The 144,179-nt window shown below is 44.3% G+C and overlaps 1 protein-coding gene across 1 annotated transcript; it reads left to right on the top strand.

Annotated features, from left to right (window-relative positions):
- The first annotated feature begins 22,549 nt into the window (after positions 1 to 22,549).
- Positions 22,550 to 140,464, top strand: hs6st1a (heparan sulfate 6-O-sulfotransferase 1a). The gene is made up of 2 exons (XM_061243950.1): positions 22,550 to 23,370; positions 137,272 to 140,464. The coding sequence occupies exons 1-2, from the start codon at positions 22,853 to 22,855 to the stop codon at positions 137,981 to 137,983; spliced, it is 1,230 nt and encodes a 409-aa protein (XP_061099934.1). The 5' UTR covers positions 22,550 to 22,852; the 3' UTR covers positions 137,984 to 140,464.
- The last annotated feature ends 3,715 nt before the right edge of the window (positions 140,465 to 144,179 follow it).

The raw sequence follows: 144,179 nt of genomic DNA, 5'->3' as shown, positions 1-144,179 counted from the left end.
TACATTCCAGTGACTTTTCATTTCAAAATGCCTGTGGAATCATATAATATATTGGACACTGTTTGGGTGAGTACCTGGGGTGTGAAGAGGGGGGAAATATTAATGCAGAAGTACTGTGCAGCCTGTATCTTACACTAATAAACACCATATTAAGTATGCTTTGGTATTGCTGACATTGCACCAGTAATAATATTGGTTCTTGATAAATGTGTCAATTGTGGATTTGAATGAAAGGCACTTTAAGAAACAAGACACGGCTCTCTATTCAATATTTGACTTGGATGTTGACTGACAATTAAAGGCAGATTTCCTTCCAAACATGTTTTGCTGTGTCCAACAATCAACGCACTAATGTTTCATCTGCCAAATTTAAGGATAAATGTTGATTGAATCCAGGCCTGGGTATCATCTTTGGGTTCTGAGTACTGAGTAACATCATTATCTTAAAATCAGCATTCCCGGACACAGAATTCTTTTCTTTTCCTTTCCTCTCACCATTGGCTTAAACATTTAAAAACTGCAGTAATTGCTGGTATTAATATGTTTTGAGGTATGTTAAGTCATTCTTGGATAAGATAATTATACATACTGTGGTGGAATGTGACAAATGACTGGTGATTTTCTAATAGACAGGGATCACCATAATGGCAGGAAGCTTCCTTTGTTTATGGAATGGATATGTAGCTGAAACCGCAAATTCCATGTTCTACAGTTCATAGAATAGAGGCTGCAAGTGAGTACTGGTTTTTGTCTACACCTATTTGTCTACTGCCAGTTATTTTTTACTACCCTAGCATTAAATACATAGCAACCATTGAGTATGGTCGGGGAAGAAAATAGAAACAGAAACTGATCCGGAAGCGGCCTAATTATAAAGCATAACAGCTTGGGGGCAATTAAAACACATTTTTGTTTCAAGTTAGAGGTGTGTGTGTCTGCGTGAGTGTGTGTGAGGTGGGGGTGGAGCGGAGGGGCGGGTGGGATAAGAGGTATTAGGTCGAGCCTAGACTTAAGAAATGTAAAATTTGCCAGTTGCATAGATGGTGACACTCCATATATTATGTATGTGGCGTCTGCCTATATGTGAAAATGTATCACATTCTTAAAATTCTCACTGTAATTCTATGAGGTTGATTTTCATTTTCATCTCATTAACCCAACTGCCCCCAGAACATCCTCCCCCCCCCACTCAGATTGACAAGATTTTAAACAGACTTCAAAAGCATTGCAGGTGGCATCTGATTTCCTGGCGGAAGGCGGGTGGATCTGTGCCTATCTGGGCTCTGAGGCTTTTCTTCTGTCCAACAGGATTTGGCTGCTCTTCATACCAAAATGACAGATTACCCAGCATACCGCCAGTGTTTTCTCTGACAGGTGAATCAGGAGCTATTTTCACACAGGGTTGCCTCTATATAAAGGCCAAATTCCGGATATTAAACAGGTTGAATGCTGGCCTCCTGCTCTGCGCTGTTATTTGAACGTAAGATGACAGCTCCATGGATTTCACCGAGTCCTACTGACACTTCTGGACACTTCTGGAATTCAGTAGCAAATGAAAGTGCATTCCTCACTGTGAGTGTTTGTATGTATATATATGAGCTCCACAATAAATACATATGCACATAAAATGCTGTAAGCTAACAAATTATACAACTATGAGCATACGCTTTATTTTCCAATGTAAAGTAGTGTGCTTTATTGATGATTCAATAATTCAATTCAAGTCTTAAAATGTATTTCCCCAAAAAACAGGTTCCGCAATTATTGGCACCCTTAACACTTTGTGCAAAAACCCTGGGTAAAGATATATAATATGTGATAAGTACATATTTAGAATTTGACCATTCCTCCATTTTTCAGAACTTTTCAGAATCATTGATATCTTGAGTTCAGACCACAGGTCATTGTCCAAGACTCAGTGTCCTAGCAGAGGCAACCAGATTCAGTTATCTACTTCTACTTTGGTGAATTCATTGTGCCATTATCTTTACCTGCACATTCCACTGGAGGCTAGAAAAGTGTAATATAATGTACAGACAGCAGGCTTAGTGAAGTACACATAGTGAAGGTCTGGTCATTTATTTTGAAGTCCAACTTGCTCTTGCCAATTAAAGGCTCCTTTGCCATCTACAGAATTGATGCTTGATCACCTTGACATCATGACCTTGCACCTTGCCCCGATCCACCCTGCTAGCTCAATCTGCTGAAAACTACCCAACTGGCTACATTAACAAGTAAACTTGCCAGTCCAAAATGATAGTGACCTTACTAGACTAGTTAAATTAGGAGTTACTGAGATTAAATCATGTTAAGTGGTTGTGGTTGAATGTGAGTCCCTGATATCTCAAATTAATTGAAAACTCCATCATGAGTGTTTGTGTGCGTGCGTGCGAGTGTCTGTGTATGTCCTCAGTCTGAATGGGGGTAGTTATTTTGTGTCACAAAACTATCAAGGAATATCATTTTTTTGATAATGAAAAAGGAAGAACTCTGCCGTTGGGCACTTGAGCAAGGCCCTTAACCCAAAAACCAGGGGCTTTACCCCTGTTGTCTCTTTCTCTCTCTCACCACTTGCAACTGTTCTCTCAAGCATTTCGGAAAGGACGTCCTTGAATAAAGAAAAGTATGTTGTCAATGGACCTGCCCTGATAAAAAAAATTTTTTGTTGTTGTTGTTATTGTTGAAAATAAATATTTTAAATAAATAAATAAATAAATACCTACCTGTACCAAGATGGATGATTGTGTTCACAACTATTTGGTTAATATGTTATAAATCCCCTAGAATAACCATCTGTAGGTCTATTGCTGCCTCAATGTTGAACATTTTTAAACAAGCATGAACAAATCCAAAACAGTGCCACTATGAATCTATACCACACAAAATACACTGTGGCATTTCATTAGGTATTTATTAGACTTATCCACTTCAAGGTTTGACGCGCTGTGTGTTCAGAGATGCTCTTCTGAATACCACTGCTGTAATGTGAAGTTATTTGCGTTACTGTCACCTTCCTGACAGCTTTGACCAGTCTGGCGCTTCTCTTCTGATCTCTCTCATTAACAAAGCATTTCTGCCCACAGAACCACTGCTTACTGGATGTTTTTTGTTTTTCACAACATGCAAATACTAGACTGTTGTGGGTGAAAATCCCAGGAGATCAGCAGTTTCTGAGATACTCAAACCAACTTGTTTGGCACCATCAATCATTCCACAGTCAAAGCCACTTAGATCACATTTCTTCCCCATTCTGACATTTTGTCGAAAAAAACAGCTGAACCTCTTGACCATGTTTGCATGCTTTTATGCATTGAGTTTCTGCCACATGATTGGCAGATTAAATATTTGCATTAACAAGCTGGTGTACAGGTCTACCTCATAAAGAGCTCACTGAGTGTATGTGTGGTTTAGATTCTACATCATGATGGCAAAATCTCCACACTAGTGATTGTTCAATACCCCATATGTTTAAAAATTATCTGGTGACTAAAACTATACAATAGCTTTAATTAAAAAGCTTGTATAAAGGAGTCAATTGTTGTGTAAGCAAATAGTTATAGGACTGGATTGAACCAAGCTGTCCAGACACTTTGGCCATTTGTTTACATGACATAAACTCTCTTTCTTAATTTAAAATATAATTCACAAAAATAATAATTTCATCAAACATTTGTTTCATAAATATTGGCTTTTTATCTATTACTATATTTGTATTAAACCATATAATCTGTTAAAATATTTGGTCAATTTTTTTTTCAATAGATTCACTAAGAAATCGAGGAAAATCTAAATGCATTTGTTTCTTCTCTAGCTGTAGAAATGCAAAAAGGCCATTAAATAAATTATTTTTTAAAAGTTCTGCAATGCAAAGCCTAGGCTAAAATACCCTGAATTCAGACATTGCGCCTCCACCCAACCTCCTCCCCCCCACCCCCAAACACACACCCGTGTTCATCTCCGTGACATGATACGGAAACCAGTTCCTTTAATCTATTCCCTTGTAGAGACCCAGCTCTGATTTTCCCTCTGCTGTGTTCACAGCTGATTGCTAGCAGACATCATGACTGATTGATATTAAGAGGTAATCATATTAAGCAATTCTAGGAAAACACGTTCTGTGCCAGTGAAAATGTATTTTCTGCCTTGGCCTTTCGTGTCAGCCAGCCTCCACAAATCCCCCCCCCCCCTCCCCATCCTGAATGGCACCTGTCCACCACTTCCATGAAGTCTGCCTCACAGAATTGCTTTGTAAATTATTCCAGTTGCATCAAAAGCTTAAAATGACATCGTACAGCTTTCTGAAGAAAAACAGCGAAGGAATCCTGGGTAGTGATAAGATTTGAATCAACACTGTGTCACTAATTAATTGATGCAAATGAAGGCTTGGAGTGCATGGGCTCTATTTTCAGGATTAAAAAGCACCTCACTAGTGCAAACACAGCTGATTCATATTTCCTCTCTTGTTATGTTTAAATAAGTTTAACATGCTTCCGGGCATCTGAATACAAAAACAAATTTGCATACACAACCTGTGAAGAGCACACTTGTGAACTATAAAAATAATCCCGCTTATAAAATTAGAGTGGGAAAAGTTTACTTTTTCCATTTTAGTTTGCATTTTAAAAAGTCAGTGATGTGAAAATATGAAGATGCAAATGACCTGTGGACATTTTCATTCACATGTGAAAATGTCAAATAGACATGAAATTTCCCTAAAGGTTATTATTATTAGCTGATGTATATTTGCTAGTTACATTATATAACTTAGATAACAATATGCTATACTAGGGAGGTGCTGCAATACCAGGAGTCCTGCAACCTAAAAGTCTCTCAGGCAGGTATCGAGGTCAGGACAGGATGGAAGTGGAGGGCAGCAGAGGCCGTGGAGGTTACTGAGTCGCGGCTAAGGCACAGGGCACTGGTGGGCGCAGTGTCTCGGGGAAGGGCTAGACTGGGTAGCAGTACAACACCTCGCTACGAGGCGCAGGGGAAAGACAGGGGGTCACTGATCCAGGATGAGGTGCGAGCATCATTCGAGGAGGCAAGTGGTGGAGTGCAAAGTCTCATGGGCTGAGCTTTGGAAAGCCAAGCCCCATTGAATAAAATTCTTAATCCAGGCTGTCTAAGATGTTCTACGAAACCCATCCAACTTGTTCTGCTGGGGGAAGGTGGAGTCACCAGCTTGCCCTCTGTGCCTGAAGAGAGGGACCCTGGAGCACATCCTCAGCTGCTGTTTGAAAGCCCTGGGCGAGGGGCGCTATCGCTGGCGCCTTGACCAAGTCCTGAAGGTCACCATCTGCAGTGGGATTGGCCACTGCAAGCGCCTCCGCCCAGTGAAGAAGACCATCGCTTTCGTCAGGGCTGGTGAGAAGCCAACCTCTGCTGCCAGGACCACCTCCTCTGGCCTGCTAGCAACAGCACAAGACTGTGAGCTGAAAGTTGACCTGGGGAGGCTTCTGAAGTTCCCAGAAACTGTTGCCACAACAACGCTAAGGCAGGACATGGTGCTGATCTCGGAAGCCTGCAAGCAGGTCATTCTCTTGGAACTTACTATTCGAGGAGGCCAATGAGAGGAAGAGGGCGAAGTACGCTGAGCTGGTGGAAGAATGCCGAAGCATTGAGGTGGGATGCAGAGGGTTCGCAGGCCAGTCCCTCTGCAAGGCCTACAACATGCTGGGCATCACAGGGGCCAATAGGCCAAGGGCCATGAAGTTGGCCACCGAGGCAGCAGAAGTTTCATCGAGGTAAATGTGGATCAGGAGAGGAGAGCCGCGGGTGGGGTAGTGCTACCTGGACACAAGCTGGGGCTCGATCAACCCTGACTGGGTCACCTGGGTGAGGGTGTCTGATTGTTGAAAGACCCGAAACACCCAATGACCCCAGGTAACATCACTGATGATGTGTCCAGGTGTATCACAAGATGATGTATGTTAAAGGTACTGTCCCTTCCAAATGTATTGGAACAGCAATTCCTTTATTTTTGCTATACACTGAAGACAATTAAATTTGAGGTCAAAAGATTGATTGGTTAAACAATGAATAGTTACTAGTTAATAATGAATAGTTCAGAATGTCTACTCTTGGTTTTAGCCTTGGGTTTTGCCTGCATTTGTGTTAGAAAAAATAAACCAACATGAGGTGTTCCAGATCCCTCTGGGTCCAGTGGAGGCCTCAAAGAAGAAAACCAGATAAGATATTATTATTCACTTAAAACAATTGTATCATACTTGCATGTCAGTACTGTTTGGGAAATTGGCAGATCCTATGCTTGGGGAAGGAGGTGGAGAAAGGTTGGTTTAGCTCACAAACCCCTGACATCACTTTGAGAATTATGAGGTTCTAACTTATATTTTTGACAAAAACTGAGTTAATGTCATAAATATTATGTTTTTATGAAATACAAGCACTGACCTGTATTTCAGTTTTGATGTGTTAGGATGTGAAAGCTTTGAAGCTCAATATCTCAAGACTACTCAAAACACAGGTCACAAATTCAACCCCCTCCAACATTTTGGGAGGGCACAGCAAAGCACAGAGTATGTCTTTCTTGATTTTCACTATATCTACAAAATGCATTCAGTAATTCCACAATCAATCCATATGCCCACACATTTCCCGGCATCATCAAACTCAAAGAGTTTATGATTTCCCCCTGCTGCATACCGCTTGTGTGAACTCCAACCCTGCCGCCATCCGTAACTGTGGGCAATCCATACCAATTGGTCCGAGCGTCTTGTGAGGCAGACCCATTTTCTACAAAGCGTTGTGGAATGTTTTTTTTCTTCCATTGCTGCTGCCTGGCATTTATTCAACATTGCACAAAATGGCTGACAAGGAGAGGTCATTCATGTGGGAGGAGTCCAAGGGGCACACTTCTCCAAAGGTTAACAGGGGTGGAAGTGGCAGTCGTGAGCTGAGTCTCCTTAAGCTGATGCAAGCATTTCACTCGGCTGTGTTACTGAAACACTAATGTCCCTCCTGGCTGTCCGATCAATGGTTCGACTGAAATTCGTTAAATGATGCCGCAATCCCGGAAAGTGCTGTAAGTGGCAATTTCTACTGGCTCGCATATTCTAAATTGGTCTCAATTACATTGGAGCTGATGGAACTGATTCATGCAATCATTTGCCAAGTTTCCATATGTATACAGCTATGCTGTGTATGCATCCCATTTCAAGGAAAGATACTGGAGACAATGACAAGGAAATAGCCGTTATGATTTGCACAGGAATACTGAATACTGAAAAATGTATCAGTATGACTGTGATGAAAAACTGTCATATGCAGGCGTGAAAATACCACAATAAACAAAGTTTGATATGCGAATGAAACTTCTGATTCATATTCTGTTAATGATTTCTGGCAGGTTGACCTTGGAGAAGACATACACTTTCTACCTAATAAAAGCTATCTGCAGCTCATAATAATGACATCTTTTATTTAATGGCATTATAAATAAGGTCTTGCGAGGTAGCTCAGTTCAGTTATTTTTTTCTCATTAGTTCTCCTCTGGCCCGCTTTGACTGGGGTCCCCAGTATAGTGATGGTCACACATTTTATTGTACTGCTCCAGATGGAGGACATGAATAATTTATGAGATTTAATCAAGTTGATAATGGCCAAGAGTAAAAAAAAAAACTGGTGCTAACTCAATGCTATCAGGCTTAGCAGTGAGAGCTACGTTCATATTTTACCATGAAACATTTACTGTATTACGAGAATAACATTTGCACGACCGATGAATATTTAATCAATTAACAGTGGTGAGCTTTAAATAGCCTTCTCAAACAATCCTTTGAGATATCAAACTGGCAACAGTGTATAAAGATAAAAAATGTGTACCCACTGATGTAGCTAAGGGGTTGGGGGAAATAATGAGAGGACAGGCTCAAAGAAATGACTATCAGAGCACAGAGGACAGCTCGTGAGATACTGAATCTCTGTCAAAAGACCAGACGGCTCGGCCGGGCTTTGTTAGGTTAGATTTTTTTGGAATAGAATAATATGATAGACAGTCAGAACATTTCCTGTTACCTAAAAACATGATCTACAATAATGTTAGCTAGATTTGCAACTGAGATGGGGAATGTATCATATTTCAAAATTTTTCTCATAGATTTTATTACATCCTCATAGATTTTATTACATTACTTCTTGCCAGTCTGCTAGTCAGCAGTTTATACAACCAGTGTTGCTTAGCTGTTGAGGACTAACAACAAATAAATAACTTGTTTTATGGTTCACATTATTTTTATAACATTTCACTCGCAGTTACTTAGTCTCTGCTTCAGATGGTTGGATTATTGCATTGTGTATGTGTGTGCAGTTGTGTGCGGCAGCCTGTAGCCTAGTGTTTAAGGTACATGACTGGGACCCGCAAGGGCCACAATAAGATCTGCACAGCTGTTGGGCCCTTGAACAAGGCCCGTATCCCCACATTGCTCCAGGGGGTTAGTCTAAACTACTGTAAGTTGCATTGGATGTAATGTAACTGTGTCACAGGTAAACACAATTTTCCTCATGGTAGTTCTTATGGCAAACAGTTTGCTACTGTACTGAAGATATTCATGACTCTCTTCACACCCCTTGGGCTTGAAATGAGCAGTGTTAAATCACATCTTGCTTTCACTCTTGTCTTGTAGCATTTAAAGCAAGGAACAGGTTACAGTCGCAACAGTCACAGACTAGCAAGCATAAAGTATAATGAATGTCAGAATACTCTTCACAGATCTCAGTATTACATTTGAAGGGGGAAGGCGCAAGGGTCAAATCATTGTAGTGGCATTGTTCATTCTGCCTGTTGTATGCAGTGAGCCAGGAGTTATTTGTTATTGCCTACCGCTCTCCGTTTCGCGTTCTGTTTTTCATGCTTCGGTCAGCATCTTTATGACACCAAGTATTCAGGAGCTAATGGCGGGAGTCATAACTCAAGGGGGCAGAGACATGGCTTTTATCGATCCGCTCGTTTCCGTGGTTCCGCGTACGGCTGCTGCACTTCGTCAGATGGGCTTGCAGTGGGGAAAGTGCGCAGGCTTTTGATTTTCCCGAGGCGCTTTTTTCCCCTTTAATGCACCCCTGCCTCACCTTCGCTCGCTTCAGCGGTTTTGGAAACGCTAGGGGAGATAAAGGCTGGGAGCGCTACCGCGCCCCGCTACCGCGCCTCGCGCACTGTGTTCTGTAAAAACTGTAATTACGATGTCTGCGCCATAAATCTCTCTCCCACAGTTCCACTGCACATACCGAGTCAGGGACCCAGTGCTCAGTGCAGGTCCCCGTTCCTTCCCTGGTTTTTTATGGCCAATAAAACTTATGCTTTTCCCCTCTTTTTATACCAAGTGTGGCTAGAATTGTCACCCCAGTTCGAAGCTCTTCTTTCCCTGATAGTTCCCAGACTCCCAGGGAGTGACAGGGATCCCCCTACAAACCCCAGACTCCCAGCCCCTGGAAGTCCAAGGCACGCCAGTCAAGGTTCTTTGTTAGAACAATGGGCAACTCTGAATCACCCACACCCAAGACCGGGATAGCAGTGACTGAAAAGAAAGGTCACAGAAGGTGCTAACTTCATCGGAGAACGGATGAGATGAAAAGCTGAACTTACCGAAGTGATTCTGAAAAGGGTCTTTTGTCTTTTGGCAAGGTAAGACAGAGAGATGGGGTGGTGGTGGAAAAAACAGAAGAAGGAGGAAAGGCAAAAGAAGAGAGTGGTTAGTAGAAAGAAGCAAAGGAGTGAGGAAAAGTAAGAAGAAAAATAATCATATTAATAATTAATTATAAATTATAAAGAATTGTCTTCAGGAGCATTAAGAGAAAGATAAAATAAGAGAACAAGAGAAAAGGGTAAAATATCCAAGGGCATGTCCAGACTCGCACAGGATACACTTAGCAGCTGAGGGAAACCAGGGTCTTGGAAAAATTGTGAGCATATCTCCTTGCTATCAGGTCAAAAAAATATTTCTGGGAATTGTCAGTGATAAGCTGGGAATTCCAGCTCAGCAGGCTTTGGAGGTTTGGAAGAAAAGAAAAGGAGAGGGGAAATTCCGAATCAAACCAGTTTGCATCCCTCTGGAGGAAATAAATGGAAGAAGCGTTGAGATGTAATCACGCTGACAAAGTGTTACATGAGGTCACTGAACTGCAGATGTGAAATAGTACATATGACGTAGATTTGCAAATATGAAACTCATCAGCCAGCCGCTCCTCAAGGAGATGAGGATCGCCATGAAGTCAAACAATTCTTCAGCTAATGCGGCAGCTGTGTATCCATAAATATTCATATAGTCGGGCCTGTACAGAACTACGTGTTCCAATGCTACCTATGTACACTCTCAGAAAAAAGGTTCTGAGAGTGTACTTAGGGTTCCAAAGGGAGCTCTGTGATACCACAAAATAGCCCTATCTTGTGCACTGGTTCTATATCGGGAAACATTATTCTTTGTCAGGGCACTTTAACACTTCACACCTATGGTAGAGGGTTCCATAGAGAACTAAAAATGGTTCCTCTGTGGAGCCAAGCCAAAGAACCCATTTTTCTGAGAGTGTTTCTATTCACGGTTGGGTGTGTTGATTCAGCCAACATAAATGTGTGGGCCAGAATACTATTTAGGTGGCCATGGCCCAACTTGGCCCACCCACTCCTATGTGGTGGTAACACTCTGCTGTAATAAGTGCCAAATCTGGATTATGGAATTTACAGTAACTCGGTTACTTTGCAGTATGGACATTTCATTTATATTTCCAAACACCTTAGCCTTAACTTCAACCGCTGGCGATCAGCTGCACCTACATGGCTGTTCAGTTTAGAAGGGCTGGGATTAGTCTTCTTTGCTCTACTCAGATTGGGAGTACTCAACTGATCTTTTCATGAGTCCTCTACCAGATATGTGTGCCGCTCTTAGAGGTGCTGGGATTTCTATAGATTTGGTGTGTTGCTGTTTTCTACTCGTATGCATTTAAATGAAATTCTTCAAAGCAGAAAAATAAGTCCTGACAAAATCCAAAGTGCGTGTTTAACCTACTGCAGAGAAAGCATCTGCCAAGATTTGGATAATGTTTTCCATGTAAACCGAGTGTCTCCACTCATTTGATTTCACTCCATGGAGCAGCTGTTTTTTTGGTTTTGAGCCCTTGAGTTTTCACATTTTGGCTACATTGCTTAGCAACTGCGGCAGTTTCTTATGTCAGTTACAGCCTCTTCCCAAGGGACTGATGCCACCAATGACATCATTGTAGACTCCACTTTGAAGAGGAGCATTTTGTCCATGGACTCTTATGGAATCACTGTTGAGGAAGGCAGGGTCGCCACACACACACACACACACACACAGACACACAGACACACACACAGTACATATTGCACACAAGCCAAAATTTGGAAATGTGATTTCTTTGCTTTTAGTTTGCCTTGGAAGTGAAAAATTGAACGTGAGATGACTGAAGACACACACACGCCAATTGCTTTCTATCACTGTAACTTTCATCTTCAAAATTAATGGCCTATATTTTCCTGGCTGGCATGTTGTAAACTGGCGTGCTGTCGATTTCATATTTTCCCGAGTATCCGGATGCCTCTGGTAATTTTGGGACTCGCCACACCGAAGCAGGAGGAGAGCAGTTGCTCAGGGTATGTCAGTCAAGACTGGGTAGCTCATTGCCATTTTGGTGTTGCCATTGCCACACAGGTCTGCTCAGTCTATGGCATATTGCTCATTTCTGGGCTTTCACATGCAGTGCACGCATGATCAGCGACCAATTAACAGTGTTTGTGGATGGTATGCCGTTCAGTTTGTCTTCAGTATAAATCCCACAAGCATGAAAATGCATTGTCTACATTGTATTTATTGTTCACAGTTTTTTTCTTATTTGTAATTTTAATTCCTGTATTTATTTCTCATTGTAGACTGTGATCCCTCAGGTATGGTATTTCATTCTTTTTTTACACCCGTCTGTAATGACAAGAATGGCATAACACAACTTGAACAATCTTTTAATTTTAATTGCTACAGTATGGCTTACTGGCACAAGTTACAAATAGAGTGAATTTGTAAACTCTTGACGATTAATGAAATATTTTGCAACAATTTCTATATTGGCATAATATGTAATATCTAATGAATTTAATATATGTAAAGAGATAATTAACATTTATTCTGAACAATCAATGATCATTTGACATACCATGATGTACTGGCTACAACCAACATGTCCACAAGTCTTATGTATCTTGCTGTTAAGAGAACTAAACTGCACATTGTTTCCAATGTATGCCAGTATCTCCAAGCATATCTTCCACACTTATATCAACCAGTGGTGCTTAAAATCAAAGAGACCGATAAACAACAAATGCGCTGTAATTGTTTTGGTCTGGAGGGCCAGCTATCTAGATGGGTAGCCTAAAAATCAAGTTTGAATATTTGTAAAGAAAATTGCTCAGTTCAGTAAGCGATATTATTCATGTGAATTCATTTTTTTTGTAATTGAAAAACGTGCCAGTATTTCTTATTTATAGAATAGCATGTTTAAAGTATTGAGTTGTAGGTTTCATGTGATGTTTTACTGAAATTCTGACAGAAGAAAACGAATACAAATCTTCCATTGGATTAGAGACTATGGAAATTGCCAATACAACCTGCGCAATATGCATGGATCTTAATAGCAATGAAAAGAGTTCATGTAATTGGATCTGAATCAAGGTGCACCACACCCACTGATAATATAGTCAGCATAATCCAGCTCATTTTCCACCTGTGCCACGATCTGTGCGCCCCTTGCCTGACTTTATGAAAATGGCAACATTCAATAGCCACTCCCAGTGGGCCACACACCTCACCAGTGACTGCATTGGAGTGAGCGAGTCCCCCGGTTTGATAGAACTGCTCCCCAGTCTATCAAACCTGGGGAGCTGCTCCCCATTATGTTAGTGATGGGTTCCATCACTGACATAATGTAACTAACAGTTTTCTAATAACATCTCTTACACTCCAGTCATCTCACGTTCAATCTTTCACTTCTAAAACAGTAAAAGCAAAGAAATCACATTTCCAAATCTTGATAACACCCCCCCTTCCACTCTCACCCTGCTTCTATTTAAAGAAATTGCAAGAATTTCACATTCCATATTTTTGCTCTCTTTTGTATCACAGTTTTAATTGTGCTTGTGCCAGGTCCGTGATAATGAGACGCGAGAGGAACGTAAGTTTGAATTCATGCTCAACAGGCGGCTGTTCACACAAACAAATGAGTTCCAGACTTTCTTGGAAAGTTTTGAAATGAACACGAACCCGGTGAAAGATTCATGGATTGGGAACAGAGAGAGTTCCTCATGGGCTCATGCCAGGGACACCTGCATACTGACAGAGATTACAGATCAGCTGAGGAGTTTCTTTATGACTGTGGGCAGCTTTCCCACTTCAGTGTAACATGGCAGCTCAAAAGAAAAACCCTTCTCTCCAGGGTCAGAACCAACATGTACTGGGCTCGTCTTCTATGTTGGTGTATGTAGGTTGAGAAGATGAAACCACAATGGTTGTCTTTTTATTCTTAAAAGCCCACTGCCTCCTTGCTCCCTGGTAGAAGGATGAGGATTTATGAGGGGGAGGAATCTGCTTTGAGCCCACATCTAACACAGGAGACAAACTGTCTCCCTTGCGCTCAACTTCATTTGTTAGAGAAAATATGTAAATATTCATAGGCTAACAGATAAAGATTTTGTTGTGGCAGGCAGTTCATAACTTTCTGGAATATTGGTATTATTACTATTGCAGCAATCCATTTGATCAGATCACCTCATCTGGCTGTTCTAGTTTTATATCAGTGATTCATTCAATTTTAAGTGCAATTAATAGAACAGGGTACTGTGCCTAGGGCAGTGCTTCCCAAACTCGGTCCTGGAGTACTCCTGCATATGCTGGTTTTAGTTCCAGCCCCAATTGCCATTAAATTGTTTTTACAAGCTGTTAATCTTTCTTAATTAAGTGCTTTTCATCTTAAGATGTATTATTTACCTTAAACCACATTATCCCAGAAATAGCTTTGCAATAGCACAAAGAATAAAATGCCCACATTCATATTGTGTTTATTGCTCCGTCTTGTAAACAATTGCATTCAAGAAGTGGTAACAAATAAAATACTGAGGTTAACAAATAGGCTCCTAATTAAGGTAGTTAGGCGGCACGGATGGTGCAGTGGGTAGCACTGCCGCCTCACAGCAAGGAGGTCCTGGGTTCGAATCCCCGTCGGCCAGGGCCTCTCTGTGCGGAGTTTGCATGTTCTCCCCGTGTCTGCGTGGGTTTCCTCCGGGTACTCCGGTTTCCTCCCACAGTCCAAAGACATGCACGTTAGGCTGATTGGAGAGTCTAAATTGCCCGTAGGTATGAGTGTATGAGTGTATGAGTGTATGAGTGTGTGAGTGAATGGTGTGTGTGCCCTGTGATAGACTGGCGACCTGTCCAGGGTGTATTCCTGCCTTTCGCCCAATGTATGCTGGGATAGGCTCCAGCCTCCCTGCGACCCTGTTCAGGATAAGCAGGTTCAGATAATGGATGGATGGATGGATTAAGGTAGTTCAACATGTGTTTAATTTGTACATATCTTTTCCTTAAAGGTATCAACACAAGACAGGTTTGCCTTGTCATTACTTGCTTTGCCTTTTAATTCTTCATTATCTTCCAAACGGTTCAATCTTTAATTTGATCCGTTAAAAATTATGTAGCACTTTTTATGCAATTTTTCTGTAAAATGTATGCATTGTTTGTAATATAGCATGATAAGCACAATATGAACATGGGCATTTTATTATAAGAAAGCTTTCAGTATCTAGCCTTGATTCTAGCCTTTTGATTACCTTTGGAGTCATTTGCCATTTTTCAGCATGAGGACCATGGTTTTAAACAAATGTATTTGAAAATATTTCAAATATATATTCAAACACATTTACAAATACAAATACATATTTGTATTTGACCCATGTCTGCTGATTAGCTGTTCCACTGGCATAATTTGCCTTATGATTGGGGAATGGCGTGTTTCCGTAGTTACTTTTATTAACTACAGACTACTAATTTACATGAATACTTACTATTAATTAGGCAGATGCTCTATCCAGAACAATTTACAACACCATATTGAACTGGTGACAGATATACCTCTCCTTCGAGTGCCTCTCTGTGTGGCCTCTAGCTCGGGTGATTGTCAAGGGCAAGAGCGCAGTGCACACAGACTCTCAGAAGCACTCCTGGCACGGGTGCAGACAGCACAATGGTGACTCAAAAGGTACAATCAACATTCAAACTATTTGAATTGTTTATTCTCGAATTGTGAAGATAATTGCATCAACTATTTCATGAAGGTGTTGTACATAAATTAACAGTGCATGGATAACATTGTAAAACTGTGAAATCATAAACTGCGTGAATTTATACATTCGGTTTGGTGAGAATGCTTTGCCTTGGCAGACACTTCAGATTTTGCATAGAAATGGAATTTCCTTGTAGTGGAATGGAAACACTCTGCAAGCAATGACATAGTTACACATACAGTATAAAAATAAAATATAGATATTAAATATTTTCCAGTGGTGGATACCAACTTTCTCAACTCAAAAGTCCAGTTAGTGCCAAATGCTTTTCCCCAGCTAGATACTCCATATCTGACTTGAATTCCCATTCACTGACCTTAAACAAACTCAAAGTTATTGATGACAAAAAAAAATGTCATCCACACATTTTACACCTTCTGAACAGGACAGCACATGCAGACTAAACATTATTTGGCTATGAAGCAGAAATTATAAAAGCTTATATACAATAAACCAATTGTTGGTTCATAAAGAAATGGTTCATATTTCCCACTGGCCTTTGCTGAAATTTAGATTCATATTATTCTTTCTTGGCACGGATTTGCAAAGTAAAGACCTGACAAACCCTCATTGCGAATGTGAAATTCTTCATATTTAGAGAGCTATATTTGTGGAGGAATGAATCACAGACTCATTGTGGGCCCTATGGTACTGTGGGGAAGGGTGAAGTTAATAAAGTGGGGTGTCTGGAGGATTTTGCTTTCCGGCGCATAGGGGAACAGAGGTAATTTACCTTAAACACCCCGTCTCCGAAAACCTTTTCGGAGTTTTCTGCCGATCCGAAGTCGGGCAGCGTTGCCCAGACGAGGGCTGTCCTCCGGCACCTCATGATAAAGATCTGCAGCATTTAGCAAATGTATGCATTTCAGGTAATAAAAGCCCTACACTGTTAGTGGAGCTCCTAAGAGTCCCGCATAAATCAGAGGGTTTTTTTTTTTTAAATCGAGTCATTACTCAACCTTATATTTCAGAACTGTGAACACATTTCCAGCACCCTCCCCCCTCCCAAATGCTTTGCATTAGCATTTCTTAAACAAACAACACGCTGACATTTGATATCAGATCAATAACGGCTACATCTCGTCTCCGCCCTGGAATTCAAATGGCATCTGTTTTTTCCCACTACGAAACTACTCTCGCCTCCTCCCGGCCCCGTGGCCCACATGCATAGTGAAAGATGTCATAGAGAAATCACTACGCTCCGAGCCCTGGAATGCGCTCGGTTTTAAACACCCTCCTTTGCTATGTGCTTGCTGTCACGTCCAAAGAAAATATCTGAACTCGGAAAAAAAAAACCTTTCCCAATAATTATCGTCCCCCTTTCATATGATATATGATGTGTTCCTTGTTCTCCTGTGGGTTTTTGTACATACTCAGAGAATGATTCGATGATGTAAGGGGAAAAAATGTAACGTCTTCTTGCGCAATACGCCAACTGTTTGCAATAAAGAAAAACTATGCATAGTGTTGAGGACCAACATTAAAGGTACAATAGGTCGGACTCCTAGCGGTCAAGAGTGGAATTGCAGCAACAAACATCCTCAAACCACAACACTGTTTATCCCTCCCCCCTCTCTGTAAACGCGCCGACATTTAAACGCCACTGGCCGTAGCAATTCAAACCAATGAGCTTGAATTATTGTGCAGCTGTACAATGTAGGAAGGGATTTACAATAGTCTTGCAACAATGTTTTAACACCAAAACCTTACCTATTGTACCTTTAATATTAATGTTACCTAATCCAGAACTAAATCATGTTTAGATTATAATCTGAACTAAAGTATGCAGACTGAAAAGATTTACAAATACTGTATACTGCAAATAAATTAAACTGATTCAGTTCATTAGTGTTTGCCACCTTATAACCCCAAAACTTTGCATTATGTTACTGTGGCCCAAGAGCATTTTATTTCAGTTAATATATTGAGGAAATTTAAATGGTGGAAATGTGCTATATAAAATATAATTTTGTGAAGACGGTTTTAGAGAGATGAAAAAGATCATCACATTGTGTCTGTAAATTTGGCTAAGCCTGGACAGATGCTCAGCAGGGAATTGTAATTAACAGCCATTTCATTTTGAGATTAATTTTCCAACATCCCATGGGGTATGTCTCGCACCCTTAGATCTGTCACACTCAGCATGATGGTAAGGCTTGGGCAATTGTAGATGTTATATAACAATTGCCCTCCAACCGGTGATTCTCAACAGTTAGTTTGTACACAGTGCTTCCCTTTAGCTGAAAGCATCTGCAACATGATTAAATAGTTAATTGCAAGGACACTCTGTCCATTAGCATAACTATATTGCAACTGTCTTTTTGTCAAATTTTTAATTACAGATTGATCCAGATTGGCAAATTTTTCCCATCCAAAGTCATGGCCCTGGGTGATAATTTTTTGGATTAACTTAGCCACATTTTCTTCAACCTCAATGCCTTCTGTACAGCATAAAGAAAACACAAGGAAAGCCAGCATATATCTGGACGGTTTAAGTTGCTTGTTCTTTTGCCACATTGGTGCTTTTCAGAGCATCTGCTATACAATCTGAGCTGTAATCAAAACCAGCAGGGCCTGTTTGTCAATGTACTTGTGCAAGGGGTCATTTTCATTTCACTGCTTCGAAGATTGAAGCCAGACATGAAAGACACTCTCCAATAAAAACTTGTTTTCATGAGAAACTGATGGTACACAGTGGACACACTGGTGCAACACAGCCACCCTATAGCCCTATACATGTATGTGTAATTTTGTTACTGTATAGGAAGCACAGTGACTGGAATATTTTACATAAACACTCAGTTATTTTTTAGACTTATTGGTCATTTCCTGCTGTAGCCTATCCACTTTAGAGATTGTTGTGTTCAGACATTCTGCCTGCCACTGTTGTAATCTGTGGTTATTTGTGTTACTGTCACCTTCCTGTCAGCTTTGACCAATCTGGCCCTTGTCCACTGATCTCTCTCAATAACAAGGTTTTCGTCTGCAGAAATGCTCACTAGATGTTTTTATTTTTCCGCACCATTCTCTGCAAACTCTAGAGACTTTTGTGTGTGAAAATCCCTGGAGATCAGCAGTTTTGAAGATACTGAAACCACACTGTCTGGCACCAACAATCATTCCACGGTCAAAGATCACATTTCTTCCCCATTCTGACATTTGGCCTGAAAAACAGCTGAACCTGTTGACCATGTTTGCATGCTTTTATGCATTTAGTTGCTGCCACATGATTGGCTGATTATATATTTGCATTAACAAGCTGGTGTACAGGTCTACCTAATTAAATGCTCAGCGAGTGTATATACACAGTATATTATTTGAGTTTTTAATTTCACATGTAACATTAACTGTACTGACATATAACATTTTTAGAAGAGAAGGCAGGGTGACTCTTCAAAATCTCATTATCATTATTTTGTTGTGCTATTTTGTAAAGCATTGCTCCCATAGTGCCTCTTGGGATATCAAAGATTATTTAATTCCCATAGAAATAACTGAATGTAAAATATATCCTATTTAGTTTTTAGTTTTTCTGTTTTTCCATTGTAAAAGGGCTTTGGCCCTATTCACCTCAAAATTCAGAAAAGAAATGAGTGGGTAAAAGAAAATAATAATAAAGTAATGCCAAGAAAAGCTATGTGACAAGAGAAAGGATCCTACCACAAATGCAAACCAAAACACACCTTGTGAAGACAGTGAGGCCAATCCCCATATCTCTCCACTAAGACTGAAATCCCAGGTAAGCCTTGCATAATAATATTTGTTTAACCACAAGGCTAACAGAACAAACAAATATTACAATTTTAATATTGTTAAAATTCAACAAAATGTACTTGCCTCTGCACTGTCTTCCTCATGTCTGTCACTTAATGCATTTCATTGCACAGGCTAAAAGGGGTCTGGTTCAAATTGTTACTGCAAAACAAAATGGCACTGCTGCTTTTATCAAGTTAAAGTGATTCAGTTCTGTTTTCAAAGTTGTGCATTATAATGAGAATACTCAGAGGAGGGTGTTGTGTTTCATCTGTCCTTAAATAACGAGATGTGTAATTTCTGAATTTTATTGTGTCTGTGACTATGCAACTGACTATGGAATAGCTGCAAGCTCTTACTGGGGTGCTCCTAGTTTTGAGAGGTTGTTATGTATTTCCTGTGACATTCCCGATTTGGACTCAACAATTAACAGGCATAGAGGCTAATGATATTTTAGAATGAGTAATGCAATTTGCTCTTAAAGCCAATGGACTTACAGTATAATGACTGTAAGTTTAACAAGGTGCTATCAAATCTAACATTGGCACGTACTATAATCAAATCAGTCTTCTGCTTCATAGCACCAAGCCACTGATTTAATAACAGGCTACTTGCCTTGAAAGGCCAGACAACCAGGATCATACCTATATACCCAATTTCTATGTCATGAAAATTCCTAACAGCATGAATACATACATAAATACATAAACTATGACCAGCGGACAGACATGGCTATGGTCACAATGTTCTATTTCATAATGACGGATGCAGAGAAAGGCTTCTAAAGGTACCATTTTGCATTGGTGAGATCAATGGTAAAATAGAATTGAGTGTGTGATATCTTGTAAATGCATGCCAATTAATAAAAAATAAAGGGGGGGGGGGGGGGGGTTGGAGCAAGGCCTGTTTTATAAAACAGCTTCTTCAGGCTTCTTCATACTGTTTGCACATTGACTGACAGCAACAGTCCACTGTTTACAAAACAAATGGAAATATTCAAAGTGTCTGGAATTGTGTGTTCTGCTGGTGCTTCAATGAAGGATCTTTAGATTTGGTTTGCTTCTTTACATACTGTAACAATTAGAATTAGACTAACACATGCCATTTGTTCTGTCAAATGTATGAATGTTGTGTTAAAGGGAGCAGCTATTAAATACATTTGTTGCAGGTCTTCTCTCATGTTTTATATGTATTCGGTGCAAACATACTGTATATTTAACTTATTTTTCTGACATTTTGCCTCCTACTTGTTTAAACATCTGGGGCCAATTGCCGCTATCATAGCAGGGGTTTAAACCTCAAGTTTAGACCTCTAGGCCTCTGTACTCTATTAAAACTGGAACAGCTGTTCCTAAACCTGAGGTCCAAACCCCTACTAAGGCTGTTGCAACCAACTGTAGATTTATTGTGCAAGGATAACAATACTGATGCCAGAAGCATACTGTTTGCACAGAATCGCTGACAACTGTGTACAGTGCAGATCTCCTTAGGGAAAAAGCAGTATAGGAAGGATTTAGAGTAGTTTGTTTTTATGTGATTCAACAATCAACGGTGTGTACACCCTTCAGGGCTGACACACTTTACTGCCTTCCCATTGAAAATATGTTTAGTTACACAAGCTGAAAGTGTAGAATTGTCAAGTGATTCATAGCCTACTTGTATGTGAGACTTTCCCTTTTGTTAAAACTATTTTCAGGTCCAAGTAATAGCTGAGAATTTTTACCACATCCTGGATTCAGTCAATATTTGTCCCTGACTCTGACTTGCGAAAGTGTTGCTTTTTAAATGCAATAACCACTTTCACAAACATTTTCTGGTTATTGAACTGGTAATTACAGGTCAGATAGAGCCATGTATCTTTTATATTTAAGTTCTCTTGAAGTTTTAGGAAAGATTTTTTCCTGAACTGATTTTTCCCATGAAAAAAGAAATAAATAAATCTTGTTGCTTTTGGATTGTCAGAATAGTCCTAAGAATTGGACAGCCACGTTTTTACGATACAATTTTAAGTCACAAATGTTATAATTAACGTTTTAATTCTTAATGTAGGTGTTGCAGTTCAAAGATCAAAGCCACTGCCTGCAACAAACCCCCCCCCAAAAAAAAAAAAAACCATGATTTTAATAAATCATCATAATCATAATAACAAATACATCATTATTAAATTATTATTATTATTATTATTATTATTATTATTATTATTATTATTATTATAGACAGGCTAGTGTGTGTGTGTGTGTGTGTGTGTGTGTGTGTGTGTGTGTGTGTGTGTGTGTGTGTGTGTGTGTGAAGGAAACAATAATCTATGCGATGTCTAACAAGTTGGATGGCTGTTCTGTATAGGAATATTTCTCAGTGCTGCCCCCTACCAATGTGTAGATGTACATCAGTTGGGCAGACCACACGTTTAAGCGCTTCCGATGAAATTGATTCTCTGTTTCACTGAACTGTTCCATTCTTTTTTTGTATTGATTTCCCCGTATTTAAACTCCACATTCTTTAGCACTGTTGTTGTGAGTTCCATAGTATAATCTTAGCTATAATAAGTTATAGAAAGCATAATAGATATGGACAATATCTGTTGTTGATATAAACCACAAGACCACATGTATTTTGCTTTTTCTTAAAGTTTCCTTAATTATTCAGTTGGTGGATTTGGCGACATCTGTGGTGACCAGCGATCATAGAAGTTTTCACACTCCCAACTACCAGACTTCTATTCAAAATACCCTCCGTGTAAAAAAAAAAATCTTGAACCGTGTGTTCGGTTTGCCAATAATAGGCCTACACTCAGTTTTGCAAACCAAGCATGCAGTTTACAAAACCGAGTGAAATTGATTGGCAAACCGAATGCATTGGAACGAGAAACATATCAAAACAAATTTTAAATGTTTGTTGTGGTTGTTGTTGTTGTTTTTGTATTCAGGTGCTCTTTCACATTTGTCCTGCAAGTTCCTGTGCATGTCATCACTCATATTTGATAACTTGGCGGGAATATCACCGCTCGACACCACTAGTGGAAAACAGCTTATAAACATTGAATCGATATTGCTACAAGATGTCATGGGGAGAAGGTATGAAATGTGCTATTTTTTAAGAAAAATACGAAAAAAGAATGAGATTGACACTTTAAAATGGACCTACACGATATACAAATAGTGGTCTAACCAGACCGTTGTCGTTGTGTCATTGTGTCAAATAATAGGATAATGCGTATTTGTCAATTCCATGAAGAGCATTTTTTTTTTAGAGAATAAAAGCGCAATTGATTGTGTAGCCTGAAGAACTAATATGCCTCAGTAAATTTCAGTGCAGATCAGGTACCCTAAACAAAGCATTAAACTTGTTCGGTATCGTTTTAGTCCCTTTTCGTGCGGTGTGTGTGTGTGTGTCTGTGATGAAAAAAAGTGGGTGTCGCTGTGCATGCTGGGCTCAGAGCTTCGTGAATGTGACGTGAGGAAGAGTTTTCGAATCGCACACCGTATGTTCATTATCGAACTGGTCTAAGCGGAGCCGTGGAACGGTCTGTGTGAAATTTGTGATTGCCGTTGAATTGCAGCTCTGGATTGACTAGATCTAGTCTACTTGAGATTACCATGAAAGGTGCTTGCTAGATAGATTGTTACGTTGTATTTAAACATTAACTTTAAATCTGCGGTCCCCTGAAAGCGTTTCGTTTGCATGGAGGCGGCGCAGAGCTTAGCGTTTTGGCACCCTATAACTCTGTTAACTGGGCAATGGTAACATATGAACCGCACTGGAAGGAACATGGTTGAGAGGACCAGCAAATTTTTGTTGATCGTTGTCGGATCCGTCTGTTTCATGCTGATTTTGTACCAGTACGTGGCTCCCGGGGTGATGAACTTTGGGTCTCCGCACGGGTACCTAGCAGAGGACGATACGGATATCTTTCCAACGCCGGATCCTCACTATGTGAAAAAATACTATTTTCCTATTCGGGACCTGGAGCGTACGGTGGATTTCGAAATTAAGGGAGAAGACGTGATAGTTTTTCTTCATATCCAGAAAACTGGGGGGACCACTTTCGGAAGGCATTTGGTCCAAAATGTGAGACTAGAGGTCCCTTGCGATTGCAGACCCGGACAGAAAAAGTGTACCTGTTACCGTCCTAACAGGAAAGAGACCTGGCTTTTTTCAAGGTTCTCCACCGGCTGGAGTTGTGGTTTGCACGCGGACTGGACCGAGCTCACCAACTGCGTGCCGGGGGTCCTCAATAAGAAAGAGAACAAATTGAAAAATATGAGGTATGGGCTCCTTTTGACTTTGCATGCCGACGCTTTTTTGCTGATACTTTTCATAATGTTATTCTTGCTGTTTTTTTAGCCCTCTCCTGACGTATTGATTTAATTTGCAAAAAGTACCGAATGCGTCACTTTGGTAGGATTTAATGCAGTAGCCTACAATAGTCACTGCAGATCAGGGCTGCAGAGCGATGAAATGCGGCCGCTGGAATTAAAGGGTGGATTCAGCATCGGTCTGTGCCTTAGTTGGGTTTAATAGACGTGTCCTGACGATTCGTTATTGGCTTGTTTAGTAAACACTTTGGTGTTTATTTTTATTTTTATCAGCTGTATTGAGTCAGTTGCTGAAGAGAATGACACATTACAATGTTGCTTAGTGGAGCTAGACCAGTGTCGCAAGTCTTCGTGCTTAATTTAATACCATGCTCTTGCATACACATCCAATATGTGTATAAACTACAAAAATGTTTGAAATAGTCTGTTGTCTTCTGACTTCCCAACATACAATATGCGTAACGAAATAAACCCATTTAAATGTGCGTGTTGTAAGATCCTATGGACTATACTTTTAATGAGCATACCTTGCATAAATGCACTGCACTACTCTTGCCTGACAGATTCCCAGACTATTGCTCCGTTTTATTCGTTTTATTGCCCGAAGATGGGAAATTACAGCAATATCAGCCAGTCCGGGCAAAACCTGAGGTGTCAATCCTGTCGGTTTTAAAGTGGTTACAACAGTTCACTTTGACCTGGGAATTATTGAACTATCCAATTTGACTCTGTTGCTGCAGCTGTTAAATAAACTTTCCTTTGGGTTTACTGGCATCGGCATTTCCCTAGAGGTCTGGGTATTCTGCGTCAGGACTTTCCGATTTATTGCGTTAAAATGTCGTCGCATACGATTTGATTATAAGTTAAGCGCAAGTTATTAGGCTACAGGCGCGTGATTCAATCGTGTAGTCCCCATTAAGTTGGCACCTGCAGTGCTTATTGACTTCATGGCATTCTGTATGTATCATACTCGATGGAGCGACTGCTGAATGGCATGCCTACTGGGCTATACAGTTATACAATTGTACGTCATGGTATTGTCTGTAATATTCCAAGGATTATTTCTGGGAAAGGAAATAATTTTCCGTCAACCACACTGCAAATAATTACCGGTTGTTGTCGCTGCTCGGAACGCCGACGTTGTTCAATACCTTTTTTGCCTCTTAACAATAATTTATTTTGTGATTCATTTTCCTTTAAAGACTGATGGGAAATGCAGTTGGACCTTAGTTACTGGATGTGAAGTTTCTTTTCAGCCTTTACACAAGCCATACGTTTTAACAGCCTCCCACAGATCAGAGCGATTTATTACCCGTATTAAAAGCGATAACAAATCTTTATTGTTGGGAAACGACAAGAAGCAAATTCTTACATGCGTTATGCATAATTTTAGTTAATTTAGTATTGAAATTCACTCCCTGAAATTATTGAAATTCGCCGTTGGTTTAATTTAAGTTTACCCTCTTGAATTCTTACAGTATTTTTTGCAACGTACTTTTGATATTTATCCAATATTCAATACCCTGGTTACTTAACCATGTCTAAAACAGGGTGACGTACACTATGGATCAATGTCAGACCTATATTTCATGCATCACAGTGTAACCATGTAGGCTGATTTAATTGGTGATATTTCATATTAAGAAATCATAACCCATCTTTTTTAAAATCAAAATCAAGTTATTTGATTTGAAGTTAAAGTATATAGAAACATGCAAATACACATATCTAAAAGCACATTCATCCAAGGGAAACTCTTTTCTTCCTTTAAGCTGACGATCCCCTGCAACTCTTTCTCAGATGCCAGAATTTCACAGACCCCCCAGGTTTCTGGACCTTGGTTTTGAAAACCCTTAATGTTCCTCTGTTGAGAAACCAGAGGGTTTTCTAATCCATGGAAACATGTAATGTCAACTATCTGGAATGTAGCGTATGAATATTTGTCAATGTTCCCCACTGAACGATGTTAATTTAACAGGAGGATATTTATAGAAATTAAAAAATGAAGCATGGTGGGTTTCTATGATGGGCAGGAGTGAACCAACAGGTATGTGTTGCTGCAATTCCTCCAAAGATAAAAATGTAATAAAACTAGTGATTAATGGAGAAAACTGCACAAAGGGGGCCATTTACTACTAGCACAACAAACAATCAGAATTGCTGTTTGGCAATGTAGATTTCAGTGCCCCTTTTCTCTTGAAAACAGAGATTTTTGTGATTGCCATAGAGATGCCTGTCTGTCACTTTGAAGGCCTTGAAGTGTCGAGTTAGCCAAGTTCTACAATGTGATGATTGTTACACATTGCAATGTGTGAGTTGTTATTTTTTAAATTGTGGCAAGAAACAGACTCCTGATGGTGACAGACATTTTAGAAAATTAGGACAGTGTGTTTGGTTTCCTTCCTGACTATGTGCTTTTCTGAAGGCTGGCAATTTAGTCTGGGCTTTTGCTTTTTGAAAATGGAGGTACTGTATGTTTGGTCGAGTAGTTGCAATTCTCCTCAGCAGGACACTGATTTGTTCAGCAGTCCTGATTGAGGTCCTGGGTAATGTTTATCCATAATCAGCATTACTTTGACTTTGATTTTGGAGGGATTATGAAGGACAGCTTTGCTGCAGCTTGTATTTAGTCACAGGTCAATCCGCACTAGTTATTGGGATGGAAGAAATGTTCTATAATACCAGGGATTGTAATGGTTCCTCTGGACTTCAGATTTCCACTCTTCCATTTTGTGTCCCTTTTTGTGAATGTGAAACTTCGTTGGTCGACTGATCGCTGAGTCGATTTCTAATGCCCCAGAATGGCTGAGGTTGTACTCAGCACCTTATCATAAGCCATGTTCAGTGTCTGGCTCATTCACTCTGTATTATGTATCCTTTTGCTTTTTTATTTTCTTCCATAGAATCTAAAGAATTTGTCGCCCATCCAACGCAGTCCAGTGACTGACCAGCTGAGATTTAAGATTATGATGTTGACCTAGGTCAGGGATCATCAAATCACGGTCCTCAAGGTCCGAGAACTAGCCACAGGTTTGATGATGGCTGACCTAGGCCCATGCATTGTTCATTCATCCCACAAATAATATTTTAACTGGCCTTCCAGAATTGCTTCATTTTTTCTGCTGATGGAATCTACATACTAGGCTACAAAGCTGACCCTTCTGTGGCTTGATTTAAACAAGCTGTTGCATGAAGTGAAATGTGTGGCTGACGGTTGTTGTCACAGCACCAATTTATCATCTTATAGAGCTGCAATCTTCAAGATGTGAGGGGAAGGTCATTTCCGGTAATTTGGTAGTAACATATCATTTCAATTGTACACTTTCGGAGAAATATGGAACACCCACACATTTCCTCGCACTGATGTGTCATAAATGAAAAAATGAAAATGCATGGTTTTTTGTTTTTTTTCTGCTAATTTGTCATATTCCAATCGGTTTAGCAAGAGTAACAACATTCTCCAGATCATTTACCCAGTGTTTTGGTCACTGTATTCAATCTATTTATTTAGTTTTGTTAATCTATGTACTCTATTTCAATCTGACAAGCATTTGGCCCAGGACCTGTAACCTGACCTAAATTGAAACGCATTCCAAAAAAGAATGAAATATTCTATAATAAAATAATGATAATAAGTATTAATACAAAAAAAAGATGAATTATCCCTAAATGGTTGGTTTCTGTCCATCAAATTATTGATAGTTTAAATTCATTACGTCGTTCCAACTGATGTCAATATTAGTCATTAGCATTATCAGTTTCTTTGTTGCACAACAAAATAAATCCCCCAAATTAGTGTGAGAGCTAATGTTATTATAGGTTAATACAAAGCAGTGCTATGATGTCAACATTCTAAATCTTTAAGTCGTAGATACAGTCTACAGAATCATATAATTCTAAGCTTTTGAAATGTACGTGATATGAAAGGTATTCTTTTAATCTCCCATAACACCAGTGCGCCTATGACGTGGCTAAAGTGGGTCTAGTTATTCTACTGTTGCTCTCTTTGCCGGCCCCAGACCATTAACCCCAACATGCAGGCTGGCATTATCTACCTTCCAGCAATGACAGGAATCTCCCTCATTATGTAGATTGCCAGATAATAATTCATTGCGATTATGGTGACTTTCTGTGAAAAGCACAATCATCATCACCCTCATTATCCCTCCCACCCCTTCCCGTGCTGAGCATTGGGAGTTTAATGGTATGTGACGAATACGCACTTTGGCATGCACCGCCGAAATCCATTTTTCCCTCTCCGCAAGGAAGATGTAGCAATTAATCGGGGGACAATGTTAATTTGGGGAGAAAACACCACAAAATCGGTCTCTGGCTAATATGCAGATTCTAGCATTTTTCATCATGGAATTTGGATTTTCCCCAGGAGGACCTGATTTCTTGTATACTCATTAGTAAAAAAAAAAATTATAATTTAAGTAACAGCCTTGCTCCCCCATCTGCCATTGTTGCCATTTTCTGTCATGAGTATTAAAAGTCTCTCTGCTGATATGTCAAAACAGGATTTTGATGTGAGCTCTGTTTGTCCTCGATTCTGAATTCATTTTTGTCTACCCTGTTGATGAGGGGCTGGAGGAATGTCAATCATAGGAAAATCACAACTGTCCCCATTTAAATGCAATGGCATCAGTCATAACAAGAAATGTGATCCGTGGAAATCTTGAAAGGTTAAGTGTTCTGTTATAGATCTTTGCATGCTTTGTAACCTGGTATTTTTTAACGTTGTACCAATTTTGGATGGCTGTGTACCTCAGTCGTCACTTTGGACGTATAACCAGACGATTGGTGGCTTCATTCCCAGGTGGCTCACCGCCAGTTTAGTCTTGAGCAAGGTGACATTTCTCAATGAATACCTAGCTCTATTAAGGCATAACTTGGTGAAGTTGGTAGATAAAGGTGTCTGCCAAGCGAGCAAGCATTTGTGATCGCTGTACCTTAGACCAGTATTTCTCAACTCCAGTCCTCAGGAGCCACTTGCCAGAAGCAGGAACTCACACATTTGACTTGAATGACTGAACCATTCAAACCACCAAAAATGCCCTTGATTAGTTAAATCAGGTGTGTGAGTTCCTGGTACAACAAAAACCTTCGGACAAGTAGGTCCCGATGACTTAAGTTGAGAAACAGTGCCTTAAACCATATTGTACTTCAGTTAAAATCTTCCCCTCAACGATTCTCTTATTTCCGGTGAACGTACGAAAAGGCTTTCATGGTTATTGGACCAGTAGCTACTAAGCCATAATGGTCAGGGAAGTGGACCTTTCTCTAGTCTAGCAGCCGGAGAGCCTGATTCTGAGGTTATCTCTTGCTTGGTATATTAACAGTGCCATTTTACAAGGAGGCAAGTGTAAATGTCAGTCAGCCACGTGTCATATGCCAGACAGCCAGCGTAACATTGACTAATGGTACCTTCACACTTTTGCAGGGAATTGGTTCCCAATTTTGTGTATTGGTACAAGGACTATCTTCCAGCTGCATGTAAGAAGAGTGAAAGAAATTTCATAAGCTACTGTGCTCCAATCTTATGACTAGTCCGTGTCTTCAGATGTGTCCCATTTGTTTTTGAAATGTATGCATGCAACCGGCTGCCATAACAGGATGACAGAGGACACTTGAATATCCAAGCAAAGTACAATACAGTCTTTGAAAAAGAACCAAAAGTGTCCTATCCTTGGATTTGGGAAATTGTGGATTTGTGGATTGTGGTGAAACGGCAATAGATAGTGCTCTGTGGTGATGGTCCTCTTAAATGGCTGCACTGTCTGCTAGTGAAACTGGTTCTCACGGTGTTGCAGGAAAAGTTCACACCGCAAAGGTCTCCCCTAAGTACAGGAAGAGTGAGCTAGACTGTGAGCTTACAGGAGCGTACCCATAAAAGGATTGCAACGGTTCAGAAACAAATAGTGTACTATTCACAAAGCACCCGCAGTGGAAATTGTGTGCAACGGCACGACCAGGTGGATAGCAAAATGTGCGCTGCTTTTGTCATGCATAATTGAGTTCTGTACATTTCAGAACCAACATTATTATGTCACGCAAGTGGGCCTCAATTCAGTGCATATCCAGTTCACAAATATGATTGGAAATGACTATTTTTGGTTGGATAAAAAAAAAAAAAAAAAAAAGCAACTGAAGCCTTGTGGTACTAGAATTATGAGATGACACAGCACAGATGACATTGAATTAACATCCTGCAATTGGTTTTCTTTTGTAAGTAGCCTGTTTCTAGCATGTAGCATGTTGGTGGAGCGGAGTGGTAACAGTAGGACATTTTGCTCCTTGGTCATGAGCCTGTTCCCTCCAAAATCGTTCCCTGCTCACAGAAAACAATAAATGTGTTGCTCAAAATTCGTTGTACAAAAGTGAATTTTCTTTCATAAACATGAACCCAGATGACATGGTCAGGCCAGATAGAAGAAAATGTTGCTGAAGACAGTTTTTCACTCTACTCTCTTTGATCTTTTCTGTCATCCATTTCAAGACACAGGGGAACTCTCAGTCTCGGGTAAGCTTGCCCACTACACGGAATATGCTGGAATATTGGATTCAAGAAGCCAGGAATCGACTGAGTCTCTTACACTAATGAATTAGCCAATGAGACAAACACTTAATTTACAAAGGCCTGTGGTCATAAGCTAGTTTAACAGACCGGCATTTCAAGAAATTGTAAAATAACCTTTATCCTCAGGTTATTCAGTAACCTGTGGGTGTTGGTAGTGTGAGTGTGGGCCTTCTGGATCCTGCCAGGACTGCGTTTTGTACGCTGATATATTTGGATAGTATCAGTATCACCTTGGTCCCCTTTCAATACATTGGAAAGGTCATAGCACAGAGATTGTTTGTGTTGGTTTTTATCTCAGAAGAACAAGAACACTCAGTAAATGTTGCTATAACATTGTGACAGCATTGTTTCATTGCTATAGTGGGTGGACTGTAGATGGCCATTGTGGGTGTAATGTAAGCTGTTCGATTTAACAGTATGTAACAATATATTAATGGTAAAATGGACTTGGAAATAGGCAGCTGTAAACTGTACTCAGACAGACCACTGCTTTTGCTTCTGTGAACTTTGCTCTGTAATCTACTCTCAGAAATTTTATTAGGTAGACCTGTACTCCAACTCCTTAATGCAAATATCTAATCAGCCAATCATGTGGCAGAAAAATAAACATGCAGACATGGTCAAAAAAGTTCAGTCATTGTTCAGACCAAACAGAATGGGAAAGAATTGTGATCTAAGTGTCTTTGACTGCGGAATGATTGTTGGTGCCAAACGGGGTGTGGGCGGTTTGAGTAATGTCCAGTTAGTAATGCTACTAAATGTCCAGTTAGTAGCAAATAACGAGAGGTCAGAGGAGAATAGCCAGAATAGTTCAAACTGACAGAAAGCGACAGTAACTCAAATAGGCGCACTTTACAACAGTGGTATGCAGAAGAGCATCTTTGAACACCCAACACGTCACAACTTGAAGTGGATAGCAGCAGGCGACCAATAAAAAAAATCTTGTCTTAAAAAACACCTGATCAAGTGGTTGCACAAATGCCTGAGTTAGCATCAATTCCACGGCCCTCTACAGTGCTAAAGGTCTCTCTCCCCCATTCCCTTTTCTGTCTCCCCCCTCCCTTTCTTCTTTCCTCTACTTCCTCCTCTGTACCAGTGGTGTCAGTCTCTAATCAAACAGCCGAGGCAATTTTCCACACTGCAGCTTTATGGATATGGGTTGCAGGGCATTCCATGCGTGACTAGAACATTAGAGGAAATGTATTTTCATGGAAGATTTGTTGCAATTTCCAAAATGGCTGGTTCCCTTAATGGACAACTGCCTAGCCGATAATGACTGACTGCGCATGTGAACAGGGGTGTGCGTGCATGTGTGTGGGGGGTGATCAGGAAACTGGGTGGGGTGCAGTGGAGGCTGTTGCAGGATTGAGCAACAGCAGAATTAGTTTGGGGGCGCGGGCGTTCACGGGGCTAGAATTTAATTAGCACGCTTGTCAGACGGTGGGCATTACTCTTCATTTGGTGCGGCTGTTTCGAATTCCCAAAGCGCTTGGGCCAGGCTATACGGGAGCATCAGTGCGCAAGCTGATGGTGATGAACTACTGCCCATCTTAAATTAGCCATAAACTATAGTGGGAAAAAAATGCTTCAAATGGCAAAAAGTGGTGAAAGATGGCCCTTAATTGATGTAGCTTATTGAAGAGAGTGGTGTTATGGCTGCCCGTGGGCAGTGGAAGGTCAGTCCTCAACCGTTAGAGGTCTTGGTCCCCCAGATTTAATATACTTTTTCTCCGATCCTCTTGTCACTGGCTCTGGTTCACAGCAGCAAGCTCCCCCTCCCATCCATTGACCACCCCCCGCATTAAAATTCACAAGAAAATCTGTTTAGTTTTGTGGCCACACAGGCAGTGGGGCAGCCTGTAGCGTAGTGGCTAAAGTACATGACTGGAACCGGGAGGGTTGGTATTTCTAGTGTAGCCACGATAACATCCGCACAGCTGTTGGGCCCTTGAGCAAGGCCCTTAACCCCATGTTTCTCCGGGGTGGTTGTTCTGTGTAATGGCTTATTTGTATAATAATATAATAATAATATAATAATATAATATAATAATATATTATAATATTATAATAATAAATGAACAAACAGTCACATACAGTGGGGTCCAAAAGTCTGAAACCACGAGTGAAAATGTTTATATTTGTAATTATTTTCTAATTTCATACAAAAAATTTTCATTCCTAATTATATTATCAGCATAACAGTTGAGAAAATTTGAATCTTTGAAAAAATGTCAGAATTTCTTAGTATTTTGTATGTTCACCTTTTGCTTTAATGGCAACGTGCACTCAAGCTGGCATCCACGCATTTGTGCAAAACCTGATGATTCATGTTATCCCAGCATTATTTGACAATGTTCCAAAGAGCATCTTGTGATGTTACTGAATGCTTGGCTTTTGTCAGTCTTCAAGTGTCCCCATAAAAGTTCAATGGGGTTGAGGTCAGGTGATTGTGGATTGTGCAGCACTCCTTGTTCTTCTTTGGTCTTTGTAACCAAGTAACTTTCATTTGTTTAACTTTCTGTTTATTTCAGACTTTTGGACTCCACTGTATGTGTCCTTCAGTGTGTGCACAGTCTGTTGGTATGTGTAGTCTGTTTATTGTGATTAGGACAACTGGATTTCATCATTTTAAGACACTTGTTTGTACAATCTCTTTGTACAGTGCACCTCCAACAGTAGTTCAACTACTCACAGTTGTGCTCTAATAGAAAGACCATGGAAGCCTTTATGGGGGAATCTTCATGAATCTTTCGCCGCCACGTCATGTCCCTGTGAAGTCCAGCCATAAAGTAATAATTCTTTATAATAATTCATAATTAACTATAGTAATTCATCATATCACAGTAATTATAATCTGCACCTTTACAACATGCTAGGCACTCTCAGCGATGCGATGCGAGGGAAACAAAGCGGAGGGTTGGAGAGGCGGGCGACCAGAGGGGGGGAGCGAGGTAGGAGACGGCAGGGCTGGCTTCCAGAGTCGCGGATGACATTTTGGGAAAGGTCCCGGAGAGAGGCTGCTCTGCTCGAGACCGCACAGGCCCCGATGCGTTAATCTTATCAGATCAGCGCGGATTACAGGCTGCCCGTGCCTACAAAGCCAGTGTCACAGCTCTACGGATGCAATGGCCGCCCGCACCAGGGCCTGTATTACGGGGCTGGATCGAACGATTTGGTTTAAATGCCAGTTTTCTTTTTCTCACCCTTTTCTCTTTTGAAACAATATGCATATTTCCTGTGGAAATTAGCATGCTATTTTACTAAATATACTTGTGGCGTACTGTATATTATCTTTAAATTTCTGTCTGAATGAAAAGCAAGACAATATTTGATAATTGCTGCTGTATTTGTGCATTCATGTGGTATGTAACACAATTTAGATGGTAGTGTTTTCTATTTCTGAAATAGGTGTTGAATAACAGCTATTCATATAATGAATTACAGTATATTGAAGAAATTATGATTTTGAGAAATTAATCGATTTAGAATGGGTAATTGAATATTTGTGAAAGGAAAAAATGTATACAAAAAACTTCTAGCAGTCAGAAACTATGTGGTTGGGTTCTTGGTGGAGGGAGTGAGACTGAAGGGTGGATTATTTAATGATTGTCTCCAGTACTAAATCATTCTCAATGTCTGCATTTGCCAAATGCTGTTTGAGTCCTCCCCAGGTAACTGTTATTTCTGCTGTCTTGAAGGAGTGACTTTATTAACGGTCCCTTGAGAAGAGGCACTATCATTCCTGTTTTGTTTGAGTTAATTCCTACTGCTTTCCTGAAAATGCAAGAGAGTGAATAAGAAGAATATTGAAAAGAATCCTGCCCAAAGCTGAAATGTTGGTGATATAGCTTCAGGATGTCTCCACATCTGTATGTCATTGCCACCTTACCTCATCATGACAAAAGGCAATAACAGACTCCAAAAGCAATCGCAAGCCAAGAATCAAGACTAGATACTGAAATCTTTCTCATACCAGCATTAAGGAAGTGACTATTCGAAAGCATCTGAGAAACCAACTGTCCATTTCCTTTTGGCCCCCTAAAATGGAGGAGGGACTATGTATAAAAAGGGATGTGATACCTTCACACATAGAGCCGAAAGAACAGAAAGTACCGAATACCTATGCTCTGCACTGTAAGTGGTGGATTTACCGTCAGTTCATCCTTATAAAGGACGAATGGAAATGTCATGTGCTCCATCACTTGGTCTGTCGCCATCTCGGAGTCTCTTTTAATGGCTCTTTAATAAACAATGACCCAGCTACAGTTCATCTCAATAGGAAGCTTTGCATAAATGAATGAAATAACTGGGTCGCAGTCAAACGCCTAATCTAACGTAAGTGCTTTTCTACCTGGAGGTAGCGTCTCAGTCCCACTTGTTGGAGCACGTGGACGTTACTAATGTACGAATCTCTCGGCTTTCGGTGAAGGAGAAAAGGTGTCGCGCTCCGACGAAGATACGCTGCGTGCCAGCTGGCCGCGATACATCCGCATCGGCCCGTCAAGATATGGCGGCACTATGGTGTAGTACACGTGTCATTTCAAAGTCTGTGAAATTCACTGGGGTTTCACAGTGTAGAACAAGAGCATTTACTCATGTGGCTGAACTGTAGCATCAGTCAGTCAGACGGTGCAAAGTGTGCAGAGACCTGCTCTAAAACGGTACAAACTAAAACGGTACAAATTCATTATTATAACAAAAAGCATACAGTCAGTGGCAATTCTGTAAACGGAAACGCCTTGTTGATGAGAGAGGTCAACGGAGAATGGCCAGAAGACCATGTTCGGTGGAACGGGAGATTCACAGCATGAGTGTACAGCTGACAAATGAAATCGCATGATGCAATCATATCAACATGGAACATAATCTCAAAGGAATATTTCCAACATCTTGTGGAATACATGCCACAAAGAATTGAGTCTGTTTTGAGAGCTACCCAATATCCGTGTAGTGTTCCTAATAAAGCGCTCAGTGAGTATATGTGACGTACCTACAATTAAATCCGTAGTGTATATAACAAAGACTTCTCTGCTCTCCTTGCAAATCGCACCATTGGCGAGGATGAGTCGATGATTAATGGCGCCCTGTATCTGTACAGCGGGTTGCGCGTAGTGCAGGTGTCTCCCGACCACCCGACATCCTTCGGGGGGGACACGCCGATTCCATGCACTCCCCTTCCAGGCGACGGCGGCCGGTTCTCTGAATTCACTTGATGGATGACCGCTTGTATGGGAAATCACAGGCGAATCTGTTCCCCTCCTGGTCTGTTCCGAGGCCGCCGTGTCACGTGACCCTTCGACGCGAGCGGGGAGGGGTCAGTGCGGCAGCTACAGCTGGAAGGTGCAGGGGTGGGAGAGAGGCAGCGATAGACGTAGTGGCCTGCCAGTAAGGGTAGTAGAGGCTCGACCGCTGAATGACTCAAAGGTCGCAGGTTTCCAATTTGGCTGTTGTGGTTACAGTTGTGCCGTGAGCAAGATACTGAACCTGAGTTACCTCAGTACAAAGCAGCTGTGGAAAGGAACAGCAGGTGGAAATATCAGTGACAGAAATGATTGATGGGATGTTATCCGGCAAGATAAATAATGTAATAAATGCATTGCATTAATTAGTAATTGCAATTAGGTATGAGACCAAATATTTGATTATTCATGTATGCAATCATGGAATGACTAATCAATTACTTGGATCAATATTTGATTGCCTGCTAATGAACAAAAATAAAGAAAAATGAAGAATTGTATTTGTTCTCATCAATATTCATGAAGGAGCTTCTAAGCACCGCGCATGAAATAACATAATTCATGAACACCGTTAATATTTCTCCCTCAATGTGTAGTTGAAATTTCCCCCACTGCAGTGAATCATTGCTGGAACGGAAACTGCAGTTCTGTCATACAGTGCTTAGCGGTTGGTGCTGTAAGTAGGGGGGTGGGGGTGGGTGTCAGGGTTCAAATGTCAATATTCCATTATGGGAGCCTTCAAATATTTTGTTGTGCTTTTTGAACATTTCATTATTCAGAATTCACATTCTCCCACTGTAGTGCATCACCGCTCGAAACCGTTTGTGAAAATGCAAAAACAAATGAGGATGAGAGAGAGGAAGGGCACCCCCAGGTTTTGTTGATCTGTACGCCATCTCCCGTTCTATTATTCTATTTTTATCAACAAAATAGACAGCCAGCAGCCAGTCAGTGGAACAATGATGAGCCCATTAATCAAGTTTTATTAAGCTAATAGTACAGTGAGCTGAACACACAGGGGAGCGCTTGCCATTTTGCTGACCGATTTCCTCTCATGTTTGTGCACTAAGCTTATTCTCTTCCTCTTTCAAACTTTCTCTCTCTCTCTCTTTCTTTCTCTCATTCACTGTATTGACTTCAAGTCAGGAGTACTGCTTATTGAGAGCAACAAGCCATATGGATTTTCCAAATCCGCTTGTTCCTTACAGTCACTGTGGACTCATTGTTTCCGACTTTAGAACCAAAAAGCATAAGAAATGGAACAGAGGACATTTTGGGTCATCATTCACTTTAGAGTCTAGAGTGAGTGTGAATATGCTGCTCATGTATTATTCCGGTGCGTCTATTAAGCTTTTAGCAGGATGGAGGTATTACCAGATTTCACTGAGCAAGCACGATTGGAGTGCAAGAAGAGGGTCTGTGTAAAATGCCCTTACACAGAATATTTGCAACGGTCGAGAGTAAAGGTTATTGCGGGAAACTTTATAAAGCTGCATTATGCAAGCCGCCTGCTTTCCTCCAACGAGTGTGCACCACGTGACGTTATCTGAGGGCGAGAGGGAGAGGGAGATGGAGAAAGGGAGAAAGGGAGAGAGGGAGAGGCAGCCTGCCTGTGATTTATGACCTCTGCAGCGAGAGAGAGATGGAGAGAAGAGGGATGGGTGTTCCTGTAGTTTTTACAGATCAAATAGATGGGAAATTACTGAGGGAAACGCAGAGGGTGCTAAGAGAGAATGTGAGAGTGCGAGCGGAGAGAGACGGTGTGTGTTCAGGGAGAGAGGGTATGGAGGTAATGATGGGGTACTGTAGGGTGGGCGGTACTGGATGTTGAGCTCTTAACGCAGATGCTGTGGGTGAGTGTGAGTGTGAGTGAGTGTGAGTGAGTGTGAGTGAGTGTGAGTGAGTGTGAGTGTGAGTGTGAGTGTGAGTGTGAGTGTGAGTGTGAGTGTGAGTGTGAGTGTGAGTGTGAGTGTGAGTGTGTGTCTGTGTCTGTGTCTGTGTCTGTGTCTGTGTCTGTGTCTGTCTGTCTGTCTGTCTGTCTGTCTGTCTGTCTGTCTGTCTGTCTGTCTGTCTGTCTGTCTGTCTGTCTGTCTGTCTGTCTGTCTGTCTGTCTGTGCGCGCGCGCGCGCAGCTGCTCCCTTCAGAGTTTTGGGGAGTGGCAAAGCTACGGGATATGTCTCTTTCATCCCCAACACATCTCTAATGCTGATGAGATTACCCGTCATCTGCGTACTTCTGCCACCCGCTCCTGAAGGGTCCCCTAAAGAAACACACATTTGCTCTGACGTTAGTGCTTCTGGAGGAGACCTGTGGCATTAAAAAAATGTCTGCTTTTTGGCCTTCGCTTTGTGTGTGTGAGAGACTGTGATTTACACGGGGACTTTTTTTTTTTTTTTTCATTGCCTTCAGAGGACCCAAAAACTTCACTACAATGCCAGGCCAAACCACCAATCATCCAGCTCCGATGGAGTGTGGCAGCCATTATGCGGTGGTGAACAAAAAGGACCACTGCATGCTGGGAGCTATCCCAAATTTTTTTGAAAGAGCGTCAGGGAGGGAAGCGGGCACAAGGTGGGAAAAACGGAGAGGGTGAGATTATGGCCGAGTGGCAGAGGAATGCCTATCCGTAATTGCCGAAAGAGGAGGAGAGCCAAGCGCTTTGAAGCTCTTTTGGCGATCGAATTCTCCACATTGTCTCTCCCTGAGGAGGGGTGTTGTTCATGTCGTTCATTCGGATGCCGCAGATCTGTGCCTGAAACACCAAATTAAGCATTAGTTTGAAAGCATTTGTATCCATGCTGTACGCCTCTTCATCGTGTTTCAGCAGGATTCAAATGCACACATTTTGCATTTCACAGTGTGCTGAATGGTGGGTCTGCTACAGATGCTTTCTTTCTACCAAATGAAGAACGTTAGGTCCCGGTAAAATATGCACAACGGACTGTGCCTCTGAAAAAACATTCATGAAGTTGTGTAAATGCCAATTTTTCCACGACCCAGGGTGGGATCGTGATGGAGTCCCTGAACTTACAACAGGCCAGAAATGTTCTACTCTACCCTTGCTCTTACGCCGTTCACATATTTGAAGTCATTAATTCTGGAGAGATTCTATAGTCACCATTGCCAATGGATTGGTTGTCCCACACTAAACAGACTGCACATGCTATATGTACAATATAGCATAGTTCCCTTGGAGGTTTGACCAGGCTCTGTCAATACAAGCTGGCTAGCAGCGATCGTCTGCAGATCATGAGGGCTTGTGCCACCTAATCACTTTAGCACTGGGTGTTTAACTTGGTTTGAGGCTTGAGGCGCACGCTTCACTGCGCAAATGACCGCCTTGCGGTCCGTAAGAGCTTTCCCACAATTCCTCAGCCGAGGACCGGCCCGTCCCTCTCGGGAGCGCGCTCGCCCTGGAGAACGAGCCGCGGTTCCGCGCGGGCTCACAACGCGTCCACATTAATAGATGTCTTTCCTCGCCAGGAGCGCACGATTTAGCGGCGCGACTCCGCACAGCTGCGCACTGCCGGGCTCACATCTGGCTGCGGGGAAAGCCGGGTCTCGTAGCATTAAATCGAGAGAGGCAGCCAGAAAGCGAGGCGACCGCTGACCTCTGAGCACCGCAGAGGAAGAACGGAGGAGGGGCGGGTCACACTCGTTTATCTTCTTTTCCGTAGCGGTGCACAAATGCGCCGTGCGGAAAATGACACCGGTTCTGTGTGTGCCTCCCCCAGTTTCTCCCCACGTTAGTCACAAACAGGAAGTGGTTTTTCTGAGAATCTGGTGTTTTGGCTCCTGCAAGCTTTCAGGAAAAATGGTAACGGTTCCTTAATTTTACACAAAATGTGATGGATTATGTTTTGTGTTGCGGCAGCTTAATAGTACTTTTATAAAGGTAATTTGATCATTTTCCACAAAATGTAATGGATTTTGTTTTGAATGCATTTAGATTGTAATGCCTGGACCATCTTGGTTGATTCCCAGTTGACATTTAACCAGACCTTGACATTACTGAAATTGAAATATAATGTCATGATTTCAGCTTTTGGCTAAAATCTCCAGATTAATTAGGGGGAGATCAGCGGCCAGCCACTGGTACATGATGGAAAATGTCACAGGAATTGCTCAGAAGGATTTGGATCAAACAAGATCCTCTTTGCTAAAAGGCCATCGAAGATGCAGCTTTGACCAACCCTTACTGGAATACAAAATGGGGCCCATTTCCAGGACACGTACAGAGCCAGTTCACTCTTCCAGTTACGTGATTTTTATCATGCCGAGTTAAGTTGGTTTATGGAGCTTTCAGGATGAATGTAACGGTCCTGTAATTTGATACAAAAGGTTACAGATTATGTTAAATATAACTGCTGTTTTCATCACTGCAGTCGGTTCATCGGTTGTATTAAATTAAATTTCTCTAATTAAACTTTATTTTGACTGGTGTCCTATGCCTTTCTTTAATTTTCTTGTTTATATTGCCATCCTCCAAATGTGCTCCAAAGAGAAAATTATCAGAAAAAGAAATGCACTGTGAGATGGCAGCTCCCTTCCTCCTTTGTTTGGTGTTATATTCATGCTTGATTCTTCTCTAGAAATCCATTGTTTGCACAAGTTTATTAACAAAGAACAGTTGAAACGTTGATTAAGAAGCCAACAGTACACCTACGTATGAACCCGCGTGGGCATTTCTTTAAGGAGGGTCGATTTCACTTGTGCGTTCAACTACGTGAGGTTCATTTAGATGTTCATAATGTAGCTGTGCAGCTTGACAGGTTAAGTACTCCAGCAGGTCTGCGCAGTGAAATTAGGTAATTATTCAGCGCGAGACAAATTCGATTGTTGTTGGATTACAAAAAAAACCCCAGATTGGATGGTTACCTGTGATTAAAGGCTTCGTTAGGGCTGAACGAGCAACGGCTATGGTCTTATGGGGGCCCAACGGTTGGCTGACCGCCACCCAATTGAAAAGAAGACAAAGCAGGAAGCTGATATGCATTCATCACAGGAACCGCAGAGAACGGTGATGATGAGTTTGTAGAGAATTGGCAGCAGTACTAATAGTATTGACAATGCAGAATTATGATGGGATGGGTTTGAGGGCAGGGGGCAGTCTATCATTATACAAAATGGCTTCTGTGAAGACTCCATTAAGTTGCAAGGTTGACACGGTGCCCCCCTCTGAAGCATCAAGCTCAGGAGTTGTCTACCAGCATGTGGAGATACTTGATTTACCATCATGATGAGGGCTTGTGAACAGAGGTACAGCTCTTGATGTTCCTCTTTGGCAGCAGAACCATTATTATTTTTACCAATCGCTCCCCCTTGTTGGTTATACACAGTCACAGTCAAAATGTTCAAAGGGTTGTTTTTAGTCCATTGAGCAATGGTCAACTGCTGCAGTTTATTTTTGTGTGTGCCTGTGTGTCTTCACTAATTTAATTTCCCTTTCTTTGTATTTTAGTTTTTTTGAGGGGTTGGGAGGACGTTGAAGTAGAGGGGCCATTTAAACTTTTTTGTATGTCAGACAAAATGGGAGAACCATCTTGTTTGCAAGAGCGTCTTCAGCTTTCTAAAGGCTGCAGGAGATCCGGGATCAAGAAGGGAGGCACTTAAGGGAGGCGTGTGAACCGAGCCCTGGATTTGACAAGCGTGCTAATTGAATTGTGGGAAAATGCTAATTCTGGCTGTTACTTTGAATGCCGCAGGAACCAAGTGCCGCTATACTGTATTGCGGAGTCTCTACCCTCATGAACATAGTTAGACACGCACATACATACACGCATACGTGCAATGACTCGCATAGGCACGCACATGGGCACAGACAGACACGGACACACACCCACACACATGCATACACATGCATACATGCTCAATGCAATCTGCTACGGTTGATGTGGTTCTGCTAGTGTTTTAGACCTTTTTTTTTTTATTTTTATCTCTGTTGTGTTCATTCCTAGCTTCACAAAGGTAGAAATAAGTAAGCCTCACAAAATGTAATGCCTTGCATGTCTCTTGCATGCATACTCAATACAAGAACCTCATGTATCCTAAGGGAAACATTGCATGCTAACCTTGGCTTGATAGCAGTACAATGCATTTGTAATGAATTTCATTAACGTTCTTGTGTCATTTCTACTCAGGTTTTTACCTCCTTTCCCCCTCATTCTGTATCTTATTATTATTATTATTATTATTATTATTATTATTTGTGTCATATTGTAATGCATAATAATTAGATAGCTTGCTAACTAGTCTTGGAGAACTCTGCCGGTGCGGGCAGTATTTCAAGGTTCCTACACTTGAGTGTATGCGATCCGTTAAGAAAGATGAATAGTGTTCTGAAAGTGGTCAGGTGTATTGCTCTGACCTGCACTGCTTTTTCCAGGCTCATAGCAGGGAAATACATGCCTGACATGCAAGGCTATTTGCTAACTAGTATTAAACAAAATGCTGTTGCTTTTAAGCATAATTTATACGTCCAACAAAATTACATTTCTGAAATGGATTGTGTGTGCTTCAGGCTTGGATTGTTTGAAATATGACTACTGTGCATATGTGTTGGTGCTCATGTAGACTCTAATACTCTAATAGACTGTAAATGTCATTATTGTGTGTAATGTCTTAGGAATTTGTAATAATTTTCTTAGTTTGTAATATATAGTTTGTACGTTAATATAATTTAAATATTTTTCATGTTAATTTTGAAGCACGAGGAACACCTTACACATGGGGGGAGTTCATTTCCCAAACTGAAGCAAAATTTAAGTCTTTAAATTATTGATCAATTATGCAAGAGCAAAATGTATTATTGCATCATAATTATGGTAATAATTTTGCTGAAGTTTTTATAAACAAAACTGCTGTTGAATAGAAATGACTGGCTAATCGGTACCATCGGAGCACGTGAAGATTATTGGGTAACTAAATGTTATGCGTTTAATGCGTGGTATGTTTTGCCCTGAAGATATTTTCAAACAAGTCAGCCATTGCTAATTAGGCTAATATTCAGTGAAAAATGCGGGAAAGCACATCATGCTCAAATTTGCCATTCCGGTGCCTGGTTACATTGTATTTTAGGCATGGTAAATCTGTTTAGATGGGATGAAAGAGAAAGGACGCTTTAAGTATGCATGTACGTAGGCTATGTCTATGAAACAGTGGCTGCACAGTTCTAAGGTCTCACGCTACCGAGACTCTAATCTATTAATCTGTACACTGAAGCTAATTATCTATCAGTTCACTGCCCAAACAAAAATGTTTTCAGCATGGTGAACTGAGATTAGTTCATAAACATTACAGAGAGACCGTCGATTGTTTTGTTTTCCTTAGGGAGTGTTTGCCCAATCAGAGTACAGGAAATGGAAGAATTGATCAAGCGTAGGTCAGGAAATACAAGTGTGAACAGGTTCATTTGATTTTCGCTCAGTAATAAGTAACTGTAGACACACCTGCTTTGGCACATTTCCTGCACGGTTGGTCATGTGGTCAGTGGGTTGTGATGGGCAAAATCCCAAAACAATTTACTCTAAGAAATGTAGTTTCACTTTCTGTTACTTTCGAGAGAAATTAAAGCCATGTGACATTCATTTGGACATAACATAACACAACATAACGCATATAAACATATATATAAATTGCAAAAACATAAACATAGAACACAGTGTTGACTTTGTTGTTGTATATTTAGCTATATTGAGCTGAATGAAACCGTCAGATATCCAATGCTTGAGAAATTGAAGATAAATTTAAATAAAAAAAAATTAAAATCTAAACTGCATCTGCTAGCACAGCTAATGTTACATACAGGTCAAATCACCGTGGTTACATGGTAAGGAATGAAGGTGGCTGTTATACACTGATGTGGGGGCAGTTTGGCAGTTCCTCCACAAATGGGTAAGTAGGCTACAACTATTATTATTATTTTTACATTAGTAGGAATAGTATTATTACTATATTTGCAATAAATGTCAGCACTCATATCGAGGGCAACTCCTACCGTACAAGGATAGTGCGACGTAGCGGTAGAATTCGAGAAATGCTGCTGCACGAGGAAAAGAAAGGGTTAAGAAAGACTCCATAGGTGAAAATGATCTTCTTGAGCAGAGCACACGCTCTCTCACACACACCTGCTGCACCGTGTGCTACGGAGAATTTCGCCCCAAGCTAGAAAAATTCTGTTATCCCTCATCAACCCGCCATTGAAGTGCCACCACCTTTCATCTGGTGTCTTTGACACGAGGGGCCCGGCAGGGTGCTGCATCACTATTGCCACAGAAGACTTTTTATTTTATTTTATTTTATTTTTTTACAGTAAATCGACAGGACATATTGCACCATAGGTATATGGTGTTGGGGGGGAATTACTGGGGTTTTGTAGGTAAAAAGGAACCTGCTGTTCATTTGGTGAGAGTTGGTTTCTCTTGATTGAACCGAGCCTTTGCCTTGGGCTGCGTTTTCTCGTAGGCCCCTCCGTAGCTGCCTCCGAACGCTTGTCTACCGCTCGTCAGACTGAAGCCCGGCCCCCCGGGGGCCCCTGTCACTCAAAACGGCGGAGTTGCGGCTTTTTTCCCTCCTCAGATTTATTTGAAAGATGCAAATGTGTTTTCCTGCGCTCGACCATGTGTGGCGCCTGCCTCCGCAATCTGTCTTTTACTTCCATCAGGCTTCCTCTTTGAAAAACGGTGTATAAATATGTGTGTGTGTGTGTGTGTGTGTGTGTGTGCACTTGTCTGCACATACAAATTTAGCACAGCTTATTTTAAAATTTTACTGACAAACATTGTTTTTTTTCTCAACACAATTGTCCCCATGAGTGCAATTTGCCCTGTGTCTTCACGAATCACACACAGATTAAGCTGTTCTTTCTGCTGAGGTGTTGTTCCTGTTCACTTGTAGAAGCAGAAAGGGTGAACTTCTGATGTGGTGGAAGCAGCACGTTCTTGTTGCGTCTCTCTCTCTCGCTCTTGAGTTTAGCCAGTTTCCTCACACTCGCTCTCTTCCTTTCCTTTTCTGTTGCTCACTCACTTTTACGCCCTCCCTCATTTTCTTTTCTCTCAATCATCGCTCTCATCCCCCCCCGTTACCTGCTCTCTGTCTCTCTCCCGCTCTCTCTCTTTCTCTTGACCGGGCACGTTCCAAGCTCTTGACTTCAAAGAAATGTGTAATTCATCAGTTGCTCAACAACAGCTATTCCCATTCAACATGGAAATAAAGGCAAGGCGAGCGAAACGGAACAGGGGAAGGATGTCAGAGTGCAACCCCATGATTTATGGGAAATTGATTTATTTTGCGGCGACTCACAGGGAAGGAATCTGGAGAAACTGTTTCCATCATCCTTGTGATGTCATCAATCAGCGGAGGGTGTCAGAGCAGCAAATGGCGAATTTACATTTTATACGAATTGCGAGTACCTGGAGCCCTACAACTTTTTTTATCTCTCCCTCCCCCTGCCTCCCATCACGGGAGAGATAGATTCATCTGTTGGGAACGCTATGGGAATGTGCGCCCTGCTCCGGCGGCAGATTGTGGAACGCGTTTCTATGAGGGAGGCCCATATGGCGGCTTATTCAAGTTATGGCGCTGACTTCTGATTGATGGCTTTTCCGGAAAGACTTAATTGCTGCATTAATGCCATTAAGCCATTTAGCCGGCGCTATCATAGGGGATGCGCAAGCCTGTTCTGCTAGTTTTGCCAAGATATGCCCACTTCCAGTGAAATTATTTGTCTACATGGTAATCTCTTCTCTTCCTATCTATACAGAAGTTGGTGTGAGCTTTACATTAAAATTCCGAGCCAGCTGTAATTCCAGTGAGCCGTTCGCTCACTCGGTTATGTGTGCGTGAGCATATCGGTTGTGATCGTGCGGTTCAGAGCAATTCTGTACCCCACAGGGGGTGGGGTATGGGGAAGGGCTCTCGCATAGGTTCCCCCCCCTACCTTGCATATGCGTCTAAATGCTGTCTGAATCAATTTATTTTCCCTCTCGTTGACTTACTTTGTATTTTAATGTTAAATGCCCTTGCGAGCACAGGAGGCACATTTGCCTTCCAACACAAGAGCAACCGTCTGAAATTGAAACCAAACCCCAACACCCTCCACACCCAGCGCACCTGTTTCCGTGGTGATGGTTTACGGTGAGTGCAATGCGCTTTAGAGCAATGCGAATGCATTGAGATCAGGAGAAACGAACAAAGAACAAACAAGACATGAGTACTGTGTGAGTGCGCACACACACACACACACACACACACAGACACACACAAAGAAATGCACACAGTGTTATTTTATTTACCAGGGACAGTGCACATTAATCAAAATCCACATCAATGTAAATGTGCCAGAGTTAGCTAATGAGCTAATTTTTATCTGTAGTCCCTAACCTGTATGTCCTGGGACTTTGGACATGCACATTCATGCAGACACACACACACACACACACACACACACACACAGACACATGCACACACACACTCATGCAGACACACACACACACACAGACACACCAATTATCTCCTCCTCCCCCCTCCTCCTCTCCAGACAAAGAGCACAGAAGCCTGTTGCTCCATATAATCCCTCCCTCACCTGGAGTCTCGATCCTTCCAGGGGCCCCGGCGCATTCTTAGCCTCGTGTGAGTGACAGGCCCCCGTGGGCTAAAAAAGAGGCCCTCGGTCGGCCGGGCCGCTTTGTCTGGCCGAGGCTCCAGCCGGCGCACAAAGGCAGGTTAATCATATCGCCCAGCACGAAACTAAGAAGCTCTGTAATGATGTCTAAATGGACTCTGGGGTCCCCTCCCGAGACTGGCTTAAAAGCCCGGCTGGATCCGACAGGGCACCTGTGTCAGGACAGATAAGTGCAGCGGAAGAAAACGTTGGCGAGGCATCCGTGCGAAAGGCGCACGGGGATTCTGTACCGTAGTAGGAAAAATAACACGGTATAGCGCAGCGTTGTTGGACTCCAGGCTCTAAGTAGCGCTAGTTTTTGCTGCAACTATACACTACATCACCTGATTTTGCTAATGGGCTTATCTCCTAAACCAAGTCGGTAAAATTAGCCGGGACAAATGGAGCATAGTGCTTAACGTACATGACTGGGACCTGTGCTTCAATCCCTGGTGTGGCCACAATAAGATCCGCACAGCTGTTGGGCCCTTGAGCAAGGCCCTTAATTGATCAATTGCCACATTGCTTGTCTCCTGCTTAGTGTAATCAATTGTTGCTTTGGATAAAAGCTAAATGACATGTAATGTAAAAAAATGTTTGTGTAGGTTTGTGTAGTGCCTAGTTGGAGCATATGCATTGGGCCTGCAGGAGTTGAGGGGAACTGGAAATTTGAGTAACACATTTACCATGTCAAAGCAGTGTGAGCAAATTGGCCTACTTAGCTAACAAGTTATCATTGTATTGTCAGTGCTGATGTCTTCAAAATTTGCTGATTCACAGGAAAACGTGTTGTTGTGCAATTACGGTCATGCTGTTGGGACATTCTCATTTTATTATTGACTGCAGACTTGCATTCCGGTTGCGATTGGTGGGTTTTTATTGTCTGCTAGTGGCAGGGATACGGAACGGGACCGCCTTGCTGCCCACGGGATGATATAAATGTAGTGATTATAAACGCCTGGGTAGAAAGTGCAACCCCTGCCTTCTGGTCACCTGAGTTGGCTCAATTGCAGCAGGCGTGGTTCCAATCGAGCGCCGATAGGTATTTGAATCCGAAACAATCACTATGTATTTGACCCAGGTCTAATTATACATGCGGTCTTCACCAAGCCTGATGCTTCCGTCCTTGTTCCGCCCGGCCGTCACAGTGCAGGTTGTTGTCACACGCGTTCCATTTCAATTAAAGCAAGCGGCATGGAAGGGAAAGGGGGACAAGTGGACAAAAAGAGACGGAGAGAGGGAGCCAGTCTTTCGGCGCTTGTTAAAATGCAATAAGCGTAGGGGTGCACGTTGCTGATTGATAAAAGATTAAATGAGTGCGCGTGAGAGAGAGAGAGACTCATTTTTTGCCCTACCTCCTACTAATGTACCAAAATAAATTGAGCAGTCAGCTAAGAATCCCACTTCAGCTCCCGCTTCTATGAACAACAAAGGTGGAACGCCGCGTGTCAGGCACTTAATAGAATTGGAAATGACTTTTCCAGGCGGAAGACCCGCATGCCACGAGCGGCTCTTTCCTAGAAACGAGACTAAGCAACTATTTTTTTTTTTTTGACCTTTTTGTATCGTTTGTGTTTCCCCCCCCCCCCCCCCCCCCCCAACCATTTCACAGGTTATTAACTCTTTAGCTGCGTCTGTGTGTACATTTCCCCCGTGCAATCTCCGTACGATGCACTTTCAGGTCATTGGGCCATGGTTCGGTCAGGAGTGAGGCCAGAGATTCTGAAGGAATGCCTTATACGGCGCTTTGTGTCTGCCTGTCACTTAAGCCAAAACATTCAAATTTCATGTTTGTGAAGGGTGTGCCACACTTCAAATATGCGTAAATATACTTAATTGACTTTCGTGTTCAAAATTCATTCAGTACAGACAATTCACCTTACATTTTCATTGCAAATTCTATATCATACTGTTGCAATGTGCCGTTTTTTTAAATAGCAAAACTGCATACTGTTGTGTGAATTCATACCGGTATACCAAAAAAACGAAAAAGTATACTGGCCAATCTTCTCTTCAGGGTCCTGAAGGTGGATGATGGGGGATTATGAGTACACTGTCAGGACAGGAGGTTCTATCCATTTCTCTGCATTTTATTTTGTTTTGGCGTCAGGGCATAGTGGTATGGTCATGAAAGGACAGTCCATCAGAAGATGAATCCACAACACAAAGAGTTGATCAGAACTTGGACTCGACTACAAAACATCGCCAGAAGCTGGCCTACTGAAGTACAATTTGCAAGTCCAAAAATGAACAGGCTGGCCCCAGGGCCACACTGGGTGGAACCGTTGTCTTGGTCTTCAGCCATTTTAAACATTTACCCAAACATGGAAAGAGGTCAACAGATTTTGGAGCCACGCTATGACAACAGCCCTCTTTGGATTAGCATTTGCTCGTTTGTGACACAGACTGCCTTCACTGTTTGGCTTGCCTTCAGTCATTCTCAAGGACCCGTTTGGCTTTTATGGCTATTGATTGTTTTGCTTTGATGTAAATGTAACACGTTTATAACTGTAGTAAAGCAAGAAACCGGATGTTTGCGCAACTGGATCGTGCAAGCCCTCGAGAATCCATAAAGTCAGCTTGTTAAATCACGATCAGCACCACACGTAGCCTACACTCGTCTGTTGCAATCAGAGCAGTCACCTGTAATTTATCAGTGGTTTACTTGACATTTCATGTCTGTGTTTAATTGGAGCTTTAAAATAGCTTTGCATTTCCCAACCTGGGAAGGGAAATTAATCAATTAGTTACGGAAAATAACCTTGAGCGAATGGTTTTGGTTTGGAAGTACCATAATTAAGACCTTGCATCTGGTAGTGTTTTGGTTTGGGAAACCTTCACGCTCCCAGAAATGGCCAGGACCAATTATTCTGTTAATATGTCAGTTACCATTATACACAGATACGCATTTTTGGGCAGATGGTAACACTGTTAACATGAGGAAATTACCTTCTGTCAGTTTGTTAAATGGTCAGAGTTGCATGAAGCATTTGAAGGAAAGCAAAAAAAGAAAAGAATAGGTTAATATGGCAACTTTTGTGTGGTCTGTGTAGCCAACTGTTTAGTCGCCATTTTGACTCATTATCCAGATTTATCTTAGACGGGTAGCTCCGGAGTTAATTACCGGCCCCCAACAGAGCCAAATAATGGAAGTCCAAAGGAAGTGCAGTCAAGCCGGATGCGTCATTGTGTGGATCCCTTCTGTCGTCATTAAATGTCACCCCTGGAACTTTTTAAATCGAAACAGACGTCACCTGCAGAGAAAAGGAACTGTCGAGTTAGAGCATTTCTGCAATCCAATGGCATGTATTTTCAGGACCGCTTCAGGAGAGTCCTTCTGCCTTTGCTTACAATAATATCTGCTTCTCCTGCCCGAATTCCTCTCGGGTAGTCATGCGTATCCTTCCTGCGGGAGACTCCTGATAAAATACAGGTCTTCACAGCCCAGTGGGAAAGAGGTAGATGCCTGAAGATTATGTGGAGTGTTCCATAGTGATGGAGAGAGATTGCCTTGCTATAAATGTCCGGCGCTGCCTCTCGACAAGAGGCGAGAAAATCCATCCCATAATGAGAATCGGATCAATCTGACTCGCCTTCATTCTCCCTCACCCCCCCCCCCCCTTCCGTTTGCACGAGTCGGCCGTGAATACCCCGGCATTATAGCGTACCTGCGTTTCTTCATTGTGTGCCGTTTGACAAGGATGAGACTGGTCTCCTCAGGGGTTGCTTGCTGGATAATTGAGTTAATATTCAAAAGCATTTTCATTCTCCTCTCCTTTTTCTTTGCCGTGACCCCCCCTCCCACACGCTGTTTGTATCATTTTAAATAAAACCTGCAATGTCATCAAGTGCTTCGCAGTTAGGTGAAGAGCAAACAGAGCCGGTTCTGTTAGTTATAAATGAGGAGGGATGGTGATTGCCACGGAGGAGAGGGGGTTTAAGGACAACAGTGACTGAGTGAAAGTGTCTCCGGAATGTGTCCTTTTGTGGCCCTGAATGGAATGCGAATATAGCCCGGAGGCTGCTGGCCTTCAGTTGGGTGTCAGGGGTGGGTTCGTTGACACCCGTCCCTGTTTGAAGTGGCCCGGCCCTCGGAGACTCTGTCGAATTGATTAGCTGCCAAGCAGACCTGCACAAAAAGCGCCGTCAAGAGCAACAATGCGCAATATGGAGAAAGGGAGAGCAAGAAAGAAAAGCAGAAAGAAGAATAAAGGCCGAAAGAAGACAACAGAATAGGAAAAGAAATGAGTAGTAGGGAGAGGAAGGGAAAGAAGGGAGCGCATGAATTCAGAGGCAAGAAAAAGAATAGAGAAGAACAGAATAATGAGGGAGAGATGGAGGAAGGTGGGAGATTGAGATCAGTCGTGTAGAGGGAGTAGTGAGGGATGTTAGATATGGAAAGTTGTATGTGCATCGACTGACAAGGATGGTGGGAAAGGGGCGAAGCGGGTTTAGAGTGGGAAGAGGAGAGAGTGAGGGGTGTGTTTTTAAGAACATTACTGTCACTCAAGTCTCATAATCAAATTCTGTTTTGGCTTACTGTAATCTTTGTATTTTTTAAAAGTAATATACCTCACTCAAGTACTTTTAAGAACTGAGCACATTTGCTTAACGAGAAGAACGGAGGCCTTTGGGAAAAATCCTATTAAAGAAACTGTCAGAAATATCCTGAGTGGCAAAACTGACAAACAAAATCAAAATTGTTTAAAGTTGGAAAAGAAACTTAACCTAGACATTCCTGAACTGTGCGAATGTAAAATAATAAAACGGCAAAACGGGTGAATGAGATCTTATAAAGCAGGACACCAAGGTCATCAGTCAGTTTACTGTAATGTTAAGATCAATTAACAATGGATTCCAGGCTATGAAATTCAGACCTTTTCCATTGACTTTTCTACGATTTTCTACCAAATGGAAGTATTTCTTTGGGTGATAGGCCAGGGTTGTTTTCAAGGTAAGTTTTTCTGGCAATTCTCAGTTGCCGATATGAATAACATTGAGTTACTGGGAAGAGCCTTCTTATAAAATTTGGGAAACGATTGAGCCAATTTTGAGTGAATTATTTAATGAGCTTTTCGTTTTTATGTCAGGATTTCAAGATAGAGGCTTTTAGTGATAATGATGTCAAGGTTGTGCAAAAGGGGTGAAAATGTGCAGGAGATATTTTGAGGCAAGTAATTTTGTTTGCCACCGTGCTTTAATTGCAGCTATAATCCATGAGTTGTAGTAGCACTTGAGTGATTTCACTTTGTCTTTGAAAAGCAGGGAGGGAGAGACAGAGATTCTGAGAGAGAGAGAGAGAGAGAGAGAGACAGACAGAGAGAGAGCCATAGAGAGAGACAGACCGAGAGATTGAAAGAGACAGACACGACAGACAGAAAGAGACAGACAAGACCAACAGACAGAAAGAGAGGGGCCGAGAGGAAGATTGGGGGGGGGGGGGGGGGATTGCATATGGACAGTTCAGCAATGACCCAAGTAGAGGTAGTTATCTGACTCCAACCTGCTGAGTATGAACTGTAGTAGGAATGGAATGCATTACAGAAGGAAATTAGGAGAGCTAAGACAGCATAATTGTTTGTATTTTGTATGGTCTGAAGTTCAATTCAAAGTTTACAGTAGAATTGACTGATGACTCTGCTCGGAGATATGAGCCAGGCAGGTTTGAGAGTAATGGTGCCATTAACAGCATATTGACATTCTGACAGTGGAGATGCACCCCATTAATGAGAGGGGTGTATTATTTTCCGCAGTCAAGGTCATCAGAGATGGCTTTGCGAACTGGGAGGTGGTTCAGCTTCAAAAGGCATCTTGACGCAAAGGTACCTCGTGGCAGATGTAGTCCCCATGGAGGAAAATGCTGAGGTCATAACATGTTAGAAGGGTTCAAAAGGAGTGTGCCTGACTTCAATCCTATTCACCTTATGTCCAGAGATTGCCTCTAAAGCTTGGATAGTGAGTCTAGGTTGTAGGGCTGTTTTTGGGCTTGTTTATACATTTATACATTATTTTAATAAAGACTAATCTTGTGTATTTGTGTTTCAGTGAGTCTTCCATGGATTTGGTTGTTCTAGGGCACAGACATGGGTGGTTCTATGGATGGGGTAGATAAGTGTTATGAAGTGTGACCTGATGCAGATTCACTATAGGTTGAAACGTTGTTCGACACTAATAAATCGAGTTTGTGGGTTCAGGCGCTACTTTAGTTATAATCGCAGATAATTGTTTACAATGAACATCTGATCTGAAATATTTGTCCTTACTTAAAGCCAGTCTGGTCTGGATTTGCTTGCCGATTTAGTTTTTTGAGCCTGTGGGGAAAAAGTACTTTACAAATAATTTTAACATGAGCGATAAGGGGTGAAAGGGGTCTCTTGTTGGAGCAGAGTGGTATGTCCTTATCTCTCTTTTGAGAATTACAGTAGTCTAATTAATTAAGGCTGTGATTTTGTGATGAGTGAAGGCGGCTGTGGATATTACTTTATCAATATAACTTCAAAGTTTATTTAACTTGGTTTGCTGTTCATTTTATTGCGAGATTGGAAGATCAGGTGCCACTGCAGCAACCAATATATATATTTTTTTCAGAAATAATTCACCAAGGAGATTATGTAATGACATCCCTCTGTCTGTCCGTTTGTCCATCTGTCCATGACAGGCATATCTGGAAAAGTAATGGCCAGATTGCCATTAAATTTATCGTGCTCATTCGTGTTCCCGAGAGGAAGCTTTTTTATTATTTTGGTGACCCTGCCAGGACCTTTTCTCTAGCACCACTGTCAGGCCATCTTGAAAAGTAATCTCTGGATTGGCAAGACATTTGCTATGCACATTCATGCAAGAGGAGGTTGTTGTGCTTTGGCAGATGCCTGCACTGAGTGCATTCTTTCCATTTCAATCTTTGTTGATTCACAGTTACATATTATCTAGAGCAAATGGTTTTTGGTAGAACTCTTAGAATTTATGATAAATGCAATTTCATCTGAATTGTTGGTTCCTGACATCTGTAAGTATTTCAAGTATTTCAATAGCATGTCTCACAGTTTGTTTTCAACTGTGCGTTTAGGAATTTTCCACTTTTTTAAAGTTCAAATTGACCTTGTCTTGTTTTGGCAGTCAGAGTTTGAATTTCGGCCGAGTGCTCTTGGTTGACCTTACTGTGTGTGGTTCATTGTGTCAGTTTTTTTTAGGTGAACAGGAACTCTAGATATACTATATACTCACTGAGCACTTTATTAGGAACAACTGTACACCTACTTATTCATTCAGTTGTCTATTCAGCCAATTATGTGGCAGCCATGTAATGCATACAATTATGCAGATACGGGTCAGGTGATTCAGTTAATATTCACATCAACCATCAGAATGGACAGAAATTTGATCTCAGTGATTTCGACCGCGGCATGATTGTTGGTGCCAGATGGGCTGGTTTGAGTATTTCTGTAACCGCTGATCTCCTTTGATTTTTACACATACTAGTCACTAGAGTTTATTCCGAATGATGCGGAAAACAAAAAACATCCAGTGAGCGGCAGTTCTGCGGACGGAAACACCTTTTTGATATGAGAGGTCAAAGGAGAATGGCCAGACCAGACTTACATAGCCTAATCCATGTTGTGGGCCATATTCCTATTGTTTATATCATTATATCACCCTCCCCTATGTTCACCCTGCCTTATTTTTAAAATATAAGCAAGCAATCATTTTGGCTCTGAGCACAGGCTTCCAATGGCAGGGAACGTTCCAGGGATTCGGCAAATTCAACAAATATATTCCATCCTCTTTGGATGAATATGCCGAATGCTTTTCCCTCAAGCAATGTGTTAAATGTCACGTCTGGCATTTGACATCCAGTAATAAGCCAGTTCAGTAGTGATGGAAGGGTGCTTTGCAATGGTAATTGGATGATAATGGAATGGTAATTTTGACAGATTTGGGGACAAACCGATTATAGATTAAAACGCGTAGTCAATGGGGGAAATGGATTCATGGCCTGGGGACCTGTAAGCAAATTATTAAGGGGTGTGTTGTGTAGTTGTCACATTGCTGAATCTAGGTTCCTCCATGTACTGGTCTATTGCTAATGAGGATGTGGAATTTTGAGGTGGTTTAGCCGTAGTCCATCTGTGCAAATATTTATAGTGTGGCATTGATGTCCCTGGCAATAATAATGGTCTGGGAACTCACCAAAGACTGTTGGCAGTGGTGTGCCTTCTCACCAGATTGGCAGATATTATTTGGTGATTTAAGCAAACCCATACTTAAAAGGGTGTAAATTGCGGGTGAGTCTGCCAGATCGCATAGGCTATATTTAAAATTCAGCAACTCTGTGTATGGTCCGTGTTGAGGATTACGTAATATAGTATTCTCTTGGAAAGAACAGCGATAATCCCTAAGATAAAGATAGCTTTTATAAAAATATAAATAAAATTTAACATGCCATAAACGGAAGCTGTTTGACTCTGGCAGATCTGAAGCCATCTGAAGTGACAGTTAAGCCAACTTTCCACTTGACTGATGTTAATGACTGAAGAATGAGAAACCTTGCCTCTGAAAGACCCCCTGACACACTCCTCGAATGGCTTGTTTAGAATGTAACATGGGTCCCCTGTATGATACTCTTTATGCATAACCTATCAGAAGCATAACTAAATAATTTGCCTTCTACAGTGATGACGGTCTACACTGAAAATGAGCATTGCGCAAATGTGCGGCTAATCACTGTCATTGTCCGCCAAGAACAGAGCACTAATTTGTTTTCATATAGGAAAATTACAGAGTGCTAAACTGGATGATGAAATAGAAGTGGATGTTACATTTCAGGCCTGGGAGGCGTCTAGCTTGGTTTTTTCTTAATTGCTGCATGCTTGAATGAAAACTGGAGACTGGATATAATACAGTTCCATAAGCAAAGGCCAATTAATGAACTGACATTGCCCCCTATATATTATATATTATATTCATATTATTGGCATTTGGCAGACACTCTTATGTACAACCAAGCACAAAGTGCATTCCCATGACCAGGGAGGGCACTGAAAGACCCTAGAGGGAACTACCAATCCAGGATTACAAGAAAGTTAAGGGCTTGGGGCTATTTCATTCATCTGTAGAATTGTATGGTTTAGAGCAGTTACAGTATACATTTTTTGATTCCTTGATTATTTATTTTCCATTGTCTGCTGTGTGATGTAATGAGATCAGGAATGTACATCATTATACCTATTGAATGGTAAATTGTTGGTATTTATATGGCGCCTTTATCCAAAGCGCTCTACAATTGATCATTCACCCATTCATACACACTCGCATACCAATGGCGATTGGCTGCCATGCACGGCACCAACCAACTCGGATCGAACCGACAACCCTCCGACTGCCAGATGATAGCCAATGTTGCCCCGAATATTTTATACTTAATCCTTGCCTACAAGTAGAGCAGTATTTTATTTTTATTTTTTTCCAGTAGGGCTCTTGTCAATACATTCAGACATACTTATTTCAATACTGAAAGGCAAGTTATAGAAATGGCTTGTTCTCTCGCACCTGAAAAAAAACAACCTGTTTTTAAACATTTTCGGTTGGTTTGCGAGCAAAACATTACCGTCCGGGCGGCTGTCGCTGCCCAGCGTAGCGGTCTCCGACGCCCAGCCTCTCCCCCTGGGAGGCCGCTGGGCTACGGCGGTAAGATGGCATCCCCGTAACCTCACCGAAATGTTGCGCGTGTGACGAGAGCGAAGCCGCTCCAGCTGAAATTGAGAGGCAGCGGGGAGGGGAGGGGGGGAGGCTTGGCCAAGCAGCCGCAGGGCCGTTGATGTCCGGCCAGCAGCGAGTGCTGTGGGAGACCGCCGCCCCCCCCCGCTCGCTGGCCCTCCGCCACGGCTGTGGCTCCGCGCCTTTGGCAGCCGCAGTGGATTTCCCAGCGCATCTCCTCTGGGAAACGAGCAAGGGGTATCTGTTAAAGCTGATTATTTAACCAACGGGCGCTAACGATTATTGTTATTTTTGGAATATCGCTTATTATTAATTCCGCAATCGAGATTGGAATGGGCTTGCGTTCGGGGGATGAGTCATCTTTACGGAACATTTTTTATTGCCTGTAAACCTTTTTTTTTGGGTCAGCCGTCAGCATTCAAGAGAGGTTCTTCAATGTTTTCTTGGCACCATTTAGTGTATTTGTTTTTGCCATTTTGGAGTTCCAAATTGCTACCACAGGTCCTTCACTGTGAAATCCTCTCTAGGTTTGTGAGGGTCAGCCAATTGTGGTGAACAATTAACAACACCCCCTAATTTGTTCAACACAGGGCGGGGCTCTCTGGGTTTGGTCATTTTGTTGGTGCTGTGGTTCAAGCTTCACAGCCAGATCAGCTTGGTGTTTTAATCATGCCAATAAACGACATTAGAGCTCCGGATAAGACCAAAGACCGTGGCAAGCCTGAGAGATGATGCTGATATTAACAATAATAATGCCTCGACTTGCCTGAACTTAAGATTTAAGTCCAGAGGGATAAAAGGCTTACTGCTATCTCTCCATTTCATTCCAGCCTCTGACTGAGGCTCTGGGGGATTAGGATAGCTGGGCTGTGTGTGCGAGTGTGTGTGTGTGCATACGTGTGTGCAATAACCCAAAACTGTAAGTTCTGTAGTATCTTGGAAGCTGTGCTGGGAATTGGGGCACTACAGACCTTAGCAGAGTGTGAAGGTGTGTATGTGCATTCTCATGCATGTATGTGTCTGTGTATTTGCACATGCCTTCATGGACGTCTGTGGCAGCCCTGAAATTGTCGCACAATATCCCACAGTATCCCACAGACACCTTTTTTTTTAAAGACCAATAATAGTCTTTCTGGTCTAAAGAATACTTTGTGAGGTCCACTGTTTTTCTTGTCCTTAAACTGCATATTATCATATGTATAGTTTGCACTTGGGAATGTAGTTCTGCAGTGGTCTGCTTCTGTAGGCCCTTGCTTCATAGACTGGCATCGCGTGAAGCACGGGCTTACAGACACAGCGTGCACTGTGGGGGATGTAGTTCAGTAGCGCTCTGCTTCTGTAGGCCCTTGCTTCATTGACTGGCATTGCGTGAAGCATGGGCTTACAGACACAGCGTGCACTGTGGGGGATGTAGTTCAGCAGCGGTCTGCTTCTGTAGGCCGTTGCTTCATAGACTGGCATCGCAGCACTACGGAGCTCTCGGGGGAGCAGCGGAAATCAAACCTGACGAGACGCGGCTGTCGTGCCCACCGCTGAACCGCCAGGCTCTCTTTCACCCACGCGGCGGCTATGAGACCAGATTGTAATTACGATATCTCCCGACTCAAACGGCCGCTTACCGCCCCATCCACTCAGACTGAAACCTCTCAGCCCAAGTTGGAATTGGAGATCGTATCGACCTCTTTCCATCTTTTAGACAGCTCAGTTTCAGCAGCCACCCTGATTTTGTTTGCGTGTGCCTATGCGTGTGTGTGCGCGTGTGTGTGTGTGTGTGTGTGTGTGTGCGTGTGTGTGTGTGTGTGTGTGTGTCTGTGTCTGTGTGTGTGTCTGTGTGACAGATTCAGTGCTAGATGCTTTCACCTTAATACTCGTTTTATCAAGGCATTTTTGTCTTTTGCGTTAGAAGTTGTCTCATAATGGTCAAAAAATGTTATACCAACGCAAGAAACCACAGAGGCATAAAGAAAATGACAGTCCAACAAGGAGTAGGCATATACGGCGTATACTATCTACATGCTCGCACCTGTAAGCATTGCTCCAAGCAAGATAATTTGAGTGCCAGACCTACACATACTTGGGCGACTCCATGAGACAAAACAACTTCTCTTTTTATAGTTCTGTAAACAAAGTATCCAGAGAGCAGGACTTGCACAACAATCTTATCAAGGACCTTTTGCAATGCACCGTGAGGTTATCAGAGCCCGCTTGGAAGACTGCTGTTTATCTCCCACAGAGAGGCACTGCACACGACAATTCCCATGACGATTCCAACCGTGCATCATCAAGTAAGACATCGAGTTAACCCTCCAGCAACTGCCAGCATTTAGAAATGAATCCACACATCAACAAATCCCGTTTAGTTTTTTTTTGTCACCATACCAACTGTACCACAAAACAAAGACCACACGCAATTAAGAAACATCACGAATGTTGATGTAAGTGTGAAATAACAGGCATTACCACGAAGAGAACAGAGAGAACGGTGTAGATAGATTTATTTTCCTCTCTCAAAGTCTAGGCCTAATCAATTGTACCACAGAATACTTTCATGTTGTGCTGTTTTGGTTTTGCATCATACATTTGGTAACAACACAATCATTTCCCACAGGCAAAAAGCGTCAGTTTGCATTGACAAACTGGGGTGTGGACACGCTAGCACATCTGTTCTTGGTTTGAGGAATAGAGTAAAAAGAATGCTGTTTTTAACAAATATAAGCTCCCCCTGTTTCATATTAGCATTTATTAATTGGCATGAAAAGTAGAGTTGCATGAAAAGCAGAGTACTGGCTGCCCATTGTCCTTGTCCTTGTCCTTGTCCTTGAGGTCAGCAGGTGGCATAACTGCCCTGAAGGTTACAGTTTGGCTCTTAGCATCTCTCTCTCCCTCTCCCTCTCCCTCTCCCTCTCCCTCCCTCCGTGTGTCCCTTTCCCTTCCTCTTGGTTTTTTTGCTCTCTCTCCTCCTCCTCCTCCTCTCCACCCAATCATCAGGATGGGCACCATCTGGCTGCCCATGAGTTTGTTGGCATAGCTTCTAAAGACTGCTGTCCATGGGGGGGGCAGGGTGAGACAGTGTTTGGAAAGCAACAAAAGGATTTTTTGAGAAAGTCGTCGCCATTTCTTTTTTTTTAAATTGGCTTTCCCCATCTCTGTCCTCCACACACATGTGGGTTTTCAGTTTTCTTGTTTGTTTTTTTTGAGTAAAAGCGCGGCGTAAACACCTGAAGCTTTCATTAGCCGCCGCGGTGCCCGCGAGCAGCTCCCCAGCAGGGTCCGGGCTCCACGGGAAAACGCGGTCCGGCTGCAGCTGACTGATTAGGAGCTCTGAAGAGACGCGCGTACCGGAAACCATCCTCGGAGCGCAAGCCGGAGGATCCCCAGGCGAGACGTCTAATTGCACCGCGTCGTCGTTTTTGACGGATTTGTTTTTAATTGGGACGGCAAAGGGAAAAATCATCGGCGAGTCTTTGCTCCCTTTTTTCTTCCCGAGACAGAGACATGCAGAAGCAGGTGCGTTTGTCACAAATTGCTGGGTAATTTTCTTCATCCTTCAACGCTGGGCCCGGTCACGCTCGAGCCCCGATGGGCGAGATTACTGCGTGAGGAATGCATGGGACTGTCTGCAGCGCTCAGAGTCTTATGTTTCAGCGCTGTTACCAGTCTGCTTCTCTCTTCCTGCCTACCAGTTGAGGCTACGCTACAGGAAGTAGGGGAATTGCATTTAGTTTCTAACCTGGGGAAACGTTTGGTGGCGAACGTGTGCACTAAACCTGCCCCCTCCCTCCCGGCGTCCGTCCTGATTGTTTACGCGGAGGAGACGAGACTAGAGGCTGTTTTCTGTCTGGGCCGCTCACCTCTCCCAGCGGTGGCAAGAAGGGGCCCTACTCACCTGGGTTTACCATAGGAGAGGGTTTGTGGGGTCAGAGGTCACGGCCAAAAGGTCAAGCTCTTCCCCCGACGCTGGGCTTAGCGATGCAGGCGGCAGCCCCCTCCCTACCCTAACCCCCCCCCCCCCCGGGGCGCGGACGGAAACACAATGGCTGCCTGTCTCTCGTTAGCGTGATTAAGTTGCAGGTTCAAAGGCCCCTGCACCAAACTCCCGCCATTCATCAAGGCCATGTCTAGAAACAATCTCCCGCAGCCCCCGGACCAGCAGCGAGTGCAGAGAGGCCCGGGGGGGGATGGACAGGGGTAATTATGATGCTTAGCTCCAGGCACTGGAACATTGTTGCTTTTTCTCTCCTTGTTGCTTTTTCCCTCCTCCTCCTCCCCCCTATCATCCTCCTCCTCTGGTCTCTCTCCTTCTTTACAAGGAATGGACTGTCTGTCCATGCCATCGATCATCCTGGTTGGATAGTGGTCAGAGGGTCAAAGTGAGCTCTAGTCCCAATTATATTGGCAAGACTCCTCCTCGCGTTTGTCCAAGACAAACAATTGGGAATGCCGTTCATCCAGATAATTTGGCTTCAGTTGTTGAAAATAATAAAACTTGACTTCATAATATTGTGTTACTCTTTTTATTTGCCATCCAGCAACCCGAATGTTTATTGGGGCAGTAGCATTAGTTCATTATTTACTTTATTTAATGCAGCTCGCTTAAAAGAACTTCACACGTTTAGATAAGTAAGCACGGTTTTTCATTTCAGTGTTTACTCAACACAGCGTCAGGTTAGTTTCGAAGATACCTGCAAAGATACTATCAGAGTCAGTGATCCTCAAAAAGAGTCTAAAGAGACTGTGTAAATACCAGAATAAGTGGGAGAACACGGACGGATCCGCGTTTTGCAGCATGAAAGCTTTTTTTGAAAGCCTGCAAAGATAGTTCAGTGTCCCAGGGTGGGGAGGTGGATGAGAAACACAGCTGGAAAACTTCACATAATTCATTCAGTAACTCATGAAATGAAAATACTGGCTTCTCAAGCTTCTGCCACAAAGGGAATGCGCCATTCGCCGGCCTACCTGCTCGCAAACTCACTGAAGAATCGCTGTTGCGCATCAGCTGTCATCATTCCGGTGACGGTGAATTAAAACTAGCTTCTGCATTTTTGAGCGACTCCAATGGCAAAAGTTGTTGGCAGACTAAAGCAGAGACATTGGTTGAAAATGTTCTTGTACGACTGTGGTACTTACTCTTTTTGTGTATAGTATAGTTTAATTCTGTAATGGTTTGCATTCACACAACCCTTCCTCACCGGTAACGCGTCCAGATGTTGACGTCTGCTCACCCTCATCAGACAAGTTTTTGTGGGAAAGGGAGATGGAGATTGATCCCTGCTGACAACGCGTAATACCGAGAGAGCATGTGTGTGAGGGGTTGTGTGAAAAAGAGATGGTGGCAGCTGGTCTCGAACGTACCAAGGGGTTGGGCATTTATTAATTGGGGTGATTAATTGAGGAGATGTTTCGGTCCCTGGATCAGCGGCTTGGGAATCGCAGTCCTTTTATCCAGCTCAGAGAGCATTCATTTGAGATGATCCGACCCCAATCCCCTTAGCACCATGTAAAATCTGGGCCACTTTCCCTGCACTGCCTCACACACAGCTCTGCTAATAGACCTCGAGCCTGTGGTTTTTGACCCAGGCCATAACACTGGACCTACTGTGCCTACAACTCTCCGTGTCCAAATAAAATTCCCATGGATGTTTATTGTTTTTGTTATATTGTATGTTCTTTTAGTTTTTCCCCAAAATTCCTGGGTTGTCCTTGATGACGTTCACTTCACACATGGCTTTGTATGTGGTTGTTAAGAGGCAGGAACAAATGCATTTTTTTGGGACAGAAAATACATTTTATCGAAAAATGTGAGGCTGCAAACAGAGATTGACATGGCAGTATCACAATATTGAAGGTTGCACTGAACGAGGAGAGTGTTGGTTTTGCTATTTATTGAGTGATCAGTAAGTACCTGATTTCATTTACCGTCAACATTCCGGAGCTGAAAGCATGACAATTCAAGTTCTGATACATTTAACTGACGCACGTCCTGATTGTTGATTCCAACAAACATATTCCTTTTCAAAACAGCACAATACCATGCTAGGTTTTGGGTATGCTAACAAACAAATATATACTAATTGTAAATAAAAGGGTTTGGTAGGTGCATTGTATGTGTAGGCTACTGTAGCTGTCCATTAGCATGGTACTTCGCCATGATATGATGCAATGGAGGTATTTAGCTTGTAACCAGACTGCTTTAGGGCTTGTCTTGGTAAACCTCTATCTACAGTTTTAGTTAAACCGTGCAATTCCCATGGCGAATACCTTATGTAATCTTTTCTCCCTCACGCCTGGAGTAGAGGGAGAGGAGTGGGCCTTTCCGAGGCTGTAATCTTCTCGACCTGCGCTCAGGCTTATCGGTCACCCCGGCACGCCCTAGCCCTCGCCGAAAAGCAGCAGCCGCGAAGCCTCCCCGCGCCACAGGGCCTGTAGCGTCGGGCCGAAACGAGCCGGATTACCGAAGCAAAACCGCCGCACGCTACTGTCAGCGGACGAGCGGCTGATCTTATTTCCCGAGTAAGCCATCGCTAATCCCCGCAATAAGACATAATTTTTTTCACCCTTGCTCCACTTAAAGCAAGAGGCAGCGCTGCCTAGCGAGGAACGTTTTCGTCCAGCAGCGAACCGGGGGCTTTGATAAACCGCGGACGATTCGGACTTTAATGAAACGGGCAAATCCTCCTGAGTTGGAGATGCCATCGTCCGATTTTTCTCCTTGCCCACAAGAGGATCTCACGTTAGCAGGAGGTCGCAGAGAAACCGCCTGAGAAACCCCATCCCCTGCCACTCTCCGAAAAGAGCTGTTCCGCTGCCTCTGAGCATCCGTGTGCCGTTATTTAGCCTCTATGAAATTATTTTGTGTCTTACAGGCACAAAATTATGTTGGGACAAAGCAGCACAAATGCCATAATATGACACGGCACAGGAACACAAAAACATCTTGCATGAATAAATAATGAGTTGGTGGCGGTATTTAGTCTCCATGTTTGGCAGGCTGATTGTCCCCGGCATTGGGTATTTGGGCGCCCTGTTTATTCTGCCAAGCGGCAACCTGAATCTTCGACTTGTTAGCTGGGGGTACGCTCCTCCACATCCCACCCATGGCTGACCTTCTCTGGCCCAAATTCGTGAGTCCCAAGCCGTGCCCCTCCCGTCCTAAGCCTGTGCAGCCAGCCCCCAGACTGAACGACGCCGGTTCGGCCCGATCCAAGGACGCGTAATCACATTTCGTCATGCTGGAGCTGCATGCTGACCATATAAATTTCACACCTTTGAGACTGGAACAAATTTGCATGCAAACGACTTGAAATTACAGCCCTGAAAATGTGCTCGGAGCTGGAGTCTGTGTTTTTCTCCTCCTCCCGTCTATTCCCGGTTGGCTCTTTCCTTTCTGCTGAGTGTGATTGAATGAAGGAAATCTGCGTAATTGCAGCCTTTACACACATTAGCGCCAGGCTGTAAAAAACCTAATGGACAGCTTTTTTTCCCCCCCTCCTTCATTGCTGTCCAAAATGTGTTTCCTCAAACTGTAATGAGCGGGTTTTTAATTTTACTTTCGCGTTATCATTGTTTATGAATTGCGTGTTTAGGGAAGGCGCTTGTCAACTGTCATTCTCTGAACTTTTCATTGCCATGACATAATAACAGGAGCAGTTAGGCAGAAGGTTGGTTCATGTTTCAAATCCTGGGTATGAGACAAAATGTACTGTTGGCTGGATAATGTCACAGATGCCACTTACGCATTACTCTGTCACCCTTGACCGGAGGAACATTAGGGGAACGCTGCTTCATCTGGCAATGAGAGGGAAGGTTTGTTTTCTGGAGGACAGGAGAAAGTATATTCAAGCCACCGAGTGCACATCACCACCCTGTTGGTTTGTGGTTGTGCGTTAATGGGAAACAGTGAAACGATTTGTTCAGCCCTTCACGATTCTGATACCCTATGTATCAACTGCTAAAGGGAGAAAAACAATAAACGAAGTACGAAGAAAAGAGACGGTTTCAGACGTTCTTTTTGCTTTCAATTTTATCTTGCTGGGGCGAACGGACATCCGACAAGATCTCTCAGCCACTCAGGAGGGAAATCACTTCTCTGCTCTTGTTACAATGCGGCATGCATATTGCATCCGTTCTCCTTCTTCACAGCCTTTATGGTTGGTGCTAATGCAGCGTGAACACTGCGGATTACGGGGGCAGAATCGGGAGGTGACACAAACTTGGACTTGCCCGCGTGTGACAGGGGCCTAATCCTGTCTGACATATCTTAAATCTTTAAATAGAGAACGGCCCGCTTTCTTTTCCCATGGCCGAGATTCGGAAGGAAGCGAAAAGGAGGTTTTGAGTTTCAGCAGCATAAGTGTACGACTGAGGCAGATTTTCCGGGCTATAATTACGTTGTAATGATGTGCTGCTATGTTTCAAGTATGCGGCCGTAGGGCTTCATGCCAGAAGGTGAGCCCCGACGTTCTGGTCCCCTGATAGGGTCTAAAAGCCAAGACGGCGTGGCAAGTAATGGTTGCTTGGAAGCACAGAGTTTGGGGAAAGAGTTAACTCTCCCCTGCCTGAAGTCTCCTCGGGGAACTGACCTGGCTGCTCTTCCAGTTGTTTTCCTCAGCTCATCTGTTTTGCTCTTTTCCGGCATTTCAGATGGCCTGTGGAAAGTTCTGGACTAACTTTGACTTAGAAAGGTGAGGACCAAGTAAACAAAAGAAAAGGAGTATTTGTTAGAGAAAATAAAAAGGACTTTGCCTGCTAAGATCAAGGGGTCTCATAGAAGAACATTTTTGTATTCTTATCATAAATGGCTCTTACAAAGGGCTCGATTGAACAAACACTTCTGACTTCAGAAAACTGCCCTATAATATTTCAGATTCAGGAGTCTGTTACAATATTGTTTTTTTCCCTTTCTAAAAACCAATGAACCAACCAGGAACCGAATATATGAGATGTTGTTCTTGTTAAACCTATTGTCCATCTCAGTTTACAAGAACAAGGAACATCTCATAGATTCAGTTGCTGATTGGGTAGACTGCGGTTCATTGGTTTTATGGCAAAATGTGGTATGGCAGACTGTTGATAAACTTTCTTTATTCATCCTAAACAGACTACTAAAATACGTTTCTGAAAACATTTGAGGGCAAGAAATAAGCAATGCAGTTGCTGAATTTTGATTCATATTTTGTCTGCAACGCCAAGTTAGAAATTTTGATACAAGGTTGTGCACTGCAAGGCACTGTAGGAATTGAACAGAATGCGTTTTTACATGATCCGTAAGACAGGTCGGGACGACTCGTAAATGTTGTTCCTTCCTTAGATAAAATTCTAAATGAATGAGCCATACAAGTGATTTTAAGAACAAATTCGTTCATGGTTCTTGCATGAGGCCAAATGATTGTGAACTGATGTGTGAGACCAGGAAATACAGTTCACTATTTGTACTGCTCTAATAACAATCTAGGAATGAACAGCTGTGTATGCTATATTACGTACCATACCAGCTGATTAACAACCAACGGTATTATTTTGTGGGTTAAGATAATCTCAAGAAATCTTTTTTCCCCTATTAAGTTGCTAGGTTTATTCTTGAAAGTGTGCACACATATGAATCAGTCTCATCTGTCCCTGTTATGCACGGGCAAGGGCATATTTCAGAGGAGAACTGTGTATTGCATCCGCTCTCCTGAGCCGGCCAGAGGGGAGCCCAGTTGTCTGTTCCAAGCTTTGGCTGAGAAAAAGAGTTGCTGGGGGAGTTGTCATCAGATGAGCGGGGTCTGTTCACTACAGGGACTGCCTACTCATCGGGCCGGAGGGAAGGCAGCCCTGTGTGGTGGGACCGAAAAAATCATCTGTTTTTTCGCTCCGTGCCTCCCCTCCCTCCCATCCCATCCCATCCCATCACCGCTGCCCTTTCAGTACGTGTTCGATCTTCTGGCCACAATGTGGAGTGTACACCTGAATGCCCGCCACAGAGAGAACTCCCGCATTGACTTGTGCATATCTTATTTGTTTATGGTCTGTGTCAAACTAAAGTTTCTGTAAAACTAATCTCTCTCTCTCTCTCTCTCTCTCTCTCTCTCTCTCTCTCTCTCTCTCTCTCTCTCTCTCTCTCTCGCCTCCTCTCTTGTGTGTCGTCCTCCTGGCCCTGGTCTTCACCCTGATCCTCGTCATTCTCCGTCCCAGGTAAGCAACGCAGATTCACCGTATCACACACTGGTCACTCAGCGTTTTATTCTCTCCGTCCTCTTTAGTCCACTTGGCCTCACAAACCCCCGTCCCCTCACAGGGGAGGGTGCCAACCACTGACACTTCGTGAAAGAGTGACCAGACAGCTGTGGGGAGTGGAAGAAGGGAGGGGATTGGAATGGGTTAGGGAGGAAGAGGAATACGATAGAGGACCAAAAAACATTCCTTCTCACTGTTTAAGAAAGAGAGGGAAAGAGATTGGTACACAAGAAGGGATTGGTACACATTATATGATCTCTTGTTGAAGGGTTTCTGAGGAGTCCAAGTCTGCCTTTTGTGGAGAAAAATATATTCTGTGCATATTCGTGGTTATGTCACAGTGAGAACATTGTGGGCCAGACAATGAATTCCAGGATTAAAGAAAGACGTTGTTTGATCCGTCTGAGTGAAGCTTAGACATAAACAACGTGAGCACTCTTTGAAGTGGGCCTCGAACAGCTTGCTAAAACCTCACGTTGCAGTATCATGGGACCCTGTCTGCAGCTTCATGGGGAGAAGCTGTGTGCACAGGAAGAGTATGCGTGTATGTTTGTGTGCATGCTTGTGTGTGTGTGTGTGTGTGTGTGTGTGTGTGTGTGTGGACATGTGCCTGCCTACTTGACTTGGCAGCTGTCATCTCAATCCTTCCTCCAATCTGGGAAGCAGCTGCTTCTCTCCATTAATAAATGTGTTCACCATTATGGTCAGTGAACTTGTGGGACCGGAAGATCTGTTCCACCATAAATGCACAATCCAGGCTTTAATCCCCTAACACCCTCCCTGTTCGGGCAAAACACATTTCTCTCTGTGCTCCCACCTCCTTTTTCGATGTTTTAAAATATTGTAACAGATTTAATTTTCATTTGCTTATCATTAACATACACCCAGAATCAGTATAAGCAGAACAATAAGTATAAGAATAAGTATAGGTAAAACATTGAGAGAAACTTTTCAAAGAATTAAAAAAGAAAGTTTACTTTGCATCCGTCTGTCCTGGAATGACCATATCTGAGAAACTCGACGATAATGTTCTGCAAAGGTGGTGCGTGTGCATCAATGAGACCTCAGGCCTCGCAGATGGAGCTGTGCTAGTTGACAAGATCGATCTGAAGTGTTGACGCCACGCGGGCTTATTAACGGCAATGCGTCTGGACGGCTGTTTACTCTCGCCGATTGAAGCTTAACCGCAAGTCGGCTGTTCAGCCCACAGGATTGTGCCGTTTGCGTGCGTGGGTCGACACTCTCCTTTGATAACGGGGATTTGCACGGTTCCTCTCTAACCGGAGGTGCGAGGAAGCGGTTTTCGCTCCGAGCGTCAGGTACTCGGATTCGATTCTCGAAAGAGCAAAGGAGAAGGGTGGCTGCGCGGCTGTGGCTACGCTAAAGCGCCGAAAGCCCCGCTCGTTCAGTCAACTCCGCTGCGAAGGGACCGAATGCTTTTCACCCGACTTTATCGGTAATGACGGGGCCGCACGCCTCGCCGCTCGTGCGAACAGCAGATGCCGCGGCCGCACGATAATTCGATTTGGGGAAGCTGCGGAGGACACGCCTGCCCCCGCTGCTCAGACTAGCCCTGCAGCGCTCCGAGCGCGTGGGGGGAATCGCCCGCCCAGGACGAAAATGCAGAGACCCTAATGAGCAACGAAGAGCGTGCGGACGTGTGACCAGCGCCTCTGACAGGCCGCTCGCTTCGCTGTCTTTCCGAGACTGAAACGCATAACCGTTTCTCCGGTTCCTATTTTCCATTTTTGAAGGGAAAAAGCGGGCCTCCTCGCAGTCCTGCTGCTCCATTTCCAGTACAATAGAGCTGCGTGCGTGGTTTATTTTTAGGCATGCGCATCTTCAGGATGACACTCAGACACTTGATTTTTATGTGGGTATCATTAGGCGGATGCACGTTGTCACAAAACTGTACCGTGTGTCGTAAAGGCATGCAATCATGGATTGGAATAAAAGTACTGTACAAGCATTTTTCTCCATTTTAGGCGTGTTTGTCATAACACAGCTGAAGATGATTCGTTTCCCAAATCTCTTCCCAAAAATCCATCTTGTTTTAGTATGAGTGCGAATGACAGGTCCTTTCCTATTTTCCTCCCCAAAGCCGTGGCAGTTATACCAGGAATAGATGGGAATGACGCAAACCACATCCCGCTTCCTGTTTGGTTCCTGAGGTGCCCTTCCTCGACAACTAAGACAGCCGGGGCGTGGCCCACCAGGGGCCTCGGAAGTCCCACCTCGTTCAGTTGCAGGGAAAACAAGGGCCCCGCGTCCTGCCTTCAGGGACCCCGGCTTTTCAGACTCTTTAATTGGGCCTGGAGGCCGCGGGGGAGGGGCTTCGGGGTGGCACAGATAGGTGAGAAGGTCCTGCTGTCGAGTCTGACGAGGGAGCAGGCTTCCACAATCCCCAGCGCGTCGCAACAGAACTTCCAGCACGCGGCTAATTATCGCTCTCGCGCTTCCGCCAGGGTTTGTCCCCGTTGACAAAGGCCTCATTGTTTGCAGAGTGTTTTTTCCCCCGGTAGTCACCTGGCAGGTCTCCCCCCGCCCAGAGCTCCCTGTATCAGTTGTCAACAGCTCACAGACCTCAGACACCATTTTCGTTGTTTGTTTTCCCCCCCCCCCTCCCCTAGACTTTCATGCAATCTTTTGTATTCATTGGGGTTTCGCTTTTTTTCTCTCTTTTTTTTTTTTGCTCATATCTAGCGCGCAATGGGGCAGAATTTAAAAAACAACACCTTTGAAAAATCACTGCTACGGATCAACAGCCGGTTCAGAAGCAATCCCGCTATCCCACAAGATCATGTTTATTTATTTTTCACATGCTGCGTATCTTTTTTATGATTTTATACCCTGTGTTTTTTTCCCCATTTGTAAGTTTGAGGCGGAACGCAACTCCCCTGTATATATTACTGGAGGACCAAAGAAACCCCTAGTTCTCTTCATTTAGAGGATTGGGGTCTTTGTTTATTTTTTTCCCCTCATAAAATATTTCCAAGAAAATTTTGTTTTCTTTTTTTTTACCGATGGGAAAATGTCACAGACTCTCTCCGTGGGGCTCATGATAAATTCATGTTCAGTCCAGCATTAAGAAAATCCAATATGGGGAACTTGTGTTCCTGGCCTTTGCAGAGGTTATGCAACTTTTGGACCTTTTGAACTTAACTGTCAACTTAACTAGTACTCCTCTGAAGAGCTCTTTCCTCTACTTTTATTGTTTCCCACTCTTGTTTTTCTGGTGTTATGATTAAACCGTTGAAACTTCTCCATCTCTTTTTTCCGTTTAAAAGTTTGGCGTGCCCAGGAGGGGTTTAGAACAAGCTAAAGATTTAATATGTGTGTGAGCGGCTTTCTGGGAGCTTCCGGGAGAATCGCCTGCCCTTGGTCCCCCTGGTGTCTCTTCTTCACGCGATTCTGATATGAATCTGTGGATATAAGCTTTGTGACTTACTGACTGACCTAACTGCGAATAAGGGGAAGCAAAACTACTTTTCTTAATTTTTATTTTTTTTCCTTTTTGTCATTTGATTGGCGTTTATGGAGAGAAAGTCCGTTAGTAAGCCCAAGCGGTTTCAAACTTGATATGAATGACGATGTACACATAAACTTTTTAAAAAGCTGTACCGATTAGTTTCTCAGTAGTTAGTTAACAATTGAATTTAGTTCATGTCAATGTGTGACATTTTTGTAAAGTGTTACCAATTTAGCCACTGCTATGAGGAAGCCAAACACTAGAACGAAGGTTTGTGCACGTAGGCAATTCTGTATGTATGGTGTGCACGTACGTACTAGTGCTTCCTTAGCCGTTATGGCTCCTCAAGGAGTCCTCGGATTCCTGAGCGCGCTACGAACTGCGGACAGGAAAGAACGGCGAAGCGCCAACAGCAGCTGTGGCCGAACAAGCACATTACATTTTTATTACGATCCAGTGGAGTGGCAAACATACCCCTCTAACCCCCCCCCCCCGCCGCCCCCCACACCAACCCAACAGTCGGGTGTGTGGCCACCAGGAAGGACGAGACCTGTGGGCGGACATCCGTAGAAAGCTGCACATGAACAGGTGGACTGCCGCCTTTAATTGGCGCCAGCGGAGCCCGGCGTTGTCGGGCAGTGCGCCGGTCCTCTGTGTCTAGCGTGTCCAACACGGAGTCCCGGTAATTTGAAATGATGGAGCGTAGCTAATGAACACTGGCGGTCATGAACTAGGTAGACCTTCAGAGATTGTGTGTGGCACGCGAGCGTATACGTGTGCGTGCGCGTTTTATTGCATATTTGCACATTACATCCACCACTCGACTTACTTGTGTGACACTCGTTTGTTCTGCTCCCTTGAAAGCATTTCCATGCTCGGGATCTGAAAGGGAGTGGGAAAAATAGCCGACACATCGTGCGAGCTGTTGGAAGGTTAATAGGCAGAATGAATCGCTACACGGATAAAAGGGTGCTAAACCAGAGAAATCCCGTCTCTCGGGTTGGCCTCGCTCAGGACTGGGAGTGTGAACAAGCAGTCAGTGGAACAGGAACCCCAGACTCGGGCCTTGAACGTTTTCCCCGGGGCTAGAGAGAGGTCACAACCCCTTGACCCTTGAGCTGACCCTCAGAGCGTGTGCCGGGGTCTTCAAGGTCCGACGGCCTCCGGCCCGGTCTACAGGTCTGCTGCCTCTGCCTGTCAGAAGGCGCTTTGACTGATGGCTGCTCAAACAGATGTTTGGGGGCCTTCCCAGCAGTGGCCAGTGGTCAGGTGATTCATTGAAATTTCATTTGTGAAATTAAATTCTATTTGTTTCCTGACCTAATTGAAATGGAAGGCAGTCGACATAAAGGAAGAAAAAGATTGAGATAATACGAATAATAATAATAAGGAAATGATGAATTTGCAGGCCATGAATGCTTCAGGACATCAGATGTAGCAGTTATAACTCCCCAAGGTAACTCACATCTTCCACGTCACAACTAGGAATGACAGCTGTCTGCTTAAAAGCCCGAGCCGTCCGCTAAATAGTTAATGTTCTGGTGCCTCCAAGATGGCTTATTGAATGCTAAATATTCAGCAGAGCATTAAAGAGTGATGAACATTGATGGAGCGAAACCTGCTAATTTACCCTATCCCCCGTTTCTTCATGGGCAAGAGGAGGAAGGGGCAGCACTCCGAAAAGCGAGATATTCGTTCCGCTCCCGCGCGCTATTGACGTTATCAAAAGTGTGCTGCCGTGAGATATCCGCGGCGCCATATGGATCTGTCGTAGATGAGCGCCTTTCCTTTTAGTTCCGCTTTTCCCCCCTCTCAACTGTCAGTCATCGACATTAAAACATCCAACGTGGACTTACTCCGTCACATGATCCGCAGCACAGCGTCCCTGCTGTATTGAGTTTTGAAAACAAAACCGGCTCAAGCCAGATGGCTTTGGTATTTGAGTCTGTGTAGTAACAGTGGTGGTGGGACGGAACATTCTAGATTTCATTTAAATTAAATTAAATGCCATCACCCAGGTTACATATTGGTGATGGTTGAGATGCTTCGATTAATTTGTTTTATCCGAATGCAGTAATAATTATGGTAGTAATACTAATCATCACCATCATCAAGAATATTCAGATAACGGTTGTTATATTCATGCATATACAGTATCTTCACAGAAATCCATATTGAAGCATTTAAGGGCTTTCAACAGAGCAATTCTGTGCTGCGGGTGCTATTTATTCAACCAAAAACACTATCCCTGGAACAAACTAATGCTTCTCTTGGGTATCCTATTCACACCCAGGCTAAGCCCACTATTCCGGTCCCTGACTCTGAGTTTCTCCACCTGCCCCTCCAGTAACAACTGCTGCAGATCAGGCTGGGAGACGTTCTGCTACATGGGCACCATGCCCACGCTCTGGGGACACCAGCCGTAGCATCCACGCTAGGGAAGCTGCCCAGGGGGCAATTAAAATGCTCTACTTCGTCCTTCTCCTGGAAGACAGTTCAGGGGAGGATAGAAAGGTTTACTGGTGGCTCACCTTTGTTCAAATACCACAGGTTATTTTTTTCCTGTCCCATTGTTGTTTTGCCTTCTCCGTTTGAAGCAAGCAGTCTTTCGAGAAAAAAAAACCCAACATTCCTTCTCCTCTCCCACATCATAATGAATCTGCTGCTCACGTTGCCGCTCTCAGCTACTCAGCTGTCTGCACCTGACAGATCAGGCTCTAGGTATGCTAAAGAGAGGAGTCGAAGAATAATGGGTGGAGGTTCAATGAGGTGTCATTTACTAATTTGAACCAATCAATCTAAATTTCTCTCAGGAAAACCTAATTATTGCTTCGCCACAGTGGGCCTCACTTGTCCAGTACTGAATGAGGGGAGAGTGTTTGTTTTTTTTGCCTGTGTCAACACCTTAAAATGGGGTGTGGTGTGGGGGAGGTGTCTTAAGATGAAAACAGGCGGTTATGCTAGTAAATAGGCTTATATCTGTTGGGAAAATAGCAAGAGGGTTCAAGGTTTTACGAGGGTTGCAGGGATCATATAGTCACCAAATTCCTCCTCCCATGCCCCCGCCACAGTGTGCTTCAAGCCTCTTCCATGCCTCCACCTGTAATCCTCGTCCGACCCCTGCAGAGGTTACGATGAGTCATCTGTTTACCGAAATGGAGATTAATTTGGCTCTGTACCAGCTTTGCGCCAGCATCACCCAGAATCCTGGGCGCATCGCCATTGGCTTTACTGGTGCTACGACCTCGCCGCTGGTACCTAGCAGGTCAATTACTTTTGTCCGCTGGCCAATAAGCAAAGGTCTGTGGTCGGGCATGTCTGGTAATATTTGTCCTGTGGCCAGTGTGCCTCCTGGGGACCTCCTGTTCCCTTTTTTAGGCCACCTGACAACTGATAACTTTTTATAGCTAATGATATGACATGGAAACAGATGAAGTGTATCCCACAAATTGAATTGCACTGGAGGTTCTAAAATAGGGTCAGCGGGGACACAACTCGCATTTGAGACCGTCGCCGGTGTCCAAACGTTCTGTAAAATTGTTGCTGAAGTTGGCCGTCTCTCAGTGGCACAGAGAGCTCACTTTAGTTTCGGATTCATTCTTAAGAGTTCTCACACCGGGTCATTTGTTCAGACTTCCTGAGTTTCATGGAGAAATTGATTCAAATCAAAAGAATTCCTTCAGGCGTACCCAAAAGTGCCCATCGGCAGGCTAGGATGCCAGTCTCAGCTAGGAACAGCCTCAGGAATGCGAAGCAGCGGCTTGCAGCTACAGTGTGCATGTAATTTAAGTCCTGTCTCTGCAGAGCCTGGAGACAAGAGTGGAAAATAATCCACTAGATCTGCAATATTGATCAGCTCAATCAGTGGGAATCCTTTCTGCAAAAAAGCTGGCGTGATATCGGATTGCACTCATATAACCTCTCTCATTCCGTGACCTCAAAGTGCGTTAAAGTAAAGGGAGGATACGCATTTCAACACCACCAACCCGTGGCCCCGACCTGACTGATGCACAGCTGGTTAGTGCCAGAAGAGACCACACACTTCAGCTGAGGTGCAGAGAGACCAGGTGGGCAGATCAAGAGAGCCAAAATGGTGACCAGAACAACATAGCCGGGCCAGGAAGGAGCATCCTTTGTGAAATGTATTTCTTTGTTAGGAGGACTTGTCTGTGGATACTGCTTCTGTAGGCTGTCTATGGGTGGTGGTTTGAAGCTCCTGAGTGAATAGGGGGAGGGAAGGTGTATATATATTTGAGTCTGCTACAGTCTGCAAGGTCTTTGACCTCTCTGTGTCTTGATTGTAAAACCGGCTTGCTATCTAAACATTAAAATAAAAATGTAAAATTTGAAAACAATAAGGAAGAAAACATGCAAAAATCACCTTGCTCTGGTTCAAAAGCATTTCGCCAACGGGCCATGATCCATACATCTCCGGGGGGAGGTGGACGTGTACGAAATGCAGCGGCTGGAATTGACGGGATGCAGAGACGCCGGCGGGCGAGTTCCTGCAGGAGGGCCCTGGGAGGGGTGTGCTCGGTCTGGGAGGGGTGTCGGAACGAATGAAGAGCGACGGGTATCGAAACGCGAGCCGACGGGCTCACTGATGATGAGCGACGCACAGGTGGAACAAAGGCTTCGGGGAGATCAAAACAAAAGCGAAACATGCATTATGCATGCAACGCCATCTTCCCGCATGCTAAGCGAAGGGCTCGCCGGCCCCCAATGTTTGTGGAGGCATAATTAGATTACCTGTTAACTTGTTTTCTTTGGGCCTTCTTTCTTTTCCCTCCGCCCCAGCGCCGAGACATAAACGACACTAATGAGGCCTTTGATTTCGCGACTTAAGACGAAGAGGGTCCGCATCTGTGCGGGTTCGAGGTTCGGAACACGCTTCCGTTCGCCTCTAATCTCATCTGTAAGGGAGCAGATGTGTTTTTTTTTTTAAATGTATTTATCGTGCTTCTCTGGGTGCAGGTCTGACTGCCTTTGAACACGCTCTGTTTTATGTCGCTTGGATCTTCGCGTCAATTGATCGCTCCCGTTTTCTTGTCTCTGTCACGGCCCGACCGGCTCTGACGGCAACCAGCCGTGCCCCCGCTGTAGATTCGGCGTTCCCCGGTTCGCTCGGCTTTTCTATTTGATTTGCACCGCAGGGCTTTATCCAATACGGCACCGTGATTGGATGCACATGGAGGGAACTAATAGCTGTCTGATGTTTTGGAAATCAAAGCCGCTGCTATCGTTGTAACAGAATTGCAGCTGAAGTCTGTTTCGACTGTCGCGAGGAGTATAACCTGTATAAGGCTTGAATATATGTGGTCTCATGCCTCTGAGTCAGACGTCCAGCAAGAAGGACACTGTCCTTATTTAGGGCAGATTTTGCCTTTCTATTTCCCTAATGTTCTGTAGGCGACGTAATATCAGTAGTGCATATTTCCATCTGCCAGTTTCCAGTCTTTATATCTTAACAGAGGAGCAGCAGCCCTGAAAAATTGTGTGAGAGACAAAATTATTTGTAAGCTACTTCACAACACATTGCAGCACTAGGCAAGACTAATATTCCTTTTTTGTAAATAAAAAATGTGCCTCTTTATTGCCTAAAGTCCCCTGGAAACTGGTATTATTACAGATTCTTGCCATAATCTTCACACAGTATCGCTGGTTTATTTCCAAATTCCATTTAGCAGCATAAGCTGCCTACTCATGCTGGCTTAATTATAATATTAGCATGGACATACTGTGCTAATAATGAGATTGTTTTGATGTTGATAAACATATATTTGTTGATAGAAGCCATCAACTATTCAACTATTCAAAGCCTTTCATTCCCATCCCTTCTATACGCCCTCTTCAGTTAAAGGATATCCGACGCAACTGCAATTATCCAGAGCACTTGATACCCGCCTCAGAGTAGACGCCTAAATTAGCACGAGAGGTTACTTGTGCGGCTGTTTAATGATCTATCGAGGTGCATCTCCACAGAACAGGTCTCCGAACAGAACAGACCTAATAAATACACTTATCCCAGGGTGACTTACCTCTCCAGATATGGAGGTACATTGTGGAATTATTTACAGTGTTTTCAGCAAGTAAAATCACGTTCTGTCCCCGGGGGGCCAACAGTCTCGAGGACAACGCCGCAAGGCAAACCGACTGTAAATATTCACTCCGGCGCACGGCGCAGATTTTACGGTCTACCGTAAAATACCGTCTCCGGGAAGCTTTTGTGTTGTTTTAGCCAACCGCTGCATACCGTTCGTGACAGTGCATTTGCGTCGGACTTACGCACAGCTGTGTTCCACACCTGCTGAAAGAGGGTGAGTCATGCTTTCTCCCTCCTGGTTCACTTCTGTTCACTTCTCTCTGAAGAGTAACTCTGCCTCCCTCCCTCCCTCCCTCATGCCCTCTGACCTGAGTCTTCCATGGAGAGACGTTCCTAAGGGCGCCTTTCCTCAAGCCCTTCTCGACACACATGTGGCTTGGGACCCCTCATTGGATATCAGATCCTGTGAGGGTTTTTGGGTGCTTCCTTCAGTCTAAGACTGTGCTCCTGCCCACTTTTCCCCAATCTTTATTTTACTCAGAATTTGACACAAACCCCTGTGGTTGGAATAGCAATGCCACATGGTAGTCGTCAATTAGGAGAGGATCCACACCAAGGTCTACTTGACGTTTTGGATGGTTTGACTATGAAGATGGGGAGGATAACGAGGACAGATATTTACACTAAATAAAACACTTTCGCTTAGGGAGGAGTATTTCATATAATTTCAGAAAAGGATTCGCATATGAATTGACTGGAATTAGTTTGTGATCATGGAAAATAATTATATTAAAGCTTTGGTTGTGTTTATTGTTTGTTGAGTGTTAGAATTTTAGTGACACTTTACAGTAAGGTGACATGAATAGTTGTCTGTTAATGGTTAACTAACTATACATTTATCCTATAGGTTGCTAATGTTTAAATATTAATGTAACTAATACATTAGTTAGGAGTTGAGAAATGCATTAACTAAAGACCGGTTTCAATTTCCTGCTTAATTAATGCATTTGTAAATCATTAATTATTGTTAACAACTACATGAGTAAACGCCAATTAATGTGACTTTATTGTCTTACCAGAATTTGCCTTGAACATATTCAGAATTATGTGTGTGCTCATCTGTCTCCGCAAGAAAAATATGATGAATTTAAATACAATGATTTAACATCGGAGCCAATTTTAGTTTGGACCGCAAAATCAGGTTTGTTGTTCTTCATGGTGTCGGCTAGCAATGATTGATGGCATTGTTTGGATTGTTTTCAGGCTTGTGTTTTCCCATTCCTGTTTGGCATTTGCCATTGATTCATAGTGGGTGTACCGCGCAATCTCATCCTCTGTCGTTAGCTTTCGTCTTCCCCCTGCCTCAGATGAATGTGGCCTGGCCGTCTCCTAGCCTTGATCCCTGGACAGTGTCGACCGCCGTGTTGTTCCCCAGATGGCTGTTCGAATAGGCTTAGTGTCATCACTGTTCTCAGCAGCTCAAAACAAACGCAGACACACACTCTTTTGTACATGTATATACAGTCTTCCTGTAAAGCTTGGAAGTAAACCGCTTGGAAGATGCATGCTAACACGACAATGTGTACACACACACATACACACGCACACACACGCTGCACACAAATAGCCCACTTGCGGGGACACGCAGCATGTATGCGTACAAGCACACACTTTCTGTATAGATTCCACAGCTCCTAATGAGATGAAGTAGACAATATGAATATGAAAACCCTACCCCATGGGCAGTGCGTGGTGTTGTCTTCTGGGCCAACTTCTGATCTTTGTATCGATTAAAATAGGAAGGTGGGCCATTAGTCAGTGCTGTATCATACAAGATACTTTTTTATTCCCTCCATGCCTTCTTCACCATGTCCCAACGAGGGGGTAAGCTTTCCCTTTTTCTCTCTCTCCTTTCATTTTGGGTTGAAGAAGATAAAGGCCTAACGTTGCCTTTTAACAGGGGCATGGTGGGAGCCTAGTGTCTCGCTGTGGTTCCTTGTCGATAGGGAGGGATAACAGAAGAAGGTTGGACCTTAGTAGGTTACCCATGAACCCGAAATCGCACTAACATGGAGGCTGTTGCCCTGTGGGTTAACAAATTAAATCAGTCACTACGTTTTTCCGTAGATAAGACCAATCCGAATGCTAATTCACGTACAGCGCTAATGCGGAAACGTACAGTACGACGGTCACAGCTCGAGAGCCTAGACCTGCGGATCATCGCTCCCGTTATCACACGGGACACTTAATTCTGCCACGAACTGCTGTCTGACACAAGCTCTGCCTCGGTCCGCCTTAATTAAGGGACCTGAAATCCGGAGGGTCACCGGATGAGCAGAAACCCAGCCGCCTGAGTGCTGGCATGGGTAAGCGCGCTGCCAAGAACATGAATAATGTAATGTAAATGTAATGTAGCCCTGCCGCTGAGGTCAGAGTCATCCGGCCTTTCTACCTCCTCTGGGAACAGCGTAAGAAATGGATTTCGGGGCTCCGAGGCGCTCGGGGCCGGGGTAATATTATGACTGAGGGATCGGGTCAAAGCTGCATCGTGGCTGGCCTGCGGGTGTGTGCCTTTGAAATTGGCACTCGCAGGATGTACTGTATGCATGTGTTCGTGCGTGTGTGTGTCTGCGTGCGTACGTGTATGTGTGTGTATATACCCGTTTCTGGGTATGTTCATCTGTATGTACTTTGTATGTACACGTGTCTTTCTATGTATATATGTTTCTTTGTATATATGGGTACGGGTTTGTCTATGTGAAGGAAAGCCTGTTTGTCCGAATGATACTGATTTCCATTCCTGGGCCTGGGGGTAACATTCGATCGGTTACTGGAGAAATGGGCAGGGCCCGGGCGCGAGGGTGGGCAGACTCAGCCGGGGCCGTTTCCGAATCCTCGGGACATGATTAGAATTCCCTGTGCGGGAGTCTGGCTTTTGCTAGTCAGACAGCGCGCTTACAGTGTTTTTAATACCAGCTCCAGTGTCTGCGAGATGGATTGAGCAAGCACATTCAAAGTCTGAAAAGGATGAGGGGAATGTGCGTGTAATTAATGTGTGTGTGTGTGTGTGTGTGTGTGTGTGCTGACTTTTGTTTACTGTTTCATAAATTATTCATTCTTTCATTTTCCTCCTCTTCCCTCCAGCTGCAGCAGTTCTTTGCATTAAGTGAAGGAGGTATAGGGGAAAGAAGGGTAATATCCATTTTCCAGTTTCAACTCCACTTTTTAGGACTATTAAGGAGATTTTGACTTTCCTTTGAACAATGTGGTCGCCTTCCTAACATAAGCTGTAGAGGCGTGACAGGATGTTAATGCACATGAGCAACCAACAGATTTAGGCCTGACCAGCGTTCAGTTCCAGCATTTCAGGCATGTACCGGTTGGGACGCGTTTAGGGGGTGGGAGGCGTTGCATGCGGATGATCTTTTAACCCCTTATGGGCTGATGCGACCTGCGCATTACATCTCCCTTAACAGATGGATGAGACGCCAGCATTGTGTTTGATCATATGATCGTTTTTCAAGACACATAACCGTTGAAATGCATTGTGATTCCTAGGCCTTCCTATAGGTTTTCTATAGGGCGCCTTAGTTCATAATGGGTTAACCACAACACAGTGTGATCATTTGCTTCAGGGTGCTCAAAATGCCCCAATAAACCTAACCTAAGGCTTTATTTATGAAGAATTATGGGGGGCAGCATGTAGCCTAGTGGCTACGGTGCATGCCTGGGACCTGGAAGGTTGGTGCTTCAAGCCCTAGTGCAGCCATGATAAGATCTGTGCAGCTGTTGGGCCCCTGAGCAAGGCCCTTGACCCTGCATTGCTCCAGGGTGGGATTGTGCTCTAGGGTGGGATTGTCCCCTGCCAATCAACTGGGAGTCACTTTGGATGAACGCATCAGCTAAATAACTGTCATGTAATGTAATGGATCACCGGGGTAGATCCAGTGAGGAAAACATTCTGACCGCAGTTTGTTGCCGTATTAAAAATTGATGCAGCCTCACCCGAATAAACTCTGAGCACAGTTCACAATTACAGGAGTACGTCTCGTTTTAAGTCGTGGATCTATCGGATCGACTTCTGTAAGTTCCGTCTCAATTATCTGAGCGCAGTCCATTTGACTCGGCGTCTTCAAACGCACACACAAACCGAAATGGTTTTGTTCATACGCCTTGCTGAGTTCGCTGACGTTAATTGGAAAGCTCACTGTCATTTTGCAAGGGATTCATTTCAATACTGTGCACACATACAGTGCAGGAACTGAATCATTGAACCACAGTGAAAAATTTGCTGCAAATAGACCTATTAAGTATTTTTTGGAACAGCCATTATAAATCCGTGGACTATTTCTAATTAATTATTTATATTAAATGGCCATCTTCTATATATTTTGGTATTTGTCCCAACAGAGCACAAGGCCGTATATACTGTACTTTATATTTACCAGAAAGTGCATTTCTGTGCATTTAGCATCCACAGTGTGTGCCTATCCATCGCAATCCTTGTGTGGACTTGTAGGATTTTTCTAATTTGGTGGGATTAAATAGCAGCCTAAACATAATGCTATGTTTTCAAAAATCATGTACCAACTTTGCATACGAAGATGTTGTGCGGGGTTAATTTTATTTTATTTATTTATTTTTCACCCCAAACATAAAAGCGGTCATACAGTCTTAACATAATATGAGGGTTAAGATTAAAATGCTAAATCGCACCCCTTTTCATGTTGTGACCGGTCATCTGAAGAGTCGTTTCAGACTGACCCGTGTTGCTCCCGAGATCAAGGGTCCCATTGATTTCTAATGGCTCCATCTCCTCATCTGATTTGCTGGAAGTCATGAAATGAACAACTGGGATCAGCTTCTTTTGTCATGTAGCTGCAGCTGAGCATTGTGGCAAATCCTGTTTCTTTCAGAGGGAAAGCTAGCTTCCTGCCAGTGTAGATGGGTATAACTACACAGATGTGGCCTGAGGACTGTTGTGAGTGTGTATTCATGACAATGAGGGCAGCAAACCTGAGTCAAATATGTACTGTAATTGATTATACACTTTAGTGGACTTGTCTGGTGTATTGGGACCTATGAAATACTCTAGAAAAGTTAAACCTTCTGGTCCTCTTCGTTGGCTCAATTGGATCAGGCAAGTTCAATCGAGCACAGAAAAGTATTTGAATCCGAAGCAATTACGTATTTAACCCAGGCCTGGACGGCAGCCATACTGTTGCTGCCGGAAATTGTCCTACGGAGCGCATGATTGCCAGCAGGCCCTCAGCATGCCCTTCACGGGCAAATGAGGTACAAAGGGAAAGAAAACAAAAGCTTTTGTACAATGGATGTGGCTGGGCCGGGAACCTGACTTGAAATTGTGAGGTAAAGTTCAAAGTCTGGAGTCATCAGAGTCCTTTTATGAGGCTGCCTTTTTATGGCGGTGCCATTGGGTCAGGGGCGTGGAGAGCTCTGTTCTGGGCCTGTGTTCGTGAAGCGTCTCGGAGCAGGAGGTGAGGATATGGACATGGTAAACCTGATAAGCGCTACCGTACTTCATGAACGAGACACTTTATGAATATAGGTTCAGACCAAAGGTTGTTTCTTTGTGGCTCCTGCCATCTAGTGCTCAAGCCACACCCTCTTGAGCAGGGATCGTCAACTCTGGCCCTCGAATCCAAATCCAGCCCTGCTTTTTATTTTGTCTGGGTAATAAGCGCTTCTGATTGGCCCGACTGTCTTCACACCTGACTCCCAGGTAACAGAGGGTGAAAAGCCAGCAGGACTTGAGTTGCTGATCCCTGCTCTAAACAGAATGCTGCCCCTACCTGGGCAGGCTTGGATTGGGGCCACATGGAAATCCGGGCCTTCAGAGCATTGCCATTCATCCTGCCCCTCACCCGAATGGCATTCAGTCCACTCAGTAGTTTAAGGAGTAGACCACCGGCAACTATGCTCAGCCTACTCGATTAACCTGCTGCTCTTCCAGGCCTGCTAACTCAATTTGTCATGCTTTGATATTTAATTTTTTAATATTGCTAGACAATTAGTTTGGAATGGATTACTATTTCTGATCTTAGAAAGTTTTGGAGGAAACCAACCGGAAGGGGGAGGGGATGGGAGTACTGTAAGGACACACATATAGATGAGATTTCACAATGAGGTTATCTCACCCTGACTTAATTATAACTCGCTTCTATAAGTGTAAATGCATTTTATTTCACATGAATACGTTTTGTTCTCACATTAACCAAAGCGTAGTTGAAATCAAGCCCCTGTCATCTGCTGCAGTCTTTGCCGTCGTCCAGAGACCCCACCTGCTAATTGGGCCTAATCAGGGTCGCTTAGGGCCGCAAGGCAGGTGCCTGCGGTAAGGGGGTGTTTTCCGGTCAGGCAGTTACACCCCCATAATTTTAAAACCCACAAGATGGCCGCCAGCAGCACTCTTCAGCAACCCGAAGGAATCTGTCACCTCATTTCACACCTCCCAGGCTCCAGAAGCCAACAAGACAACAGTCCTTTGAAGCGTGCGTGGTTCACGACGACAGAGCATTTCTTCTGGTGACCCCGTGTAGGCAGCAAATCTTTGTCAGCGGTGTCGGTTAGACCGCTAACTACACAGCCTTAATTACCACACGCATTTGAACCGAGGCCAAAAAATTCAACATTACCGCTGGCTCCGACACAGTAACTCAGAAAGTTTCATTTTTCGTAAGGATCTCAGTTCAGCGTGTTAGGCCGCTGATGCACATTGTTTGCACTTGACCGGGTTGAAGCCTGTTTATCCTTCTCAATCATATTAATTAAAAGTAATGATGACTTGCGTGAGGATTAAGGGGCATTGTGTTGCCTGGCACACAATGCTATAGTCCCCAATGATTTGATGCTTTTGGAATAAAGCATCTTCCTTTATGCGACTGCCTAAATGTCCTGTTTAACTCAAACTATCCTGGAGTTGCATTTATTTGACCCTCAACACTGACATTTAGTCCCCCAAGAAATAAAGCATGCATTCAAATGTATATGTACTTCTGAAATTTATATTTGCAGGTATATCATTGATCAACTCAATTTACTTACATCGAAGTTCAGTTCATAAGTACTTGCAGATACAGTGTATGCCAAATAAGTGATGCAATCTTTCCTTGCATATAGTATACAATAGATTGATGTAACCATAATATTGCCTTCTATTCCTTTTAGATAGTGATAGTTTTCCTTTAAGGGCAAACATGGTGAAATGATTTTGGCTCCCATAGCTTGTGTCTGGTCATACCATTTGGTTCAGGAAATGTTTGTTTATTTCCCTGAGTTGAAGTCATTTAAAGTCCCATCACTTTCACAAGTATATTGCTATGATGACCCCCAGGAGAGCTTCTTTGGTAAACACCAGGCAGGCCTGGCTTGGCTCCTGCCACGAATTGAGCTGTTTCAGCTGCTTGGTTCCCTCAAAGGAACTTCTAACCCAAGCATTGGCCCATCTGGTTTTAGTTTAGCTAGACTGGTAGCTTCGGCCTCTGATCCAGCGGCGTGAACTGAAACGACAGCGAAGATATACAAGCACCCGGCTCGCAGGCGTTGGGAGCCTCGAAGCGGGGTGGTCTCGCATACTTCGCCACTTCCACCGCAGCTGTCCTCTGCCCCGGACACTCCGTCCTCAAACCCTGGCAGTCCCCCGTGCCGACGGGCGCTATGGACCCCGGCCGGACCTGATTTATTTTTTTCACCCCTTTGGCCTCCACCTCCCGTAATCCCCATTTCCTGCGCGAGTGCGAGCGCAAAAACATTCCCAAGGAAGACACTTTCCATGCCTGCATTCCGAGTTTAACAACTTGAGCTGTCTGACCCACCGAGGTCAACGTCGGTCTCTCGGCTTCTGGAATGTTCTTTGTCCCTCTCCTTTTACCGCCTTACCGCTTCTCCCCCTCTCTCTCTAGAGGGCTGTTCTTTCCTCGTAGAGTGCCACCTGCTGATTTTTTAAAAGCCCTGCGAAGATGTTTATGCCCGGACTGTCAGCGACTCCTCCGTTCTGCCTTCTGCCGGCAGGGGGTTTATGGCGCTAGGCTGCGGAGCTCCAGACACCCACTGAATAAATAACCCGACTCTCCACTTCTATAGCACGTAGCAGTAAATAAACTCCCTCTCCCGCTATTCGCACTAGGCTTGGTTTATTTTCCCCGAAACGGGGCCGTACAGTCCCGCGCCGAGCAGCTGGTCATGAGGAAGCTGGAGAATCTGACACTAAGCTAGCGCTACCCACGCCGATGGCTAACAACCACAGCAGAATCTGTTGCTTGTGCGTTTAATTATAGGACCGAGGGCTGAATCATGGCTGCAGGGACGAGCAGTGGGCAGCTCATGATCCGTGGTGAAATATCCGTCCGTCTGGCAGGATCGCGGTAACGGCAGTGGGTGTTGGGATGATAGGGGTTACGACCCGGGTGGGGGAGGGGGGGGGGGCGTGGGATGTTTTGCGGCAATTTCTCTTTTTGTTTACCAGTGCCTATAAAAAAAATCCCTAAATTGTTTTGATTTCATATTTTGTTTCGCTTATCCAGTGCAACTCCAACAGTCAAACAGACTTTATTTTTTCCAAATAATACATACATCCGTCCATACTATTGGATGTGGTTGGAAGTATACTTTTAATTATTTTTACACCTCTGACTCATCTCCCTTTTGACGTTTATTTGTCAATTGCTGGGTAACTTGTGTTGGGTAAATAGTCTTGTCTGACTGTTTGCAGTTGGTTTCTGCATGCAATCCATCAGTCTAGGCTCCACTGCCTAGCCTGGACAGAGATTAGGTTATAACCGTAGTAATAATAATAATCTGCGATCTGCGATCGGTGATGCTTGTTAATGTGCCCTCCTCCAAAGCCCTCTCCCCCACCACCTCAGTCTGGCCTTGTCTTCACCATCACCTTAATGGAGTGGTGAGCCATATGTACTGCTAAAAAAGGCAGCGGATTAGGGTGAGACAAAGGGATTTGGAGTCAGCTTATAAATTCACAACCGCATAGCCATGTGATGGTTCATCATCGAGAGCACTACCTTCACCCAAACACCTGTCGAAAAAACTCTTCATTACACCAGGCCTGTCTGACTAATTCTGTATGAATGAATACTGTTAGCTTTGAGACTAAAACCGATGCCAGTTGCTGCTTGTAACTTGGCAATGACTGGAAGCTCACTTTCCTTACAGTTCGTTGAGAAACATTCTTGTTTTCCCTGGAAACATTCTTGATTGCTGAAGGAATGGAATGTTTTTATGCCGTCATGTATTTCCCCGATTTGTTTTCATAACATGTTTTTGAATGTGTTGTAATGATGTTTAACTGAATTTCTGCACCAATGTGAAACCCAGAGGAGAGATTTTTCACATCTGAGGAAAGAAAAATCATTGGAATGATATAAAATGATTTGCATTATTATCATTCCCTCTCCATCTTTTAATTGATTTTTTTCTCTTCATCTCACCATCCTATTTCTGGTGGGGATCAAAAATGCCATCAACGTGATGGTTGCGGATTGGATTCAAATACTTTTCTGTGCTCGATTGTTCTCGACTGGTGCAATTGAGCCAACCAAGAACACCAAAAGGCGCGATTTGCACTTTTAGAGAGTACTTAATAGGTTTCAATACACCAGACAAGCTCAGTATAGTTTATTGAATCCAAAACATTCACGTACGTGACCCAGGTCTGGAAGGTGGATAATGTCGTTAAAAAGGGTGCATGTCACAGCCCTACACTGAAGCTGGAGTGGGAACCATTAGGCCTGAAAATGTCAACTGAGTCACACTTCTTCACCTGGAAATTCCCATCAGGAGGTGGAAACTGCAGTCCCCGAGGCAAGACGGTGGGCGTAGGCTGTCACTGTGAGGGATAACGATCCAAAGGAAATGGCTTACTGCTGACGCAATGCTGACACTGCGGTTTTGACGAAACGTCTCAGAAGATTTCATATGATTGTACCAGGAATCGAGGTAGGTGTGTAGTCAGCCAGTGCGGTTATTCGGCATGGGCGTATCGAAGCTTTACGTCTCGGGGAATGAAGCCCGTAATACAGTCACATCTGAAATGGCTTGCATTGCCTTTCCCCAGTGTCAGAGAATCCTGCCCTCCTTAGTTTTTGTTTTTCATTTCTGACGTCGAAAGAGATTTCCCCCACACCGGCTCCCGGAATAACTACGCAAATGGACTGCTAAGCAAGAGCTGCTTTCGGGCATAGTTCCTCTGTCGCCCCCTGTCTGTTCCACCACCCTGTAATCATGTTTAACCCATTTATAGGCACCCTATATAAAACCTATAGAAAGGCCTAGGAATCACAATGCATTTGTGACAGTCAGGTGTCTTGAGAAACGGTCATATGATCAAATACAACGCTGGCGTCGTGTCCGTCTGTTAAGGGAGATTAGTGTGCAGGTCGCGTCCATAAGGGTATAACACATTCTTTCTCAAACAAATGCAATACGTTTATTTTTGCATTTTATTTTTACCAATCAAAGAATTGAAAGCGGGTTCCTCTGACCTAAAAATGATGCATAAATAAGGACTGAATTTATGCCCTGTCTGAATGTGTGTACCCATGTGAACATCAATATCCCCCCACCCTATGTTGTTCCTGGAGAGAAAAGAATAAAACCAATATGGCTACTCTCTAAACGTTGGAAGTGTGATGAAACAGTCTCTCGGCACCAGAAAGGCTTTAGGAAGATCGCTCCTAATATGCCTCTTGTTTGGTTAAATGAGAACTGGATGTAATGAAACCATTTACTAAAATATACTCCGAGATACAATACTATGTTCACCCACAGGGAAAATGACAGTCGAGTTACGGTACATTCACATCAAAGGCTGCCTTGCGTTTGAGACTGGGATTCCGAACGCGATGCACCAAGTGAGGTAGCAGCAGTGTTGCGTTCTCCTTCGTTCCTCTTTGCTTTTCTTTTTCCCTCCCTCCCCCCTCCACGCTCCCCCTCTCTCCAGCGAACGGGAATGAAAATAAAAAAGGACAGTATTGAGGCTGCGACGCATTTCCTCATTTCTTTTTTGTCCCGTCTTCCGAGCCAAAATAGATGTTTACAAGGGCTTGCGAATTTAGCATGAGAATGGAGAATACGAGGTTTTTTTTTTCCCTTTTTTTTCTCGAAACGCCCGGCTGACTCAGGCTTGTATTAAGACGGGCAATTTGTATGTTAATACACCCCCCTTAATATGAGAGGCAACAATAATCTTTCTTTTCGAGTCTCTCTCCTTCGCTGTAATACGAAATCTAATGGGCCCTGTGTCCCCCCCGTCCCCACACCCCGGCTGCATGTCGTTTTCTGCTCAACGCACCAAACACAAAGCCCGAACGGCTCTGACACTGCTCAAAAGATTGATGTTTGCTGTAAACGTTTGGGGAAAACCCTCTGAAAACTAATGCGAGGAAACAGTCATTACATTACGCCCCACCTCCCACCTCCACACAAAAATGAGGGTGAAAATCTCTCCACTCTCCTTTTTTCAAATTCGTTTCCAAAGTCCTGCAGCCTTTTCCACAGATTTATATGTCTTTTTCAAGGATATTTCTTTTTACAATACCTCAGTCTCCTCTCAAACGGCCTATGGCGCAATCTTAAATGCTGTCTATTGTTGGGTTATTTTGGGGGAAATAACTTTAGTTTAACTGTAAAAAGTCTCCCGTGTTGAATTTTGCCCTGAGCAGACTAGTTTTCTACTCTGATTATTGTGGGCTTATTTGATGAAGACATCTCAAAGCCTTCAGCATTGACATTTTTTTCAAGCTATTTCCTTTTCATTTTTTCTTTTTTTTAAAAGGGCATCTGAATAAGCCAGGCTTTGTCCTGTCCTGTTGTTTGGCTGTGTGAGGGTAGAGGCACCTAAGGAGGATTTCCTCTGCAAAGTGTACTCAGGGTCATATCACTGCAAAACACACAAAATAAGTCAAGTATCAAGTATCTTCGTCTTATATTTACACTTTAAATCTTATTTATTTTCCTTTTTTGCTAGGTGAGACAAAAAAATATTGCCAATGACGTGAGAGTTTGACTCATTCCAAGATTTGTCTTTGGGGTGAGGAAATTTCACTCGTCAAGCAAACCGTAACTTCAAACAAGTTCACATTTTCTACTTGAGGGAAAAACAATACGATCTTAAGTCTTATTACTTAAGACTAAAAACACTTGCTAAGACTGCTATTTTTTGCAGTGGGAAAGTTGGGACAGTGTAGTGCTGAGGATTGCGTGGTGGTGGTGGGGCAAAGTACTAGTGTTTAACTATTATTCTGCTTGGCTTAAGATGAGCCCTGAGGCATCAGCTCAATCGCAGCAGAGCTTGAGAGAAAGGTAATTGCGGCTCGCGCTCTCTTAACGACGCGGCACTCAAACGCACACAAGTAAGACACATGTTCCGGGTAATAAGACGTAACAGCACAAGGTATCGATCAGCAGATTGCGTGATAAGGTAGCGGCAGTTCCATTTTCGATCTTCACTCCTAATGGAACCAATGAAATCTTTGATTGCTACCCCCCCCCCACCTCCCCCTCCCTCCCTGCTGGCAGTTCGATACCGCGCCTATTGTGTTTTTCCTTCCTGTTCGCCTGAAGGACACAACGCGTGTGGACATGTTGGGGTAATGCGGTGACGCAGGTTTTTTTTGGAATGAACGTACAGGCGGGCTTGTGCCCGGAAATGATACGGATCAAGTCGTCGTTCAGCCATTGCCTGTTGGGGTGTTTGTGTCTGATTGATGGCCCGAGGCTCTTCGCAGTGCCTCCTAATCGTACTCGCCCAACCTCCTGTAGGCACTCTCTCCGTGCCCTTTCCCTGTAGAAGTAAGGTGTTTGAGGCGGGTGGGAGGGATAGTTTTAACCAAGAATGGGGAGGGGAAAGAGTTGGAATTCATGTCCATTTGGGCCATATTTTATTATCCTCAATCATATGCATGACACATATGAAGTCACTGTATCAGAGGTACATCGGTTGGTCAGTTCATGAAGCGTAGTTGATAACTGGTTCCATTCATCTAATCTATGAGTGACCCAGCATTGACGTTTAGACTGAACTAACTGAGCCAGGCTATTTGTTGACAACAAAAACACACCAGGGCATACACACCAGGGCCTACAGGAAAGGTAGAGCGAGACGTCAGTGGGCAACAGCCATGCTACAGTATGTGAAGGCACAGATGCAGGCCTGGGGTTAACCTTTAATGGCTGCTTGGTTTAAACCCTTTAAGGTGTCAGATCAGAAATATGGGATTAGATTGTATTCGAATGCTAATATACAAATCACTACTGCTAATTGAAAGCAATTTGAAAGGAGCTCTAGGGCAGTGGTCTCAAACTTTTTTGCCCCCAAGGCCCCAACAGTGTGCACTGGAATTTTCCAGCCCCGCCTCAGGAGACCAGACGACCTGTCTGCCTGTCATCACTGTGACTCCATCTGTACACTCTCCAATGCAGTTCGACAAACTTATTGCATTTAAACCTATAAAAGCATAACATTGATTTCTGCAGATTCACCATAGCAAATATACAAATTATATATTATATACGTTACAGAATATGAATTGCTTGCTTTGTGTTATTTCATCATGTTTTGTGATTGTAGCTTTTTATAGTTTCCTATAATCTCTGGCAGTTCCCTCAGGCCGCCTTTTGGGCCCCGGCCCCCTGTTGAGAACTGCTGTTCTAGAGCACTAACTTTTGGGAAAAACAAAACATTCCAAAAAACCTATTCTTCTACAGGTTAAATACACACACACACACACACACACACACACACACACTGCTCAGACGGGGGAATCCCTGAGGCAAGCCCTCCTGTTGAGACCTGGAGCTCTGGCTGCCCCGACACATTATCCACAGTCCGACGGGCCTGGCAGGAACAAGAGTCATGCAGACAGCTGAATCTGCGCCTGGAATTCCTGCACTCAGGATCAGGGATTGGGAGGGGGGATCAGGGATTGGGATCAGGAATCGAGGGTGACCAAAGGGGCGCACGCATTCTTTTCCGAGGACAGAAGAGGGAGGGCTCAGAAGCTTCTGGAAAAGGAGACAACGTGCCAGTTCATGCTTCTACATACATAATCCGTCCTTCATATCCATGGACCCATCGGGTTTATCTTCTCTTTGCAAAAAAGAGTGTTTTTTAGTCATGCTCCTATCGCTCAGATCTACTGGGTAACAAAATGCGACTTGTGACCCAAAATGGTGCCTGGGCGCAAAACTTAAAGTGTCTCCCTCTACAGATCCCAGCCCCCTTTCCCCATGATCTCCAATCATTATTCCGCATCTGTCTGCCGGTTGCAAAGAAGCGATTCTTTTTACAACACCATGAAAGCGTTGAGTGTTTTTTAGTCACGCTCCTATTGCAAAGATCTGCTGGGTAACAAAATGCGACTCATGATCCAAAATGGCGCCCGGGCACGAAATCACAGCTTCCCGCCTCTACGGATCCCGGCCCACTGTGCCCCGTGATCTCCAATCATTATCCCGCATCGGTCTGCAGGACGCGATAATAATTGAAACGGTCCGCAGTGCTAATCTGGCCTCTTCCAGAGGGACCGTTGCCGGCCTGGATTTTTCTCTCTCTCAGCCGCAGAGGTCCTTCACGTTCGGCTTGTCTCTGCCACGGGAGCGGTGGCACGGACCCGCTCTGCTGCTCTCTGTCGGTACCGACCTTAATCCTTTCTCCGCTCGCAAAATGCCCGCTTCCCCACCGCTGCCCCTCGCCCCTCGACGCACTCCTCGGATTAAGGAGCTTTTCTGGACCTGAGGCGGCAGCACAATGAGCCAGGGATAGCCAGGTCCTCCGTTTTGTGCTTCGCGTTTGCTGCAAAAAAAACTAAGTCAGTCTTAACAAGCATCTTAGTCTTGTATTTAGACTTGAAATCTTATTTCTGTAACTTTTTTTGCGAAACGAGACAAAAAAAAACTGAGGTGAGAAAGTTTGACTCTTTTCAAGATTGGCCAATGGGGTGAGATAATTTCACTTGAGAGTCAACCAAATGGTAACTTAAAACGAGCTAATATTTTCAACTTGAGAAAAAAAAAAGTCTTATTGTAAGACTAAAAATAGACAGACATTTTTTGCAGTATTAAACCTGCTGTAAAATGTCTTCAAAGAAAATGCAACCTTAAAAGAAACCAAAGAAATGGGGTTGTCCCATTTGTTTAATTTGAGCCAATTTGAACATGTAACACTTTGAGTAGCCTACTTGTTGAGAGAGACCCAGCCTGCACTAGTTTGAATGAAGTCACTGTATGAAGACCGTGTTATACAAGGCAGCCTAGGGTCCTGGTTGGTTTAAAGTCAGATTTTTCACCATTGCTGTGTACACATTTGAGCTGTTTATAACACTGCATTTGAAGGTTGAATGTCTTTGGAATTTTAGAGCATTATGCACTGGCTTTTTAAGAAGTTTCTTCATATGTGCAATGCTCTACTTATGAATATTTATAATCAAAATATAGCTAACTTCTCACCTGCACTAAATATCGTTTGACTTTGTAAACAACACCAGTCTTCGCACCGTTTAAATGAATATTCATAGGGCCTAGGTGTTTTTGTTAATTTTATTTTCAGCTGCAGCTTTTTTTTTCTGTATATTTTGGAGTACTCTGTCCCAACTGTTGGCATATCCTGTCACCGCAGTCTCCATCTTACGGAGATGCATGCTAGAGCATCATTTCCCCTTCCCTTTCCTCTGAAATCTGCTCTGCTCACACAGAATGATGCAGCTGTTTGTCAGGTGACATATTGGCCATTACCCCACATGACTTCTACCAATCAACACCAGCAGGGCTGAGACTGTCTGGACCGTGGGGAGTATCCCTCGGCCAACAGTTCTCTATCAGCAATCAGTGACGCTGTAACTTTACATCACTTGGCGAGGTCAATCCTACTGGAGCGAGAAATCACGCACTAGCCAATCAGCCCACCATGACATTTGATTTAGACACACAGTAGAAAGTAGAAATCAGACAGAAATTGTTGCCGGAGAAACCGGTCGGGAAAGGGTGGGCGGAACCATGGCAAGACAGCGAGTCAGAATCATTTCAGCTGTCCGTCAGGGTCGTTACGCGCTCGCTCACGGAAAACCCCCGCGCGTACGAGGAGGAACGAACGCCGCAGCAGGCCCGTCTCCGCGGACACTGCATTAAATCATTTATGGAAATATTTACCCGGAGACTCGCTGGGAAAAGTGCTGGCGTTGACAGCTGGGTCCGGGCAGCCAAGCCTCAGCTCATAAGTGAGTCTGCTCACGCCGCGCTGTGGTGGCGTAGGGGGGGGGGGGGTCATTGATGGGAAACAGTCAGCTTCAATCAGACACGGAGCGATCCGCCACACTCTCACTCAAGTTAAGCCAGCAGTAGCTTTCTGCTTTTGCCTCTGTAGACGTATTCAGTGGAAAACGGGCGGGCGAGAAAGGAAAAAAAACAAAAAAAAACAGCATGTTTGTTTTCGTGACGGTTGTCATTTTTCCCTGACTCTGAAAGCTTTTATTAACGGGTAGTTCCTCGAGTGCTTGTGGTGCGTGTTAAGGAACTGGATATTTTTAATAGAAAAATAAAAAATACATACCCTACCTTGTCACTAAATGCTTTTAAATGAGTGCTCGCTAGATTAATTGATCTAAAAAGAGCCGTCTTTTTGTTTTGATCTTCCTAGACGTGCTAGAAGGAGATGTTGTTGCTCCTCTGACTGTTATGGAGCGCAGGTGGTGAGGGGGCGGACTGATGCCCTCTGAGTCCCGCTGATCTCACATTTCTGTCTCGCGCCAGGTTGCCTTTTTGCTAAAGGAAGCCCAGGTAGCTGAGCGTGGGCCACAGCATGGTGGCTAGACCTCTCTTAACTCCAGACCTGTGATTCAGGGCCTGTCAAGGACTAATCCTGGCTAAATTCCATACCTGGCTCTCTAAACCTGCCACCTAATCATCCCCTGATTTAATTGGCAAAAAGAAAATTGTGAGCATTCTGGCGCAAAATGGCTGCCGTTGCGTCACCCAGGTTGCTGCTGCACATTGGTGGTGGTTGAGGCGAGTTTCCCCTCATCACTGTAAAGCGCTTTCAGTATGAGAAAAGCACTATATGAATGTGAGGCAAGAATTATTATTATTAATTATTCATTATAAAGCTGGAATTACATCAGACGAATTGCATCTGAAGCGTAGTGCTCACTTCCTTTTGCCACCGTGCTGGAGGATTATAGCCGTTATACAGGCTGCGTGGTGTGTACGCAGCTCATGCTACATCTAGGATACTACACTTTGCTTCCCCTACATGTATATTCCGCTACTGGTGTACAGTGTTCTTCCAGCCGAGGGACGGCACAAACTCCCTCAACCCTCTTCTATTCCTTCATTCGTCCCCTCATCTATCTGTCCCCCCGATTCCCTCATGCTCCTCTCCCTCGTTTTTCATTCCTCCGACCCACCTCATTATCCCATCCCTCTGTTGTTCCCTCTCCGATTCCTTCACTCATTTCGGCCTTCTGAAACGATCCATCCATCTCTGACGGATTGGAAGAAATACACACTGTGAGCACTTTATTAGGTATTTTTTTGACTTATTGGTCTTCTGCTGCTGTAGTCTAGAGGTTTTCCACGTTGTGTGTTCAGAGATGCTCTTTTGCGTACCACTGTTGTAATGCGTGGTTATTTGCGCTACTGTCCCCTTCGACCAGTCTGGCCCTTATCGTATTTTTGCCCGCAGATCTACTGCTCACTGGATGTTTTTTGTTTTTCACACCATTCTCTGCAAACTCTAGAGACTGGGTTTGCTTGAAAATCCCAGGAGATCAGCATTTTCTGACATACTCAAACCACCCTGTCTGGCACCAACAATCATTCCACTGTTTCTTCCATATTCTGACATTTGGGCAGAAAAACAGCTGCACCTCTTGACCACATCTGCATGCTTGTATACACTTAGTTGCCTGATTGGCTGATTAAATGTTTGCATTGCCAAGCTGCTAAAAAGGGAAGTCACAAAAACAAACAAAAACAAATGAAGCAAATTATAAACAGTGATAAAACATTACAAAACAAAAGACAGTTGAGTCCATAGTTTCCTATGGTAAATAGTAATAACTAAAAAATGCAGCAGGGGGTGATCATTAAACAAACAAATGGGACAGACATAGACAGACAGGGACAGACAGACAGGACAGATGACATTAGGGGAAATACGAAAGCGTTTCAGTCCTCACACCTCAGAATTGACAGTGGAGCTGACTCGGCCATACAAGCGCGAAGGCCCAGGGAGGGCCGAGACGCCGATCTGCATTTCATCACGCGCTCTGTCCACTAGCGTGCCGCGGCCTGCTATTCGTGTCAGATTATTGGCCGATGGTGACACTGCGGCTTGGAAATCCTGTCTGGAGTTGGCAGCCATGAAATCCAGTCAGTTGGAGTCAGTATATTGGAAGGGAGTGTGAAGGGAGGAGACAAAATATTCTATGAAGTCACTAACTGGCTCGGAAATCTTGGCTCAATTTTCAAAAAATGTTTTATTTTTACAGTGTTTCTAAATATTTACTGAGAGCCCAAGAGCTGTGCATACCACTACAACTACGACTAATAATATTGGGACTAATTCCTAATGCAAATTCCAGATTCAAATACTTTTCTACACTGAGCTTGTTTGGTGTATTGGAACCTGTGAAATAATCTTAACCCCCCGGTCCTCTTGGTTTGCTCAGTTTCACCAGACTTTATCAATGGAGCACAGACAAGTATTTGAATCGAAAACTATTATGTATTTGGCCCTGCTCTGGCTAGTACTCATACTAATATCAATTATTACTAATTCCTCCTTTCAGGTGAATACAGCGACTCCTTTTTTGAACAGAAAATATTAGATTATATTTATTTCTTGAATTCAGGAAAGGAAATATTTAATCGACGGAATATGGGAAAGTTGACATTATTTAGAAAAACTGTGTCTGTGAATGTGTTGCGAGGCAGCAGGGCTGGTTGGAACATGTGCTCGGTCTGTACCTCCTTCTCCTGGGGGACGGCAGGGCCATCTATCATATTCCCCAGCCCCACCGAGACCGCCGCACTAATGACCGGCAGCAATCCCGCCGTAATTGCTGCAATAAGCGGGGTCAGATGGCCGCATCATCATTTTTCACTACCCATCCACATTATTTTTTTATTTCAGCGATGGCACTCTACAGCGGTGTAATCTCTGGCCAGAAATACCAGGCATACACTGCACAAAATGGCTGTCTTAACAAGCATTTTTTCGTCTTGTTATAAGACTTAAGATTTTTTTTTTTCTTCTTCTCTCAAGTAGAAAATATTAGCTTGTTTTAAGTCACTGTTTGCTAGACAAGTGTCATTTTTTCACCCCGTTGCAAATCTTTATACGAGTCAAAATTTCTCACCTCATTGGCAGTTTTTGCCATTGGCAGTCTCATTTAGCAAAAAAGTAATAGAAATAAGATTTTAGAAGTAGTCTCAGTTAAAAGGTTGTCATGTCTACAGTCTGCCGGTTTGCATATTCTATTTTCGGAAGAGCCGTCAGCCCACCCTGATATTGTTTTTACTCATATCCACATATTTTCACGAATGTTAAACATTTGGCGCACAATCGACCAACCTCCTTCAAGAGCTGGAAAGGGCAGCATGAAATGTTTGGACCTGCGCCTTTTGTTACCTGTGAATAGGGGCCTGACGCAGGACTGAGCTGATTATAGGTTTAAGTACTGATGGAGAAGGCATGAATCATCTGTCACATTAAGGTGAAGGCTTGGAGGGAGTCCGTGACCTCTCCTCACCCTTTCAGGAAGTCGAGGCTGTAGTAGGGCAGGGATCATCAGCTCCCTCCAATCCAAATCCAGCCTAGGGTAAGGAGTGCCACAGATTGGCCAGACTGTCTTCACACCAGACTCCCGGGTTAAAGGGGGGTGGTAAACCAGCAGTTCTCAGCCCTCAAGGACTGTGATTTGACAATCCCTCCACCAGAGCAAAGATACACATAAAGAAATATCACAACAATCACTGAACATTTAAACATTTTTACTAGACATTTACAGTTTTTAGCCAATGCTTTCATTATGAAATTTAACTTCAGTCACAGAGAGAATTTCCACTTGAGGTGGGATTGTTAGCATGTTAGCAAAGTGGTTAGAATATTGAAAAGAATAATAATATGGCAACTAAATGTTTAATTTAAAAGCATAATTAAATTAAAACAGAATTCTCATAGCTTGCACCGTTTGCATCCATAATCTTTTTTTTTTTTTCTATTTCCAAAAATGTTGGAATTACATTGGAAGTTGTTGACATAAGAATATGCTCTCTGATGTCATTGTGTTAAATGCTGTAGAGTAGGTAATGTTCCACGCGTGGCAGCGGAACAGTTATGGTCCTGAAAGCAAGCGTGTGTTAATGCACACGGATGTAATGTGAAGCAGCGCTATACCGCGGGCTGTGATCCAGAAACCACAAATGGCGCAAACGGAGCCGTTAAACTTTCCACAGCAGGTCCCGCAGTCGCGGCACCGGGCTCAGAACCGCTCCGTTAGGGATCGGGCCAAATTGACGTCCCTACCCCCCCTCCAGCTCTGATGCAGCGACAGATTGTCCACCCACCAGTGATGCCGCGCCCCCTGAGAGTGCCACAGAGGGGGGAGAGTGGGCACAGCGGAGATGGATAACATTGGAAAGGAAAGGATGGGTTTATTAGCGGGCAAGGCCTGTCATTTCCTCTCGCCTGTGCGACAGTGCCAGGTATGCACCGGGAGAAGCTTGCGTGAGAGAGAGAGAGAGAGAGAGAGAGGGATGGTGGGAGAGACACAAGACACGAGAGAGAGGGAGAAAAATTAAACCTGGGCAATTACATCCCTGAGCGAGAATAAAAATGTCAGTATAAAAAATGTCACGTATATTAATACCATTACTACCACAATGGCTAATTGTCCGTCACATTCACTGGTGCAGGCTGTCTAGACCAGAACATTCCGCCCGTCCGCGCCTATTCAGCAATCCCGCCCGTGACTTGCAGTGGCCGGAAATTTGGGTCAGGACCTCGAGAGATTGCTCGGAACAAAGCAGTCAGGTTCGACGAGAAAACTAAAAGCGAAGGTGGTACACAATCAGTGGAGGTGGTCTGGCCTCGTTCGGTGGCTCCGATCAGGTTGAAGCGCATAATGGGGCCCTATTCGCCACCGGCAAAATTGGAAGAACGTTCGCATCCAAACCCATTGTCCCTCTTAATGAGAGGACCTGTATGCAAGCTATTGGATGTTGTTGTCTGCCTGCACAGTATTTGTCTTATTTTTACTATATTTGATTATACTGTACCTACCCTGCCCTTTTGTTGAAGATTGGAATCGTGAGGTTTCTCTCCTCTCGGGTGTTACTTGCTCCCAATTGTGCAAATGATAGGCTGATCAACACAACCCAGGGTATGTACTCTGGTATGTACTCTGTTTTACTCCTGCTCTGAAGAGTCTGGCTCCTGAAGTCACTCTGCTGGAGTTTAAATGCCCCTTGCCGTTGTACAATGCCCTACACCAGGGATCATCTACTCCAAAATCCAGCCCTGGTTTTCTTTAATCCCGGGTCTTCGCAGCCAACTCCCAGGTAGACAGAGGGTGGGCAAACCAGCAGTTCTCTGCTCCAGTAGACTGAGAGTTTCTGATCCCTGCCCTACACCTGCACGTCTCAACCAGGAGAACTCGGTGACATTGAATCGAGTTTCCTGCGTGGTGACAACAATGTAATGGTGCGGATCTTTAAATTCCCCCAACCGTCAACAAGTGATAAAAATATGAATCAGAATCTGGTTAATTTGCCAAGTACATTTACATGTACAGTACAAGGATGCCTTGATGAGGTTGGGGAATTAGGGCTCAGAAGACAACTCGCGTGTTAGCTAACACTAACAGAACTTACAGCGACAATATTAAACTAACTTAAATAGAACTAACCAACTGACCGAACTCACCAACGTGGTCAACATGGCAGCAACACGGATGTTTGCAGGGTCTGTTGGCTCTACAAGACAGGATGAGCTTGGACAGACCACACTAAATTCAATGCGTGTTTCCCAGCGGCATTCCCTGATGTTCTGCTCGCCAGAACGGACAAGCACAAACAGAGGATGGCCCTGCGGGTGACCCACGTCTCCCTTTCCCAGCTTTTCAGAGGAATCGGCGGCCCTCCCACTCCTCTCTACACCGTTCATTAGCCTAATGGCCCCCCTCCCCGCTTCAGAGACCGTGTTTGGCGGCCCCCCCTCGTTCCAGATTCAGGATTAATTGGCCACAGAGGACACATTTCACCCTCTACCCCCCCTCCGCCCCTTGCTCTGCCTACCCCCCAGGGAAGGGCAACCTTCTGCTAGGGTTTTTAAGGCCTTCAGACCTACAGGTTTCACAGTCTGCGCTGGGCCACCATCTCCGTTTCTTCAACCGAAACACTCTCTTTTTCGTCTCTTTTGTGTTTTCTGGTTTTGAACTTTGACTTTATTTGTGTTGTTTTTTCTTTTTCCTTTGTTGCCGATGGCCGCCTTCGACTGCTTGCGCACTGGAGATTACCCTCAGTCCGAGATCATTTAATTTGTTCATGGCTTGTTTCTGCCTCCACTGTCAGCACACGTTCATCTGAAGCACGGTCGGACGCTCAGGTGCGTCGCAGAATTCGGGGGTCATGAAAAGACCTCCACAAAGGCCCCTGCTCCTGCATTAGAAAAGGGCGACGCTGCCTACTTTGGTTGCTATAGCGATCGTCTCTGAAGGCGAAGGGATTTAATGACGTTTTGGATAAATGCAAGTTTATTTTTTCTGTCTCTCTCTCCCTCTACCTTTCTCCATTGCGCTCATTCTTCCTCTTGCAGAAAAACAGAAGGGTGACTCATCAGTTGTTCACACTAAGTCTCCGGACCTGCGCTGTAAAGACTTTTTGTTCCAGCAATGGAGATTGCATTCTTGTATTGCTCCGATGCCGGAGAGAATCATAGATTTGCTGTCAAGCGCTGGCATTCTGCAGTAGCGTTTATTCTCTGTAATTGTTAGCCAGCCCACCGCTGTTGTGCTCATCTCTGACCGTCGACCCCTGCCCCCTTTATCTGTTCCTGCATTCTGGGGCTGTGTGGAATGAATGCATGTCATTCATCGAGAGAGCAGCTGAATTTTTTTCCGAATGATTCCTTCAGTCACAGATGAGAACAGAGGCCTGCAACCTATGGAAATGCAGAAATGGCGACGGTTCCCCCTGCTGTAGCCAGGGGAAAGGTTACTGTCCATATCCAGTAGGATCATCAGACCCCCCTCACTGCATACCCCAGTGATCTGCTGAAACCTGCTAGCCTTTTTAGAGAATGTTCTGGAAAGTGGGCATCACTTCCAATTGAGGTCCTGTCGAACCAATCATCGAGGCACCCACACACCTGCCAACGCGAAGGCCGTGACCCCATCACCTCAGGTCATGGCCCACATCCGATTAAGCCCGTTTAATTACCACAGCGAGGCGACATGTCCAAGCCAGGCCACACCGCACGCCATGATGAATTGGACAGGTCAAACCAGCGCTTATTGGATTCAGTCAGAGGATCATCCTTTAGTTCAGCCAACCCAGCACCAGTGAAACTGGGAAACACATGCACACCACACACACACACACACACACACACACACACACACACAAACACACGCATGTACATTCTTTCTCTCTCACTCTCTCATTCTCTTTCTCTCTATCTCTTGTTCTCTATCTCTCTCTTTCTCTTTCGCTTTTTTCTCTCTGTTTCTCGTTCTCTCTCTTTAGTCTGTTCCGGTCTCTGCTCCAGAATGTTGTGTCCGGAGCAGGCACTGCTACAGTATATTGCACTCACACATTAAAAAAGCAGGCAGAAGAAAACCTTGCCACGCAAACCAACATGAAGCAAGCTGTGCATAAAGAGAGACAAAGCAGGGACAGCACATACATATAGGCACAGCCACTGACCAATCACAAGGCCTCATTAGGCCTTGAGGTTTCCATCATGAGCGTCTAAAAGCTTTCTGCTTTTTCTTTAATCCCCCAGAAGGGGAATGAAAGTTTGCTGAGAAATGATAACACATTCCCATGCCACGGCCCGAGTGAAGAGTTGTGGGGGTGGTGGCTGATGGGTTGAAATCAAAGAGTGGTACTAGTCCTTTCATTTACTCCATAACAGCAGCAGCGAAGCTTTAGGTGCGATTTAATGGCTGATGGGGAATGTTCTATCATGCACCACCACCCGCTTTGATCAGCTTACATCTCCAGCAAGGGTAGGGCTGGAGGTGGGGGGGGGTGTCTGAAAATATCAAGGCTTTTGGTGGATGAATTGGTACAGTACAGCAGGGTAGCAGAATATATTCAGGCCCACTACTTTTTTTTTTTTTTTTTGGGGGGGGGAGGGAGGGGTGCAGTGGTTGAGAAAGAGGAAAGACTGACAGATCAGGAGATCAAACAAGCTCTGCACCAAAGAGAGGAGATTAAAGTTTTTGGGTGGGTTACAGAATCAGCAGGCATTGCATTATCAGCCAAAATTTGCAGTACAACAGCCTACAGAGGGTTGCTGAACTCAGCTCGGATCCCTTAGCAACACATGCTTAAAGACCATAATGTGCAGAAATAAAAGCGAGCTGCTCTGCGATTGGGTGCAGAGTCCTGCCCACTGTTTCAAAGTTGCCCTAAGTGCAGAGAAGATATTGATTTGACTTTGTCCGACTTTATTGTTTTTTTTCTTTTGTGTGTTTTTTTTTATGGGGTTGTGATTTGAGAAAGTCATCTGGACGGATGGTGTTCTTGTCGGTACTTAAACGCTTTGTCCAGAATAAGGAAGATTTGCAATATGATTACGTATGATTACATTTTTCTCTTCTTCTCCATCTATTGGGATCTTATATAGTCTGTAACACTTCAGCAGTCTGCTTCATGATATTGTATTTCTGATGCTGCAGCTTGTCACCTGAGGTTTTTACACCGGCTGGGTTAGAAGTGGATTTGGAGGGAGGTGTGAAAAATGTCTGAAAAGAAGCCTTAAACCGAACAAGACACGGCGAGAGCTGGAAGGGTGGGGGGGGACTTTGCCAGAAATGGCGAATTTGCTTTGCAAATGTTGCCCCTCGCAATCAAAAGACCTGTTCTAATCCCTGCCGGAGGCTTCTGGAGCCGCAGTCACACTCCTAACGGCACCATCTGTTCAATCATTAGCCTCATTAACTCCCAGTTAATTACGTCATGACTCATTGGGGCCATCACAGAGAGCCGCGTCATCACCAGTCCGTACCGTCCCTCCTTTTAGCCCTCCCTCTCATTCCTTTCATCCTCCTGTGCTTTTAGTCCAGCTGACCTTCAGGGCAGTTAAACCGGACTCTTTCCACACCGTGCCAAAGTGGTAGGCTTCGTATGACATATTCTCGTGGTGAAATCGAGTGTGTGGGAACGGAAATGGGGATTTTTACAAACGAAATGCCTGGAAGGGGGAAGAGAGCGGCTGGCGTAAGAAGCCTCCTGGACTCCTCGCTGCTGCTTAGAGTGCAAGTGCGCCCAGGCGGCCTTCCCGTTTCCATGGCCACTGGAATCAATTTTCAGCTGGAACCCCTTGCATCTGGGACATCTTGGTAGCTTTTAAACATGTTTTCCTTGCAGCGTGGAACTTCAACTTGGAACTAGCTTTGGCCTTCAAAGTCGGTTGACCCTACTATACTGGACCGTAGCCCAAAAAAATGTGTTCTCTGTTTACCTCTACTTCCAAGCAAGCTTAGCTGTAACAGGCTGTCTTTGCGGTGCAGGCATCGCTGGTTCTCACGTTCTTGCCGTCGACAAACAGCTTTGATTTCTTTTTTTGCTGTTTTGCAGGGGTCAGGGTTGGAAAATTTGGGCTTTGTCGAACTCACACCACAGTGAGGGTCCACAGAGTTGGGCGTGCCACAGTAACCTCTGGCACCAGTTCTGCTTGACCAGCAGAAGCTTGAAAACACCGACCTAACGGAGCCCTGGGTGGCGTGACCTGCGTTTTCCTGCCGTGCCATTCTTTCCCCTTCTCGTGGCATAGCTGATGCACTGCCAGGGAATGTGTTACAAGAAAGAACAAGCCCTAGAACATTCCTTTCACATAGGGACAACAGTGCTCCCTTCACCCTGACGAGACCTGATGGCAAGCACTCATAGTTCCCACGGCTGCAATGTTCATGAATGCACGAACAGTCAGGCGAGCCCAAAACCAACTGTTGTTTACACTTATGAAACACTAATTTGGGAGTGGAATTGGTGCCACAGTGTTGGTACGCAGTGAACACTGATGCTGTTAATGTTTGGCATACACACAAACAATTTGTTAGGCAGAAAATCTATCACTTATCAGTTTTGCATTCCTATCAAATAGTCAATCAAATGTTGTGTCTTGGCCCATTTGCACACAGGTTACAAAAGCCTGTAACTGTCCTTTTTTAGATGCTTCAGAATCCAGCTTTTGGTAACATAGTGCTTACAAAGAGGAGCACTGCAGAATGGGTCATTATGCACTCTGTAGGTTTTGTGCTGAGTAGCTCATTAAAGATGTACAGTTTCACTAGCAAAATCAATAATCTGTGATACTAGACACCATGAACTTAGCTGCTGTGGTTTTGTGCTTCAAGGTTTAAATGGTCCGTGTCGGATTGTGTCTATGCGAATGTCTTCGGGGGTTTGGTCGCGCTGTGCGAAAAGGCTATTGCTGCCACAATGCAGCTGCGCTCCATATATGAGAATTAATGTTTGGCTGATTTATTTTTCTAATGTTTATTCCTCTTTTTTCCTTTTTTTCCATGTAACTCGCTGCTGGTCCCTCCTGGCTCGCTGCTGGCGTTTTCCTTTTGCTCCTCCGCAGGTAAGAATGACTTTCGCTACAGCGCCATTTCGGTTCTTTGCTGTGTGCCTTTTCTTCCAAGTAGGGTGGCCAGAGTAGAGAATTGGAATGCGCAAGACATCAATTCTCCTTTAAAGGGCAGTTGTGGTAACTTGTTAGAACACATAGCCTAAGCCATACTGGAGGGCAAACACCAATGATTTAGATGGAAACAGCTTGACTCTGTGCTCCTTTGTCTTATAATCTTCCTTGAGGGTGGCATGGAAGGGGGGTGAGATAAGACCCCCTTAACCCTGTAGCTGGAGGTGACGGTTCTCAGGGATGATGGAGTATTTGGGGGTTTTTTATGGCATTAGCGCTTTTGCCCCCTTTGTTTTTGTCTTAAGCCTGGGCCTTTCCGCGAGGGGATTAGGTTACTTTTGTCTGCACCACGCTAAAGAAGCAATTACAGGGCTTTTTGTGCTGACTGAGGGCAGAGGCTCGATGGAAATGGGGAGGTTTACCCGGCCAATGGATTCATGGAGACGTTTAGGCATCAGGGAGCACACCGATCCACAAGCTAACACAGTGTTTAGCCACTACCGACAGAAATGACCGCCCTCTTGTAGAATGATGCTCAGAAGCGAAGTGTTTTGTATCTAAGGTACGCTGGTAATGGCAATGTGACCATGCGACGAACACTGTACTTTTTGGTCAGCAGTGCCAGTTGTCGGTTAACTGTTAAAATGTAAAAAAAAATTATTTCATTCAAGAAATTTTAACAGACAATAAAAATGTTGCCAGTTGCCAGTTTGTTTTTGCATTAAATTTGTATGTTCAGACTCGCCATTGACGATTTGCTTCACATTCTGTTCTGCTGTGGCAAACAGAAATATTTGTGCTTGGCTCTCTGCGCATTGCCTGGAACAAACTTCACCAGATTTAGGCTCCATAACCCATTCCTAGTTTCATACTATAGTAACAGGTAACTGCAATGTAAGCTAATGGACTATATGTTTGGACTACATCCAAAACATTATACAAATAATGCTTAATCTAAAAACATGCTTTTTATTAATTTGGTTGTTTAACCATTAACCAGCCGGCTTATGGCACGTCAATGAAAATTGGTGCGTTAGTCATCTGACTACCTGCGTAATATTTTGAAATTCAGCAGTAGGGGGTGTCTGTTTGGCTTTTCACTTGTTTCTTGTGGGATCTTTGCTAATGTGAGAGAGATCATTTTCAAAGCCATTCATTCAATCCTTTGTTTGAATAATTGTTTTCAAAAAGAAACAAAAAAGATTGCGTCATCTCTCCTGTGTGTGTTTTTTGGCATTCTTAAAAGCATTGTTTTTCATTTTGGCGATTTTTCTGTAATTATTCAGTTTTCAGATAAAAATGACCTGTGTAAACTACAGTAGGTAGATCTTTTTTTAATGCAGAAGTACAGCCTACTCCACCATTATCTTCTCCACATGGTTACTAAAAGTATAGGTGTTCATTCAGTTCTAACAACATAGGATGCCAGGGCCTGTTTATTTCTGTTTGTTCTATTTATCCTGAAGTTGCACCAACTTCAGTTTATAACTGCACTTTCACAATTACAAGCAGTCCCATTGCACCGGGGTTTTTTCCCCCCCCTTCCTAAAAACAACGTTGCTGCCTTTGGTAGCGGTTTAGCTGTTTTTCTTTTTCTGGAAGTGTCTATTTGGGAACTGCAGATGTGCTTGCGCAGATGGGAGCACTTCACGCGGTTCAGGTGCATCTTATCAGCTGCTCGATGCACTAAATGTTTCCCTGCCTCATTGGAATTCAGATGTCATGTCCTCTCCCATTGATGAAGACAAAACACTGCGTTCACTTCGAGCTGTAACATCTTTCTCCACTTAGATGGAAGTGCTAGAAACGGAAAATGAATGATTTAAATCACGATTTACGAAAGGTAAATAAAAAACCTTTTAGTCCCCCTATAACGTTTTAGGGGGGTGATTTAAAAACATTGCTTTTGATACATTTTATCATTAGTTTGAAAACCACAGTGAAATTACCCATATTTTTCACCCTCAGAATACGTATGCCTCTTATAGACCAGTGAAGGTTACTGGAAAGCAGAAAACAGTGATTTCTGTACGTTGCTAGTGTAGCTAATATGACCTCATACCCTTATCCTGCATCCGAAAAGATCAATTCCTTGAACATGTCTGATATCTTGTTCGAGACAACCCCAGCTAATGGCTACAAAACCCCCATTAGTGACAGATGGCACAGTCATGACAGCGGCAAAATAAATAAATATTAGCTCAGTTCCAGCGTCCCCGTCTACCAGCGAGAGCATTCATCACTGTCAAATGCCGCTCTAAAATAATCTCATTACGTCGAATCTTCCGCCTTTTAAAAGCCGCGTAATTGTGGAATTGCGATGAAACAACACGTATCCTTCCTATAATGTATGCTCTCTATGCCCCTGCCATCTTTACTTTGCCTTTTGCCACTTTGCCATCTACTGTTATACATCCTGAATTGTTCAGATTGATTCAGCAAATTTGTGAGTTTGATGCTGCTGCATTCTCAGAAAGGCGCATTGATGTGGTGTCAAAGTAACCTTATTGCACTGAGCTCATTTCATCACTTTCCCTCGTGGTTATATTTGTGAAAAAGCAATATCTAGGAACGTACTAGAAAAGCGTTTGACGAATAGGCTGCATTTTTAATGTGTGGCAAAATATGTTGCATAAATTCCATAATATGTTAATCATTGTCCCTCATTAATAATAAGCACAAGACAATTCTTTGCAAGGCTGCTGTATTTAATTTCATTCACAATGAGAGATGGCAATAACATTTTCAAATAAGTGTGATATATTCTGATCGATATAACCATCCTTATTGTCTTTATTATTCATGTTATATTTTATCAAGATTATAAATGTGTTCATAACTGACTGGACTTGTGTGACTTATCAGCCTTCGGATGGAAATGAGAATCGGTTGAACGGCTGTTGAATAGTAACTGTGTTTAGTCCACAGTGGTGAATTTGTGTTCATGACTGCATAGAATTTACTATTACAACTGTTAATTATTAATTACTTTCTCAAAACATTGTAACATCAAAGGAGTAAGAACAGCACATCTAAAGACTTCCGTATGCTTTGGGGTTCTAGTCTTGGAGACTTGGGCAATGGTAGTCTTTTTACCTTTTGGGGGTTTATATATATACACATCACAACACATCAGTTATGTGACATTACACACTTTAATTAAAAATAAATATATATATATATATATATATATATATATATATATATATATATTTTTTTTTTTTTTTTTTTAATAAAAGTGTGTGATGTCACATAACTGATGTGTAGAGGGCTTCTGGGGTCTCCCACTGACCCAGTCTAGGCCTAGACTTTTCTGCAGCTGAGTTGGCTACTCTAACCCTAGCTCTAGCTCTGAGGAATTACCAGCAATAATATGGTCGTCAGTGGCAAAAGGTGTGCTAATGTGTTCATGCTCCTTCTAAAAGTCATCGGCCTCAAATCTTGAATAAAAGTCACTTAGTCCTTTTTCCTTATGAAGGTCAATGGTAAAAGAGCTGCAGTTTCCTCCCTGCTTTATTTATGAAGCAGTCCTACTATGGTTTTAATTCCCTTCCAGATATACATTGGCATACACGCTGTCAGCAACTTGTCATTATCTGTGCGATTTCACAATCAATCATATTTACTTACGCGGGTACATGTCCTCAAGCGAGTCAGTCAGGCAAGTCACTGCGTCAGTATGACTCTCCTAACTTTTTGAAATGTATCTTGAAAGTACGTGCACTCAGCCATTTCTGTTTCTCTTGCCTCAAGCCCCCGTAGTTCACTGCCAAGTATTTATCTATGAGACGTTGGTGAAACGCTTGATGGTACTTGTATTACAGTGACAATCTGGAAGACCCAGGTCTGCCAAGCTCAGCACAATTGTGCAACTTTATTTTTGCATGCTACATGCATCCGGTGACGTAGCATGAGACTGACCCTTCCCAGGGTCCAGAAGGCAAACTCGAGATACGGAGGGAAGAGGACGCGAGGAACGGTGAAATTCACTCTCAAGTTGCACATTTCAACGGGGGATGTTTTCCCAACAGTTAAGGCTTTTCGGCCTCATAGTATTTTTAGTAGTCTTTGTTTTTGGAAGGCCTATGGCAGAAGTTGCCTTGCCCTTAAACCTGATTCATACTTCATTGCACAACCCTTTTGACAAGTGTCGTGCGAGAAAAATCAAAGTGTTCCGTGCCATTTTGCATTTGTGCTCTGGCAATGGCCTATGGGGGAGGGTTCCCGTTGTCTCTCTCATAACAGGACACCCAACTGCTGATGTTTGCATTCATGAAACCATGGCGCCGCCTGAGGCTGTAGCCTATCCGTGACAATAGATTTCTGTGTTCCATCCAGCCGTCTAATCAACACCGCTCGACAAAGTGTGACATTGTCCGCGACAACACAATTCTAGAGGTATGCGACACTGAGAAAAAGTAAAACTACGTCATTTTTGTTGTGAGACACTTCATGCTTTTGGTTCTGCGCATGCTTCACCACAAGCGCCTGACTGTTTTCCTTGTTTACATGCGCACAACCCGGTGGACAATAAGCGTTCCGACCCTCCCCTGCCCTGAAACCTAGCCCTGGGAACAAGTTTAGGGATCGAGTCATAACCACCGGGACCTACATCTCCCAAGAAAGAAAAGAAGAGCAGCTTGCTCTGATAAATGCCGGCCAGTGTACCGCACACCTGGCATCAGAACAGAAGTGATACAAATCAATGTCAAAACGAGCACAAAGGAGCTGGCATCCGCGAGACAGAAAAAGGAAGCGATCCGCTCCAAGTCTAGATTAATTTCTCCTTTTTCCCATACACAGTGGGAGGCACAGGTACAGTCATGTGTGATGGCGCCAGAATTCTCTATTTAAAATCAGACTGCAGGGGTGTGCCCGGACTTGCTCATATTTCACATTAATAGGTTCCATTATGAAATATTATTTCCATTATCTCTCAGCGGCATGCCCTATCCTGGACACTTTATTCTTCCGTTTGGGAACAGGTTGTGGTTTCACCGCTTAAGCCAGGACAAGCACAATGACGCGACACTTAAACCGTTTTTCTTTTTTTTTATGGTTTTTTTGACCCCAGATTACAGTAATAAAGCTTAGGCATTGCACATAGGATGTAATTGGAGATTGGCGGTAGACCTTCCAGGGCTCTCTCCGCAGAGGCTTCGAGCGGTGCGGCCGGCGACCTTGCAGGGCGAGAGAGCGCATCGCGTTTCCCACCCCGCTCTCTCTCCCCGTCGAGAGAGGCTCTCAGCGACCCGCCAAAACACCTCGTCCAACCGGGCCAGCACACGGATGGAGCAAACGGAAGTGGCTGGCCTTGGGGGGGGGCACCCACGCTATGCCAGAACGCTGGGGAGGGAAGGGGAGGTGTGGAGAGGCGAAGGAGGCTGGTGCACGTTCGGAAGGGCGAATACGAGCCGCCGTCTCTTTCACCAACGGCTCTCGTCTTCAGGAGAGACGGGGGGGGGAAGAGTCATCCTCTTTCTCCTCATCTCTGTTTTCCCTCCTCTATTATTTTCTTTATTTTGTTTCCAAACATAGTTTGTGGATAACCCAGCTTGTCTGGGGCCCGGTATCGATCGAACAGACGAGACCGCCTGCTGGTGAGGCACGCAGGAAGAGCAGACACTCTACCCCTTTCTTTACCTCCCTTCCTCTTTCCTCTTCCCTCCAGACATTCTCATGTGTCTGGGCTATTCCTGGCTGAGACGCTCAGTCAACAAAGGCCAGGCGGGTAAGCGGTGTACTGGGTGAGAGGGAGGGGGAGGAATAACCAGGTTAAGGGACAGGGGTCGAGCAGAGGTCGCACAGGGGAGTGCACTGCAAAAAACTAAAACAACTTGATGTTAACAAGTATCTTAGTCTTATGTTTTGACTTAAAATCTTATTTCTAGTACTTTCTTGCAAAATGATACCTTTCAAGATTTGCCAATGGGGCGAGAAGAGTTCACGTTAACAGTAACTTAAAACAAGCTAATATTTTAAGCTTGAAAATATTAAGTCCTTTTATAAGACTAAAACCACTTGTTAGGACGGCAATTATTTTGCAGTGTGGTAGGTTGAGGATTGAGTCTATCTCCAGAACCCTAGATATCTGAGCCCGGCACTGTGTATAAAGATACTCCTATTTATGTAACTATATACACACAGTTTTGACCCTCAGGTCTTCATCATGTCCGTTATACCTGGACATGATGTATAACGGTGTATACCAGACGGCCTTTCACCCCATTCTCTTCGGTGAGTGAGCAGAACATTGAGAACTCCTTGTGTCCACTTGTGCTCAGCAGATCACGGCAGATATTCAGTTATGCGACGCACTGGGATTTGTGTGTCTGTCTGTGCCTACCTGCGATACCTCACACCAGTAACTACATTTTAGTATAGAGGGCTTTATCAGGTAGAACTGAATTCCCTCCTCGTGACGAGTGCTCATTTTCCAGAAGGAGCAGCGACTCGGTTTGAGGAGTTTCTGGAGTGCAGCCCCTCTGCATTGTGCGCTAGATAAAGAGACGGGATTTCAAATCAGCATTTCTGTGAGTCACACGAGAGATATGTTTTGCTTGTTGGCAGACAGGACTCAGAAAATGTCTCCTTTGATGAGTTTGTTTATGGAGGGTTTAGAGTTTCTCTTTCTCAGTCGGGGAGAACAGTGCCAGGAGTTTCTCCAAAGGGCAGGGACGCAGGTGTTTCTGAGCTGTTTGGAACGCAAAAATTAGACCATGTCAACAGCCAAACTGCCGTCCAAGGTTTTGCGTTCTCTTTCCTCTCATGGTTTCAGCAGATGTTCGGAGACATACAAAAGGGAAAAGGAGTGTTTTAAACAACGGCTCAAAAAGGACTAACCCACTTTTCATTCATGAGAGAAAATACACAGGTGCAAAATATCACAATCTTAGATGTTGGTATGCTGGATTTGCACAAGATTATTGCGTTTATACTCTTTCATTGCTTTCTTGTTATTGATTGACGCGATCACGAGAAATACCAAGGATATGGCATCTGCATTTTTTATTGTTGTGTACTGTGTGTACTTTACACTCCCAGCACTATGAATACGTGCTTTTTTGGCGTTTAGCGCTGGCGTTTAGCGGTGCATGACGGCAAAGTTTATCAAAGGCTTTCTGGCCTGAGGTCCTCACACGCTACCCTTCACCTTCTAAACAAATATTGTAGGTGTTCCACTCTCCATATTCCACACACACACACACACACACACACCCACACACACACACATACACACGCACACACCAGTGAATAATGAGTCACTGCAAAATTACCCATCAGTCTGAGCCCTAAATGCTTTCCTGCCCATTTTTTTTTCTGTCGGAGAGCAGAAGAAAGAAGTGTGTGTGTGTGTGTGTGTGTGTATGTGTGCGTGTAAGTGCATGTAATGAGGGGTGGTGTTAATCTTGTTTATACTGTATGGATGGGGGAAGGAAAAGATGATAATTACCTATAACAGCAGTAGTAGTAATAATTAATCTTGTAATAGTTCCATACAAGACTTGTAAACTTGTACGTCACCTTCCATGCATTATTAGTTAATTAGTTGCGTATTTTACTGTTGCTGTTCAGGGTAAGTTCAACAGCAACACCCCATCTGGGAATGGAACCGGCCCCTTAGCTGTATCACTGCCACTGCCACTGGTCTATGACTGGCGTCACTGCCTCAAGCCTCACCATATTGCCCCAAGATGGGCTAGATTCCTTACTTTCAGCACTGCTAGCTACGGATGATAGGATTAGCGGGCAAGCGGGTACTGCGGACTACCACCCCTCCCCTCCTCCATCCGTTGCCAGTCCGCTAACCTCCCATCTCTCAGATATCCGCAGGTCTGTTGCCGCCGGCGTACCCATTTGAAAAGGCAGGCATTGGGATATTTTGCTGAAAAATCCTTTTGCACTGCGTTTATTTGTTTGTGTAATTTTTCGTATCATCCTCTATTTTCTGGGTTCTCTTTGAAGAAGCCGGTTTCCTCACAGTGGGCTAATCCCTTTGATATTGCCCGTATACTTGCCTGCTCCTCTGTGTATTTTACTTTTAGGTGTTTGTTCATGGGTCTTTTCTTAAGGGGCAAGAACAACAGAACGCGGCCCGAGTTCGCTGGCGTTCCGGTTGAGGCTCGGAAAAATGGCGGCGCAAAAACCCCCCTCCTGAAATTCCAGAGAGATGAAAGGGAGCCCGAGAGAGCGAGTGTTTGCCGATACAGACACGGCGCAGGAGACGGGAGAGCGGTTTTGGCGGTGCACGCGAGGACACGGCAGGCCGAACGGTGAGGTTGTCCCCACGGAGGGAACCTCAAACCGCCACAGCAGGTTCGGGTGCCCACCGAATCGACAAATAAATGAAGGGACGCGGCCCAATCGCTACAGAGGACCGGTTCCTGGTGCATTTTTGTGTTTTTCACACATGGAAATGTGTTTTGAGGATTAGCTTATCGCTCCCGCCAAGTAAATAAGCAGCTTAATAATAGAGAGAGCAAAAATGTTTGCTTCAGACTGAAAACTCACCTCTTCAGGCTGCACCTTTCCCTCCGTACCCCACTGCTATAATTAGCCATGTAAGCTAAGTGTATGCTATTGGTTATAATTGCATTTATAATTATTTGTATAATTATTTTTGTATTCGGGGTATTCTAGCTGCCAACCGTGGTATGCCACGGTTGATTTATTCTTCAAGGGTTCAAGTTTTATCTGTGTGATCAGGATTTGGAACTGTTCTTTCTTCTATGGTCTTCAACACTCTTGTCCCTGGTTCTGATTTCAACTTTATTGTACGTCGCTCTGGGTAATGTAATGTAATGTAATGTAGTGCTCATTTGTGAGACTGTAAGTCTTTCTGTTACTGCCCACCCAGCAGGAAGGGAGGGGGGGGGGGGGGGGTATCGCAGAGGAAGGGAGGTATGCTTCTGGTATTGTTTAATCCAATCCAAACCTTCTGCCACAATGTTATACTGCATTTGCGTGTATGTGCCTGCGTGTACTTGTAGGTTCATAATCGCGTTTTAGGCTTAATTAAAGTTTTGTTATACACGTTGGTCTCCGTCTTTGTGCTTCACTGCTGGGTACTGACAGCTGTAATTTTTTGATGCTGACTCGAACTTAAATAACTGGAGGCCAAACATTTTTTCATGCAGCCTCATCGCCTTTAAGCGCTCTCAGCTTGTCAAGTGCTCAAAATCTGTGTGCTCGGTAGGAAGGACAGTATCCTCAAGGAAAGGTTCCTGACATTTAAGGAGCCCGAGAAGGAGGTGGCGGGGTTATAAAACCGCGCGTTACAGAAAGAAGCTCCTCACCTCGCTCTGCTCTGTATTTGGAATGCCCCCTTTTTCGTTCCGTTCTTTATCCAATTTTGGTGATGCTTTTCCAAAATGGCACAAGCTGTTTATTTGAGGTGGTCAGTCTTAAAGAGGACACGAAGAAATCTAAGATTAATTTATACTTTGTCGTAAATAGTATGTACTCACTGAGCATTTTATTAGGAACACTATTCTAATAGGGCCTTTGCTCACAAAACAGCCTCAATTCTTTGTGGCATTGAGGGCGGCCTGTAGTGTAGTGGTTAAGGTACATGACTGGGACACACAAGGTCGGTGGTTCGATCCCCCTTTATGCCACAATAACATCTGCACAGCCGTTGGGCCCTTGAGCAAGGCCCTTATCCCTGCATTGCTCCAGCTTAGTCTCCTGCTTAGTCTAATCAACTGTACGTTGCTCTGGATAAGAGCGTCTGCCAAATGTATTGTAATAATTCCACAAGATGTTGAAAACATTCCTTTGAGATTCTGTTCCATGTTGACATGATTGCACCATGCAAATTCTGCTGATTTGTCAGCTGCACATTCATGCTGCGAATCTCCTGTTCTACCACATCCCAAAGGTGTTCTATTGGAATCAGATCCGGTGACTGGGAAGGCCACTGAAGAACATTGAACTCATTGTCATGTTCATGAAACCAGTGGTTGGTCGGCAAAATAAAAAATCTAAATGGGCAGCCTTGCATTGTAATCACTCTTAGAACAAGCGAGAAATGTGTTACTTTTTTTCGTGATGTCACTTCCTGCTTTTGCCAGTACTTGCAGTCTTGTGGTGACTTGTATGGAATCTAGTATATTGCCTTTCAATTGTCTGAGGTCAGGTTTAGACAGACTAGGTATTAGGATACTGTGTGGAGGGATATGCTGGAATTAACTTGGCTGATACCCATGAATAGGCTTGTGTCCTTGCCTTGACATTCCTGTAGCTCCGTCTGGGTACCTTCAATACTTAAAGCTGTTGTATGGACAATGAATCAAAGGAATCTGTTCCAAGTATTTAAGCTTCCCAGGATGAATCCGTCTGCAAGGTAAATAACTGAGCCAATAATGACTTTAAATGCAAGTCAGGCACAAGGTTATACAGACGATGAAAGCTGCTTTGGTTCTGAAATGATTCAGAAATGGGTAGCACCAATTTTTCATCCTGCCTGGGAATTGTGCCGGCGTGCACTAGGCATAAATATTTGTGTGTACTAACAGAAAATCATAAATGTTACTCTCTTTACGTTTGGAATGGTTCTAAACCTTGACAGGATGTGGAAACGAGCAGGGCCGTGTGATCAGACAGGGGTGTATTCAGGGATCGCACGAACGGGAGATCGGGGGGGAAAATCTGATCCACTCAGCACATACCATACACGTGTAATTGGTTCAGACTCAGACCGATTTGGAAGGGGGTTCATTTTACTTGCAGATCTCAAAGAACAATTCAGCTGCCTATTTTTTTATTTTTTTATTTTCCTCGCTCTCCCCGGTGTTTTTCTCGGCGGTAATTGGAGAAAGGGAGCTACAGCGCAGTCACATTGGCATGTACAGAAGGGCCTTTCGCTCCCAGCGGTACATGCACAGGATACCCTGCCCTGTTGTTTTTTAGTCACACTGCAGGCAGCCTATTGTAGTTATTGTTTGGCTGTCACAAGCAGAGATGGACACAATTTACTGAATCTCCCATTTTCTGTGGAGGACATTTTTGTGATGCACATATTGGGGCTACTTGCTGCTGCTAAAATGGACACCTGAGATGCAAACTTTGAAAGCATACCAGTAGAACCATTGGCTCATACGATGTTGGGCAATGAAGCATAGGACAGGGGTCCCTCCAGAACCCAATCGAAAACCATCATACATAGTGACCCTTTTCAACTAGAGAAAAGAGCCCAATGGGTTTCGCACCAGCTTTTCAACAGCTTTGCTCCAGCTGTTTCAAACAAACAGCTTTTCACACAAAAGCTTCAAATTCCCAATGATTTGACATAATATGATGCACAGTAGAGCCTCAGAGATCCGAACCTCAGAAAACTGGAAATTCCGGTCTACCGAACAGGGTATTGAATTGGAAGTCTGTTATGTATTCGTAGTAAAGCACTTTAAAAGGAAGCACCGGACAGAGGATAACGTTTCTATTACTTTAATGTAATCGCGCATTTCACAACAACTCCTTACAAAATTGCGCTTCCTCATTCCTCTCCAATTGTATCACAGCAGTTACAGTGCCCCCTATTGGCATGGAATAGCACTGGCTTTCAGACCACAACAAAGTCTACATTAATACAAAGTGACGACTGCAAAACTCAACAAGTCAAATTATTAATTGGGAAAAACTTGAAATGATATCAAGATTAGACAAGGGAGTGAGCTTAATGGCTGTTGCTAAACAGTAGCCGTCAAAGAAAGTAGGCTACCGCTTTTGACATATAAAGGAAGCCACAGTGTTTGCCCAGCTTAAACTGAACTGAAATAAATAACTAATTGCGCGGTTGTGCTATGGAGTTGCAGTGACTAATCCCTTAATTTGGTACATAAATATGTGCCATATCGGTTGCCTCCACCCTGAAATGGATGGATGCCATTTTGGATGCTTTCCAAATAATGGAAAACATGTAATGGTTTTTTCCCAAACCGCCTGACAGAGCAAAGCAAAATTTGCCCATGTGACCATGCATTGCTATACATTGCTGTTTGGACTGTGTTTGGCTCTTCACAGCTAAATAGTTTTTGAAAGAAAATAAATGTTGTCCACTTTTTCCACAAGGGCAGCATTGTCAACAGAGGAATGAGTTGTTAGCAGCCCTCTGCTGGCAGTGCTGAGGGATAGGTAATTATTTGAGGGTCAGGCCTGAGAGTGCTCAAAGCCGACAGGTAAGGTTACAAGGGTTTGACTGATTTTTTTTTTTTCCTTTACACCTTCAAAAGTATTTTCCACCAGAAGCCAGTCTGATAAGAAGATAAAAAAAAATGAGCTGGAATGTAAAATGATACCTGTAAAATGATACCTATTTCTCACTTTCCCCAGAATTCTCTCTTGCTTTCTTGCGAGCCGTCTTGTCAGTTCAGTTAATATTTTCAGTTTCTTTCCTCTCTATATCCCTTTGTTTTTCTCTGTAACCAATCTTCATCCCCTGCTTGTGTTTTTATTTTTTGTTCTTTCTCTTTTTTTCTTTCCCTTTCGGTCTCCTCATCAGATTTCCTTCCTTCTCCTCTCCTCTACATCTCTGTATATGTGGAAGTGATAGTATCTCACAAAAGCACTTTAATAGCATATCTGTCAGTGTAACAATGTTACAACATATGCAACTCATACCTGTAGTATAGATTTGGATGTGGATTGGTCCTATAAGCTGCTATGCTCTGCTGCTCGATTATTTACAAGCTCAGATCAGATGGTTAAAAGACAAGAGTTTCTCCCCCTTTGAATGGGCATTTATAGATTCATGTTTAATTTGTTGATTCAGTTCTGGAGATTATAGTTAGCCACTGGTAAACACGAAGAGCCCGATTGATAGTTCTCTCGAGCTTCCAAAAAAAGGGTCAAAAGGAGGATAAAAAATAAACGGTTAAAACGGATCTCATCCCTCAGCGGTAGAATCTGTTTGCTGAAGCCTAGTACAATTATGAGACACCGTGTGTTTCCTGCTGATAGCTGGTAAAGAAATATATAAATAAATGGAACAGAAAGGTCTAACAATACAGGCAGGGATGTATACCGGGTGGTATAGAGGGAAGACAAGAAGGGAAAACATGGCGACCATATCTGTGATGTGACACGAACACACACACACACACACACACACACACACACCCACTGTCCACTGACAGAAGAAAAGCTAGCACTGCATCTCGCTTTCTCTCTCTCACACAGACACACACACTCAAACAAGGGTCTCTGCATAGATCTGAGGGCTCTTTTCTCACACCACCGAAACCATCTAAGCAGGGCTGAGAACAGAAGTAACACCTGACGGTGTTACGGTTTGATCATTGTGCCTTTCGGGCTGAAAGATGAACCAGAAAAAGCGAGCGGGAGAGAGAGCGGGTTATCCGTTTTTCATTGGGAAAAAGACCAGCCGCGCCACCCCGCCGATCCAGCTGTCTGTCTGAGCTGTCCGTCAACACGGGAGAACAGCGGCTGGGTGGCGGGCGGCTCCCCGGGGCCGGATAACTGAGAGAGCGGGGAACGGGGGGGGGAAGGGCGGCGAGGGGCGGCAGGTGCTGCCCCCCGCCTCACTCCGTGTCTTCACCTCGGTGCCTGCTGGGTAATTGGCCGGGAAAGGAGCTTCGTCCGCCGCACTCCCACCCGGCCTCCAGACGAAAGGGGGGGGGGGGGGGGTGAAACCGGCCCCTCCGAGTCCGGTACGGAAAGCGAGGAGGTGTGACTGGCAGCGTCTCCCTTCCAGGCTTCTCCTCCTCCTCCTCATTTTGTCTCCGAGATGCTCGCCTGTTACACATTTTTCCTCGGGGGACGCCGTTTGTTTACCGTAGCCGGGAAGCTCGGTTTCAAACCCGGCCTGGGAAAATGTGGGAGTTTATGCTGGAAGGAGGGAGGGTGAGAGTGCGAGTGACAAACGGGAAAGCATTAGTTTAGAATTCGACCTCTCAAGGTCAGCCCTGCTTACCGGCTTCGCCCGGACCGAGCTTCACCTGTTCGCTCGGCTCTGCGGTAAATTAAAGGCCAGGCTAACAGAACAAATCAGATACCTGGGGAAGGAGAGAGTGAGAGAGAGAAAGAGAAAGAGAGACCGAGAAAGAATCAGCAGGAGGAACCAGAACACTGTGTCAGGGAGGTTAATTGTGAATGTCCTTCACTTTTGAGAACAGCGTGGCACAGTGCAATAAAACGCATCTCAGCCTGGGAAGGGCTTAAACAGACACTAACAAAGGCTTTTTCCCTTGCTCATTTTGTATTGGAAATGCCATTTCTGTCGACACAAACTGATACCTCACCCCTAAGCACAAGCTTAATGCATGGCTATTAACGTGACTATTTGTTTACTAGTCTTTAAATGGAGATGACTTCATTTGAAACTGGTGACGGGCCATTGCATTTAACATTGTAATGAGACCTCTTGGTTGCTTTGCAGAGGCTTCCATTCAGTCCCCAGTTGCTTTCCTTGGCTGAAAATGCCTTTATTCCCATCTTACTTTCAATAGAGGAAGAATGTTTTCCAGTTAACTGCATTTTTATTGTATTGGCAGTATTAAAAAAGTTGTAATTGGGTCTCTGTTGGTCCCATAGACTGGGGAGCTAAGTTCTGTCGATCCCAGGCTTAACTGTACGTACAAGAGCTGTGGCCAACAATGGTATGTGAATGCCATATGAAAGAGATACAGCTGGCTGTTACTTGAATAAATAACACCTACTCTAAATTATAGTGCGAAAACTACCACTGCTAATTGAGTGCAACATGGTATTCAACCCAATTTTTTGAAAGCATTAGGACACTTAATAGGCTATACAATAAAATAATGCGATAGTTCTTTTTAGGAGACAAATTAGGCTGTGTTTTAAGAAAGTTTAAGTGTGACATTACATCTGATTGTATTTACAGTACATCAATGTTTACAATATTTACTAGTAATTGCCTAACCCAAAAACCAGAGACACACCAGTCCTGTGTTTTTTAGTCTTATTGTTAAAAATGGGCAGGGTGGCTTGATAACTCATCTTACCCATGACTTCTGCCTGGCTTTTGTCCAGCAGAGGATTTGATGGATCTCAAGTCTTTGAGTATTTTTTAAGAATTTAGAGTCCTTTCCCAGTGGTTTTAACAATTTGTGTCAAACAAAAGGCTTAATTTTCCTCTCTCCACAAGTATGACCAGATGCAGAGGTCAAGGGTGGAAGCTCTCAACGCTATAAAAATAAATGAATCTGTGAACTTAGCTATGCCTCCGTGCAGGACATTGCATACTGCCTGGTCCCCTCCACTTTTATTGACGTGGCTCATTGCACTGTCAGTGTAAACTTGACAGACAGACATGCCCCTTTGGTCACATATTTCTGAGCTAGTCACCTTGCATAGCTCCTTGACTGAGGGTCAAACGCCAACCTGACATTTTAAAGAAGAAGAAGAATGCAGGCAGGCTGGTTCTTCTGGGCTTGTAACCGGAAAGTCGTAGGTTCAGTTCAGTCCAGACAGACCGAGAATATACATATTCAGCTGTAGAAATTCATATTCCATGAAATGTTAGCCACTCTGTTTAGCTATAGACTGATAATACAAAAGAGGATATATTTAACACATTGTTCTCACCAGCATGAATGTGAAACAGGTGTCGTCTAATGGTTATATAACTGCAAGATGCCTCACTGGATATATAACTGCGGCGTGTGTAGAATTGTGTAGAATGCGTACACTCACACGGGTGGCTAGGCTAATTCTGATTTGCTATGGTTGATTCTGTGCATATTTTTCTCCCTGTGTCTCCACTGGTTGCGCTTGTTTTTCCCTGCGACAAGGCTCTCTCTCGGGTGCTCATTTGCACGCCTGTTGACTCAGCCCCCCTCGCGTTCGGGGAAATCAATTACGTGAAATAATCACGGTGAGGGAGTGGAGGACTTTATTGAGCAGCGCCCCTCCAGGGCAGATTGTGATTGGTCCAATAGTGGGAAGAGGTCTTCTCTCCGTGTAATTGATGTTCGCCGGCCTCATCCAGCCAGGCAGTGGCGTGCTGTGTGGGTGTGTCTGTGTGTATGTCTGTGTGTGTGTGTGTGTGTGTGTGTGTGTGTGTGTGTGTGTGTGTGTGTGTGTGTCTCTGTGTGTCTCTGTGTCTCTCTGTGTGTGTGTCTGTCTTTCTGTCTGTGTGTGTGTGTCTCTTGTGTATGTGTGTGTGTTCGCACGTGCGTCTATAAAAATCTCTCTCAACCTCAGCCACTCTATATTCCCCAGGTTTTATTGACTTGGAAATCACCTCCCTCTCCACCTCTTGCTGCGCAGCACTCTGTGATCACAAGGTAAACGGCACTATAGAAACCCGGTCCATTGTCATTGTCTCACGTGCGCCACCCTAGCACGGAGAAGGGGACGGAGTGCAAACGGCATCGCCAAACGGCGACCATGTAATTAAATCTAATGAGCGCGAGAGGCATCCCGACACATTTTAATCATCCGCGCGTAGGTGCGCCGACATGGAGAACGCCCCAGGAGGGGCGGAAGGAGGGCGGAAAACCAGGGCAGCGCTGTATTTATAGCAGGAGGGTGGGGCGTCGGGTCCGGGGGTAGGCCGGAGATGAAGAGCCCCTGTCCCTCTAAAGGCCGGCGTATCCGGGCGGAGATTTGTGGCGACCCACTTCACCGCCCTCCGCGGAGCAGACCGGGTGGCGTGGCCTCTGGTTTGGCCCGCGGGCGGTGGGCTCAGACCTGCCCCCCCCGGTAGCGGTGATGAATGCCGGGGAGAGTCTCTCTCCCGAGCGCAAGGTCGCCCCCTCCCTCCCTCCCCCACCGTCTCGGTCGCGCTCACCTGTGTGTGAGTTATGACTGCAGCAGGGCCTGTTGTCGCCGTGAAAGCAAAATGGCTGTTTCTGCCTGTTCAGCACTGCAGCGGAGGTGAGGGCGGGAGGGGCTCTGATGCAAAGGGGAGGAGGGGTGGGGGGTGGGGGGTGCGGAGACTGTGGAGGGTGTGGCAAGGGAAAGGACGATCCAAAATGGAGACGTGGTGAAAATAAGAAAACAACGGCGCGCTACAGAACGTCAGCATTCGGGCCATGGCCTGGCTTCAAGCAACAGAATAGGGATGGAAGTAGACTTTCAAGTGAATGTGCTCTGTGAGTTTCAGAGGTAACTCCTTAAATTTAGTCTGCGGAGGAAAGAAAAGCGTACGAACTGTACGTCAAAGTTAGGACAAACTTGAGCTTTATCCTGGCCATGTTGTCCTTGTTTTCTTTTTTTTCTGTGAAATGTTTTTCATGCTTTGCACGTCCGGGTGTGTTCGCTGGCGTGGATCCACGGGGATCGTCGGGTTGATGACCCCAGCAAGAACGCAGGAGGTGCGGTATGACCCCGAGGGGGGGGTCAGGGGTAGAACGAGTACTGTCGACTTCACCTGCCTCTCCGGTGTAACTCATCAAACTCTGGAGGTTTGTGCATTTCCTGAAAAACAGGATGTTCTCTCACCCTTCCCTGGGTCAGGTGGGTCACAGCCGGCCTGGGGAATGGGGCCAACAGCTGGGGCCAATGGCGAACAGCCAGCAGACCGGTGCCCCTCGATCTCTCCATTTCACACGAAAAAGAACACAACATAAAAGGAGGCTTCTCTGGATTCGATGTATCAGCCACAACTGGGCGAGTCACAGCGAGGTTTGAAGATCAAAACAGTGCTTGTGATTACCGTCTTAGTCATTACCATCTTTTGTCTCGCATTAGTCGTATTACTTCATTTCGCAGTTTTGAAATTGTCAGCCTTCTCAATCAGCATCGCTTTAATTTACTTTCGTGTTTTGACAGTGTTTATAAAAATGTCAGCCTTTTCAATCACTGTGGGTGGGAGGCCTGAATGACTCAGTTGTTGTGAAGGTTACATTAAACCAGTGGACAAAGTGGAACATCCTGTTTGTGTGGGGAACGGCAAAAGTGTGATAAAGCGCGTTGACAGGACTGGCTTTAAAGACCTGCTGGGCGCTTTTTTCCCCCAGTCCTGTCCAGCCACGCGACGGGCTTTCGCCGCGATTCCTGTCGCCAGGGGAACAAAAGGAACAAAACCCAAAGCGCCCTCTGGAAATAACCAGAGCCACGGGCGGAGGGGGCCGGCACATGGCGGGAGGTGTCGCTTTCACCACCCTCGGCAGCGGCCTGCTGACAGGGTGAAGAGAGGAGTCCCTGTCGAGCTGCGGGAGGTCTGCCGCTTTCCTCAAATAAACCCAACCTCCGGGGGGGAGGGAGAGGGACACTGAGAGGGACACTGAGAGGGACGCTGAGATGGACGCTGAGAGGGACACTGAGAGGGACACTGAGAGGGAGATGCTGACAGAGAGATGCTAAGAGAGAGCCACTGAGAGAGACAGACACACTGAGAGAGACACACGGAGATGGAGAGAGAGACACTGAGAGAGACACAGAGACGGAGAGAGGGACACTCAGAGAGGGACACTGAGACAGAGACACTGAGAGAAACACACCGAGATGGAGAGAGAGACACTGAGAGAGAGAGACACAGAGAGAGAGAGACAATGAGAGAGAGACACAGAGACGGAGAGAGAGACACAGAGAGGGACACAGAGAGACAGACACACTGAGAGACACACTGAGAGAGACACACAGAGACGGAGAGAGACACTGAGAGAGACAGACACACTGAGAGAGACACACGGAGACGGAGCGAGGGACACAGAGAGACACTGAGAGAGGGACACTGAGAGAGACAGACACACTGAGAGAGACAGACACTGAGAGAGACACACAGAGACGGAGAGAGAGACACTGAGAGAGACAGACACACTGAGAGACACACAGAGACGGGGAGAGAGACACTGAGAGAGACGGACACACTGAGAGAGACACACGGAGACGGAGAGAGAGACACTGAGAGAGACACAGAATCAGCAGGGGAAACCAGAAGACTTTCAGAGCACCCAGGACAGAGAAGTAGAGCAGAGATGGAGAAAGGTCAGGGAATGAGGGAAGAATGAAAAGATTAAATGAGGAGGGACGGCTGGAGAGAGGGAGGGAAGGACTTTCTCAAATGGAAATTGGAGGGAGGTATTGCAGAGAGAAGAGGGAGAAAGGACAAGCCAAAACATCAATCTTCTGAACATCCCCTTCTTGGCTATGGCCCATATTCAATCAACATTTGTCCTTAATGCTGACTTCCAATTAAATGGAAGTGTTCATTTGTTTGAGAGAGAGAGAGGGAGAGAGTGGAGTGGAGAAGGAAGGGGAGGACAAGACCAGAAAGGGGGAAAGACAGAGTGAAATGGAGTGAGAGTGAATAGAGTGGGAGAAAGAGGGAGGACAGTTTGGAGCGACTTGCTTTTACTTTGGCATAGTCATTTGGCCGGAATATGCGGCTCGGTCCTGAGAGACCCGTTTTTGGGAATGATGGGGCAAGGTTTTGTAGCATATAGGGTCACTCATGGCAGCACCTCATTGGCTGAATAAGCAGAGGCAGAGAGCCCATTGGAGAATGTGGAGGAGGTTACGGAGTATGTTGGGGGAGTGGTTAAGAATATGAGTTTCTCTGAGCTGGCCCCTGCTCTCACAGCTGTGACATCACAACAGCTGCTTCAACCTCACAGGTATGTCAGAAGGACAGTTTTCATTTAGGCTTGATGGATTGGATTCAGCAACATAAAACGCCCGCTGTCAATCTTTGAAGTGAGGGCAGTTACACACTTGTTGTTTGGTTCACTGTGGCTCTTCCTCCGTTAAGCTCCAGCGATCCAACCATCTCACCCTGCCCACATTCCCCAGCCCACATTATCAGAGGACTGCGTGTCAAATAACAGCCGTAACTGACCGCAGACACCATCTGCATTGGCTTATGAAATATTGACCGGTTACTGAAAGGTTTTCACTGGAAGACGCAGCAGCATTCCTGTATTTAAGGGCTGGTGCTATATCACATCCTGCAGATTAATAATTATAGTGTGACATGACAGGCTTACTGCTTCCTCAATTGGTGTGTGTGTGTGTGTGTGTGTGTGTGTGTGTGTGTGTGTGTGTGTGTGTGTGTGTGGGGGTGTGGGGGTGTGGGGGTGTGGGTGTGGGTGTGGGTGCGAGTTTGTGTTTGTGCGTGTGTGTGACAATGAATTACCTGCACACAGTGGTCAGACCTGTATTGATATGTATTGACATTTAAGGTGTTTGCCAGCCCCAGAGAGGTCTGCTTACCTCCTGGTTGGCACAGACAGAATCTCCCTTTGGGTTGGTATCATATTAGCATTGTGTGTTTCGCCTGCAGTATTTAAAAGGCCTTATCGCCTCTGTTGCCCCTGGCAACCCTGCTGCTGGGTACACAGGCCGAGGCTTGCTTGGGCTAAGTGCTTCTGGTAAGAGGCAGGAAAAGGTATAAATGTTTTTGAATCCGAGTCTGTCCTGATACTCAAAAGCAACTATATACCCTTTGGTCTTGCCTGCACCTCCCCTTCCCGCATCAACTCACTAGACTGCTTGGGTTGGTTGCTGATATTACAGTAATAACAGTGCAGTCAACAGATATTTTTTATTTTAAACTCTAAATTAGCTAGACAAGGAGGAAAGAGGGTGCTGTTCCCTAAACAGAAAATATGTCAGAAATGATGTTTTCAGGATTACATTTCATGTACAAAGTGTTCGGCACCGGCATAGGTTAGTTTTCTTACCTTCCCAAGACAAAAGAAGTCTTTTTTTTTTTTTTTTTTTTGCTAGTCATATTCCAGCACTTGCTGTATGACATGTTTTCTCATTACTGAGAGAAGCAATAACTTTGATAAATCATTTCGGCACTCGCCTAGCTCCTCTGACAACATTGGAGGCTTAATAAAAACTCCCTCTCTCTCTTGCTCTCTCACTCTCTTTCTCTTCCATTCTCTTTTATCCTCACCTGCTTCCTTGCGGACCTGTTTGGTTTTCTGCTGACCTACAAGGCTCGCTCTGTGTCCCCCAGCTGAACGATGCTTCAAAGGTGACACACACATTCACCCTTTTCTGGCCCCTCACTGTGAATAAGGATAGATGGCTGTTGCCTAATTTAATAGCCTGCGGCATTGCGGAGTTCATTTTTAGAAGGGAGGAGGTCAGAGCAGGCAGCCGTGGGTTGAGTGAAGGAGGTAGACTACGACTGTCAAAGTTTTTCTGGGGGTGGATTGGCATTTGGGGTAAGGATGCTATTGGATGATCGCCTCTCCGTGAAACAGCTGTAAAAGGTAGACACACACAAGCTCTGAAAGCTGGAGAAAAATGAACATGTCAATCAAAGCTTTCACACTTTGAAATTGCCCAAAAGTGAGTTCTCCGCTCCTCAAGGACAGAAATAATACGTTTTCCGAACGATCCAGTACCTGTGAAAGTTTGAGGGCTCGCTTGAGTGCTTTGTAACCAGGAACTAGCCTTGTACCTGCGGAGAGAATCGGAGCTGGCATCCCCACGGGGCCTCAATTTGTCTCACTGAGAGGAGCGGCGCGGCCGACTGAGGAGACAAGAGCGATGGTTGTTTCATCAGTGCGCTCTCGGCAAGACCAGGAAGGTGAAAGTCCTGAGTCCACGTCTTCCGCAGCGCCATTCCAATGAAAATGCTACCGCTGCACCCCTCCGAAACAACCTCAACACACCCTTGATTGGCACCAAATTTGTTTGTTTATTTATTTATTTTTATGATGGGATTATCTTGTTTGTTTTGACTGCTCATTGGGGTCTCGCGTTGTGTCCAAAAGCTCAATGTTCAAGTCTGTGGACTGCTCCAGGAGCATTTGATGGGTTCTCCTCCTGAACAGGGTAGTATCGACCAAAAATGCTAAATAAAACTAGCTGTGTCAACCATGTAGCATGGAGAAGTTCAAATGGCCTCTGCAAGGATGTTTTTCAAGATTCACATAAATTAACTTGTCTTTACTTTTTAAGTTAGAAGAAGTCACACCCCTTAGGCTAGAAGGCATGGTTTAGCAAGTTTGGCACAGCTGCATTGGGACGGGGGAGGAACTGGCAGGCTTGGGATGGTCCTGACAGTGTAGCATGGAAAAAGGGTAGGGCCTTTCTGGCATTCAATGAGGTCCTTGCCAAGATTAACACAGGGAGGTCAGGGAGGGATCAAGTGCTCATTGTTCAACTCGGCAGTCGAAAGAAGAGTTGGAGGAAGTGACCCTCACTGCACCAAAGGGAGAGAGTTGGGGGATGTGAGCTCTTGGCGAATGAGCTGTGACAGGTCGTCATTCATCCTGTTTATTGTGCAAAGACATCAAGCACACTTCCCACTGTTTTGGCCACTGACACCATATTTTTATATTCCAAGGCTTAAAAGATTGTCAAATGATCAGTACACAAGTTCCCAAAGCCCCTGTAGGAGACTACTGCTCTTTTTCCACCTTTTCTTCTTGTATATAATAGCCATCAACTTCAAAATTCAAGAGGACCATTGCTGTGTCTTTGGTTCTTAGCTTCTTCTAACAAGTATCACAGTATCTCAGTTCTGCTTGCATGTAGTCGATATCAAAGAGCAAGATAAATGCCTTTGGTCTCTGTAGTTTTCACATTTTGGAAGGAAAAATGGTTCTGTGGAGGTGTATATGTACATAGACCCACTTGTGAGATGATCCATTGTCCTGTCTTAGATCAAAAGTTGATTTATCACAGCTCATTGCTCTTACCTCCTTCACTCTGGGTTATTTTTCTGTTGTCAAAACATCAATGTTCCATCTTTCAAGTTCTAACCTATATGTTATACATTCTCAATGAAATGTGCTCAGACAAGCACTTTGACATTTCCTTTGAGTACAATATCAAGTTAAATTTATAAGATTTGAGCCTAGGTATTCTGTATGCTGGAGAAAAAAAAGGGAGTGTGTGTGTGTGTGTGAGAGAGAGAGAGAGAGCCACAGTACAGTTAGATGCAGTTCATTAACTCCACGCTGATGCGTACGTATTCACAGCGACTTTTTAAATGCATTCAGGAGAAATTGATCCGTGAAGTGTTAAATAGATAAATGGAGGGGCTTTTTTGCGGTTCGTCTTCTGATCAAATCCGACAGCTTTATCGGGGTGTGGAAATTACTAGGTGTGCGCACTGTGTCAAACACAAATACGCACCCTGCTACATCAATAAGTGAAAATAATTCAATCAGTCCGGCAGGCCACAGAAAAACAGCCATCTCGCGCTGGAGCAAGCCGTCCAGAACGCATGCCTCCCCATTGTGCTTCGGACTTCATTCGAAAAGTTTGAGCCATCGATTACCAGTGGCAAGGTTTAGTGCTCTTTAATGACGGGGTCCATTTTGAAATCTAAGGCTCCGTGCCGAGAGTGGCTGAGAAGACTGAAATCCGACGCCGCGTGTAAATTTCAGCGAATGCTTCGTTGGTTTTAATCCAAGGGTCTCGCTGTGTTTTACGCCTTTAATTACCACATCTGCAGTGCCAGTGAGGCCATTAGCTTGGAATGAGTTGCTGGGTCATTCGCCAAGGAAGTGAGCAGAGAGAGTTCCTGTCTCTCCCTCGAAACAACGCCACCACCCCCTATCAACGTCCGTCCCAATTTAAAACGAGCAGGAAGCGGGCCGCGTAAATACGTAGGCGAATTCGGATGAATGTTGAGCAGGAGTGCCCTCCAGCATTTCTGCTCGGCCCGCCTCTTCAATTGCAGTGCCGACAGAACCAGTCACCGGGCGTTGCATCTCTGCAATTTACATAATGCACTCCGCTCACATAGTTCTCTCCCAGCTGGCCACTGTCCTTTGCGATGTAATCCTGTCCCATCAAAGGCAAACCCAGGGCCAGGTCTAATGCTGTGTTTACGTCACATAGGAGAAAGCAGAACAATGGGAGGATTACGCATTGTTCCGACTTGGTAGTGTTCTCACTTTGCACATTGGTTGGAGCGGAAGTGATCGGGTCCCCAAACAGTTGTGTGTCGGCGTCTATGAACACAGATTCACAATGGGGAAATAATCGGATAAAAGTTACGCTTGATCCAATATCTTACCTTAATTATTGACACTAGATGAGCATGTATCTGTTGCAGTTTGCCAGATAGTTGATGGTAACTCCCTCTATTTCACGCTAATACCTTAACAGCTTCACTAAACCAATTGTAACAGGTAGTAGCCGATTTTGTTAACTTGAACAGTTGTACAATTGGTCATGGAAGCCATTTCTCTTGCTGCATTCACATGACTTCCATTGGTTTTACCAACAGGTTGGAGATATCGGAGCCGTCAGAAAGTTCCAATATTGTCAGAGGTTGACCGGTTGAACGATTTTTCCCAGTCGGAAGGTGGTAATTTTGGTAATTTCCGATCCGACGTGAAAGCAGCATGTTAGTGCCTGGATCTACCGCTCCCAGTACTAGCCCTAGTGTTCGAGGGGGAGAAGCACCCACTACCTAAATCATCAACTCTGGTCTTCAGATCGAAATCCAGCCTTTTCTTTTCTCCAAAATAATTGGCACTAAATGCTCAATGGTCTGCATTTATATACCGAATTTATCCAAAGCTCTGAAAAATTGATGCTTCTCATTCACCCGTTCACACTCACACATCAACGGCGATAGGCAGCCATGCAAGGCACCAACCAGCTCATCAGGAGCAATTGGGGGTTGGGTGTTTTGCTCAGGGACACTTCGACACACCCAGGGCCGGATCAAACCGGCACCCCTCCGACTGCTAGACGACTGCTCTTACCCCCTGAGCCAATGTTGCCCCACTACAAATTGGCCTTCACACCTGACTCCCAGGTAAGGCGAGGGTGGAAAACCCTTGGAGACTGACCCCTGCCCTAAATACCATTTATAATCTAGAATCATTAATGGGGCCCCTGGTGGTTTCAGGGCCCTAAGTACCCGTTTGCGTCACTTCTCGGGATGGACCAGCTCGCTCCCTGCCCTCTGAATCTCAGACACTACTCTCCTGACGGCAACAGTTCTGTCTCTGCCGCCTCCTCTTCTTGTGTATTCCCCCCCCCGCTCTTCCTCAGGCAACGTGACCTTTTTCTGTGCACGGCAGTGGCGCAAGTGACAGTTATTTTTTGCTAATAAGGGCTTTTTGATATTTCTTGCTTATCGGTCTGGCACGTACCGGGCTCACTCAACCAATTATCTCATGGCGGCCGCGGAGACGCGTTCTCTCGGTCGGCGAAATTGGACAAGCATGTAGCTGCAAGTAATGGGATAGAGAGGGCGGGGCTCAGAGAGCTGGTTTTGTAAACCGCCTGTTCTGACTCGAGCCCGACGCTGACGAAGAGGTTTGTTAACGAGCCGGGAGAGAGCCGGGAGAGCAGGCACGTTGCATTACATTATTTCACTGGCGCTTTTATACAAAGCGACTTACATTGATTAGGCTAAACAGGGGACAATCCCCCCTGGAGCAATGTGGGGGTAAGGGCCTTGTTCGTGGACCCAATAGCTGCATTGATCTTATTGCGGCAGAACTGGGATCCAATAGAGCAACACCTCCAACCAGTCATCTGCGTGGTTGCTTTCCTCAGTACTGCAACTGGATCATGCACCTGAGTAAATATTTCAGCATCATTCAAAGGGTGACAGAGCGTTCATGTTTAGAATTTGGCAGCACGGTGGTGCAGTGGATGGCACTGTTGCTTCACAGGGAGAAGGTCCTTGGTTAAAATCCCAGCCAGGGCCTTTGTGTGTTGAGATTGCCTGCTGTCCCTGTGCCTGTGTGGGTTTCCTTCAAGTACCCCAGTTGCTGTAAATGAGCATGTATGCTCAGTCAACCTACCCTGTATAAATACAGGTTAAATCCTGTGAAATTAAATTAAAGGCCCACAAGAATATTTTTTATGTTTTTGAGCTTTTCATATCACCCTGGAGCTTTTGATTTGTGTTCCAACAATTGCAATTTTGATCAAAGTATGCATCGGGCCTAACTTATTCATGTGATTAACTAATCAGCCAATCATGTGGCAGCAGTGAAATGCATCAAATCATGCAGATACGGGTCAGGAGCTTCGGTTAATGTTCACATCAGAATGGGGAAAAATTGTGATGTTAGTGATTTCTGTAACTGCTGATTTCCTGGTATTTTCATTAACAGCAGTCTCTAGAGTTTACTCAGAATGGTGTGAAAACTAAAAAAACATCTAGTGAGTGGCAATGACTGGCTCAAGCTGACAGAAAGGCCACGGTAACTCCGATAACAACTCTGTACAATTGCGGTGAGCAAAAAAGCATCTCAGAATGCACAACACATCGAACCTTGAAGCGGATGGGCTATAACAGCAGAAGACCATGTCAGGTTCCACTTCTGTCAGCCATGAACAGAAATATGCAGTGGGCACAGGCTCACCAAAAAACAGCCTGGTTTGATGAATCTGGATTTCTGCTGAGGTAAGGTATACAGACCCATACAGATGGTAAGGCCAGAGTGTGGCGCCAACAGCTTGAATCCATGGACCCAAACTGCCTTGTGTCAACAGTCCAGGCTGGCTGGTGGAGGTGGTGTAATGTATCTTGGCACACTTTGGGCCTGTTAATACCAATCCATCATCGTTTCAATGCCACAGCCTATTCGAGTATTGTTGCTGACCGCGTGCATCCCTTCATGGCCCCAATGTACCCATCTTCTAATGGCTACTTCCAGCATGATAAGTCTTCCCAGTCACCGGATCTGAATCCAATTTTGTGATGAGGTAGAACGAGAGATTTGCAGCATGAATGTGCAGCTGACAAATCTGCAATCATATCAACATGGAACAGAATCTTGTGGAATCCATGCCACAAAGAATTGAGGCTGTTTTGAGAGCAAAGGGAGGCCGTACCCAGTATTAGTGTAGCGGTCCTAATAAAGTGCTCAGTGAGTCTATGTTTTTGCATAATTATCGGATGATATTACTAAGAATGGAGAGCTGACCACAGAGGCAGAGGGGGAATTGGGCTCTGGGGGCAGGGTTAGGGAGTTTTTAGAGTTTTGTGGGCGTTTAGATACTCTTCCTGCTTTTTGTATTGAGAATCAGGCCCTACTGTAGACTGCAGTTTACTCCCTCACCATGTGCAAGTGTGCTCCAGTTCGACAGCGTTTCCCTGGCAGGAGGAGGGCAATATGGACCCGTCCCTAACTAATCCAGACCAGGAACACCCCATCACACATGTGCAAGTCTCTGGAACGGCTATAGCCATCAAAATTCCTGTACACCTGCCATTTAGGCCAAAGCATCCCAATTCAAGGCATCTCATGAATATTCACAAACGATGCGCAGTCAAGGACTAAGCCATAGCAACTGACGGCCTGACTTTGGGCACGTCTCATTGTTAATATTCATGATGGGGGGAGGAGCGGGGGCATGGGGGGATGTGAGTGCTCTCTGCTGTCTATCGTAGATCTAATTGTGGAGCGCTGATGAGGTCTGTACGGGAGCCTGGGTCACGGCGACTCGGCGGAGTCTCGACAAGACAAGAAAGCCGGCTTCCATCTTGTCTGGGACCCTGGTCGCCTCCAGCTGAGATGAGGGATGAGTGTCAGAGCCGGCTCCACAGGTCATCTCTGGCCTCCTTCTCCTCCGTTTTCCCCAGCCGTTTGTTTTTGATACCGGAGAATGACTCATAAATATCGGATGATTGTTTTTTGCCTTTTTTTCTTCACAGAGGAAATGGAGCCGCAGAGTAGCAATTTCTGTATTTATAGATAACCACACAGACAGAAACAGACACACACACACACACACTTGCGCACCATGCAAGCGCTGCGTGAGAGCTCCTGGCCCGGATCCGACCGGTAGGCAGACGGAACAGACCTCCCTTTAATGGCCGCCGTTTTCAAATGCGAGGGAACGACTCTTACGAATGTAATTTATATGGATCGCAGCGGGGGGAAACGCCGTGACAGTCCTTTTGTTTAGAGCAATATATCAGACGCTGTTTGACTGATGGGCGGGCCGCCATTTTAAACTGATGTTCCGTGTCTTCAAGACATGAAGGGCACTCTGTGGCTTTGGGGCCGCACCGGCACTGGCATACGGTACGCACATTAGAGCATTAGTCATCGGCAGCGGCTCGCCAGCCTGCGGCTTCTCTGAAGAGCTCTTCAGACCGCTCTGGGATGGATTATTAATACTGGATTATTAATACCGGCTGGCTGGATGCAGACCCGGCACACAGGGCTGCAGCGAGCCGTACAGAATCCACGTGCCTGTCGGCGCGGGGAATTACACAGGAAACGCAGGCGTCGGCGGGGTATTAGAGCACCCGACGGCGACGCTTCGGGTTGTGAAGGAGATGGAGGAACAGAGGAAGTAGCAGTCGAGGATAAGGAAAGGGTAGTCTGCCGATGTTGACCGCACCCTTGACCGCCCCACCGGCGTCTCTCCCCTGTCCCAATACCGCTTCCCGCAGCGTGCCAGCGGTGGGTCGTTTTTCACCCCGTGGGTGGTGTTCAGCATTCTGCCCCTTTCCCATCGCACCGTTGGCAGAATGGAACCAACCAGGCTTCTCTCTCTGTCTCTCGCTCTCTCTTTCTCATTCATATTCATATTCAAATTCAGAGTGCTTTTTATTGGCATGGCAATATTTGTATTTGTATTGCCAAAGCATGGCAAGGAACATTTGACACAGAGAACAAACAAAGAATAATAACCAAATAATATGATCTCTCTCTCTCTCTCTCTCCTCTCTGTCTCTTTCGCTACTGTACATTTCACACACTGCACTCTGCTCTGTCCCCCGTGCAAAAATACAAACAAAACCACTTAAGCGTCAAGCAAATAATTCATTTTTGAGACCTCGCGCTGTTGCTATTGATCCACGGGTTTTTACACGCCATTTAAAAAAAGGATCCTTGCTCACAGCTCGATTGGCGGATATTTTCTATCTTTCACACTTCTCCTTCCTCTTCCTCTTGTCATTTCCTCCCCTTGTTCTCTGTGCTATCCTCCCTCCATTTCCTGCCTCTCTCTTCCCCCAGCGTTTTGAGGTTTTTCTGTAGCAGGCTCCCTGCTTGCAGCTCAGTACAGTCGCGTGTGATGGACACTACGGACACGCGTGCGTTAAGACGCTAACACAAGCGCAAGGCCCACGCAAACATTTTTGTTTTTGTGCGATGTTTGTCCGCAATAGGCCATTTTCAGTGATTATGTAGTGCGACAGTGCAGAGCTTGTTCTGAGAACGGGCACTCTCCTCTTCTACTGTACAACTTAAAACTGATCTACGGCCACGTCATTCTCAAAAATTGCTTTTGAGATGAATGCGGCACAAAATTTACAGTTGAAATAACAGCACACTGCTCTTTGTGTTTCTCTGTTCTTGCTTGGGGAGGTAAAATAAATATATAAGGCCCCAACGTAGGCATTGTGGAAAATTTCAAATGGTATGTTTTTATTGGTCCTATTTTATCGTCTGTCAAACAATAATCACATTGCTGTTAATAATTGTGGTCTGTTCTTGAGCATTTGTGCGCAGTCAAAGTGTATGTAATGAAAGATGACATGCGTGTGTGTCTGTTTAATAACCAAGGAAGACATTAATTAACAGATGGTGGTCAGACACCGGGTCAGACGAGCCCTTGCGTCTATTGCCATCTAGTGGCCAGTCCCAGCGCCTGCAGCTCGCCTTGGCAACAGACAGGAGCCGAGACAAAGGCGAGAGATTTATTTCATTTTTTTTCTCCCCGGGCAGCCAATCACCATCTGTTCCTCGACAAACAAGGAAAGTCAAGTGTATTGTTCAGAGTCATCCTACTTGCGCGGTCTCGTTAAGGTCCTTTTTTTCCCCCCCCTGTCCTCCAGACAGCCTTAAAGAGGAGCCGAGTTAAAGTCACCCAGTGAACACATCCCAACTGCATGTCCTATCGTCAACGTTGGCCAAGCAGTCTGGCAGCCAGAACCTCGGCGCCCCTGCGCCGGTCAGACCACGGAGCTCGCCCGCTGCCCAGCTGAATGGCCGCGGTGTGGCGGGTGGAGCACAGCCAAATCTCTCCCTGATTAAAAAGAATGGGCACTTAGCAGGCCGGCGTGTGAACTGAGCGTGTGCTTTCTAGGGTTACGTAAAGGCGTCGGCCCCGTGCTTCTCTGCTCCCTTTTCCGTTGTCATGGCTGCCGAGTGAGCCCGGACAGGCCCCTCCCTCCTCTGAAGGAAGCTGCTGTCTGTGCTCTACCTGTAGTGAGGGAGGGAGAGGGAGAAGAGTGCATTAATTATGATGAATAGTCATTTGTTCTTTTATTCATTATTATTCTTTGTATAATACTTATTTGAGACTGTATAGTATCTACCTGCATTTAGAGGACGAGGGAGGGAGAAGAGTTAATAAATTAAGACGAATTGTCATTTATTATATTCATTATTAGTCTTTTTATAATAATTATAAATCTTTGTATTTGCTATGTGTTTGTTTACAATTTGTGACATTTCCTTGTAGTTTACTTGGTGTACTGCAAAGCTTGAGAGAATAATTGAGAGAAAGAGAGAGAGAACTAGATGCCCTAGCTGTGTTTAAATGGAAAAGTGAAAGGAATGTATTGGTCAATACATTGATCGGTAGAGGGAAAGAGAGGGGTGAACGATTGATTGATAGGTAGGTAGGGCAGTGGGTAGTGGTTTGGGAGCGTTAAATTCAGTGTGGCCCAGGGACTTCACTTATTCATTATGGGAAATTGTAGGCTCCTCGCCCCTAAGCTGAGTCTGTCAGCGGGATCCGAACCCGTCGCAGGCGAGGATCCGAACCCATCGCAGGTGACAAAAGAGCCGTTCCCCCCCCAGGCGGTGGGATCGGTACTGCGTCGCGCCGTGTATTTTAGGGAACGATCCATCTTGCGGTGTTCGTAAAGGGTGTCGAGCACAGAGGGCTGGGAAGCGTCAGCTTTGCAGGCGAACGCCATGCCTCTTCCTGTCAGCCGGAGCGGAGGGTGGGGGAGGGGGCAGGCCGGGGGGGACGCAGGGGAGAGTCGGGCGGATAGCTCGGCGTATCGCGCCCGACGTTGACGGAATCGGCCGCGATCGCCATTATCGGGCCTTATCCCCCACAGGCCCTCTCCCATTCATCAAACGTTCCTTTCTTTTTACGTTCGTTTTTTTTCCCGCCCTGTTCAGCCTCCTCTCTTTTTCAGCATAAATTTGGACGCTTGAGCCGCCTGTCGGCTGCAGAAGCCTTTCTCCTGCATGGCCTGCACATCGGCCCGGCATAACATGGCAGCAACGTTTCTACGTTACATTACATTTTACATTACTTTTATCCAAAGCGACTTACAGTTGATTAGACGAAGCAGGAAGACAGTCCCCCCTTAGAGCAGTGTGTGGTTATCTTATCGTGGCTACACTGAAGATAGAACCACCAACCTTGCAGGTCCCAGTCATGTAACTTAGCCACGGAAAACATCAGGCCAGGAGGTCTCACCACCTCCGTCTATTTCTCCTCACCTTCTTCATCTTCGATCGAACATCGCTCATGGCTGTCATAAAGAGCTGGACATTGGAGGTTAAGAGTTTAAAATACGTTTCACTTTTATATTTGAATATTTTACAGTGCTTTTACGGTGCTTATATTTTTACGCTGCTCACCTTCACACACTTCTAGATCACAGAACCGTTACACACAAACACAAAACACTGCTTTTGGAAAGACAGTCTTGCGGTCAGGGAGCAGCTCCTATTCTCTAAATGCGGTGGACATGACTTTGAAGCTTTGACATCAAGCTTTCATCAAAGTGTGAGTCTGGATTTAATGCACACTTTTACTGCTGACCCCAGTGAACTTGAACTCGCTTTTTCGAGCGTTGGAAAACCGCAGCGTCTTGTTTAGTCTGGCCGTTACGGAAATCTGCAATCAATTTTTCCCTAATCTTCTCGCATTAATATTTTATGTTGTTCACATTTTCCTGTTCTTTGCCGGGCTCAGAATCTCAATGTTTCTCCTCAGAGCTGAAATATAAACCATCACTTGTAGTTGCTTTGCAGTCTGGAATTAAGGGTTTTTTTACTCCCCGTCCTCAATCTGTTCTTTTTGAAATTTTTTTCCCCATCTCCTTCCCTGTAACTATACCTCTTACTTTCACTCATTTTCTCTGCATGCTGCTCTTTCCCTATCCCTCCCTTTCTCTCCCGTGTAGTGTGGAATGAAAGCGCTTTCACACCCCTCTGTCCTCTCCCTGTTTTTCATGTCTCCTTTTCCTTTCAGTCTCCTTTCCTGGCTCCCTCTAGCTGTACCTCTCACTTTTACTCCTTCTTTCTCTGCGTGCCGCTCTCTCTCTCTCCCTATCCCTCCCTTTCTCCCCCGTGTTTCTCCCCGTCGTGCCACGGCTCATGGAGGGTTTTATTAATCATACACACACGCGGAGCCGCCGAATATGAAAAACGATGCCTTGAGAAGCGGCGGCCGATCAGACGGCAGTGTCTGTTAAAGGAGCCGGCTTCCTTTCACCGGCGGGTCCCCACGGAGCCCGACAAGAGATCGAGTTGAGTCTCTGTCAGTAAGACGTCCTGAAAGGAGTGCAGGGGAACGCTTCTGCACTCTGAAGTTGTGTTTGTTTGCGTTTGTGTACACTGCTGTGTACGGTTTATGAGGCCGGTTTACTTGAATACACACCTTCGTGAGGACATTTTGAATTATGAGGACCGCATCCATTTCCTGATTTGGAAGAAACGCTCTTCTGTTCCTGGCGTCCTCCCACTGCCTGTTTGATATCCATATACACCTTGATAATAGTGTGTGCTTGTGTGTGTTTCTGTGTGCATGTGTGTGCACGTGTGAGAGACACAGCGAGAGGATGGAACAAGCGATGGAACGAGCTGGATCATTTTGACCTTTAATCCTTCATAAATGAGGAGGTATAATCCCACTTAGGACCACAGGCATGAATACAAAAAACACATTTTTAATTTGTTTTTTAAATGAGGAGGAGGGGGGGGGGCTTTGTGTGATAAAATAAGTTTTAAAAAGAGTGCAGCACAGCCATTCAAATATCTTATACACTAAGCTGACATAAATTAGCTCGACCGATAGACCGATAAACAATAAATGAGCAGAAATCTACAGCAAGTAACGGCAGTGTACTCAATTATTTTGTGGCCTTAAAGATCCTAATGCACGCCTGTATGCAGAATCTTCAGCAGAGAAAAGCTGCATTCTCCTTATAACAAGGCCTTCAGCTTGCTAGGTTTTTGAGTGTTAAATTCAATGTTTTGACAAATGCAATGTTGCAGTGCTCAGCCCCTCTGAATTGCATCGGTGTCGGATCGTGGTAATGTGAAACCGCTTCAGCTGCTATGGAGGATTCAGCCTCCAGTGGGTGTGATGACTGCCTGTCCAAAAGGCTAAAAAAGCCTTGACCTAGTGATCCACAGCTGGCTTTCATTGGCTTGATTGAGAGGTTAAATCAAATTCTGTATTGTTTCTTTTCTGTTTAATACAAAGATGAGACTAACAGTAAAGTTTCAGCCTACCATTAGGGAATATTTACACGATGAATAGGAATTTTGGTATACTTCTTGTAACCTTATTTAGTTATTGCTTTGGGTTCAGTAAAAGTCATTTGAAAAGCCTATTCATAATGATCTTCATGAATACCGGGGTCTATTGCAAAGGTGTTGAAGGAGCACGAATTAACAAAAACATAACATTATGGTAATTTAGCAGATACTCCAGAGCAACGTACAATAAAGTGCAAATCAGAACAAGGGACAAGTGCGTTGAAGACCCTAGAGGAAAGTACAGTCAATAAAACTTGAACCCTTGAAGAACAAATCAATTTTCCAAGTAGCATACCACGGTTTGTTGCTAGAATACCCCGAATACTAAAATAATCATTTGAAGGTAGTTCCTTAATTTACAGACAGAACCAAGAAATAATTTGTGTTTCAAGTATATGAGCATGAAAGAGATGTCAAATCCAGATCTGCTTTCAATTAGCAGCTAAACTCTACATAATTACTTGAGCTCAGTTGGAGTAAAAGCTAGCTTGACGCAGTCAAGCCGGGGATCCCTACTTGCTGACATCCTTCATTTTGGCTCCATTTGCACCTGTGGAGGTGTGAGTTAGTGAATATGGTGCATAATAATACCTAACAATAAAATGTCATTAAGACATGACGATCTCCTGTATAAGAAGGAAAGGGAATTTTCTTTTTTTAAACTAGGGGTGCAGTTTCTAACCTAAATCGTGCTGTATTATCATTTCCTGTAGAACTGGAGGCTGCTATGTAATACAAAATAGTTTTTAACTTGTAGCATAGGCCCATAGATTGATTTTAGATGTATCTTAATTGCTTGTTTGAGTGCATAATAAGCAAGTTTGGTAAATGTAAACGACATTGAACAGACTCCGCATATTGAGAGTGGAATAGTATTCCACAGCAAGCGAATGATGAGCTGAAGAACTGAGCAACAATCGAGTCTTTCCAGAAGTACTGCTGAATTAAAAAATGTATCTTTTGAACGAACGGTGCGGCTCACCACCAAAAATCCCTATCAGTGTTCAGCTTTTCTTTCATAAGCATATGAGAGATTGCCAGAACAGGATATTAGGCCCAGCTTAAGACATCATTGTGTGTACATAGAGGTCTCCAACCCTGGTCCTGGGGAGTGTTTTTTTTTTTTTTTACTTTTGCAGCCAGTTCCCAAGAAACCTATTGAGTTCTATGCACAATCAACTGCTTTCATTGTTTATTATGCAGAGTACAAATGAAAACCAGCAGGCTCTGGGACACTTCAGAATATGAGGACCCGAAGGCGGGTTTGCACTATTTGAGAGCATTTTGTTGGTTCCAATACACCAGACAAGCTCAGAAAAGTATTTGAATCCGAAACTATTACATATTTGACCCAGGGTCAAGTGCTGTACAATAAATGACCAAGAATAAATTAAATAAATATATAATATTAAAAACTGGACAAATAAAGCAATAGGTCAAATATACAACACCGTTTAAAGGGATATAAAATTAAAAGAACAGAACCTATAAAACTTTCAATTAAAAGCCAAGTCGAAGCTGCTTTTTAAAAATGCCAACTGAACCTGCCTCTCTAATGTTTTTTTGGAAAAGTGCTCCGCATAAAAAGGCGGTTTCTCCACTTTACACTAAATCATGTTCTGATCTTCACCACTGATCACATTCCCCCCGTCCCCCCCGTCCCCTCTCTCCCCTCTCCTGCAGGAAGTTCTACTACATCACCCTGCTGCGAGACCCCGTCTCCCGCTACCTGAGCGAGTGGCGTCACGTGCAGCGCGGGGCCACCTGGAAGACGTCCCTGCACATGTGCGACGGGCGCACGCCCACGCCCGACGAGCTCCCAGCCTGCTACGAGGGCACCGACTGGTCGGGCTGCACCCTGCCGCAGTTCATGGACTGCCCCTACAACCTGGCCAACAACCGGCAGGTGCGCATGCTGGCCGACCTCAGCCTGGTGGGCTGCTACAACATGTCCTTCGTCACCGAGAAGAAGCGCGCCCAGCTCCTGCTGGAGTCGGCCAAGAAGAACCTGCGCGACATGGCCTTCTTCGGCCTGACGGAGTTCCAGCGCAAGACGCAGTACCTCTTCGAGAGGACCTTCCACCTGCGCTTCATCCGGCCGTTCATGCAGTACAACAGCACGCGGGCGGCCGGCGTGGACGTGGACAACGACACCATCCTGCGCATCGAGGAGCTCAACGAGCTGGACATGCAGCTCTACGACTACGCCAAGGACCTCTTCCAGCAGCGCTACCAGTACAAGCGGCAGCTGGACCGGAGGGAGCAGAGGCTCCGCAACCAGGCCCAGTTCCCCCTCTTCCGAACCCGCCCGGAACTGACCCGGGAGGAGGGGGGGGTGGAGGCGGCTCGCCTGCCCACAGAGGACTACATGAACCACATCATCAACAGGTGGTAGCCGGCAGGGAGACGGACGTAAGGACGGACCGCGAGGGGGGGGGGGGACCGGGGTCGCGTCTCTCCTGGGAGGGATTGTGACGTCGGGGCCCTCTGGATGTCTTGACGTTCGCCGAGTCAGGCGCCGCGTGTTCGGGGGGGGCCCCGCCCCCCGGCACCCACAATCCCTTGCAGAGCCCTCCCGAGCAGTGTGCTCCGAGCCCCCCGCCCCTCCGGAAGATAGAGGGGTGGCGAGACCACAGAGCTCCAGAAACAGGACAGAGCTATTGCCAGTGTTAAGATCCCCACGGAAGTCAGAAGTAATGGAACAGATTGTTAAGAAAAGTGGAGGTATTTGCTTAGAGATGGGCAAAATTCCAACCATTAAGCAGCGAGTTGGCAGCCCTCGTGTTAGCGGGGACAGTAACTGTGAGAAAGCGTTGCAATCAGCAGTAAGACCAAGAGAGCTGCCTCATAGCTTCTCGTCATCGCCGAAAAGAAGATATTGTTTTTGAATATCTCTTTTCTGTGGTTTATGTGATTTTTAAACCAGTTTTCTGTGGTGTTATGTACGGAAAGATGAATTATGTATTCCACGAGCCGCACCCATTTCAGTGTCTTCAGCATATCTGGCGAAAAAACCCACAAAAAGCGTACTAACATTATCTCAGTGGCAGGGCTGTATTATCAAACACAGGTAACCCAACTCACCTCTGTTTGTGTTTTTCCCCGAGCTTGTTTTAATAGTAATGTTGCCAGCCCGCAGCAAGGTGGTTCTGAAATTTCAAGTGATGAGTCGTGGGCACACAGTGCAGATTCTGTCGAATGCCATAACTTGAAGTCACATGACCTCCGGTGGTGAAACTACCATAAAGTGCAGCCACGGGCGAAATGCTTTTATTGTTTGACTTTGCTTTGCTTTTAGGCTGCGCCAACAGTTGTATTTCTAGAACAGCAGTTCCCTTATGACTTGCTTCAGTCTCTGGAGAATGAATGGCAATCATCAATCATTTTATCTCTTAGGGACCACTATCCATTAATTTGGAAGGGGGTGTTTGGGTGGGTGGTGGGAGGGGATCCGCCCTGGATAATTTCTATCCTAGAGTAATTTATTATTTATGACTATTCCTCCATCTCACCTTCATTGATGAAATACGTTACCCTGAGATGACTCTGGGTATGCGCTTGTGTGTGCGTGTGTTTGTATGTGTGTATCTGTGTAATGCATCTCATTGTCATGTTCAGGAGCCACAATATTACCAGTAGTGAAAGTGTGGCATGAAGCAAAGTATGTAAAATGGAGGCCCCTTTGACATGCAGCATGCCTCAGCTTTGTCATGGCAGTCCTGGAGCGGACTCGTCCCTTTCCATGACTACAGTAGATGTACCAGGCCTACAGGCAACCACTGGCTGAAGCAAACTCTTTGAATAAATTATCACAGGGAAACACACTAAAGTTACGCTACAGTTTGAGAAAATTATTTAAAAACGCTTGAAAATGGCAGGGCATTTTGCCTGGGAACTGAAGAAAATCCATTGGCATTTTAAAGCGTTTTATAAGAAATACATTTTTCAATTCCATCGCGCTCCGAGAGTGGCTGAAATTTTTTGATTCAGTTTTTGCCTTTATTTTCCATGCACCTTGGTTGAGTTGCAGAGTTGCACCAGAACATCATTTAATCCTGAGAAAAATTATTTTTAAAACGTAATACAAAAAAAAAAGACTGAAGCTCTTGTAAATTTGCTACATGTTTTATTCAAGGTCATTTTCTTTGCTCCTGAATTCATTTGTATTAAGATGGCACCTGTTTTAACTGTGTTAATTGAAGAAAAAAAAAACTCATTATGACATGATGTAATTAGCAAGTCTTTTTCATAACCACAAAATTTCAAATAACATAAGGAAAATGCAGTCAGCTGGTAAATTACTTTTTTAATTATTTTAGACGGACGATCATAAGCGGTCTCTGTTGGTGAAATGAGTGCAATTTAGATCCAGCATTTTCACTGCTGGTTTTTATTTGTTCAAGCCGAAGGTCCAGTTATTTCCAGAACCCAAGAACAGGCCACCAGCCTGCCCTAATCCCCAGTATTCTGTTCTGCCTGTCCAGCTTCATCAGCAACCGACCACACAGTCCTCCCGTGGCCTTATGGGAAATGTAGGCACCGTCACAATGCCTGTCATTTGACCACCTTTCAGAAAAGGGAACATGGTCTTATTGCTTTCTCTGAAGGTGGTGCTAAGCAGTGCACCCCCACTGTCATTTTATGGAGTGTGGTCCCATTTGAATCCTTCGGCTCAGGGTGAGACGGGGCGTGTGCTTTAGTGCTGGTCATGAAGCTGGCAGAAACGGAAATGAGGTCGCCCTGGATGAAAGGTGGGAAGTGTCCATTGCATTAGTTTCCTGTGTGTCCAGCTCTAAACTGCATATTGCGTAATTTTGTTATTTATGCAGATTGGATCATCAAGCCACCAATAAAGAGATTTCATTTTTATATAAAACCTGTTTTGAGTGCTTATTTCATTTTCACTGTTTCTCCAGATTTCCTCATTAGAAGAAATAGGGACTGACTCACTCCTGCATTGACACCATACCTGGCTCAAATTGAGACTTTAGGATTATACGGTTCTAACTGACATTTTTGACAAATGTCAAAAGTTGTTGAGTTGGTGCCATAAATATGTTGTTTATTGGGCACTAAATATGTTTTCCACAAAAATACTGTTTAAAAGGATGAAAAAATGTTACATTTAAAAGGTTGTATCTGCTTGGAGACCTTTCAGTTTGGTATCTTTGAAGCACAATATCCTCAACACCACTCCGAATGCCGATAGCCTTATAATTCCAAGGTCACAAAATGAGGTTTTTTTTGGATTCAAATACTTTTCTGTGCCTGATGCCCAGCCAAAACCTCTTTTTGCCAACCGAAAGGACCTGACGCGTTTGCACTTTTTGAGAGTATTTCAAGTTCCATTAAAGCTCATAGAAAAGTATTTGAATCCAAAACAATTACGTATTTGACCCAAGTCTGATTGACACATTCTTAAAAGTACTATGCTGTTGAGAACAGAGGCTTTGAAACTATAAGTGGAAAATTACCTGGGTTATAAGCACAGATATATATTGCATTGAGACCGAATATAATATAACTGAATACAGGCTGCTACGGTATCTCACACAACAGTTTCATCAAGGTTTCAAGATGCAGATGTTGGTTTCCTCATCAAAGAATAAAAGACTGCCATGCCGCGGCGGCTGTAGGTGTGATAAGAATTCCCCAGAAAAATCAATTTGATAAGTCCTTGCCTACCTTTAAAGCACCTTGTTCTTAACTTCTTTCTCATCTCAAATTGAACACTCTATTCCTGAACTCAAACAGGGACTCAATATGTCTGTCACCTGGAGACAAAGCAGCACAAATGCAGTGAACTGTAAATGATCCGGATAGACTCATCTACTGCTCTGTACTTGATCTCAGCCCATCCAAATAAAATGGGGATATACATCTTCTCGCCTCCCAGGGGCTGTCTCTAGGTGACAGACTTTAAAGGCTGCACTTTACTTATGGTTTATTCGAACTCCGATGGGGACGTGACCGAAAGTTAAATATAAACGCCCCCCCATCTTACAAAGGTCAGGAACGGAGGATCAACTTGCAATTTTTGTTCAGTGGTTTTTGTCCCCGGGTTATTGGGAGAAAGACTCGGACAGTTGTTTAGATGGTTCTTTATCGCAATAACGGAAAAGAACATTGAACTGAGAGGGAGCCATCAGCAGCTGAGGTTGCCGGAATATTAAGTAGTCAATCTCTTCTGGAATTAAGGAGTCGATTTCTCTCCGCTGTCTTTTGAAGGGCAGTCACACGAGACTCTGATTTGCAGCAAGCCATGGCTAAACCAGACTAAAGCTATTTTTTGCCTCAAGGAGCATAGATAGTCAAGTGGACTAAGGGATCAGAATGGAAAACAATTACACAAATGAGTCTGTATGACAGGGATCGTCAAATCTGGCCCTTGAATCCAAATCCATCCCTGGTTTCGTTTACTCCTGGGTAATTAGCTGAACAATTGGTGCTACAGATTGCACAGACTGTCTTCACACCTGACTCCAAGGTAAAGAGAGGATGGAAAAACCGCAATTCTCAACCCTCGAAGATCGTGAGTTGATGATCGCTGCTGTCAGTGTTCAAATGCCCATTGGTACTGTAACTCAGAGCATCTGTATGCCCCCAGCAAGTGCACATTTTAAAATCACAGATTTGCATTCATGCATTGCAACTGTACTGCCAAAGTAACTCCACATTTCCCTACAATTCAAAAGAGAAAAACCTGACAAATTTTGAATCCAGACGAATGCATTTACGTATATTGTATTATTGCAACCACTAAAATGCTGACAATATATAGCAGTATAATTGTATAACTAACTTGGAGGTAGCACTTTACATTTTACATAGCATTTTTTTAGGCATTCAAAACTCCTCAACCACCACCTGGGTGATACACGGCTGCCGTTTTGCACAATAATGCTCACCCCACACCAACTAAGGTAGAGAGAGAGAACAATGTTTTTGCAATTGAATCAGGATGATTAGGTGGCAGGTTGAAAGAGCCAGGGTTGGGAATTTAGCCAAATCATCAGGGAAACCTTTACACTTTGCAAAGAGTATCTTTAATGAGCAGAGTGAGTCAAGACCTCAGTTTAATGTCTCATCCAAAAGACGGCATCTCCTACATACACAGTGTCCCCATCACTGCACTGGGGCATTGGGGACCATTTGACCAGAGGGATAGATCGCCCCCTACTGGCCCACCAACACCCTAGCAGCAATTTTTTTTCTCCCCAGGAGGTTTCCCATCCAAGTACTAACCAACTTAGCTTCAGCCGTTCGACAGGAGCTGGGTGCATGAGGGTATGGCTGCTGCTGTAGGTTCCCTTTTGAGTCGTGTTCAAGGAGGATCACTGTCTTGGTTTTTTGACAGTTGTGGACTATTCTGACTGATGTGCGCAAAACCGTTCATGCCTCCTGCCATCATTTTGTCCATGCAGATTAAGGAATAATTGCAATTATTAATAATCATCAGCGCTTCATTTCCATGGTAATTCCCTTTATTGCCTACCTCCAGTGCCACAATTAAACATGATTAAAATGTATTACCAGAGAGAGGAAGGTGCAATGGCAAGTAATTGCCATGCGATTTCCCCAAAGCCCTCATGCGTCATGGAATGGGATCACTGTTAAAGAGAAGATTTGTTTTTAACCTTCCTGTCCTGACCCAAAGGAACAGACTACCCAACCTTGGAACTACAGGAGAGCAGCTCACTCTTTAACCAATCCCTTCCTATCATTGAAAAAGGCTCACTAACATGTTGACTTGCCCTCTGCCAGTATTTATAGTCCTTCAATTTGGGTTTCAAAATATACAGTTGACGGACCGACACTCTGTACCAAAACATTGTATAGCTGTACAATAATTATAGCTCATTGGTTGAAAATGAGTTCTAATTGCCACAGCCAATGGCGTGAGGGTTTCAACGTCAGCACGTTCACAGCGAAAGGGGAGGGATAAAGAGTGTTGTAGTTTGTTGCTGCATTTCCTCTCTTGACCATTAGAAGTCCAAAATTATATATTCTACAGTTACATTAAGAGCTTATTGATGGAGGAGTTGTTAATGAGAGAGGTCAGAGGAGAAGGGCCAGACTGGTCAAAGCTGACAGGAAGGTGACAACAGTGGTATGCAGAAGAACACCTCTTAAGTAGGCTACAGCAGCAGAAGACTTCAGTCTAAAAAATGTGTCTAATAAATACCTATTAAAGTGTAATATATGTGTGATCAGTTCTGTGATCTCCAGAATTCTTTGAGAAATCACAATTTGGTTCCACCAGCAAACTCATAAACCACATGCACAGTGACTTACGGATGAAATCTGCTGATGATTGGCTATCATTTTCAGTCCCCTTCCGTTTTTTTATTGGCAGCAAGTGTGGCACTAAATCCACTCTGTATATGTCCCAGTAGGTGAACAGAACTTATGTTATGCTATAAATAAACAAGAAAAAAATGCAGGTAACAATAACGACTATCCATTACAAACATATACAGACTAATATCATATTTGTTCATTATATGATCAGCATAATTGTATGACAATTACAATAAGTAAAATATACCACAGAGGTTAAAGTACATATTATGCCCTATAGAAAGCCCACA

Source organism: Conger conger, chromosome 5 (assembly GCF_963514075.1).
Source record: "Conger conger chromosome 5, fConCon1.1, whole genome shotgun sequence".
In the NCBI taxonomy this organism is placed as follows: Eukaryota; Metazoa; Chordata; class Actinopteri; order Anguilliformes; family Congridae; genus Conger; species Conger conger.
Note: the sequence above shows the minus strand (reverse complement) of the source record. Positions and strands in the feature narration are given on the sequence as shown.

Excerpts from the sequence above, each read along its gene's own strand:
- hs6st1a (XM_061243950.1), top strand. The coding sequence starts at position 22,853 with ATGAACCGCACTGGAAGGAACATGGTTGAGAGGACCAGCAAATTTTTG. Across the intron at positions 23,371-137,271 it reads AACAAATTGAAAAATATGAG|GAAGTTCTACTACATCACCC; the intron begins GTATGGGCTCCT and ends CCTCTCCTGCAG.